The sequence below is a fragment of the Canis lupus genome, chromosome 3, assembly GCF_048164855.1.
Source record: "Canis lupus baileyi chromosome 3, mCanLup2.hap1, whole genome shotgun sequence".
Classification (NCBI taxonomy): domain Eukaryota; kingdom Metazoa; phylum Chordata; class Mammalia; order Carnivora; family Canidae; genus Canis; species Canis lupus.
Genome location: NC_132840.1, coordinates 22,786,438 through 22,929,936, shown reverse-complemented (window position 1 = coordinate 22,929,936; position 143,499 = coordinate 22,786,438). Strand labels below are relative to the sequence as shown.

Below are 143,499 nucleotides of genomic sequence, written 5' to 3'. Positions count from 1 at the left end.
GGGACCCTCTCTGTGCCTCGTCATCGACACAGAGAGCCACAGAGACAGCAGCTCCGGCCACTTTGTAACTTTATTGGCAACTGAGTCCTACGAGTGGAAAATACCACGAGTGCCAGCCTATCTGTACGTTTTCACTAATTCCCAGACAAATCAACTTCTGGAATGTTCTTGGGCAGCACGCCTGCCTCCTTGACCCCTTTCTGAAAGTACCCACAGGACAATATGCTCATCTCAAAGCTAGCTTAAGAGACAGGAAGCAAAGCACAGCACCAGTTTCAAAGCAAAATCCACAAAAGATGAATAACGTGTGTCCGCACCCCGGAATATGATGCAACCATAAAGGGGAACGAGGCTCTGACACAGGCCACGGTGTGGGTGAACCTTGAGGACATCACACTGAGTGGAGGAAGCCAGACCCCAAAGGCAACATATCATACAGTTCCCGGACAAGAAGTGGATTTGTGGTTCCCGGGGTTGCGGGAGGTGGGCGACTGGGTGGTTGGTGGCTGGGGGGTGCAGGGTCTCAACCCCGCTGGCCCCCATACTTTAAGTGGGCCAACCATCTGGTGTGTGCATGAGCGCTCGAGAAAACTGTTAAAGACATGGAGGTTCCATGGGCTTCCTGAGAGGATGGTTGTCAGCAGCCCTCCCCGAAATCATGAGTCTGTCCCTGAGTGTGAGTGTGTGGTGTGGGAACCCCGCTGGGCTTGCTGTCCTGAGGCACACACTTTGGGGGTCCCGGGGAGGTGACCTGGCCTATGGCTTCTCCTATCAGAGGCTTTCATCTCCAAAGGCCCTGCGGTGCATTTGGAGCAGCAGTCACACATTTGCTGACTTGCTGCTCTGGTGGTCCTGTGGCCACGTGGCTGGGTGGCCCTGTGGCCAGTGGCTGTGTGGCTGGTTCTCCTGTGGCCTGGTGGCCCTGTGACTGGTTCCCCTGTGGTTAGGTGGCCGTGTGGCCGGTGGCCATGTAGCCGGCGAGCGACGCTAGCCCATCACCGAGCCTGCAGGCCCTCCTTGGGTTTTGGCTGCTCTGAGAAACTCTGCTGTTTCCTGTGTTTGCTCACAGACCTCACAGAAACCGCCCACTTCCTTATTCCCCTTACTTGAAGCACAGCCTCTGATAACCTGTGACCCAGAGCAAATCAGTCTGCGATGACCATCGGAACTCCCCAAAGTCCCGAAATTGTAACTCAGACCTCCTCGCACCCCTGGGTACTGGCCACACTGAGGTTTCTCTGCCTTTCCCAGGGCATGTCGGGCGGAGGTGGGGGTGGAGGATCTTGGCCTGGAAGTTGCCGTCTCGTTTGCTTCTTCCCCGGAGAACCCGTGTGATTGTGGCCGTGAGCCCTTGCCTTCGCGTTCTGACATGGATTTGGGCGTGAGGGCAGTGGGGTAGACAGGCTGGCCTGCTCCTGACCCCACTCACAGGCCCGCGGCCCAGGGCAGCTTCCTCCCAGTCCGCCGCAGGGGCGAGCGGGAAAGGGTTGCTGTGGGCGCGATGACTGGTCCTTAAAACGTTTCTAACAAGGGGCTCAAATTCTCACACGTACTGTTGAGAAACATCTTGTATCCATTTTTTTAAAATGCTATTCTTTAGATTTTTTCAACCATTTATTTGAAGATTTTATTTATTTATTCATGAGAGATACAGAGAGAGGCAGAGACATAAGCAGAGGGACAAGCAGGCTCCCTGCGGGGAGCCTGATGCGGGACTCGATCCCCGGACCCCTGGGATCACGACCTGAGCCGAAGGCAGATGCTCAACCACTGAGCCACCCAGGCGCCCCTTGCATCCAATTTTTTAATCATGAAATAAATCAAGTATCTAGAAAATAATGCCAGATAAGTGCACACCTGCCTCAGGATTGTCAAACTTTTTTTAAAGTACACTTTTTATCCTGTGAGGTGCAGTCTGAAAAGCGCACACATCTTAAAGTACAGCCTTAAAAAAAAAAGAGTACAGGCTGAGGAGTTGTCACGCAGTGTGGATGCCCGGGTCACCAGCACCCAGCACCCGGGCAGAAGGACAGAACGGGAGCCCTGGAGCCCCTCCTGGCTCTCCCCGCTGCTGCCTGGAGGCCGCCTGCACACACCCCTTCTCTAACACGCAGATCCGTTGTGCCTGCTTTGCACTTCAGGGAATGTGTGGAAACGGAGTCCAACTTGGAGCCCTCCACGCCCTGCTTCCTCCGGTCACCGTCCAGGGAAGCTGTGCCCTGCGTTCTCGGTGTGGCCCCAGGTTCTGCTGGGTGGACACACCACACTGGATTGTCCGGCCATCGTTGCAGGGCCTGGGCTGCCTCTCTAGGTTTTGTCACGGGTACAGCTGTTAAGGTCCTCGGGGGGTCCTCCAGTGAAATAGGCACCCGTTTGGGGCGGGCATCCACCCCGAGTGGGGTTGCTGGGTTGTAGGGAGCACCCGGCGTGAGCTTTATGAGACCCTGCCGGCAGCTCTCCAGGGTGGCTGTGCCCGCGGCACTCAGGTCCACGCTGGGCCACGAGCCCACGCCCTCCGCGTCCTTGTGACGCCCGGCATGGTGGCGGTCCCCGCACCAACATGCAGGGTGTGAGGCGGTGCCACGGGGGCTCCAGCTGGCACCCTCTGATGATGGGTGCTGGTGAACACCCCTGGGCACTCACCACCTCTCGCGGTCACTCCTCGTGTCAGTCCTGTCTACGTGAGAACAGTACGGGGACGGGGAGCACACCCCTTTGCCCGCTTCCCTTCTTCCCTCCCAGAGCGACCTCTAGCGCAAGTTGAGGTGGTTCCTTCTGCGCCTGCTTTTCTTGCTTTTTTTTTTTTTTTTTTAAGATTTCATTTATTCATTCATGAGAGACAGAGAGAGGGAGAGAGAGAGAGAGGCAGAGACACAGGCAGAGGGAGAAGCAGGCTCCATGCAGGGAGCCCGACGCGGGACTCGATCCCGGGACTCCAGGATCACGCCCCGGGCCGAAGGCAGGCGCCTGCTTTTCTACTTAGGCTGGGAAAGATTTCTCTTTGCCTTCCTGTTAGCCAATGCCCCTTATCTAGTGCCCCTGGCTTCCTGTCCAGGAGTGTTTCCACCACTTCACGTTGGACACCACACTCATTCCACACTCATACAACCTTCATACCACACACACACATTCACACCACACCACACCACACCTCACACCCACACCACGCCACACCACACCTCACACCACACCTCAAACTGCACCTCACACCGTACCACACCTCACACCACACCACACCTCACACCACACCCAAACCACACTCACACCGCACCTCACACCGCACCTCACACACCTCATAACACATCTTATAACACACTCATACCACACCTCACAACACACTCACACCACACCTCATACTATATCTACTATACCCACTCCACACCTCATATCACACTCACACCACAACTTATACCACACCCACACCACACCTCACACCTCACACCATACCCACACAACGTTCACACCACACCTCACACCACACTTCCTACATCATACCATACTCACACAACTCACAGTACCCCTCATGCCACACTTACACCATGCTTCACACCACCACTCACAACACCCTGCATACCACACACCACACTCACACTACCCTCATGTCACATCATACCACCCTTCACACTATATTCACACCACACTCACACCACACTTTATACCACACTCATACCATACCCAGTGCATACACCAGATATTACCTACTGCGGTCTTCCCGCTGAAATTCATATGTTGAAATCCTGATGTCCAAGATGGTGCTATTAGGAAGCAGGACTTTTGGTAGGTGACTAGGTCATAAGGGTAGGGTCCTGTAAGTGGGATTAGTGCCCTGCAAAGGAGATCTCAGCAAGCTCCTTCACCCCTTCTTCCATGTGACCCAGCAAGAGGTCTGAGACTGGAAGAGTATCCTCACCCCATCCTCCCGGCACCCTGATCTCAGACCTCCAGCCTCCAGCAGTGTGAGGGATAAGCATCTGTTGCTTCTAAGCCCTGGTCTGTGATACTTTGTCATAGCTGCCCAAGCAGATGAGGTCATTGGCCTACTCACAACACTTCCTTCAATCTTCACAGAATACAATATTGAGTTCATTTAAGAGGTGTGTCAAGTGCAGCTCAGAGAGGCCAAACGTCTGGCCTAAGTGCACACAGCTAACAAGTATCAAGGAGAATTCTGGCCAAGTCTGACCCTGAGCACATGCTTTTGTCTCTAGGAGGAGAGACGTGCCAGCATGTTCATTTCCAGTAGTCCCAAGCTCCTCCCTCCAACCCTAGTGACACACGGACCTGCTGGGATGAGTCCCAGCTGCTGACCTGGCCATTGTGCAGCCAACAAGTGGGGCGGGGGGGGGGGGGGGGCGGAGTCTTAGATACAAACTGATCCTGTTCGATGCCTCAAAAACATGCTGCTCTCCCTCCATGGGGGATAGTGCAGAGTGTAAATTCCTAACCGTTCTTGGCTGCTCCTCAGCCTCTGGCCCTCACATGAGTTTATCTTTATGTAACACAGACTTTCTAAACACTTCAAAATTGCTATGAAAATCAAGATCGTTTCTGGCAATTAAAGACCTGACTCACCCATTGTTCCTGCTGATTGTCATTTTAGGAAATTCCTCCAAATGGGGCTCCTGTGGGTTCAGGCGAGCGGGCCTTCCAGTGACCCCCACGCCATGTGTCAGGTCACCCCTCACCTGTTAGAGGGGCGTACTTTCCAGTTTTATCAGGACAGGCTGCTTCTCACATCCTAGTCTTTCCTGGACTCACCAGTTCTGGGATTCACCCATATTCTTTCCCAAATTTTTAAAACAATTTCTCTCACTTTATTATTTTTGGATTAATACAAATGAAGGCTGTCTTTGGCTCTCCAAAATGGATGAAAGGGTTGCTAGGGTCACAAATTTCAAGTTGGCTTTGATGGAGAAAAATCAATAGTAGACTCTGGGGGGAGGAGGAGGAGGAGGAGGAGGAAAAAGAAAAGGAGGAAGGGGGAGGAGGAGGAGGAAGAAGAAGAAGGGGTAGGAGGAGGAAGAGCAGGAAAAGAAGGAGGGAAGAAGGAAGAGGAGGAAGAGGAAGAAGAGCAGGAGGGGAAGGAGGAGAGGAGGAGGAAGGAGGGGAAGAGGAGGAGCGAGGGGAGAAGGAGTTGGGGGAGGAGGACAAGGAGAAGAGGAGGAGGAAGTAGGCCGGGAGATCCGGATGTGCTCCCTTCATCACATCTGCATCTGGACAGCAGGATGGAGGGAAAGGGAAATGCAGCATATTCTGGAGCTGGACATCACGTGCACTCCCACCCCTTGGCCCGAATAGAGACACAGAGTCATGTCTACTTGGGACCTTGCGTCTTTACTAAGGGTGGATTCTGCGACAGTGAGTCCTTGGGGAGGATCACCACACATCCAGTTACAATCAATATTCTCACCTAAGATGCAGGGTGGGTGATGTAGCGGTTTCTGCCGCAACACCCATCACGTCAGTTTTAATTTGGGTTCAGATATCCTGTTGAGAGACCCAGAGAACCCAGCACACCCGGTTATCCATCCAATGTGCGGCCTGGGTATATGTCCTCCTCCTGGTTTCTCTGCACTGACTGCTGTGATTTCCCAGTGTCTCTCATCTGGACCCACGTAGACCAGCATCAGGTGTGAGTGCAAGGGGTCCGTTTGGGAGGTGGCCTCAGGGGGCCAAGTGGTGGGTGTGGGGGTGAAGCAGACAGGGGAGAGAAAGAACCAGATCAGGGTGACCGCTGTGGGCAACAGGGCTCCCTCCCTCTGGGGGCTCTAGGGGACTGCGTGGATCACCTTCACAGGTTTTCACCTGGGACCATTGCCCACCAGCTCTCATGTCACTGGTGGAGGGCCCCTCCCCTGGCCATTTCTGGCCTGCCCCTCTGTGAGCCGACCGAGCCCTTGCCCAGAGCAGAGAAAGCTCCAGATAAAAGGCTGCAGGTGCTTGCTGATGAATCCCTGTGTTCCGACGCTGCTGAAGAGCACCTGAGGGGTCTTGTTACAGTTTAGGGGAGGCACCCTCTCTGAGGGGCTCGGGCATTCATTCCCATGGCCCCGTCCTTCTAGATGGTGGGCTGTGCGTCGCTGGCTGGGGCTGCCATAACAAAGTGCCCCTGAGCGGGGGTCTTCACGGGGATTCGCTCCCCCACAGTCTAAGGTCGGAGTGCCAGCAGGGCTGGCTCCTTCTGGGGCCTCGAGGGAGATGGTGTCCGAGGCCTGTTCCCCACCTCCTGGTGGCTTTCTGGCATTTTCGACGTTCCTGCTGGATGTATCACCCCACCCCTGCCTTCCTACTCACTGTGTTCTTCCTGTGTGTGTGTTTATGTCCCCATCTCCCCTTTTTATAAGGGCACAGGCGTGTTGGATTGGAGGCCCATGCCAGCATGACTTCATCTGAGCGAATCGCATCTCCAAGGATCCTATTTCCAAATAAGGGCACATTCTGAGGTACTGGGAGTTAGGACTTCCGCACTCCTGCCCGTGACAGAGTGGAAACGGAGCCGCCGCGTTACCTGTGAGACACCTGGACTCAGGAGGGCGCGGCCCCACGGGCAGGTGAAGGTGTGTGTCCAGCTCCCCCGCCAAGCAGGGGCACCCATGAGAGTTTCCCATGAGACCCTTGATATCTGAACTAGTGCCTGAGTGTCGTCACTGTGCCGCAGGAATGTGCGTTGGGGTTCGCCGCGGAGCTCACCCCTGCTCTCAGTTTGGCCCACACCGAGGGCCTCTTTCACCTTCGCTGGGGCGGCCCCGGGGGTCTCACCTGAGCCAGGTGGACAGGAGGTGGGGTGCGCGCCCCGTTCCCGGCCTCGGGGTGGCGGGCCGCTGCCTCACCCTCTCCACACAAACTCGGCATCTGAACGCGCTCCCTCCCGGGTGCCGGCGTCCGGGCCGTGGAGCTGGTGGCTAGCCATCCTCCTCCCCCTGGAGAACAATCCATTTAAAACTTCTGAGCTGTCTAGACTTGTTATCTGGCCCCTAATTCCTGAGAGCCCCGAGCGGGCAGCAGCGGGACAGTCGAGATAGCAAGAGGGTGAAGTCATTGGCGTAAATCCTGAGGCAGGAAGTCGGTCCCAGGGACGATGGATGAGCGTGGGGCTGGTGCCCGCACGGGGGGCAAGATAACGCGTCTAGACTCCGCTGGCCATTTCCTCCTCTTCCTTTAGGTGGCCTATCGGCCGCCCCCCTGCCTTCCTGCCCGCTCTTCCGGGCCGCGCAGGACGAAGGCTCAGGAAGATCTCGCCCGTTTCCAGCGTGAGGTGCTGCCCGGGCCCCCACCCCGGCGGGGCGTGGGTGCTCCCCCCGGGAAGGCTGCACTGGCCTCCGTCACTTCGTCATCTCCGAGAGTCCCCTGGGTTAGGGGAGGGATGACGCTTTCTCTCGCCAGTCTCCAAAGGTCAGTGGAAGGTCACTGGTGGGGCCAGGAGGACCCAGGCTGATGTCAAGCAGACCCGGGGACTTCCACAGGCCCTGGGGGAAGCCCGAGGCGGGTCTTATCCAAGACAGCCCCTGGGAGCTGGGCAACACGCAATAGCCTCGTATTTCTGGAAAGAGGAGCTAATTTCATGGGCCCACGTGCACACCGGGTGATGCTGAATCCCGCAGCTAGGGTGGGAGAGGTCGAAGGGTCATTCGGTTCAACCCCCTGCCTCCAGGCAGGCCTCCCCCAGCAAAGGCGTCGTGTGTGTTCTGATGTGCGAGGACACACGTGAGGATGGGGAGAGGAAGCGCACCTGGAGGGTGATGAGGTGGTAATCCCCGGCAGCTGCTCGGGGCCTGGAGCTCCGCCCGGGCTTGGCGTTGCGCGGTCGCGCCCCGACGTGTGGGGGACGCCTGCGCAGAAGCGCACACGGTGTTGGGAGAACGGCTACCGCCGCGGTGGCAACAGCGGCCACACACACAACAGCGTCCGTAACAGCAGTAAAAGCGAAAACGTCTCGAGCCCCTGGCCACGCGATACGGTGGCAGGACAGGTGCCGCTCACCGTCACTTACTCGTCCAAACAAGCCCGTGGGCTGGGGGGGCAGGTCTGTTCTAATTCTCCCCAGCCTGAGGCTCGGAGAGGGAAGGATGATGCCCAGAGTGCCTTGCTCGTAGGAGGGGGGCCAGGATGTGGACCCCGGTGGAGCTGGCTGTAGAGCTGAGGGGCCGCTGACCAGGGCTTCCGCCTCCCGCCGTGGGTGCTCCAAGCTCAGTGGCCTCCGTGACTTCTGTGCCACTTGTCGGACGGCTGGCGGTGGTTGGAGGAGGCCCAGGTTACACAGCTAGTAAACAGAGGGTCCGGCTGCCTGCACACATCTTTAGACGACCCCCCACTCTGGTCCTCCCTGGAGCTCCTGTTGCTCCTCTGTCGCGTGCCGCGCCCACTGGTGAATCTAAATGCTCCTTTTGTGGCCTGTGGTGGGGTGCAGGGAAGTCCCTGCGCTCACTGCACCGAGGGTGACCCAGCACCTACTATGTGCCCATCAGAGACACATGAGAAGCTCTGCTGCGTGTGACAGGGGACAGGTCACCAAGGGGACTGCTTCACAAGATGCAGAAGGACCTCGAGAGTCACCAAGCCAGCAACAGAGCCTCAGGCCAGAGCTGGACCCCAGAGAAGGCAGCACAGACATTGTGAGCAGGGACCAGGAGGGACTGGGAGCCCCAGGGGGCCACCATGCGGATGCCGCCTGACGTGTGAACCTGTGGAAAACTGATGTTTGTCAGGAAGGCCCTGGCAGTGGAAGTAGTAAGCAGCCAGGAAGGAGAATGGAGGGCTGCACAGAAGGAGCCCCAAAACAGATGAAGGAAAACCAACAAGGCTCAACACAGGGTACATATAACATGCTTTACCCTGTGCAGGGAGGGCCTGTTCCGGAGTGACACGTGTGGTATATGCACTCACAGACGTGCATGCACACGATCATGTGCGTCTGTGCAACGAGCTCTGCAGATACTGGTACCTGGGCAGGTGGCTGTGGGAAGAGGTGACAGGTAGATGCCCTTTGGTGCCTTGAATTTTTAACCATATGAATATATGGTCTTAAAAATGAAAACGAAAGATCTGTTACCTACTCTGGTGATCTCTTGAATAATAAACGACCCCTTTGTGCCAGGGACCTCCACCCCCTCTGCGTCCCAGAGGCAAGCGAAGGGCATGTCTGTGGCAGCAATAGATGCTCACCCCCTGCCCCCTGGCCAGCTCCCTCCGTGGCACCCACACCCCGTGGCCTTGCTCGGCCATGATGCTGGGATGCATGCCCTGGGATGCCTCCTGCAGCAACACCGTTCTAGAACCTGTGCCAGAGCCCTGGCTGTCTGCAGTCCCAGCAACGCCTGGGCAGCTTCCCGTGGGGTTAGCAAAAGAGTTCTTTCAAGAAGGTTAAACACCTTCCCCTAGGCAGGAGGCTGGAATCCTGGGAGGACGCCTGAGGATTTATTGCCCCCCCCCTTCCCCAGTGCTCGGACTTTCTGACTGGCCCGTTGAGAGAGGCAGGGGTCAGGGGTTATCTCCGGGTGGGCAGTTGGGGGCTGCCTGCGGCCCCTCCCTCCCTGCGGCATCTGCTAGAACCATTAAGGGGTCCCCCTTCTCAGCAGCAGTGGGTGTCCAGCTCGGGTTACCGATCTCTGAGCTATCCTTACACCACGCAAGCCCTGGGTAGGGCTGACAGGGCGGTTCATGGTTCCAGCAAAGAGGGGCAGTTGGCAGGAGGAATGGACAGGAAGAGCAACACAGGAGGACAGTCCCCCGTCGGAGCAGATCTGAGGCCACTTGCATGTGGCGTGCTGTGGGGACCGTGGGGAGGTGAGAGGGGGGCGTTTGTTCTTGCCGCCGAGGGTCCGGAGGCAGTGGTAACAAATGGCAGCCCGTGAGCCGTGTGGGAGGCCCCAGGGTCAAAACAGAGAGAGTCGCAGGGAGGGACCACAGGATTTTGAATTGCTGGTTCAGGCCACCAGAAGGCAGCACGGCAAGGGCTGGGCGTTCCTTGCTGTGGGAATTTGGAGGGGTGCGGCCCTGCTCTGGGCCTCAGTTTACACATCTGTAAAATGGGGCAGATCATTTCTCTGTCCTGAGCGGGTACAGCTTAAGGGAGGCGAGACAGGGTGCAGGGCAGTAAGAGCAGCCCTTCCCAGGCCACGCGGCCTGTCCCCAAAGGAACGCCATGTGGGGGATTCCATCTTTGCCCCCATTTTACAAGATGTTGAAGCCAAGAGAAGCCGAAACCAGCCCGGTGTCTCAGAGCTGGTGCCACCGGCTGGCTTCCCCCTGCTATGGGCCCCGGGCGGCGATCTTCCTCGGCCACCGGCCCCCGTGCAGCTCGGGCTCCCGTGAGCGCAGGTGAGCTGTGATTTAATGCCCGCGTGGTTTCCCAGACTCCGTTTAACCTGGACGATGCCCTTTCTCAAGGCCCAGCGAGGGAGGAATCTGTCCCCTGCGCGATCTCCAGAGAGATTTATGCAGCTTGGCGGGCCGGCCCTGCATTATTACATTTCCTTCTCCTTCATTAATCTTGTGGCGGTGCTCGCTGCTCCTGACAGCCGGGAGCTGCAGCCTGCAAGCCAGAAACCTTGCCACAGAGCAGGACGCAGGCGACCAGGCGGCGCTGGTCTTGGGAGGGACCTTGGGGCTGCCTTGAGGAGAGGGCAGTGGGCTGCCTCCTACCCCCATCACGGCCCCCCACCCCCAGGGAGGAAGCCCGCTCCCCTCCCTGGAATCAGGTGCTGACGGGACCGCTGGGCACGGTGGAGAAGCAAGTGCTGACTTATCTGGGACGTTCGGCCCCGCCGGACTCACGCAGGGGACACACAGCAAGAATCACTTTCTCCTTGTCGGTTTTCTTACTGTTTGCTGAGAATTTACAGTGAGCCAGGTGCTGAGCCAAGTACTTTACTTTCGTTACCTTATATTTATGTGTCTCGGTGTCCCTTCAGGGGCATACAGATCATCGCCCCTTTCTGCACGAGGAAACAGTGGTCGAGGAGGCCAGAGGGACAAGGACTCCTGTCGGCAAGGAGCACAGTGAAGGCTCTAAATACAGGCCAGTCTCAGGCCCGCTCAGCGCTGGTCCGTGGCCTGTGATGGGACGTGGGATTCCCTTTTTCGTTCATGACTTTTGGAGCCTTCGTATTGGGGTACCGTTTACAGGCCACACCCTTCACCCGTTTAAAATGTACAGTCCAGTGGTTTTTAGAATATTCATCTCAACAGATTCCAGAATGCTTTGGCACCCCCAAAAAGACCCCTCGTACCCTTTAGCTGCCACCCCCAAAGCTGACATGCCCAACACCCTGTGGTCTTTCTGCTCCCCTTCCTGTCTCTGCTGTGCACATTCAGCAGACGGCACCTGTGACTCCTCCGTCCTGGTCCAGTCATCCGGGTCACCACTGCCTCCAGGGAGCCTCAGGTCACTCCTTGTCTCAGCCCCAGTGGCCATCCTTACTGCCATCCTGGTTGGAACCACTGATGTGCCGCAGAGTGTGGGCGGAGTCTGCTGGGGATACTGCTGGGGCAGTGAGCAGGGGGGAGGGGGAACCAGGGGTGCATGGCACACAGGGACTTAAAACAGGAGGCATAAGTAGAAGTTGGGGGTTGAGTGAGGGTAGAGAGGGCAGGGGCTTCAGGAAGGGGAAACCGAGTCTGCAACGATGAAGAGGTAGGAGAACGAGGTCCTTTTAGGAACTTTAAAGAACTTAACGTGAAGCCCAAGAGGACCAGCGGAGTGAGGGCAGGGGGTGCTGGCCTGGAAGCACGAGGACACTGTGGCTCAGCAGGGAGGGCCTGGTGGGGTTTTCCTACCCTGGTCAGGCACAGTCCCCTTGAAGCCAGATGCACCTCTGTCTCTCTATGCTCCCAGCTCCCCAGCAGGTAACCCAGGAGAACCTCAAAGGAAGAAGCTGGCCCGGCTGCAGAGCATGACGACGGCCCCTGGGGTGCCAGCCTCTCCAGCATCTTGTCTGAGCAGGGCACAGGGTGCTCCCCACAGGCTCCGCTGGCCATATGAGGACCAGTCTTGTTGTGTTTCCTACTGGCCTTCTGCATGGTGGAGCAGAGGAGTGCTGGGGCCCTGGTTTCCAAGTCCTGTCTTTAAACATAGAGAGTCACGAAGGGCCAGAAGGCAGAGCAGCCCCAGAGGTGGGGTGTGTCTGTTGGCGATGGTGGACAGGACCCCTGGGGCTGGGAGTGTCCCTACCCTCCCTCTAGGTGGTTGAGGAAACCTACCCCCACCCCACCCCCACCACGAGACCTGGTCAGTTAGCTGGGCCCTGGGGCCTCTGGGTTGCCACCGTGAGACGTTCATCGCCGAGAAGCCGAGAAGCCGGGAAACTCAGAAAGCCCTGGCTCTTACCCCTAGCTCAGAGGTGCTCAGAGTTGTTCTATAAACAAGCCACGTTCACTCCCTCACATTCCAAAATGTCTGTTTAAGTGGGAGACCAAGTTGGAGGCACAGCTCCCACGTGGAAGTCGCACAAAACCATCCATCTGCTGGCTGAAGCCCCTCGCCTGGGTGTGGAGGGGAAGGACCCGTGGGCGCCCGTGGAATTTCTGCAGAGCCGTGGCCTGGGCGGAGCTGCCTGGTTCTTCCCCCAACCTCGTGGTGGCCAGCACCGGATTTTACGTTCAAGTGACTTCTCAGCTAAAGCCCAGATTCTTGACTTCCTTCGAATGTCAGAAAATGTCCAGCTTTGTCCAGGCCCCGTGGGCTGGACACACCCAGTGACACACCCGGTGCCCAGTGTGTCCCCACAGCCTTGGAGCCTGTGCTCTGGGCAGCACGCCCCATGACGCCCCACGACGCCTCCTGTCCCCTCGACCAGAGGCCATGGCTCACTTGCCACTTATCTCCCACCCTCTCATGTCACGTACCACCTCCAGGAGCCCCCAGCGCTCTCATTCTTTATTTTGGAGTATTCAGAGTGGGCATTTAACAAGGTTCTTGCCGGCAGGATGGCACTGCCGTGTGACACACAACAGGGCAGCTTTTCCTGGTGGACTAATGACCCAAATGTGCCGGCCCCCCACCTCTGGGCAGATGGGCTCTAGAAAGGAGTGCTTCCGCAGGGGGTCTGTGCGGCATGCAGGGCGGGGTGAGTGCAGCCCACGTGGGCAGTTGACCCAGCAGTCGAGCCCAGAAGCCTAACTAAAACAGGACAAGCGCCAGCGTTTACTAAGCTCCTCTAGTTTAATCACTGTGAGGGCCAAGAGATGGGGACGGAGCCTGGTTGCCTTCCAGCATTCCAGCGTGGATCCGGGAGAGGTAACAAATGCCCCATATATCCTCTTGCAGGCTGGATTTCCTGCCTGGCGCTGGAGAGCCGGAGAGGGGGTAGGGGTGGCGTGTAAGGTTTCCTCTGTCCTCCCCCCAACCAGCCCCCACCCCCCCACCCCCCAGCTCCCAAACCATCCATCAGTCCATGGCTCACCTGTGAAACCCAAGGCTGGGAACCACAGCGCTATTCCGTTACAAAATCAAGATTTATCGGAACATGACAGGCCTGCAGGGCTTTTATGACATGCATGGCGCCAATCCCTTCTGTTAACCTGCTTGTCCCTGGTGGGGTGGGGGCGTTTTACGACTGCCAACACCACTCCATCTGCTCCTGAGCTTGTGGCGTTCTGACAGTAAGGACAAAATGTCCAGCTTTGTCCAGGCCCCGTGGGCTGGATTATCACTTCAGCACTTGAGAGCTCGGCCTGCTTCCCCCTGGAGCGAGACCCCCCGGGCTCCACAGCCCCCTCGTTGGCTCTGCCTGGTGTGAATGACATTCAGATCACGCTCTGACAGTCCCGTGAATTATCTGTTTTCGGGCCTGCCTTCGTTGCTCTTTCATCTCCATAGCAGAAGCCACGTCGGGGTGTAAAGAGGGGGTTTCCTTCTCGTGAAATAATCCATTGACATCTCTACAAAGGCCCCCATGACACCCAAATTGCTTGTGTCTCATGGAAGAAAGACATGATTGGAGACCATTTGGAACCTCTTTAAAAAAGGAGGTCAGGGGATGCCTGCGTGGCTCAGTGGTTGAGCGTCTGCCTTCAGCTCAGGGCATGATCCTGAGGTCCTGGGATCGAGTCCACCATCAGGCTCCCAGCAGGGAGCCTGCTTCTCCCTCTGCCTATGTTTCTGCCTCTGTCTCTGTGTCTCTCATGAATAAATAAATCTAAAAAAAAAAAAAAAAAAAGGTCAGTGCCTCCTGGAGGCTGCCAGAGAACTGCCACTCAGGCAGGTAGGGAGGGATTCTGGGCCGTGGCTGGGACCCTGGCCCAAGTCTTTTAATGATCTAACTAAAAAGTGAAGCCATATTTACACTAAGTGCAACCTGTTGGGAAGTTGGACGCCCTGGGGTGCTCTGAGTTCTGCCCCAGAGAACTCCTGTCTGTTCTGGCCAGAGAGCTTGGAAGGCCTTTCATGGGACTCAGTGATGGTTTTCATGAGCTCCCCACTCTCAGCAGGACCTGTCTCTGGTGTTGAGAAGCTGAGAGACGTTTGCTGTTCAGAACGGGGGAGGAGAGGAGCTTCTCATGGGTGGGTGCAGAGGGTCCTGGCTGGAGGCTGACGCCTGCCTCTTCCCACTGCCACCAGAATGGGGAGAGATAATAATGTTGGCAGCTTCTGTTCTCTGTGCCTTGGCCCTGGGCCGGGTGTTTCCGGAAGCCTATGAAGAAGGCACTTTGTGATTTCATTCTTTCTGGTGGGATAGTCGAACCACCAATTTGCCAGTGTCATGCAGATGGTGCAGGAAGGAGGAAGGGCTAGGGCGGGAACCCAACTGATGCCAAACTCATGTTCCCAAGTGGGAAGAGTCAGGCTTGCTATTAACCAGATCCTGCTTCAGCGCCCTGGCCTCATTCACAGTGTCTCCGTGGTGGGGTAATGACATCTGCCTCACCGCGTTTAGGTCTCAAAGGAGAATCGGTTTATAATATGCAGTGGGCACTCAGTAGTTGTTTGTGGACTGCGCTGTGTCGTGAGCCCTAGCGCCAAGGAAGCTGGGCCTGAAGTCCCACTTGATGCACTCCACAGTTGCATGGTCTCAGCCAGGTCACCTACCCGCTTCGAGCCTCAGGTTTTGTGTCTGTGAAGTGTGGACATGCTAACAAAGCCCCTCCAGGGCAGCCTAGAGGAGGACAAGGTGTCAGTGACATGCTCAGCAAGGCATGCAGTAGGTGCTCCACAGACATTCACACGAGGCCAACCAGGTCACTGTCACTGTGGCTGTCCTCAGCCGCACCCTGGAAAATGACTCCTGTGTCCTAAAGTGCTCAATGAGGCCAAGGGGCAGAGGCAGGCCTTCCCTGGATGTGACTGCCTCCCGCTCGGATTTGCTGGTGCTCCTGTGTCTCAGGTCCCACCAGTGCCACTTGTCACCACGGCTGGAACATGCAGCCAGCTGGGAAGCGGCAGTTTGTTGGCCTTGGATGGACTGGGTATTTTTATTTACAAATGAGAAATCAGAAACATTGGCATGGGCCAGACCAGCTTGACTGCATACTCAGTGCCCCCTCTAGCCTCCCCACTGGGAGACCAGCAGGATGCTGATTCCTGCAGACGTTCAAGTAACTGAACTGGCTGTGACCTGAGCTAAAATTGAAAGAGGGTGGAGTGCATGGTTGCCAGAGAGGTACTGGCCTCCATGTACATGGAGAGCTCCTTAGCAAGCTGTGCCACCCAGGGAAGAACAGAGACACAGGGTGGGGTTGACTCACCTACCCTGCCTCACCCCCCAGAACAGGAACAGTGGGTGGGGAAACTGACCTGCATTGGGCTCCGCCTGTATACCTGCCCCTACTCAATGCATTCCCTAAGAGAGGCATTATTTATAGCATCACAGTGGGAAGGCAAGATGGCACAGCCACCTCAGAAACAGTTTAGTGGTTTCTTACAAAGCTAAACATACTCTTACCATACGATCCAGTAATTGTGCTCCTTGGAATTTACCCAAAGGAGATGAAAACTCATGTCCACACAAAAATTTGTGCACAGATGTTTACAGCAGCTTTATTTATAATTGCCAAAACTTGGAAGCAACCAAGATGTCTTTTAGTGGGTGAATGGAAAAATAAACTGTGGCCCATCCAGACAATGGAGTATCATTCAGTGCTGAAAGGAAATGAGCTATCACACCAGGAGAAGACATGGAGAAACCTTAAATGTGTATCACTAGGTGACAGAGGTCAGTCTGAGAAGGCCACAAATGACATGATTCCAACCCTATGATGTTCTGGAGAAGGCAAAAACGACAGAGACAGATCAGTGGTTGCAGATGTGTGTGTGTGTGTGTGTGTGTGTGTGTGTGTGTGTGTGTGTGTTTAAGGGGTGCATGAGGAGCAGAGCATGGAGGATATTTAGGGCAGTGAGACCATTCTGTGATACTGTGGTGGTGGATACACATCATTAGACATTTGTCAAGCCTGTAAGATGTCCACCTCCAAGAGTGAAGCGTGAGGTAAACCATGACTTTGAGTGATGATAATGTACCAATGTGGGTTCGCCAACATAATAAATGTAGAAGATGTCAGTCACAGGGACTCTGTGCATAAGGGACAGAGAGGGACAGGTGGGGACTCTGAACTTCCTTGTTCGAATTTTCTATAAACCGATGGCTGCTCTAAAAAATAAAATCTATAATTTTATAATAATAATAAATAGTATCAGTATGGACTCTGGAGCCAGTCTGCCCAGTTTTGAACCCTGCCTCGGCTGCCACGGTGTGTCAACTTGGTGAGGCTGCCAAGCGCAGCTCTGCAATCAAACACTCATCTATGCTGCAGGGAGGGTGTCCTGCAGATGTGGCTGCAGTCCGCGATCAGGTCAGGGGATGGTTCTAGAGTGTCTATGCAGCCCTGCTTCACTCAGCTGGAAACCCTGAAAGCAGAGCTGAGGCTTCCCTGGAGAAGGAGAAGTCTGGCGTGTGCATGGCAGCTGCAGCCCGTGCCCGAGAGGTCCAGCCGGGGGCCTGTGGATGCTGGACCCGCCGTCACTAAGCCAATCCCTGGCAGGGCATCTTCACACCTGTCTCCCTCTGGTTCTGCTTCTCTGGTGGGACCCTGACTGGCACAGCCACATATCAGCTGCATTCACACTGCTTCTGCTTGCAGGCGGTTCTGATGACATTTGAGACTACAAGGGTTTAAATGACCTGTGTATTTGGTTCAAATCATGCTTTCAGCAAAAGAGGACACCGAGGGCCACAGAGGTTAGCTTAATGGTCATGACACACACACCCCGCCCCTGGAGTCTGGGGGTCAGCAAGGTCAGGGATGGGTCCAGATCTGTGCAGCTGCCACACAGCTAGGCCAGTAGATGGAGGTTTGAGGGGCCCAGGGAAGGGCTGGCAGTCCGAACCTGACCACTTCCCACCCTGACCTTGGAAGGGATCCCAGCATCCACCTCCTGCAGCAGATGCCCCTCGTCCTCCCGGGGGACAGCCGAGAGCTTCCAATGGGTTTTTAATTAGAAACAATCGGAGGATCCAGCTGCTCCTCAAACGTTTCGAATTGCACATTTTTTGCATTCCTCCTCGACCTGGCACTGCTGGGACACTGCCATTTAAACAAATAGTAATAATAATTCTGGTATTCGAAATTTAAAAAAATCACAGCCTTCCTTTCCTTGACTCATTTCCCGTGGTGTTTCCCTGGCCTAATCGAAACCCGACAGGCTGCGTAGCAAGGAAGCCAGTCTCCCCCTGCACCAGGGCAGAGTTCAGCGTGGAGAATGGTGTTGCCGTCCAGAGTGGTGGGAAGAAGTTTAGGAGAGGGGGTTTCCCCTGCTGAAACTCCTGAGGTCCAGAACATCCGCTGCATAGCATGCCACCCAGCCATTTGAGTCCAGAGAAAGAGTGAGCTAATGGCACTGGGATGTGGGACATCTTCTCATGGTTCCTCTCCTTGCTTTGCAAGGACACCAGAGCCCTCAGAAGTGATGTCCTCACAAGTGCTCTTACGAGGGGCAGAGGAGTGAAGTGTTTCATCCTTACACAGCTGGATAAGAATATGCAAAGTATTGGCAACAATAAGAATTTCCACGAAGCCCACCACCAGGAATTCTGGAGAGTAGACATTCGCGGTGTCCATGCCCACACACGGGAGAGCAATTAAATTGGCCAACACCTTCCTAACTGGTGTATTACATCAATGATGGTAATCATAGCTAACTTGTATTCTGCATTTACTGTGGAGCACTTTATAGGCAGTACCTCACTTTATCCACACAACGATGTAATTGGCTTGATAGGGTAGAAAATGTGATTGCTGCTATCGTTTTATGGAGGAAACATTTAAAGAAGTGAAACATTTGATAAAGGAATATCACACAGCCGTGAAGGAAGCCACATTACCAGGCCAGTGCTTTGAACCACTGAGGCTCTGCTCATTTCAGGGGTAACTGGCAGAAGGAAGACGGTTTCACAGAGAGGTCACTGAGGATGCTCGGCAAATACTGACAAACAGGCATTAAAGAACCATTAAAAAGAAAGAGGACACTGGCTTTAAACTGTGGAGCTAAAAGACTATGAATAGCATGATTATTATACACTTCGGAAAATGGCATGGCTCTATCTTCTAAGGCTAAATGCCCAACTATCCCACGACCCACCATGCATACCCAAGACGTACGAAGGACAAGAACAGTTGTGGCAGCTTTGTTCACAATAACACCAAACCAGGGAATGCCAAAATGTGCACCAATTGTAGAATGGGTAAATGAGGTGAAGTGTGCTCATAAAACAGTGTTCACAGCAATGAAGGAGAACAGAAGTCCAGTCCACACCATGTGAATGAGTCTTTCAAGCTGATGATGAGTGAAGGGAGCAAGACCCCAAGAGCAAGACTCCCTTCATACAGAGTTCCAGAGTGGGCAGCACTGACCTGTACTGAGACATCAGGATAGGGGTACCCATGGGAAATGTTGACTGGAGCAGGCACAGAGCCTTCTGGGGGACTAGAATATTCCATAATTGATCCAGGTGGTGGCTACACCAGGGTGTACCTGGGCTGTACACTTAATCATTGTGCACTTTACTGTGTATTCATAATATCAGGTAAAATTGAGAGAAAAGCACAAGCACTGCCCTCAACTAACCTACAGCCTAGCTGGGATACTGGCATACTTTAGGGAGTGCAGAGAAGGGATATATTAGCAGACATTGGGATAGGGCAGGAAGGTGAAATGGAATCCTAAGTTAGACAACCTTAGAGTCTCCTTGAGACCCCCTGTTGGTTCATGAGGGCATCTCTACCTTCATGTATTATCTCCAAGGAGCGTGCAAGTGTGCGAATCCCTGCCCTCCCTCATATGTGTGTATGTGTGTGTGATTTGAAGTTTTGTGTACTTGCACCAAATACGAAAAGCTGAAATGAAAAGTTTCATTGGCATTGTTACCATCTGTAGTCTGAGTACATGAGGCACTTGTCCAAGGGTTCTCGTTTTTCCTAAACACTTCATGCCCTAGTTGGTGCAGATTTAGATAAAACGAACTCCCACCTGTTATGAGTGGGGTGGTGCAGCTAGACTCTGGATTCTTTCACTCAGAGCTTCACATCACAGTTGTCACACGAGTGTGTAGCAAGAGCCATCAGAAGGGGACTGGGCTACTGCCCCCCGCCCCCAGAAGTCACTCCTCCCATCTAGGTATCTCAGGAGCCCTTTGTAAAATAACAAAACCAAATATCACTGCTGAGAAGGGTGTATTGTGGATTGACTACTTGCCAGCCTTGGGATGGTCAGTCCTTAGATGTGCAGAGCAATTCAGATAAGAAATGAAATGCAATCAAACGTAGGGAATACTCAACGAGGTAATAATAGAAGGAGAATGCTTTTATTCTCTCTCTCTCTTGTTGATTCCTAAATTCCTAAATCTGAGCATATCTAAACCTAAGATTAATTCTTGAGTAAAGATGGACATTATTGGAGAGTCTACACCAAGCTTATGTCATCCCATCTGGGCTGGAAAAATGTTGCCTCACCCTGGTTACTAGAACCTATATACCTAACTGGTTTTCAAAAACCCCAATCAAATCAAAGCTAATCAAGTCAACCAACAGCTCTTGAGAATCTGCTTTGTCCCGTGTTCTTGTTTAGCACTGTGGGTCATGAAGGAAAATGACATTGTCCATGCCCTCCTGGCACCCACAGCTTTATATCCCAGCCTTACAGTCCTTAGAGAGAAGTGGTGAATGATTCACAGTGCCATTAGGAATGTGGTTATTCTTCCGAGTCACAACTATGAACGTCAATCCCTCTGTATTATATACACTCAGAAGAACCAGCTAAGAGAGTTTCTGATTGTCAGAAGGTAACAAATTCACACACAAGAACTTCTGGGTGGATGTTATGTTAGTGAATGGATATCATTGAAAAGGCTGGAATTCATATACATAATTCAGGGAATGTTTTAGAGACAAAGTTGGTTACTTATTCCTTTGTGCCCCAGGTGTACTTTGGTCTACTGAATTATGGTAATTACATTACAGAATTACATTACACTTATTAATATTCATGACTATTCAACTGAATGGTGAAGCCCTTAGAAAGTGATAACTCTGGTTTAATCAGCTCTGGGTCCACAGTGCTTGGTACCTAGTAGGTGCTTAATAAATATTTGTTGGAAGAGCAAATGAATGAATGAGTATGAGTGACTGAATGTGCTCTTGAGAAAATGAGCATTTGTAAGATTTATTTTCACATTTGGAAAACAAGGCTAATGTTGGCACTACTTCATTGTGAGGGTTGGTTAGGGTACTCAAGTAGAGCACTGAGCGGTTGTGTGCTAACACATGGTAAGTGCTCCATGTGGGACTGGGTGGTCATGATGGTGGTGGTGGTGGCTGTGGTGGTGATAAGGATGAGGGTGATGATGGTAATGATGATAGTAACAACGGAGGTGATGGTGACGATGGTGGTGGTGATGGTGATGACAATGGAGGTGTTGTTATTGGTGGTGTTATTGGTGGTGATGATGGTGGTGATAGTGATGATGATGATGATGGTAGTGGTGATATTGGTAGTAATGGTGATGATGATGTTGGTCGTGATGATAGAATGGTGAGACTGATGGTGATGGTGGTGATGATGGTAGTAATAACACTGGTGGAGGAGAATAGAAAGGAAAATGAAGAAAGGAATTTACTTCACTAATCGTCACTAACAAATCGATGTTAAGGTTGGAATTCCGTGTTCAGCCCTAACTTTAGAGCAGTTTCTCTGGAAGCATAAGACAAATGAGGGCTCTGCCTTGGAACTCCATGTGAACTCACCCTAGTGGATTGGGGTCAAACTCTGGGCAGTGGATTGGCTCATTAAACAAATGACCTAATTTAGTACTTAAGACACCCAAAATTTACTATACTAATTTGTCAAGTCATCCAGAACAACCAAACCACAAACAGTTGGCCTAGTAGGTTTTAATGGAATTATAGGCAAAATTCAGATTGACCACTCAGTAAAAAGTTCAATTAAAGTAGAGCTGACAATTTAGTCTGTGGAACACTGAAGGGACTTTTATGGGCTGGTATAAATCTTCTGGCTAATTCTTTCATCTTGTCCTTTCCATTTTTAGCACCTCTCAAGGAGAATGGTTTATGGAACTGGGGAGTAGGAAGCAGGAAGTAGGAAACAGGAAGTAGAAGGGTTCTATTTTGGATGTGGCAACTGATAAGCCTGTTAAGGCCCCGCTTCCTTGGGGAGCAGCTGTGGAAAGGGGTCGTCCCATTTGCTGGCTAGCAGTTGGGGACCACATGAGTGAGGCGCGCTGCAGAGTCCGTGATCCAGCATCTGATGGTAGCTACAGAAATATAAAAACGTCGACTGGAAGCATGGTTACCACGGGATGTGTTCTTTTAAATGGAGACCTCTGGTCACACCTCCCTTGATAACTGAGGTAACATTTGGCATTTTTCTGCAGAGCATCCGGAGAGAGCAGACCTTGCCGGTCTCACCGTTCCGAGGCGGTAGAAGCAGTTATGCAAGTCGCGTTGTGGGGCGCCCTCCTCCCTCAGATCACCTGGACAGCTGTCTGCTTACATGGTGAGAATTGCCAAGCTTCCCATTTCAAGATCCATCTGGTTCTCACATCAAGCTAAGTCACAGTCTTAGGAGAGAGCCCGAGCACACCCGGGAGATGTGAAAATGTAGGAACGAGCGTGTTTATATTGTATTTGCATTAATGCTTCCTAGAGTTTATTTTCAAAGTGAAGAAAGAACAATGCATGGTAGGCTATTAAACCCAAACATAATCAGTTTAAAGTTAGGGGCGTGCTCCTCAGAATATTTTTCTCCCGTTCTGAAGGGTCCACTTGAGCAGGGAGTGGGGGTGGGGGACGGGCCGCGGCGAGCTCTCCTCAGGCCTGGGCCTGCCCCTGGGCCACTGCTGTTTGTCATATGGAGTGGATTAGCCTCTCTCACACTGTCAACTTGGGTGTTCCGCGCACAGCCTGTTTTTGCTGGGGTCTTGGTTTTGCTTTTTATAACGGCAGGAAGTGCCCCTCTCGGACCACATGTGAAATCGTGTGGGAACGGTGGGGAGGGGTGCGTGGGGTGTGGACATGAGAAAGCCTCCCCTCCAATGGACGGGTGTGGGGGGAGGCAGGGGGGGAGAGATGCGTGCTGGCCAATTTAACTTTACGGGGCCTGGTTGGCAGGAGGACGGGGAGGCGGAGGCTTTCTTGATGGAACCCGCCTGTCCCTAATAGATCTGCCCCTCGTATTTTACAATGCCGCGTAGAATCGTGGCGGGGCCATTAAAGCACGACGGACTACAGCTGCTGCTTAATTTGTTCGAAATTTCCTGCCGGCCTCGCCAGACGTGTACAGGAAATGGGCGGTAAATGTTTAATAGGTCATACCTAACCAGACAATTAACAGGTGCTGTCATTTAGAAAATCCCACATGGTGTGCGTGCATATCCACAACTGGATCAAGCGTGCCGTTTTGGTTTTTCCTTTGGAATAAAGGCAGGCATACTGTTATGGGGAGGTACCCAACAGGGGACCTCGGAGAATAAAACTCAGAGTTGGGTGACCTCCTGGATCTCACCTGTGACCGGCCCTGCCCTTCTGTATCCAAGAACGCTGCCCCCCATGGAGGCCCGAGTCGGGGACTTCCATGGTGGGTGGGTGCTGGGAGCCGGGAGCCTCTGGGGGCAAAGGACCTGTGCGTCCTTTGCCAACCTGTCCACGCAGCAGGGGGTGGCCCCGCAGGAAGCACAGAGAGTGGCAAAGGCCCTTCCATGGCCTAGGAGCTCTCAGATAGGACCGGAACTGCAGTCGAGCCTGGAATGGAGTGAAGTTTGTGTGTGTGTGTGTGTGTATGCGTGTGTGCATGTGTGCACACGTGTGTGCACCTGAGCAGGGTGGGGGAGCATGTCACAGCCATGCCAGGCTTATCCTCGCAGTGGGTCTCTGTGGCTGTTTCCCCCAAATCCCCACACCCCTCAGTTCTGCTACATAATCTTACCAGACCCACGCCCTCACCCTAGGAGGGAGGGGGAGTATCACCTCTACTTTTACAAAGGGGAAACTGAGGCACCCATGGGCTCAGAACCTGGCTGGTAGCAGAACTGGGAATTGAGCCCAGAAACCTTGAGTCTAGAGCCCTGCATTGGACAGTGCCACCAAAGGACAAGTCAGAAGACAAAACACCCAGACTCCATACACAGCAACCAACCTGTTAAGATGTTGAGACAGTTCTCTTGAACCTTCCTTTATGGAAAAAAAAAATATATATATATATATTTTTTTTACAAAATCAATGTTTTGTTCTCTATGGAGTTTTGCAACCTTGTCCTTATAATTACTATTACATGGTGATTATTTCCTGCTGTTCACCTGCAGAAATGTGGTTTCCAATGGCAGCCTGTACTCCATCTAATAATGTTTTAAAATATTCAATCAATTCCCTTTTTTGACATTTAGGCCACTTCTAATTTTTCTTGTTTATAAAGCATATATATAAAGTATATATATATATAAAGCGTATATATCTCTGACCATTTTAATCCTTTTACAATCAGAGTGAAGAAAGCCTATGCATACAAAGTCCTCAAGTCAGAGGGGGAGGATGGGGTGCAGAGAGGGTGGGAACAAGGGCATTAGGATCTCCAGGAGGTGTGAGAAGGAAACAGACTTCTGCTCATGGCCACGGCGGGCTCCGACAGAGAAGTTGTAGGACAGGGTTGTGTCATCATAACTAAGCCATGTTGGATTCCACCCTAGGCAGTTCCACTGACTGATTAGCCAACAACAGATTGCGAATATTCGCAGGAACATAGATGGAACCAAATGGGGCCAGTGGGGTCTGGGAGAGAGTAGCGTTGGAGGGAGAGTCAGCAGTGGAGGAGCCCATGTGGGGTGCACTCACTCATCAGCTCCTGGATCCTGTTCATTCCTTCCTTCCAGAACTGCATTTCGGCTGTGGTAAAGAGGAGTCAGTGCGATCCAGTGTCTGCAGAGAGCTCTCTGGGGAGGGGTCAGTCACCTAGTTCCCAGATCAGAACCCGCATTTCACAGGAGCCAGGGGAATCACACGCACACATGGTACCCAAAGAGTTTTGGCTGCAAGTTGTCCCTGAGACCTTAGGTCACCTGCACTGATACCTCTCCCCCTCCCACAAAACAGCACCAGGGACATGTAGACAGGGAGTCAAGCCAATGGGCACTGTGTCCAGGCTGGGTCAGCCTGGAGGGCAGGGAGCTTCCCGGGGCAGCCTGCTGCCCTGTCTCCTCCTCATGGCTCTGCGGAGAGCTCCCCAAAGATGCAGTGTGGGCAAACCCAGCCCAAGAACACACAAAGGAACCCACAAAGAACCCAGGCTTGCAATGTCTTTCCACCTCGCCTCAGAGGTCTTAAAAATTCTAGGTGCTCAGCAAAGCTTTCCGACAGAGAGAAGAGTCCCTCGTGAGGTTCTCAAATGGGGCCACTCCCTGACACGTCCACACCACCTCTGTGCTTATTGCCAGTCTGGGGCAATGAAAAGCGTAGGGTTCAGGGCTGGTCGGGTGCTGACTTGGCTGCTCGGGGACTGAGTTTCCTGGGATGTGGGCTTCTGGAGACGCAACTAGGAAGGTCTCCAGTGAACAGGATGTTGCTCACACTAGTTGGGAGACACCTTCTTTCAGACAAAGTTACTGAAGCCTGAAGACACCGATGTCCCCCGGGGAGTTTGCACAGCTGGTCAGAGGCTGAATCGATGTGTCCTGCAGGTCACCTGACACCCACGCACCCCGCCTCCACAATCCCGTGCAAATGTTGGGATGGTGATCGTTGGCACCGGCTGTCAGGTGGCCCTCAGCTCCCATCCTCCCTGATACTACCTGCATGAAGTTCAAGTCTACTAGAGTTCAAAAGATGGCGTAAAAACAACATCTGAAAAGTCTTCTAATAGTTCATGACTAATGGGCTGGACTTGGCTGTCCAATAAATTGTCTACTTCTTGCAGCAGTTACACTGATGACCCTCAGGCCCCTTATCAGCACTTGATGCTCGTGTAAACCAACCCTCATTAATGACAGGATGAAAGCAGTGACACTGTGCAGGCCTCCTCCTGCTGTCCTCATCACACTTTGAAGTCCAGCTGCTAATAGCGCCGCCAACCACAGGCATAAAAACGGGTGGCAGGTTATACAGACGTGTAATTTCAGACAATTGATGCCGGTTGTCACTTCTGCCAGAAGGTTTCTTTTGCTCTTGCCGGTGATGGCAGAGCAGGCCTCATGGGGAGCAGGGACATCTCCTCCTGAGAGATTTGAATATTCTAGGGCACAGGGTGTAAATGGCAGCTTGAGAGCTGAATCTGTCCATAGATGTGTTTACATTTTTACAAACAAGTTCATAATACTTAAAAATAGTGTATTTTATCTAAAAATCTGGAGGTCTAAAAAAATAAAAAATAAAAAAAATAAAAATCTGGAGGTCCGACTTTTTTTTTAAACAATTTTATTTATTTATTCATGAGTGACAGAGAAAGAGAGAGAGAGAGAGAGAGAGAAGCAGAGGGGGAGGCAGGCTCCATGCTTGCCCATGGGAGCTCGACGTGGGACTTGATCCTGGGTCTCCAGGATCATGCCCTGGGCTGAAGGCAGCGCTAAACCACTGAGCCACCCAGGCTGCCCTGGCTTTTCTTGATAAATTGGAAGACCCACCCACAGCTGGACATTCCCTACGGCAGTGGTTGACTGCATGTGGGTAGGGCTGTCTGATGGCGCCCCGTGTGCTCTGTCATTCTGCACCCGTGTTCTCTGTCCATAAGCTGAATGCCCGGCTGTGTAGATGATGGAATCTGGAGCCAGTTTCAGGGTCTCTCAGTCTAGTCCTCAAAACCCTTGATAGGAAAAAGAGGGTACAAGAGGTGTAGAAAGAACTCCCGGCCGGGGGTCACCTGTCTGGCTTTGTGTCTGGGCTCCACTGTGGATGTCACGTGGAGATTGCTGCCCACCTGTCACCTGGCCTCCTCACCTGTGTGAGTCTGAGGCGGAAGCGGCCTCAAGAATCCTTGCAAGTTCTCAGCTCCTCTTTCTCTGCCATACAGCCTGCAGTTTTCTCTTCCTCGCCTCCCTCGTGGGTTGGGGAAATTCACATCAATGATGAAAGGGAAACGAACTGGAGGGGTTCTGGATCTGGTGACACTTGCCTGAGACTCAGAACAAGGCACCATGTCCTCTGGGCCTCTGTTTTCAAAGCGAGAGGGTTGGGACAATCTGGCCATGTGAATCTGGACAGTGTTCCCCTCGTCCAGGTGACATGGCCAGTGTTGAGAGACCACGAAGTCTGGATGTGTCCCCATGGCCTTGGAAAGAGACAGAGCATTCAGTGTGGAGTGGACCTGGATGGTGGGGAGGATGGGAGCTGAAATGTTCTCACTGGGATTTCAACTGCAGCCCCCTCCCCTCCTGGCTGGGAGACCTCAGGCCAGCCTTTCACTTCTCGTACCCAGTTTCCTTATCTGTCAAATGAGGTAACAGAGCTGACCTTGGAAGGGTTCTTGTTGAAATAGGACCACAGATGTGCAGGATGTGTAGCCTGGTGACTGGCTATAGTCACTAGGAGTCCCCGAGGATGCAAAATCCTAATTCTGCCTCAGAGACCTGGGTATGTGACAGTCAGAACGGAAAAGCCTGCATAGACCCTTCGAGTTACATGTTATTGACGGGGAAGAGCCATTGCCCACAGATACTCAGCCTTGGGCTTAGGACAGCCCAGTTGCTTCCACTCTGCAAGAATGCCCTGCAGACCTACCATGAGCCCAGCACCGAGTGGTCAGAAGAGTCTGCATGGTCCCAGCCTTCAGAAAAGGATTCTCATGCTGAGAATGCTGAGAGTGTCAGAGGCTTGAGGGAGAGAGGAGAAGAGAAAGAGGAAGGAAGGAAGTGTGTGTGGGGTGTGTGTGTGGGGGAGCGGAGGTGACTACATGAGAAGGTGAATGGCAGGGAACCCACTTCTCCCTGACGGAGGCGATAAGATGGCCTGCCACGGAGGAGGATGCTCAAGAAAGATGTAAAGTATTTATGTCATAGGAGTTGAAAAAGTAGCTGCCTGAGGACTGAGCTTGTGTGCGGGCACCATTGGTTTGGAAATGTGGGGTTGAGGCAGAGGAAGAAGTCATAAATGATGCTAGAATTTTCTGTGCAGGCAGAGGAGGGGTAGTGTTGATGTTAACCAGATTGGTGGAGCAGTAAGTACAGGTTGGATGAAGGGGCGAGGCAGGTGCACGAAGCTTGGGGTGTTGGGACATTTGGCTCAAGAGTCTTCTCCAGTTTCCTTTGGGAACCCCAGTTGATGTGGATCTATGTTAAAAGACCTCAACACTCTTGTTTGGAGCAAAGTCACCCTGCAGTTCAGAGTAGGTGCTCAGCAAGTATCTGAGGGTGGACAGAGTGCATTAGTGAGACGTAGAGCAACCTGCCCCACTGCAGGACCTGCCTGGGGACGTCACCGTAGTCATGCCTCCTCAAGGCAGCATGGTGAAAGGATGCCTGGGATCGCGGCTGGATTCAGGTTCTGGGAATGTGTTTTAATAAAGACATGAAAAGTAGGGGAGGATGTAGTGTGGCTATCAGGATCAGAAGAGGGGGCAACGATTCTAGCTGCAGGGAGCGGCCCTTGTTTTGAGTTTGTGGGCACGGCACTTACCAGGACCCCATCCCTCGGTCATTTACATGGTGGGGATGAGATATTTGAGGATCAGGGTGCACCACACTGGGCTAGACGTTTCAAACTGACCTTCCCCACCCACGGTGCGTAGGTTGAGTGTACATTTAGGATCATAAGTGATTGCAATCCTTATGTTGTAACTGCCGGCCTGCTGGTCTGCATCCTCTCTCTGTAAATTCCATCTCTCAGGCTTGACCCGGGGTCCAGGCCTTGGGTAATACTTACCGCGTGTAAGGACCAATGAGCGGTACACTCTGTCCCCAGCTGGCTCTTCCCCGGGGAGAAGTAGAGGAAAATGATGAGCAGAGGAGGAGATGGTCCCTCCAGTCCTGGTTCTGCTGCTTCCTGGCTGTGTGGTTTGGGGACAAACTGCCATCGCCCAGACCCCATGCTCTCCGAGGACTCGGGTTCTGTGAGCCCGGTTTGCTTTGTTTGCTCTTGCTCCCCCACAGCCAGAGAGACTTGCCTTCACAGGGTGGGGATGTGCTGGCATCCTCCTCCCCATTTTTCTCTGACTGTGACGGCAAGCAGTGCTTTCCCAGGTGTGGGTGGTCCACCGCTGCCAGGGAGACCTCAGGGAGCATGGGCTCTCACACATTCTTCGGGCCTAACCTCTGGAAGATGATTCCTGGACGAAAGAAGGCCCCCTGCTCAGGGCTTCCAGGCACTTTTGAAACTGCACCTTCCTGCGAGTGTGACCAGGCCTGACACGGTTCTCAGACCACATCCGCACCGGGTATGGCCCCGTCGTTGGGGTCAGGGCTGCAGGTATCGGACTCACATGTGTCCAACCTCTGCCGAGAGCTGGCCCCTGTCTCCTCCTGCCTCCTCTCTGTCCTTCCCTTTGAAGTCGGTGGGGCTCTGGGGTACAGCTGAAAATGCAGAGGTGCGGAAGTGAAGACGCTGGCTCCGGTGGTCCTGGCCAGAATGGAGGGCCGAGGTGCCAGAAGGTGGTTGGCAGCCTCCATGTGCAATTTTTCCAACGTGAGAGGTTTGGGAAGGCTTCAGACACCTTGGACTCAGAGCCCTGAAACTGTGGCCCACCCGCTCCTGGAGAACTTTCCCAGGTTCACAGAGCATCTTGGGTGAGTTCCTCCTCAGCTCACTTGGGGGCTGGGCTGAGCCTTTCATGAACGGTCACACCTTGCCATGCCTTTCATTCAGGAGGGACCTGCAAGCCACCACTCACTGGATTTGAATCTGGATGGCTTCCGCGGTGTGGACGACTGTACTGAGAGGCTACCTGGCCTGGGGTTGGCCAGAGACCTAACCCTGCACCAGACCAAGAGCAAGTAATCCAGTGCTCTTACATCCTGGGGGTGGTACAAATTGAGGAGTGAGGAGAAAGAGGCCAGGGTGCCATGTTGCTCCAGAACCCACTGTCTGTCTCCCAAATACCCCTTGTCAGGTAGGGCAGAGGGAAGAGGCAGGAGGAGACAGCTTGAGCCTGAGCCAGAATATGAGTGGGTGCAAGTCTGCCGCCCTGGGCAGGTGCACCTCTAAGTGCCTCTCTGTCCTACGCACATAGGGGTTGGGGAATGGAGACACGTAGGAAACAAAGCTCAGAACACACATCTACAAAATGCAGTCATTCACTCAACAAACTCTTCTTTTGAGCATCTAATCTACGCAAGATGTTGTGTTCAATCTGCAGCAGATGGAAGAAATAGTTCATTCCTTCAAAAGTGTGCAGAACAGGACACTGGCTCTAGCTGGTTTTCAGATTCAGGTCTGTAGGCCCCAAGGCAGATAGTCTCACATCCCAGAGCCTCAGGTTCCCCCTCACAGAGGCGTTGTGAGGATCCAGGGAACCGAAGCCTGAGCAGCCTGTGGCAGGGGCAGTGATCCCTAGAGACGTGGCTGTGGCAGCAGCACTGGGGGCTGCTGCCTGGCAGGAGAAGGAGTATAGGTGCACGAGGCAGCTCTGAACACACTCAGTCACTTCTGTTCGCACCTGCCTCGTGGCACTCCCCACGTGTGGTAACTACTGGGTCCTGTGCTTGGTGTCCCCTGGATGACCCTGGAGCTTCTTGTCCCCAGGAGTGTCACATTATTTACATTGGAACCTTCAGCCTCAAAGAGCTGAGTCCATGTGTACGCCCTCCCCCAGCTCTCCCAGAACCTGCGCTGTTCCATCTTTCTCTTGCATGTGACCTTAGTTCCTCACCTTGGTTTCTCACTCTCCCCACTAGAGTATCAGCTCCAGGAGGGTAGGAATTTTGTCTGTCTGTCTGTCTGTCTCTCTCTCTCAAAACACACAAGCAGGAGGGGAGGGGCAGAAATGGAGAGAGAGAAAGAGAGAGAGAGAGGGAGAGTCTCCAGCAGGTTCCACACTCAGCGCAGAGCCCAACCTGGGGCTCCAGCTCGTAACCCTGAGATCAGCACCCGAGCTGAAATCAGGAGTCCGATGCTCAACTGATTGGGCCACCCAGGTGCTTCGACATTTTGTCTTTCATTGATCACTGATTTATCCCAGTGCCTAGACGCATCCTCTGTGTGTGCACACCCGCAGTCCCTGCCACGTAGTAGCTCCTGGATACACCTTGTCCAATGGACTCATGAGTAAAGCAGCCCTGCTTGTGTTCTAGCGCAGAGCCGGGCCATGGCAGGCCTGTCTGCGGGTGTCCCCTCGTGGGATTTGTGCGGGTTACTCACTCTCCCAGCGCCTCAGCCAGCACATCTGTAGCATGGCGACAGGGACAGGGCTTACCGCCGAGGTGCAGGAGGATGACCGCGATGCAGGTGGGGAGCGCTTAGCGCTTGGCCTGCCCCTGGGGTGAGGACCATGTCAGCCATCATTGCCACCACCTCACTCCCCTGAAGCTGGTCATCCAGAAGAGCTGTGTCCTGTGTTTCTGCCAGAACAGTGTCACCATGTCCTCCCGTCATGACCCCTGTTACCTTCCGTGCCGCCATCTGACTCAGCAATTTTGGGAGAGTGTCCTCCACATGGTGACAGCTGCACATCCAGTCCCTGGTGGATTTAAGCTGTTGCTTGTGCCACCAGCAACGTGGCCTCCATCGCTCCTCTGCAGTGAGAGCCCCGCAACCCATCCCTGCCCCTCTTCCCTCCAGCCACCTACCGAAATGCTGCTCCAGACCGTCATCCTGAGGCACAGCGAGCACACGGAGGGACAGGCCCTGGCCCGAGTTCAAATCTCATGATTCCCAGTCCCACTGTCCAGGCACATATTTAAAGAGCACCTACTCTTTGCACAGCAGCTTGGCTGGCTCTGTCCACTGTCCTCTGATCTAGGACGGCCCGGAGGAGCCCCCGCCCCTCTACCTGCCACATCTGGGACTCATTGGTGCCGTCACGACGGTTTGTTTATGTGTAATTTCTGGCTAAGACTTGAAAGTTGAACTACCGCTCCTTTGTCTAAACAGTCACTACTGTTATACAAAACGCAGGCCATCTCCTGCCTTGGATGTTGGACCAGAATATCTATTCCCAGTGCACCTCGTGAGAGAAATCAAAGAGGCTTGTTTACTCCCAAATGAAAACTTGCAAAGTTCAGAATCCCACAGGAGTGGCTGTCTCACTGGGAGGAGAAGGCGTCCTGAGAAGCTCACGGTGCAGCCAACAGGTTTGTTTACGGACACATCTTCTCTGCTTAGGAGTCAGACATCCTGAAGCTCCGGACAGGCGGAGGCGGGGTCCTCCAGCTGGGGGACAGGCCCGTGTCCATGAAGCGGGGTCGGCAGCTTCCCCTGCGGCCCATGCCACTGCCAGAACCGCCCTGCTTCCTCCCAGGGAAGGCGCAGAGGCAGGTCGGTTTCCAAGAGAAAGTCTCCTTTGTTTCTCCTGCAAATGTTTTCATTAGAGAGGGGCTTCTCCTGTGTGCATCGTCCCTGACCTCTGGAAGCCCCAGTCGTCGGGTTTCAGGACCACGATTTGGACAGCTGCACACACTGGCCTGGCAGGTATGTGAGCAGGGCGGCGGCTCACCGCGCCCAGGGAGGCCCTGGCCTGGCCCCATCCTTCCTGCAAGCACTGGCCCTGTGGGGTGCCCGTCCCTTCTGTGGCCAGCTGTCCGCCAGAACAGGTCCAGCGGCCCTTCCACCGACGGCAGAACTCCTCTGGGGCCCCAGCTTATAATTTATTCAATTATGCCTGGGAGGGGAGGGGGAGAGGGGGCTGCCTGACTTCCGCGTCTTTCTCCCGTGGGTGGTGGGGTCCAGAGGACTTCCACTGGGCTCAGTTCTCAGGGCCGGGGATAGTGAGTTGTAGGAGGCCCTAACCAACAAAATGCAGCTGTTCCCAGAACAAGGCCAGGGAGCCCCCCAATGCCCCCTGTGTCTTGTAGAGCATGAGCGCCAGCGTCTGTCACTTGCAGAGCCTGACAGCAGTTCTGTGAGGATTCTGGAGTGCCCACACCAAGCTCCATAAACCAGAGGGCTTTAAACCACAGAACCTCAGCCTCTCGCAGTTCTGGAGGCCAGAAGTTTGAGGTCAGGGCATCAGCAGCACTGTGCTCCCTCCAGTGCCCTGGGGAGGCTCATCCTTCCTGCCTCTCGCCTACCCTGCGGTGGTGCTGGCAGTCCTTGGCTGATGGCCACATCCGTCCAGTGTCTGCTTCTGTCTTCACATGTATGCCTTTCTTCTGTGCATGTCTGTTTCTGTATCCATATTTCCCCCTTATTAGGGCCCCAGGCGTTGGATTCAGGGCCCACTCTACGCCCCGTGACCTCATCATCTGTCATCTGGTGGTATCTGCAAAGCCCCTATTCTGAATAAGGCCACGTCCACAGGTAGGGGGATTAGGGCTTGGACACATATTCCCAGGGGAGGCCATTCCACCCGGGGCAGAGCTATTCTCTGCAAGCACCCATTTTACTTTGATGTCTCGGTTTTCTCATGTGTCAATGGGGTAAGAGTCCAACCTTCTTCGTTGGGCAGATGTGGGGAGTCAACTGGCTGAGAGATGTAGCATCCTTATAACCTGGCACGTGGCAAGTGACATACAAGGGCGTTTTGTTCTTACTGTTATCGTCAGCCACAGGGCTCCACAAACAACACAGAAAGAGGGTCAGGGTCAGACGCAGGTTATATACTTTAGTGATCTCTAGTTACCATTAGAATAAAACCCACACAGCCCCCAAACCTCATCCTGTCCACCGTCCTGGCCACGTGGGCCTCTCTTCTCCCCATGTCACACAGCTGCTGTGTGGGGACTCTCTCATGCCTCTTGCCAACCCCATTGTCTGGAAGGCTCTTCTCAACATCTATGATAGCTGGGCTGCTTCTCAGCTCCCGACCACCTGTGGCCAGGCAATACTCCAGGACAGTGTCTTGTCACCCCACTGCTGTACTGTTTTGCTTTGTCTATATCACTAACTGGGTGTCATTTTATGGAGGTCTGTGTTTGCCTGTGTTCATTATCTGAATGGGTCTAGAACGTAAACCCACGAGGGCAGGAGCTGCCTGCTTCATTGTCCTCAGTGTGCTCCTGGCACTGTGGATCCTCCATGGTCAGACCACCTGAGCCCCTTCCAGGGGCAGATGCCATTTTGTTGGGAGCCTCCATCTGAGGACCCATAAGGAAGAGCAGAGCTTGCTTTGACTCACCTGTCCTTATGCTTTCCTGTCCTCTTTGTTTCTGTTGAAGTTTTTATTTTGAAAAGAATTAGGGTCCATCCATAGAAAGATGCCCAGATGTTACAACAGACTCCCAGATTTTCGCCACCTGGATTCACTTATGTCAGCATTTAGCCATATCTGTGCTTTTGCTCCTTTTCTCTCTCATGGTCATTTCATGGTCATTGCTTGTTTCTTCACTTTTGCTGAACTCTTTAGAAGTGATCTGTGGGATGTGTCACATCCTGCCCCTGAAGGCATCAGCACTGTCCTGTAGGAGCAAGGACGTTCTCCTGCACAATGTCACAGTGCTTTAGCAAATGCTCATGTGTCCTAATACAGTACTTTATGGCAACTTTCAGCCTCCCATCCAGGCGTCAACCTAGACTCAACGTCACCACCGGTATTGTGCCTCATTGGTCCTCTTGAATCTGGAACATTCCTCAGCCTTGTCTTCATCTTTCATTTCACCAGCATTTTGGAAGAGTGCAGACTTTCCCTTTTGTAGCTTGGCCCTCTGTTCACATTTGTCAAGTAGGTGTTAACTGAGCTTACACATTCTGGGAAATTCAGGGTTTTAAAAAATGAGAGACTTTTCCATTATAAAAAAAACACTTCATATTTTAAAACATCAGTAAATTTAGCAACCTTGGGCCCATATTCCATGTGGTTTGTTTTTGCACAGTGTCCACCCCTCCAGCCTTCAGTCTCAGGGGCAATGAGTGTGTGACCCTTGGCATCATGGTCAGAGGGACCGTGTGTGACCCTGGACATGTCCCTTGCCACTAGGGGTCTCAGGGAACAATAACAGAGAAAACATTTGAGGAGAGAACGTCTCACAAGCATCAGCGCCCAGGAGATACGATCTTTTCCCTCTAAATCTGCGGAAGATTTAAATAGATGCTTCCTGCCAGAAGGAGGGGCATGGGGTGCCACAAGGGAAGACAACACCTCACCGAGAGCAGTTGGTGTGCTGCACAGACTTGTGCAATAGCAGAAGGAAGAGGCGATGAGTGGCATTGCTGAGAAGTGGCCCTGTAACCCATCCATAAAGGGCTTATCAGCTGCGGAGATCTTTCTCAAGAACTTAGATGCTGACAGCCCCATGCAGTGAGAATGTCAGTCTCAAAGAGAAGGCAAGTCATGCCCGTGTGGGTTGCCGTGGGCCTTGGCCAGGACAAGCCAACACCCCAGCCATGCCTTCCTAGGACCTTATCCAACCCCTCCATTAGAGTTGTAATTTCTCAAGTTCAGACGAGTCCATGCTCAGTGTCGAGCCCCCAGCAGCTGTGATGTTCTCATATTTTGAATAAATGCATATATTATTGAATAAATGCAAAGTGACCATTTTTATTTTCAACTAAGTCTTTCATCCTTCAAGTAAGCACTTTTCAACCATTTCAAACGGTATCCCCTTCTGAGAAACAGAGAAACACGTCCCATTTTAAAAACTGATTTGCACACCCATTCCTCCAAAGTTCTATAAGAATGAGTTCTTAATAATCATAATCCCATCTAAAAATCTCTGCCAACCAGAAATATTTTGTCACTCTGTACTTCCAAGTTGTGTTAAAAAGCATCCCCCCCCCCAAACATTATATAATATTGTGACATGGAATATTCTTTCCTATTCTACATACATCTCTACTCTAGAGGTTATCCATGCTCTGAGTAGGGCTGTCTGTGGGGAGCATACTGCACCCCTTGGCAGAGCATCTCTGACCTAAAGCTCTAGGATGGAGACCCTCCCATAGGGCACTGCTCTGGAGTCTTCACCAGGAGGCTGGTCTCAGGTCTAAAGGAGCTAGTCTTGTAGAATCTGCTCCAGTGGGTCTACTCACAGCCCCAGATTCTCCTCTTTCCTCTCCCACATGGAGGAAATGCTGACCCTTGGATAGGGAAAACAGAAGGCAAGAGAGCAAAGCCACCAAAAATGTCCAAATACAAATGACATCATGCATATTCTTAAAAAACAAACAACAAACAAAGCATCTGGGGTGCACTGAGCTGTTTATCTCCATATCTACAATATGTTTGTTGATAAAGATCTTCCTTGGAAACTTTCTTTCACAATGATTAGGACAAATTTTCCAGTTAATAATTACAGGTATTAGAAAACGGTCATCTGATTTGGCCAGGAGACAAGGCAGGAAGGGTTTCCTCTTCATTTTTAGCCCTAGTAATAATAGCAACAGCTGATTTCAAACAAGATCTTACAGAATCGCTGATTCGAATTATCCAGCGTAATGGCCCAATGTGCTAAATTAACTGTGACGTCTTCTAATTTTACTCAGGCATATAAAGTTTTTATGCCTAAGTGCATCCAATGGCCTGTTTTCAACTAGCTTTAAATAGGCTTTGAGTCTTGCTAAGAGAGACAGTTCAGCACGGGGCTCTGGAGCAGATGCTTGGGTTCAAGTCCTGCCACTGCCACCTCCTTCCAGAGTCAGCCTCAAGCAAGTTACTCACTCCCTCTGTGCTTGTTTGCTTCTCTGAACAACAGGTGTGTTGATAATAGTACCAACAATGCTGAGCAAACATTGTCACATCCATACAATTAAAGACGACATGGGAGTTTTATGTGGGCTCACCCAAGCTTACACAATTGGACTCAAGTAGGTCTCTCGACTTCAATGCCCATGGAGCTACATCTCTCCCACCTAGACCTGGGGGGAGTTGTACAGGCTTTGCTTAGTAGGACAGTCCCAAACAACCCAGGCACCCAGATACAAGTGGGGTTGACCGTCATGGTGGGTGTTAGGATGATCAGCTGGAGTAACAGCCTGATGGCTGACCCAATTGCTCAGCCTTTTAAAAATGTAGTAAGCAGATATGTTTGAAATGGTGAACTCAGGGACCTCATTTCAGGCGGAAACTGAGGGGCAGTTATTTTGTGAAAGAAAGAGCTGTAGATGGAGTTCTGGGACTGAAGCCAGGGATTCTCCCCCTGGTCACAGCATGAAGCTCAAGGGCCTTGGCCCAGACCACACAGCCAGACCATGATGGGCCACACTGACTGCAGGACCGATTTGACCCCAGGGCCCATGCTCTTAGCCGCTTCTCCACCCTGCCTTCCTCAACCAGCTTCATTTAGCCTTAAAGGAAACTAATAGCTTGAGATACAAAGTCAAGATAATATTTCACAAACAGTGATTGTTAGATGCTGGTGATTAACACTGGCTCTGGGATGACCTATTCTGCATGTTTGCATCCTAACTTACCTCTGTCCGCTAAGGATTAACCACTTAATTTACCAGTGAGAAGACTAGGATTCAGTTACCACCTCTAGTCTCAGCTTAAAACTTTGCTTATTTAACTCAGGGCTGGTGTCCTAAACAACAATGGCTTCATAAGACTGTTTATTAGTCCTCTCATGATGCTCTTATATTGTTATGAGAGCCCCTAATGAGATCAAGTAGTTTTTGATTATGTATCTTTCACTTAATCTATTCAGTCTCCTTCTTCAACGGATCTGTAGACACTTGTTAAGTGAACAAACCAGTAGATAGACATCCCCATCCACAAAGCTACCATCAACCTTAGATTTGTCCTTGACATTTGAGATTTTGAGATCCACCCAGGGATTATAAAAACCCAATTATGAAATTGATTTCATTTCTTCACTTGGAACACAAGCCCTGCTTGTGAGTTCAAAGAGTCACCGGAACTCGCTCTGAAATATGTTGTCTATTCTAGAATTCAAACCAACTTCTAAAGATAAAGGTTTCTATCCCTAAAGATGATCAAAGATGGGGTAGCACACAAATATCTTTGAAGTAACAAATAGCAAGCAGTTTTCAAAGACCCTTTCTAGAAACATTTTGGGGACCTGCTTTCACAACACCATGACAGCCGGTGGCTAGGTTCCCTCTAAAGTGCCAATGCTTAAGAGGTAATGGTAATATATTGAAAATAAACAAACAAACCCTGCTACTTACTGAGGGTGTACAGTTTACATCTGGGCCATCTTACAATTTGCTCAGTCTTCACACATGGCACATTGGCTGTCATTCTTCCTACACTACAGATGACAAAACAGGTTGAAGGAGTGCAGAAACTCAGATCACTCAGATCACACAACCACTAAGGGCTTGGATCAGGATCCACACCCAGATGTTGGCCTCTGAAGTGTGGGTTGTGGTTCATCTATATTCTCGCCCACTGTCTTATCTGACTCTTGCTCTAATGGGTTCTCAAATCTGGCTGCGCATGGAATCTCTGTGGGAGCCCTGAAGAAATGTAGGCGATGGAGTCCACCCAGATCAATTCAGCCCTGTTACGTGGGGCTAGGACACTCCCAGTAAATGTCGGGAGTTTCCCACGGGGTTTCTGATGTGCCGCTGGGTTGAAATCCCCCAGGGTAGATCAGGAAGGGCCTTCAGCTGTAAGTATAAGGATTCCTAATTTAGTCTATTTTGATAGACACTCTGTTTTACAACTTTACTCCCAGGGAATTCCTTTGTCCTTCCCTGAGGCTGAAAGCAGTGGGGCACCGCATAGGGTAACGGCAGGGTGGAGAACCGTGGGGCTGAGTGACATCTGACAATGTCTTCCCTGTCAACCTGAGAAACAGCACAAACAAAGCATGAAATTTTGCTTCGACTCTGCCTGGAGGCTCTTGGTTGGCTGCCATGGAATTGTCAGCCTCTTAGAAAGTGTCTATCTGCTCTAGAAAGGCCACGGGGACACAGAAGACACACACAGCCCCAGCCTGGAGCCATTTCACACCAAAGCCAGCATCCCAGTGCAGCCCTTCTGTCAGTCAGCTGGTCGACCAGCAGTCCTTCTGGGAACCAAGGCTCCAATCTGAGGCTGGATGGGGTCCGTTTAGAGCCACTTTCTTCTGGAGTTTCCCTGGGAGGTTACAATCAACAGGCTGGGGAGGAAATCCCACATTTCCAAAGCAGAGGGTTCCTAGGCTCTAATCTTGTTAGTCTTCTGCTTTTTTTAAAAAAAGATTTTTTTAAATTTATTCATGAGAGAGAGAGAGACAGAGAGAGGGAGAGAGAGATAGGCAGAGACACAGGCAGAGGGAGAAGCAAGCTCCATGCAGGAAGCCTGATGCGGGACTCGATCCCGGGACTCCAGGATCACATCCTGCGCTGAAGGCAGACTCCAAACTGCTGAGCCACCCAAGGATCCCTAGTCTTCCCCTTGTTAATCAACAGACTTAATTAACCCTGAGGGGATGCTTCCCAGTGAAATCTTGGTCCCCACAAAAATGAAATGAGCTCTTTTCTCTTCCCAGCTGTCCCTCTTCCGTAGAAGTGACTTTTCATGGCAAGTTAAGGTGTTCGGGGATCTCTTATAAAAAAAAGTTCCCCATAACTTCACTCCTATTGGACTTTTGGGAAAGTCAAAAGGCCACCAAAACGTAAGTCTGGTCACTAGATATTCCAAGTAATGAAATTAAGGAAGCTCTCAAGTATCATTGCTGTACTTCCTATGTTAGCCTGTGACATTCTAAACATTAACATTCAGAGCCTGATTGTCGTGAAACAAGAGCTTTCCCTGAATCTTGATAGCCTAATAAATTTTATGCAACATGAATGTCAATACAGGGAAATACAAACCATTGCAAAAAAAAAATGTTCATTCTCTGTACTCGACTAATTCCATTTTTAAGATTTTATACCAAGGAAAGTTTACATTGAAAGTCAAAAGACAAATGTACAAAGATATTCGCTGCTAGATTATCTAACTGCCTGGAAAATATCTAAATGTCCTACGATAGGGGTTGGTGAAATTTTTCTTAAAAGATCAAATGGCAAATATTTTGGGTCTTTGGGCCACATACATATGGTCTCTGTCACAACCACTCAACTCTGCCCCGGCAGCGTGCAAGCAGCCACAGACAGTATGTAAGGGAATGAGCGTTGACTATGCTCCAATAAAACTTTATTTACAAAACAAGGCAGCAGGCAGGATTTGGCCCCCAGGCCACAGTTTGCTGGCCACCTGTTCTATAGTAAAGAATACGGTTATCAGGATCTGAAACAATAAAATACGGTTATTTAGCAGCTAGTTTAAGATCCTATAGAAACTTGAAAAAAATGTAAATAATAAGACATTGACATAAAAAGCAGAAAAACACATATACACTTGTGATCACAGAAAGTGTGTGTTCAAAGCGACAGGCGTGAAGACAGGGTGATGCACACGCTTTGAAAGTTGCTTACGCAGCAGACTTTTGCTGTGAGACTGCAGGCTGTACACCAACACACAAGGAAGATGACAGACGGATGTCGAGGGGCCATCCCGTGGCAAATTACTTCTCTGGCCTCACATCCACTGACTGTGCCTACAAGATGACATTCTTCATTCATTCAGTTGTTTGAGAATTTATTAAAAAGTGTTGATGCGCCAATGGTAGAACATGTATCATGTCCCAGACACAGTGCTAAGTGGTAGAGGGACGTTCAACAAAGGACACAGATGGGGTTCCGTTCAGGTAGGATGAGGGCAGGTCAGCTGGAGTCAGCCCAGGCCGTCCTGGCCACGAGCCTGCTCTGCACCCTCATGCAATGGGCAGTCCCTGGGAAGCTGTCAGGGCTGAGAACACTCTGCCCACATTGAGCCCAGCCGGCTGGGAGCTTCGGATGAGCAAGAAAGTTGGTGGCATGAGTCCTCCTATGCCCACCTAGGACAGGTCAGCCTTAAAATTAGGGAGAGGAAGAGCACAGCCACAGCCATAGGGATAGACATGGCTTCCCTAGAGCTGGTGTGGCCCCAGCTGCCACACTGTGTGCCTCAGCTTCCATGGGCACCCTTGTCTTGTGGACATGGGGACAATGTGGGGTGGGCCTGTCTTACCTATTGGTAAAGCACACTGGGGTCTCGGGACAGGTCCAGATTTACGTCCCAGAATGTATAAGGAGCTGCGAGCATAAATTCCAGATGTTCATGCTGCAGATGCTTCACGTGCAATTTGGGAATTTGGGAACGCTCAAAATAGCATTTGCCCATAAAATTGCCTGAAATGCAGTCCAAATGTGTCCGTAAAAGGTAACCAAATAGCTATTTATTGTTATTAGTTCACCTTCTTGGAGCTTCCATGCGGGCAAGGCATTGATCTAGCCAGGTGCCCGACACGTTTGGGGTGACCTTGGAGGCATTTCCCTGATGCCAGCAGTCGGTAAATTCTCCCCGTTGGCCTGCACACCTGAACAGGACACTTGGAAAAAGCCCCACCGGGCCATTCTTAGACATTCTCCTTGAGGTAAATTCCTGAAAACCTTGATGAGAGTTCAAGCCCATTCGTAAATATGCCAACAGATGGCACGAAGGGGCAGGGGACAATGCGACTGTCCCAAAGGGGCCCGAGATAGGCCATCACTTTTATTCTGACTGTGGTAAAATACACTTAACGTAGAGGTCGCCATGTTAACCGAGCTAGAGTGAGCGGTTTCATGGCGTAATATGTTCACAGTGTGTTGTGCATCCGTCACCTCTATGATTCTAGAACATTTCCATCATCCCTAAGGGAAACCCCATTACCATCAGCACTCACCCCCACCCGCTGGGGATGCCAGTGGAATGTAACACAGGGCAACTGCTTCTCAACAATACTTAGTTTAAACCACTGGGCTTGTTCATACATTCCACATCGTGGCTGTGTGGCCATAAATTCCTCTGACTTTACACCCCAAATTCTGTGAGGTCTAAATCATTCATGCACACAGTTGGCAAATGGCCTCCCCAGATTATCCCCTGCAGCCCCTGCCAGCTCCCTCTTTTCATTCTAGACCCCCCACACTCCCCCCTACACTGCTCACTACCTCCCACCCCAGCAGGCTGGCTCTTTGTTTCTCAGCGGGCACGGTCTACCCCAGGGCCTTTGCACTTAGTGCTCCCACCTGGAACTTGAATTCTTCCCTCACTTCTTGGAACTTTTATTCAAAGTTCCACATTTTCAGTGACACCAGTGCAGAAGGCCCTATTTATAGGAGGGCAATCCCTCTCCTGCCCCTGGGTTCCTCCATCATACTTACAGAATATTACCTGGTTTTTATTTTGGGGCGTTTATGAAGTTACTCCTCTCCCAACAGGATGCAAACCCCGCAAGAGCTGAGAGTTTGCCTGTCTGCTCATCGATATGTCTCCAGCACAAGCTGGGTGCCTGGCAGAGAGAGGTGCTCAAAGGGCCCATAGGATCAGTGCACGGGCATCCTGACAAGCATGTGTGCAAGTCGGGTTTCCCTGAGCACATGGAAATCAGGAAAGTCTGCCAGGACACCCTTGTCCTGTTCCATACACTGGTGCAAGGCAAGGGGCAGGACGGGCTGCGTGGAAGAGGATCCTGCCACCTGAGCTAGGTGCTTGTTGGCAGGAAAGACAGGCCAGCTGGTTGTAGCTTAAGCGACACAGGGGGAATTTATAAGAATGCTGTGGATGGGCTGGGGCCAGGTCCCAGGGGGATGTAGGACTTCTCAGTCTTCCCACCCCCCCATTACCCTTCGCTTTTTTTCTAGCTTGTGTTTTCCTTCATTGATCGTCCTCCTTCAGCCCATTCCCTCTATTCCTGGGAAACATTTTCACAACAGTATGTACCCAGCAGCACAAAGCGAGATGAACCTTCTTGATCTCAGTTCCAATTTCCAGGGCAGGAGTACCAATTTCTCTTCTGCCCAGTTCAAGTCAGGGGCTCTCTGGAGTCGGTGGGCTGTAGCTGGGAGGGTGGGCGTCGGGAAGGTCGTACACAATGGCTTCAGAGGCAGGAGTGGGTTCCTGGCGTGGGGATGGGGGTTGGTGGGGAGGCGATGGGCGGGAAGGAGAGCCACCGTGAGCAGGAGGGCCATTATGGAGCTGTCCCTGCAGAAAGCTCGGGAGCACACACCCCGCGGGTCCTTCCTTTCTTCCTTACCTGTCTGTTCATTCATCAGCTGCTCACTGAGCTCCTGTAGCATCCCAGGCACCGTTCTAGGGCCTGGAGATACATGAGTGGACTCAATCTACGCAAATCCTGACCTGTAAACTCACAGTCCAGTAGTAGAAAGACTCCTTAAGCAAGGAAACAAGCCCATTCATGAGTGCCGGCCAGAAGCAAGTGACCTAAAGAGGATTAGCGACTAAGAAGGCAGATGGTGATGGTGGTAGGCTCCATGATTTTGGCCCAAGTGGATGGGAAGAGCCCTCAGTGGCACGTGGACAGGGACCTAGCTGGAAGGAATAGGCAGCCCTGGAAGCAGGTGGCAGGCAGGTGTGTGTGCTGGGAGACAAGAGGGCCAGTGGGCAGGGCAGCAGGGTGAAGGAGCAGATACGCGCAGCGGGACTTGCAGGCCATGCACACAGTCTAGGCCTTTCAACTGGCATCGCTCACACTCTTCATTGCCACTGTGAGATATCTCCTGGGAGTATAGGGCTTCTTGGGGACTCTGGACGAGACAGGGTTTGTGGGTTGAAGACAGAGTCCCAGGCCAGCAGCTCCCTGCTAGTGGCCCCTCGGGTCTCAATTTCCCCATCTGCAGGGTGGCACTGAGGAGTCCTCCTGGCCTAGCTGAGTGTATCCCCGGAGACCCCACGTGGGAGCTGGGCCACACAGCCCGACCCCTCACAGGGGCTCCACGGGGCGCCCCCAACGGCTGTGCACCCCGCCCCGTTCTCGGGCGGCTGGGCAGAGGGCTCCCCGTCCAGGAAGGCCAGCAGCTGCAGGGGGAGTATAGGGCCACAGTTGTATGCCCACCGACAGCAGGGCTCGTTTTTCACAGACAGTCACGGCCCCAGTTGGGGGAGCTGAGGCCACACCCTCATCCGCGGCTCTCGGCCTTGTCCCCCCGCTGTCAGGGAGCCCCAGGGATGAAAAATGAGGGACGCTGCTGGCGGTGGTATGTGTGCTTGATGGAGAGAGGAGCCGGCTCGGGGATGAGTCCTTGGGGGCCACACGGGGGGACGAGCCCTGCCGCTCTCAGCCCCGCGGCCGTGTCCCAAGAAGGAGGTAGGAATCCGTGACAGGAAAACCTGAAAGATTGGTCCCCACGGGACCATCCTGATAATCTGTTGGGGGGCCTCTAAACCCCAGCAAAGGCCACAGCCCCAGTGGAGGCCTCACCCGGGGGGCCCAGGGGCGCTGTCAATCACGGTGAAGGCAGGAGCAGCGCAGACAGGTCAGGCCGGCTCGAAAGAAAGCCCCGCATTGTGTTGAAAGGGCAATCCCTGTGCATCTTGGGTTTCACGGGGAAGTCTGTGTGGCCACCCGGCCCCTTCAGCGTTTGTGGGGAGCTGGGGGAAGACGGGCCTGAGGAACAGCCCTCTGGGGCGTAGGTAGTGCTCTGGTCGTGCTGGGGGGCCGGGAGGGGAAAGGGCACATTTTTATCCATATTTGGTGATGTGGTGGGCTTCGAATCCTCCTTGTTCTCCCATTTGTCAGGATCTTAATGAGAAACCCCAGAAGGATTCAGAAATTCCCTTTCCCAAGGACAGGAAATAAATGGGAAAGTTCGAGGGAATTAGGGGAAAACCCACCACAGGGAGAGACAGTAGTCTTTGTTGTCTGTGTGAGAGTGTGTGTGTGATGTGAGTGTGTGAGAGTGTGGGGGATGGGTGTGTAGTGTAAGTGTGAGAGTGTGGGGGGTGTACGTATGTATGTGAGAGTGTATGCGGGGGTGGGTGTGTGGTGTGTGAGTGTGACAGTGTGTGTAGTATGAGTGTGAGAATGTGGGTGGGTGGGTGTGCAGTGTCTGTGTGTGGGTATGAAGTGAGTGTAACAGTGTGGAGGGTGGACGTGTAGTGTGAATGTGTGAGTGTGGGTGTCTGTGGAGACTGTGAGTGGGTGGGTGTGCCGTATGAGTGTGTGAGTGTGGGGTGTGTAATGTGAGTGTGTGGGATGTGTGAGCATGAGTGTGTGTGTCACCTTGTGAGTGTGAGAGTATGTGAGTTTGAATTTGTGAGTGCAGCTGAGTGTGTGTAAGCGCGTGGGTGTGAGCATGAATGTTGTGTATCCCCGTGTGAATGTGCGAGTGTGTGTGTGAGTGTGAGCACGTTAGAGAAAGGACAGGGCCCGCATCCCCAGGAAGGCATCGGCGCTCAGCCCCCTACTTTGAGGAGGTTCACGGGTGTCAGGCGCTGGGAGCCCCTCAAGACAAGGACTCCTTCTCTGACGTTCTCGGCTCCGAGTAAACAGCAGCCGTCGCGTCGCCGCGTCGCCGTGGGGAGGGGAGTAGGCCAGCCGACTCGGGCGAGAGGAGTGCCGGCCCGACAGTAAGGACCCAGGAATGAACCGATTGTGCAGCGCCGGAAATGCGGGGATCTACGTCGTCCATACCCCGCGTGTCTGGGGCGGAGGAGGAGGGGGAGGGGGAGGGGGAGGGGACACGCTGAAGACGGGGAGTGTCTGGCCTCCGGTGAACTGGCTTTGCCAAGCTTCGGAGCTGCTGGAACCCACACGAGTCCATCCACGCAGGAGGGACGTAGTGGGGGTCTGAGCCTGGCGGCTCCTTAGCGCAAGGAGAGCTGTTCCTGGTGGCCACTGGGAAGTGGAAGAGGTCTCGGAGCGCAATGCTGTCCCCAAAGCCATAGCCTTCCCACCCTAGCCCCCGTCGAGGCGAATGGGGTGTCACCATAAAGCATTTCGGAAGGTGGCCGGCTCTGCATCCCTGACACCTGTCCTAGGGACACGGTGTAACTGCCCCAAGCCAGCCCCTTTCATGGGCCAGCTGGCCTCGGGTAGGTCGTGTCGTGTCCCCGCACCTCACACTCCGAAGCTGGGCAGTGGGGATTCCTCTAGTCTGTCATCCCACTCTTGGCACCTGCTCTGTGCTCTGTGCCTGGCTGCGCGCTGCGGCCATGTCCCCAAACACAGGCAGAGCCCTGTGCCTCTCCCTGCCGTGTTGGGCCCCTGTCTGCGAGCGTGACCAGAGCCAGAGCAAACCCCCACCAGGGAAGGGCAGATGCTTGATTAGATTCATCGGGGAAATTGCTAGAAGTGGAAATTATTGGCAAAGTGAGTTTAAGTATTTGATAAATACTGTCCAGATGCTTTTGAAAAGAGCTAACCGGATTGACACAGCCCGGTGTGGCACTGCCTCTTGGCCCATCACATGGGCACCACAACCTGCCCCCTCTGCCCCCGAGGACCTGTGGGAACACGCTAACAACATTTGAGGACTGACAGCTGGTCCCACAGGTTCCATGGCCACACGGTGTCACATCCCAAGCTCGTCCACACCTCGCCTTTGATGACCACAGACCCGAGGCCCGGGGAGAGGTGAGTGGCACTCCAGGACATACTCTTAGCAGTGACCAGGCCTCACCCAAGCGTCCCTCAGCCTCAGGATACCAACTGACCTGGAATGTCACTGCCCGGTGCTGAAAGCAGAGCAAAACCAGACTCCTGTGGCCAGTGACACCCTTTCTTCACATTTCTGAGAGTTCCCTAAAACAAGGCAGGGCACATCATGTCCCAGTCCTTAGACGGCTGCAGGAGTATCATCCCCATGGTGTTATTCCTATCTCAACGGCGGGAAGGGACATGGGCCAGGGAAGGGGATCCGGACCATTTTACGCTGCCAGGTCACCATTCCCCACAGGGCGTCCACCTGCGGGCAGCACAGAGCCCGGGGTTGGGGCAGAGCAGAGGCAGTGTGGGGCAGGGGAGGACAAACAGAGGCCACAGGCTCTGGTTCTTTCCCTCCTGTGCTTTTGGGGACTTTGACAGCAGGAGGGAAGGTGTCCTGTCGGGATCAACCAAGAAGGTCGAAAGTCCACTGAGACATGGACTGGAAGGCCCGCTTGCTAGATGCCATGAGGTCCTTGCAAGCTCCTTGTGAACCTTCTAGCTGCCCAGCCTGGGGTCACCAACAGGCATCATGGTCAGAGGGGTGTTCTCAGGCTCTGGAGTAGCCACTCCAGGGTTTGCCCAATGCAGACTTGGGGTGGAGGGTGGGCTCTCCTGATAAGGCCTGGGGGCCCTGCACAGGGGCAAGGGGACCCTGGCCCCACACTGAGTGGAGGGGACAGGGACATAGCACAGAGGTGGGTCCCCACCACACATGTGTCTGTGTCCTCTCTGAGGGCAGAGGCCAGAGCTCCCTTTTTATTCATTTGGATCCCTCTCAGCCAAGATTCATGGGGGTTCCTGCTCATTGATGTTTGCTCACCGAGTAGGGGCAAGATGGGAGGGAAGGAAGAAGGGAGGCTGGGTGGGCAGACGGGGCTCCACTGTGGCTTTCCTCCTCCCCTGGGGCCTGACAATGCTCTGGGACAGAGTGGGGACACTTCAGCTTGCAGGGAGTGTGAACCAGGGGACATCCCGGCACAGGGTCAGCCTGGGATACAGAAGCTTGGCCAAAAACCACATTGCATGTCATTCAACAGAGTTGTCACTTGAGCAGGCACCTAACGTGGGCACACAGGCCCCCAGTTAAGAAGAGTACAGAAAAAAACACTCCTCGAAAGAACAGTGAAATCATGCACAGGTGATGCCACTCTGCGCTGGGGCGGCCGTAACTGGCCCGTGCGGAGAGGTCCTGGCGCACAGCACCCCCGCGAGCAGGGCCTCCTGCAGCCTTCTCTGGTGCAGGACGCTCTTTCCCGTGGCCCCCCGGGGGCTGGGTTCTGGTCTCACCTCCGTAAGATCCCCTGAGTGACACAGCAGCCCTAACGGCCTTCACTGTCCCGAGTCATTCTCTCTCCCTCTCTCTCTCTGCCCCTGTTCCTGCCTCTCCTGTCAAACACCTAGAATTGAGTCCACATGAGGTTCAGGCACGTGTGCCAGGGGCATCAAGCAATTTTATGTTTGGGAAATTACCCCACTATCGATAGAAAGCATCCGTCGGAAGCCGATGCTCAGCCCTGCCTGCTGTGGCCACCATGAAATGCAGGGCTGGGGCGGCCCCATCGTCTTGTGCTTTGAGAGAAGTCAAAGCAGGAAACGGCTGGTGAAAGCTCTTGTTTTTGGAAATTTTGGCTTGAATTAAAAATGGAAATAAAACCAAATAAGGGAATGTGGCAGAAGCTGATGGTGGTAGTGGTGGTGGTGGGGGGGCTCCAGGGTGTGACCTCTGGGGGACAGGCTCTCCCTGGGGAGGGTTTTGGTAGAAGCTTGTCCTTCCAGGGAGGGCCATGGCTCCCCCCACACTGGGCCCAGAACCGGCCTCTTCATTGCTCCCTCTGCCACCTTCCCCTTTGACACGAAGGGCAGAGGGCATCGGCTGCCAGGTCTCCAGTTGCAATTAACTGCCTCGGCCTTTTGGGGCACAAGAAGCCACCGAGGGCAGGTGGTCTATGAACAGTGCAGTGGTGCACCCCCTGGTTTTGGGCTTGCACAGTCCCAATGCGAGCATGTGGCTCCTCTTGCATTTGCCATGTCATTATTTTCGGCAATGGGTATCCTCTGAAAGTGTGGACATACCTTCTAACTTACATAAAGGGGTGCCTCAGCTGAGCAGGACCTACTGGGAAAGGGGGGCAGGGGCTTTCATCCACCCGCACTGGTGCAACCCTTTGTCCAAGCAGCAGGCTTAACGATCTAAATCCCAGCACCCGAGGACTGGCACGTTCTCTGCCGCACATCTGTACTAACCCCAATCTGGGAAGACCTCACAATGCACAGCACCGCGGAATGGATAAACACAGTATATTTGTAGAATGGAGCCTAAAACAGCAACGAGAATGAGTGATCCACAACCAAACAGTGTGCTGAGCAAACTAAGCCAGACATGAAGAGTCCATGCCATCGGAGTTCATGGGTGCAGAGTCTAGAAGCAGGCAAACCCCGCCCGGTTGAGGTCTCTCGTCCAGGCACTGGGGTACAGGCGGGGGCAAAAGGGAACAGATGCCTGCCCCAGGGGAGCTCGGGTGCCAGAGGGAGGTGAGACGATTCAGAGGTAAAGTGAGTGTACAGTCATACAGGGAGAAAAATAGAACGGGGGGGAGGAGGGAGTGTGCATGGGGAGTGCAGGTGTGCAGTGGGCATCGTAAATAGGTCACTGAGAAGAGGATGGTCAAGACTTTTTGCCAGGTGGTCACGAAGTCCCTTCACCTTATGCAGGCCAGGACTCGGTGGCCACTTCCCCAGGAGCCTCTGCAGCAAGGGAACCCCACCTCTGCTTTGTATGTACTTTCTCCCCTGTTTTGAAAACCGTTTTTATCTTGTCATCAAAGAGACACAATTGGCACTTCTGTGTCAACGCAGATATGAGCCCTCCCCTTAGATCCCATTTCAACGTCGGAGTCACAAAGCAGGCTCAATTTTAAAAAGCAGAATGTGTCTGGTCTGATAGCTGGCTGCACTTACAATGGAAAAAGCCATAAATAAACACTGAGAAGTGATGACATCTGTACCTTCCATGGGTACAGCTGAGGTGAGAGCCAGGGGAGGGTGCACAGCCCCGCATTGCACAGGGTGCATTGGTGGGTTCTGCAGTGGCCACGGGGCCGGGGTTGACCGAAAGTGTGGCCCCTGCAGCAGACAGTGACCTTCCCAGGCACCGTGGACAACCATGCCCAGGGCAGACCGCAATGCCGCTAACCCGACTCCCCAGTTCTCAGAGAATTCCCACACTTGCTTTTACCTGCTTGTCTGAGAACCACCACTCACAGGGCAACCTGCATCTTCCAACTTTGGGTCTTCTCTCTCTCTCTCTCTCTCTTTTTTTTTTTTTTTTTTGTCCTGTTATCCAAGGGTAGGGAATCTCCCTCAGACACCCTGCAAGATGAATTTTGAAAGTGGCTCCAGTCTGGGCAACAAAAGTTAACAGCAATAGTGATAGCATATGACCACCTGGTGATCAGAGAATTTTTATCCTAATTTCATGGCAAGAAAATGATGACCACAGATCCAAGAGCCAGCGCTTCTCCTGCACGGCCAGCAGTTCCCGTCTCCAGCTAGTTGGGCACTATCTTCCCAGAACCGTGACGTAACTACCTTTCCTTCATGCAACACCTTGGTTATGATTTTGATAAATGTTTTCCTGGAATCAACTTTGATGTGACACCTTCCTCTTGATGTTTTAATTCAATGTACCCCAGAAGATACAATGATTCCTGTCAGTCATGTCCATTTTTTTCTTAAAACACATTATTACAAGCATAGACCAATTTACACGTTCCAAACATGTTATCTGCTCACAGTGGGAAGTGCTTCATGGACCCTGGCACACGTCATCTGGGAGCTGGCACCGTGGGCAGACGCTGGGGAGGATGGCTCTTGGGCATGAGGTGGAGTGATCCCATCCCACCTTTTCCAGGGAATATCCCTGGATGTGTTGTCCCACTTCTATTTGGAATATGAATTGCCTAAAGTGTGAACATTTTGTCAACGTACCACTCACACACGGAGAGGAACACAGGCTAGCCTCACCCCCACGTGTGTCTCTGTGAGTGCCTTGAAGATGGGGGTCAGTGTTGCTCATTGCTGTCTCCTCAGTGCCTGACACAGTGCTGGGCACATAGTAGGTCCTCTGTAAATAGCATTAAATATATGCACTGATGGGTAGAAGGAGGAAATTGGGTTTTCCCCCTCTGGCTTTGTCCTTTTCCATCTCCAAGCCATGGTGGGGCTAACATGATCTACCAACATGCAAGGTGATTTTTGTCACTCAGCTCCTAAGACAGTCTTGGTGACCTCCCTGGTTCACATGAGGCTGTAGAATTGTGCCCCGAACCCAGTTCCAGTGCTGAAGCCCTGACCTCCTCCCACCCCTGAGTGATGATATTTGAAGAAGGGCCCCTGAGAGGTAACAAGATGGGGTATCATGAGGGTGGGGCCTCTTGATAGGATCATTTCCCTCTAAGAGGAGGAAGAGAGACCAAGTGAGGACATGGTGGGGAAGGCGACTGTCTACAAACCAGGCGGTTGTCACTAGCACCAGGTTGTCTGGCACCTGGATTTTATACTTTAGCCACCAGCGCTGCTAGAAATACACGTGTGTTGAAGCCGCCCAGTCTGCGGTGCCGTGTTCTGGTAGCCTAAGCCGAGGTGAGACATGCAATGAAGCCCGAGCCCCTTAGTGTGATATTCAAGGTCGCAGCTCCTTTCACCTGGAAGTTGCACTTGCTCCTCCACTCCCTTCACTTTGGACCCTTCTGCATGTTCTTAGAGATGCACAGTTTCCTGCCTTTGGGTTTCCCCCATGCTGTTCCCTCTGCCTGGAATGCTCTTCCTCCACTGTCACCTGGACAGCTCCGTAATAGCTCGGTTGTCCCCCTTACCTCCAGAAGATGCCTTTGCTGACCACCATCTCCTCCCACTACCCTTTCCCGGTGCCCCAAAGCACATGTGATTGGTTGCTCCTTCGTGTCAGCCAGGATAGGCGAGTAACAAACTAATCCTGAAACCTTGATGGCTTCACACATCAAGGTCTGTTTCTCACTTGGATTACATATTCAAAAAAAGTTCAGTGGGGTTCCCTTTCCCCGTCATCAGTTAGGGACCCAGGCTGATGGAGGCCTCCCTTCTGGACACAGGGAAACTAGAGAGTGTCGAGAGCTCACTGCCGCTGTCAACTGCCCCTGACCCAAAGTGCCACATGGTTGCTGTCCACAGTCCATTATCCAGACTAATCACTAGCCCCCAACCTAACTGGGATGCAGGTGGGAAAACATATGAATCCCTTATGTGAGCTCAGGAAAAGGAAAATAAAACAGAATGGTCTCTGCTGTACCCCCATCACAGCACATTTGACATGGCATGAAACTGCCTGATTGAAGTTCCTCTGGTCTCCGGATTTCAGTCCCTCCCCTCCCATTTTTACCCTTGGCACCTGGCATAGTGTCTTCCTGAGGGGCCATGAGGGTTTCAGAAGAATCCCCATGGCCTGCCCCACCTGGCACTCCGAGCAGGTGTCCTGCATCCCCAGGTGCAGACCCGATTTCTCCAACGCCCTCCGGTTGTGTGCTGACCACAGAGAACCTTCCTCCTCCACCTCCTCTCACTGCCCGCCATCAGAAGACACTAAGCACCTATGGAAAATTCTCAGTGCACTCCATCTGTCTTGTCTGTTTTTCATTGTGTTTGTGCTGGCTTTTTTTTTTTTTTTTTTTTGGTCCAATAAACAAAGAAAAAGCAGTGAAGTAAACAGTGTGAGTGTTAAAGGGTCTTCAACAAATGAACAATACCTCGCTGTGTTCTGTTTTGGGGCTGTGGATCCTTAGTTGACGGTGACAGCTGACTACATATTTGGATGACAGCCAGTTTTCCAGGGTGAATACACACCTCAAAAGGGACAAATATTTTTCACACACCGTCAGTCAAATGGAGGCTCAAATATTTAAAAATAAATACATAGAAAGGGAAGAAAGAAAGAAAAGAAAAGGGAAGGAGACCGTACTGACCTTCATTTCCAAATGAGCTAAAACAAGTTTTTATGGTTCTCTTTACTGCTTCTAAAGAACGAAACCTTTTATTTTAACTCCTCTGTCTTGCTACTCCCAGAATGAGCTTTTCTGAAATGTCTCTCTTGAGATTGGACAAGGGACTTCACTCTTTAGGGCTCAGCTTCCTCATCTGTAAAATGGATGTAACTGCGTTCCTCATCCACAGGGCAGTTATGGGAGCCAAATGGCTTAGCCCAGGGGCTACCACCTGTGGTTCCATGTAAGTGTTCATTATCACCATCATCATTCTCATCCTCATCATCACTGTCATCATCATGATCACCATGATCACCACCATCATCACCACCATCACTGTCATCACCACTGTTGTCATCACCACCACCATCATCAACATCACCATCATCACTACCACCACCATCATTATCACCAGCAGCAGCAGCATCACCATCAATAGGTACAAATGTCATCTGATGGAGGCAATGAAAGGAGGTATCAGGGAACCACCCTCTGGTTAGTGTTTGACAGTAGCCCTTCAGTGGGAGATAAGCTTGACTGCTAAGACCTAAAATTTTAGTATATTGCTACTTACCTAGCTGTCACCCCAGTGAGGCACAGGCATGGAGGTCCACGTACCCCATATACCCAGGCACTTGACTTCTTTCTCAAAATTCCCTATGCTGATTATATTCTCTTATAAGGATCATGGCATAAACATGGCGCTTGGCTGGAAAATTATTAAGAATTCAAGCAGAAGCAGAATTGATCCTCCATTACCAGGGCTGCAGAAGGGCAAAGGTCATCCCTGGGGGCAGCATTAAAAATAAGGTGCCCCCATATCCCATTGACCCCAATCAGCCTTGGTTTATGCCTGGCATCTCCTGGTGTCATTATTCACAGCACCCCCTCTCACTGCAAAAAGTCCCAATTTGGATAATAAATTATAGGAGCATCATAATTTTGAGTGATCTCTCTGTTCTTTTTTTTCATTTTTATTTTCTAAGCTTTCAATAGGAAATGTTTGTAATGGAGTAAAACAACAGAGATGACAGTGAACCAGCCCAGGTACCACCTTCCCCAGAGAAAGTTCCCTGCTCCCCCAGCATGGATCGCTCAAGGCAGGGTGCTTGAGTCCCCAGCTTTGTTCCTTGCCTGACACACATCAGGCCGGCATTACTAACAGGCCATCCAACACAATGTTGGAAAGCCTCACCCTCAGCTTTTGGGTAATGGCTGTCCTACCAGCAATGGCACAAAATCAAAGCAGTCCTTGTGTAGACATAACACACAGCCTTCTCCCAGGATGCGGTCCCATTTGCTGGGAGGTGTAGGGCAAGGTTTGCTCACACCACCCAAGAACTTTGGCTCGCTCTGTCAGCTTGGTGCTTCCATCCACTGAAAGCTCTCCGTGTAGGAGCAGAAAGAAATTTGCCCAGGAACCACACCCAGGACCAAACTGCTGCATCTGCACCTTTATACTCTGGGGGGTTTTAATAAACTCCTGCCTGCTTTTATAGGGATTTTTTTCCACCCGCCTTTGAACTACCTTACAACAATAAAGTACTCTCTTTTGATAGATTGGCCTGGTGGCGAGATTGACTGTATTTCCATTCTTCTACCAAAAGTGACAATGCAGCCAAGTGCCACTTTCGGGCCAGGAGAACGCTGTGATCAGATGAGAGATGGGTTCACACCGCTGCAGTGACCCTTTGGAAGAGGAAGCAACTGGACATTTCCTCTGCACATTGTCTTTCTGCAAAATTACAAGTAAGGAATATTTGTACTGGATTGATTTTCCTTCCTTGTATGCCAGCAAAAACTTGCTAAGTTTAAGAGAAATGGAGAAAAAGCCTGCATTATTACATTTTAATGGGCAGTCGTGTTCAAACAAACCAAAGTGCCTGATGACTTCCCCAGTCCCATGTCTGCCTGGGGGCCATAACCACCCACACACCTAGAGGCCTGAGATGTTCTGGATCGAAAATTCCAGAGAAGTTGACTCTCACTCGGTGGTTTGCTACCTGGGAGCACCTGGGAGTCACCTCTGCCTTTGCTGCTGTGTGACTGCTCCTCCCATGGCTTCCCGAAGGTTTGGCTCAATCATTACTTTCCCAGACACCTCCCCGGACCACCCCCATATAGCTCTCCATTGCTTCCCAGGCCCACCACAACCTTTAATGGTGTCTCCTGCTGGTTGACCTATTGATTTGCTGATTCTCTGTTTTCCTCTGTTTCAAGGAAAAACTCCATGAGGGCCAAGACTGGTATTATTCATCACTGTAGCATTGTTTCTGAATAAATAGACGAATGAATGAATGAATGATGGACAGATTATAGCTTGAAATGCCCCATTCTTAAAGGTGTAGTGTTTGTTGTTTTGCAGGAGACCACGCTGGATGGTCTCTGAGTTTCCTTCCAGTTTGTGATTCCAATACTACCCAAGTCTGAGTCTCACTTAAAACCACCCTTTCTCTCCCCAACAAGAATCCACAACACCAACTCAAATCAGCTCCCACAGAAAACATCCCCAGGACTCTCCTCACGCCCTCCCCTATCCTGCACTCAGCACACAAACACATGCTGAGCACCAGCTGAATGCTAGCCCAGCCCAGGGAATTGGTGGGGATTCCCTGTGGACAGTGCATCTCGGGAGCGGGCTGCCCCAGGGAATAGAAGTGCAAACACAAGGAGCAGGGGGCACAGGGACTCTGCTGGCCTAAGTGTCTTCGTCCCATCACCTGATCTCCTGCTCCTGCTCTAGACTGAGTTGGGGTCTTCTGAGTTGTACCAAAGCATCCTAGTTGTGCAAATTTCCTCATGGTTAAGGCACCATCCTTCATTTGAGCTAGATTCCCCAAAGAGGGTCTCCCAGGCCTCTTCTCTACTTCACGTGAAAGTTGGCAACGTGAAGGGTCAACGTCTCCATGCAGTACAAGGACGATGCCAGCTGCTGGGTCACAGTTGCCTTCAGGTGGCATCCAACAGCAGGTGGAAGATAGATGTTTAGGAGAGGAGGGCCCACTTGGAAACAAGGGAGGAGACATCCATGTTGCGTATTTTTCTTGCACTCTTTACCAAGGGCGCTGACAGCGGGTGTCCGTATAGAGACCCTGGTGCTCTGAATCACTGCCTAATACCCTGCCAGAGAGACCTAGCTTCTGACCTGCTGCCCCAATACATCACACACGCTCACACAGACACACCTACACTCACGTGCCACTCACATATTTGCACCCACATGCATTTGCACACTCACAAACAAAATTCACACTCCTACACAAACTCTCTTGCGTGCATACACACACTCTGGGAGATATTATCACACCTAAGTCACCCCTCTCTTTTTTCAATCTCTAAAAGGCTGCATTACCAAAATAAGCAAAACATGTGAGGTATGGCATCCACCTTGTTGAAGGGCTGGGTTTTATTGGCCAACCGGTAAATCAAAACACATGGAAAAGTGCTACATTTAGGAACACACTGCGACTGTATTACTCCTCATTTTACTGGTTCATCTCTAATCGGAACCAGCTGGTAATAAAGTATAGCGTTCACAGGAATCCAGCCTTTGTTGAAAGCTGGGCCTGGGTGGATGCTGGAAGCACACGAGCACAATGCAAACAGCCATAATTGACTTGCAAGGTCAGGCTCTGGGTAGAACTCGGGGACAGAGGTGAAGCTACAGCTGGTGCATAAAATGCTGGGCTCCTGGTTACCTATAACTGTGTAAAGAGAAGCCAAAGAGAAAGGTGCACATTTATGAGGTTCCCCGCTGGGCCTGCCCCTGTTGACATGTCTCACGCAGCTTTAGAATTGCATGGTTACTCTGGGTTCTTGTTGACATTAATCATAGTCATCATAATGATGACACCCATGATGATAATTATGGTGATGATGTTGGTGATGGTGGTGATGATGATGGTGGTAATGATGGTTTTGATGATGATGGTGATGAAGGTGATGGTGATGATGGTGGTGGTGGTAATGGTGGTGGTGATGATGATGGTGGTGGTGATAATGATGGTGATGATGATGGTGGTAGTGGTGATGGTGGTGGTGGTGGTGATGGTGGTGATAAGGATGGTGATGATGATGGTGGTAGTAGTAATGTGATATTGGTGATGACAATGATGACAATGGCGATGATGAAGTTATCAACTTCAGACAAGCTACACAAAGCACATGGAGCATTTCTACATCAAAGTGCTACAGTGTTAAAAAAAAAGTGCTACAGTGTTAATGCTGTGAGAGTTGTAACCTCGAAAACATAAATTCAATAACTTTTCTTTTTTCCTTGTGATTTATCTATTTTATTTATTTTTAAAGATTTTATTTATTTATTCATGAGAGACAGAGAGAGAGAGAGAGAGAGAGAGAGGCAGAGACACAGGCAGAGGGAAAAGCAGGCTCCATGCATGTAGCCTGATGTGGGACTCGATCCCAGGTCTCCAGGATCATGCCCTGGACTAAAGGCAGTGCTAAACTGCTGAGCCACCTGGGCTGCCCGTGATTTATCTATTTTAAACACTTTTTCCCCTTAACAAAGAAACTGGCATCTGAATTCTAGAAATGGAACATACACACTTGCCACCCCTAATCCCCTTCCTGTCTCTAATCAGCTCAATGGGTCCACCCTTTGGAAAATTGTGAAACATTAGGAGGGTCTGTAGGGTATTTTTAGCACTTGACACCATTCTACCTCTTTCTCTTCCTGCAGGGTTCTGAGATATGTACCTTGTTTAACAAATATGCTTTAATTTTATACATAGATTTTTAAAACATTTCTGCTAATAAGTTGAGATCCGCAGAGGGTTCATCATCATGGTTGGGACTGCCAGTCTAGACCTGGGGCCAGAGCACGCTCTACTCATTTGCTTTTACTAACTGTCTTACACAGAATCTGCAGCTAGAGTCATATTTCTTCTTGACATGGAGTATCTGGGATTCAGTACCAATTACTGGAAGTCAGTGAGATGAAATCGATCTATCATTCCTGGAGATGTTATAATAAAAATAATACCAGGTCTTTCCATTTCGAGCTCAATCCCTTGGCTTCCCCTGACCCTGTAATGCAAGTATGGAATTGATTAGGGTGCGTTACATTTCTACATCATGAACATAGAAAGATTTAACCATTCTCGTGGTTAGCAGTCTGTACTCTGCTCATTAAACCCATTCAGGAAAACTGCTGTTTGGAATCATACAGTGGATTCACTTATCTTTGGCTGTCGAGACGGCCATGTGTCTGCTCTGCTCACAGACTCTTGCTGAGAAAAACACCCCCTCCAGAGCACTACCTCTCCCTGGCATTGTGCTACACACCGCTTTGCTGTTGGAATGTAAGCTCCCTGAGGGCAGGGACTGCATTTGTCTCATTCCCTGCCATGCCTCATTGTCTTGGACAGTACCTGGTGCAAAGATGCTCAATGTATTTATTGAATCAATGAACGAATGGGGGGCACCTCCAGATTTCTAAGTCCCTGGTTAGAAGGGTGACATTCTCTTCAGAAATAGGTCCACCTGTGGTATCTCTTTGACTGTCTCCTTGCATATAGTGAGAACAGCATGGAGAGGAAACCCCAATTTCCAATAAGAAATACATGATTTTTAAAATTTAATTTTGTGACCATAGGGAGCCCCTTCTGTGGTGGAGGTACAGCTATGGAAATCAGGGTGCCCAATGACTACAGTATGAATTTCCATACCATATTTGGAGACTGCACCTAGGAAGAGGAGGTTGAGGGTTTTACAAGGAAATGCAACAGAGTGTGTCTGGGGTCTGACTTGCTTTCATGGCATGTTCCTCCTTGCTCTGCTAAGGCAATGAAAAAATCAGAGTTCCTGTCTCACGAGTCAGGCCTCTTGGCATTTTCTGGCTCCAATTTGGGCACAGTGTCCGGACCTGGCTCCATGGCAACCTGGAGAGGAAGGTACAGAGCCGTGTGTGTCTTCAGGGCAGCATGACAGGGACATAATGGTCTGTGGCTTCCAGACAGAAGGACAAACATATTCTTAGGCAAGGGCATGTCTCCAGCTAGTGGACAACCACTGGGGACCTCTTTACAGTGTCCTTAGGAGGACTTTCCTAGGCCTGACGATTACAGTGGGTTTCCTTGGCATGTCTAATGGATTCCAAAGCTGTGAATTTGGCTTGCTGAATGTTCTCTGAAGTGACAAGGGCTGTCTTCTCTCAATGAACAGGATGTGCTGGAGAATTTCCTTCTCATTAGACATGATCCTCAATGCCCCAGAGGACTCCGTGTTGGGGAGGGGGGTATTGAAGGACAACAGGACCCTAGTGGCTGAACCCTCATGAATGAAGGTCCTTTCCACACCCCCAATCCTACACTGAACTAGGAAAGGTATCCCAGTGGATCACTGCAGAGAATTTGGATCCCCACTTGGGAATGAAGAGGACTGCAAGACTTTTCTTGCCTTCAGAAAAGACACAGCTCTCTGTGTCTATACTCCTGACCTTCCCTCCAGATGTACTTTTTAATATCGTGGTCCCCAAAGGGAAAGTGAGACCACAGCCTAGCTCAAGAAGGCCCTCAGTGGGGAAGTCTGGGCCATAGTAATGTTAGACGACACAAACTGCAAACCAGCATCATTCTTTGACTGTCAAAAGGAGTATCAATATCAATCAACTCACCTCCATTCTTCCTAAAGGGATACAGGTTTTATGCAAAGGGGCAAGGTGCCCAGCTAACAGACTGTCATTTCCAGACTCCCTCAGCACCATGGATCTAGGGCCACCACCGCCATTCCCTTCATTAACCCTGTCTTGGGGGGAACCGAGGACAGAGTAGGAGGTGCTGACATAGTCCCTCAAGCTGCCCCATGGTGCTAAAACTGGTATGGAAACACCTGTGACCAAATGTGTTAGCCGTGTAGCCTGGATTCAAATCCCAGCCTGCCCAAGCTGTGGATCCTGGGAGGAGTTAGCCTTTCTGCTTCCCTATGTGCACGGGAGGGGCAGTAACAGTCCCTGGTGTAGGGATGATGGGAGGGTTAGAAGATCAGGTGATGGTGGAGCTACTGATGGTTTTATCACCGTGACCATCACTAGGAATAACAAAGTCACTTGGTCTACACTTAGCCTGTCACCCAGGTGTTCCTGGCAGGTATACCATTCCTTTTCTAGAGCATGTCCTCACCCTAAATCCAGGAAGATGCTAAACAGAAACCCATTGCCTAACACTGATCAGTGTGGGTCCGGGAAGGAAATGGCCCTGAAGCAAACGAAAGATTAACTTGTTCCAGATTAGCCGAGGGGAGCTGGGAGAGGCACCAGTTCCCGGAAGCTGCAGAGCACACACCATGTAGGCGGGTCATACTCTTCCCAGCACACGCACGCGCATACCTGCCAGATGGCCTTTGCTTTGTTTCACCCCACCACCTCCATTTTGCAGAGAAGAAAACTGAGGTATAGAGAAGGGGATTCGTTTGCCCAAAGTCACCCAACCCAGTATACAGCAGGCACCCCAGTCCCTTCTCCTCACAGGCTCCTTGAGGCATTTGAGGGTTCTTGGGAACCCAGTTTGAAGACCACTGCCCTAGCCACTCCCCGGGGCTTTTCTAGTGTGCAGGGCGGTTACAAGTAGGACTTTGGTCATCTTTTGTAGTTCAGTGGTAAGAGGCAGAGAAAATTCAGCTTGCACTGTACCCAACAGGGATCACCAGGTGCTCTGACAGCAAAATGTTTTCCTTCCTAAATCTGGAAATGGCTGGTCCTCCTCACAGGCGCATTCTTGCCCACCCACAAAGGCTGCAGCCGAAAATTCTCTGATGAACAAACCACCGAGGGCACTGTGCTGAGCGGAGCGGGTACTTTTCAGGCAGCTGGTTGGAGCCCAATGTGAACTTTCCACTGGCGCATCGGAAGGGGCAGCTTGGCTCGGTCTCCATGGTGACAGCATCAACAGGAAAAGGAGCAGGGGGCCTCTGCCGTCCTTGGCGGGACAGTTCCCCATTTCCCTTTAGGTCTGGCACTGCTTCACCAATGGAATAAAAATGGAACGCGGGATATATTTACACTTGCCGAGTTAGCAGCTGAAAAGTTCATGTGTTTGCTTAAATGTGCACAAGAGTGAAATCTCAACTCCACCACAGGCCCTGCCCCCATTCAAACAGGGTGTTTTCTGATCATTAAATGTGTATTTGATAGAAGATCTGACAGCTATCTGGTCCCAGATGCCGAGCTACAAGTTAATTCAGAGTCCCAGGTGATGCCTTCATATCTGTCTGTCGTCATTTAGTGGTGATGGCCCATCTCCCCTGGAGGAAGAGGTCCCCTCCTGATGCAGGAGGCGCAGAAGAGATATTTGCATGGAGACAGTGGGGGTGGTACTTGTGGGCTCCCCCTACTTCTAGGTGCTGCTGGAGGCTGGGCATTGGTCAAACCAAAGAGATATCGAAAATGGATCCTACACAGCCTTCCAGGACACCCCTAAGTATTCAAGCACAGACTAGAGCTGAAGATTCATGCATGGAAAGGAGCCAGACCCAACTTCCTGACTGTCCCTTAACTTACCAAAGTCTATGCTCTGAGAGGGGTACAGGTGGGCTGGATGGCGTTTATTGGAACTTTGTTATATTAGGGCCCTAGTTACTACCCTTCCTTAAGCTTAAAGATCACCCGGGAAGCTATTGGTGAGATGTAGGTCCGTCTCCCAACTGTCGGTAAAATGTGAGAATCTACCCCTGGCCCCAAGGCTCTGAGTCATTTGCACTGGAAAGGGGTTCAGGAATCTACATGTTCACAAAATCTGGCATTTCTAATGCAGCTGTGAATGAGTAATTCTTTGAAAAACAGCCTGTAGAGCTACGGTTCTTAAACTCTAGCACACTCTGGATCCCCTGCAGGTCAGGTTAGAACCAGATGCCCAGTTTGCTGGCTATCCACGACCTGGAGATCAAGAGTCACATGTTCCACCAACTGAGGCAGCTGGGTGCATTTCTGCATTTCTAGCAAGTTCTAAGGTGAGGCTTTGCTGCTGCTCCTGGAACCCCACTTTGAAAACTACTCTTTTTCTGTCTTGGAGAAAAAAAATCAGCTGGGTCATGTCAGGCCTCAAAGGAAGGGCAACCAGGCCTTACCCATGTCTGAGTCCCCCAGCAAGGATGAGTGAGCTTATCCTTGGCTAATTAAATTCATCTTGAGAACTTTTAGAAAGTTCTACTGATATTTTATCTCAGAGAAGGGGAGGTCCCACCATCAGTATTTTTAAAGAACTGTCCTCCCCACCATGCAGCCAGAACTGAGAACCACAGCCCCACCATCCTTAGCACTGAAACCAATTTCAGTTTTTGTGTTGGTGTTTGTCGAGTGCTCACTGTATCCTTTTATTTGGTAGTTATCAATAGTTATTGATAGTTATCACGTTGTCAAGTGCCTACTGTTTTCCAAGTATTGTGTAAGAGGTGGTGAGGGCAGAAGAAGGACCTGTCTGCTCCTCGAGCAGCTCACAGCCCACTGGAGATGACAGGTGTGCAACACACCCAGAAGCTGAGTTTGAAGGAAGGCAGGTGATGTCGAACCATGGAGCTGAGAGGACTGTTTTTGCGGGAGTTGGGGCAGGGGGTGAAAACCTTCCAGAAAAAGGCAGAGTCTGAACTAAATGCGGCAGCAAAGGCCAGAAGCTCATTCCAGGCTGATGGGACAGTATTCTGGTGCTTAACCCTGAAACGGTATAGAATATTCAGGAAATCTTAGTGGGGGGGTTGCTGGAGGATTGGAGGGTGAGGCAGGAGTGGCGGGAGATGAGGAAGGAGGGTTTATTTTATTTTATTTTATTTTATTTTATTTTATTTTATTTTATTTATTTTATTTTATTTAGTTCAATTTGCCAACATTTAGCATAACACCCAGTGTTCATCCCGCCAAGTGCCCCCCCTCAAGGAGGGTTTAGAACTGAATTGCCTTTGGAGATCGGATTATATAGTTCATGTCCCTGCACGGAGAGCTAGAGGTGTGGCCACCAGCCCCTTGTGGCCGCAGAGTGGGATGGGTCCTCACCACTCCTGTCTCCGGGGGTGGGGGGTGGGGGGAAGCCAGCTCTTTGAGTCTGCATTCCTTTAAAAAGCATGACTCTGATCCCTTCCTGTGAGCATTTGATGCCAGGGTCCCAGCTAGAGTCCCAGCTCCACCTCCTCCTTCAAGAAACAAATAGGAAGATGGGGAGAGATGGGACAGCTGGTCCCTGGTCCTGTTCCTGTCTCCCATATGGGTCCCCTCTCATGGCTGCATGTAAGAAGTGACCTTGGGCAGGAAGTCTGAAGGCCTCTCTAGCTCTTTCTTTAGAAAGTTGTCTTCAGGGAAAACCTGGAGGCCACAGGGTCCCATGGCTCTTCTCTGGGGCGCCAGGCTCTTGCCCAACCCAGCTTGTAAAACCCCCTCCCCAAACTCTGTCCGATGAGTCTGGGTGTCCCAGAGCAAGGCGCTGGCCATCTGCCACCTCCATAGCATCTAGCATAGACAGCCCCGCTCTGGGTCACCGATCCCTGAAGAGAAACCCATTTATTCACTAGTGTTTCGAAATTAAAACCAGGGCCTTGCTCTTGTCTTTGGCGAGTGGGATGGGAAAAGTCAGACTTGGAAGAAGGAACCTGGACATCTTGAGTGTGGAGGCTCCTGGGGGAAGGGGGCTGGCTTGAGAAGTAGGGGCCAAGCAGAGCCTTGGACCCCTGGACACCAGAATGGGGTTCTGGGGTGCTTAGTTCATCCATGGGCTGCCACACTGTCCTCTGGTTGCTCTCAGCAATATCCTGTCACTGGTGAGGCTAATTTCCTGTATTTATTCTGTTTTCAATATTCAGAGTATTTTTGGCTCTCCTGTTTGGACCCTAAATGGGTATCCTCTTGTGTCATGGTGGTAAAAGAGCACAGGGACATTCGGGGGCCGACGATATGTTCAGATTACTGGGGGAGAGTGGCGGGGGCAGAGCCCGATCAGACAGGGCCCATCAGCCTCAGGGAGGACGGTGGCCATGACCTGAGGGCAGGGGCAGCCCCTGCTCCACTTCCAGAAGGACTAGGGGTGGCGTGATCTGAATGTCCCCAGTAGGGGAGGCATGAGACTCAGAAACACACAGCAGATGCTGGAACGTGTCCTGAAATGAGGACTTGGCTTTTACAGGCCAGCACGTGCCAGGGGCCCAGAGAAATGTGATCCCAAACTTCCAGGGAGCTCGTACTCATGGACTCACAGATTTCAAAGGCCAATCTCTTTGGGGGCTCTTCTCGCCCCTCAAGTGAAACGGAACAGTGTATTAGGGCCTGGCTGTAGAGGGGAGAGGACTCCAGGAGGCAGCGAGGCGGAGGGGGCCGGGGGGCTTCGGCAAAACCGGCAACAAAGAGCCCAGTGACCCAGCGAAGCCTGAAGCAGCCCAGACATGAAAGGAATATGCTGGAAAAATTAACTCAGTGTTTGCTTTGGGAACCAGTCTGACGGCTCTTAATCCAGTGGGTGTGTGTGTATTGCAGCTCACGGGACGTCCCAGAGCCCCGGCAGGGCGACAAAGAGCCGTTTGTGAGGTTTCCATCCACACCCTGGCCGCCGGGACCGCGCCCCCGCCACCGCGCAGTGGTCCTGCCCCAGGGGGCTTCCAGGCTTCTCCAAGCGGCCTGCTCCAAGGCTGCCTCCTTGTTGACTTCCTCCTCTTCCCACCCTGATGTTCCCCCTTTGGAAAGATGGATGGCAAGGAGAAGTCACCAAGCCCGGAGGCTAAACATGCATGGCAAGTCTGTGATTCCAGAGTGCGTCCCTTAGATCCAGAAGGATGCCCTGGTCCTGGAAGGGGGCCTGGGGGCGCGAAGGGCCAGCGAGCCTGAAGGGATGGGAGCCGAGGCAGCGGGGTCACTGCCTCGTCAAGCCTGCTCAGTGGGATCCCAGTGCACACACGCGCAGACATTTCTCGTACCGGAATCTGATTAGATGTGCTTGAAAAGAAGTCATATTTCAAATTCCTTTCCCCTTGTTTTAACCAGACCAGCCCCAGGGAAACGGAAGCCATGGCCAAAATTCAGACAAACAAAAGAAGCGACTTAGATTTCTGAGCTTCCCGAGCATTCAAGTCCCGCCTTTCAAGGGCGTGTTCAACGTCCATCCAGGGCACCCTTGGCCACATGTGGCTTTTGCCTTACCACGCAATTTGGAAGGGACCCCGCTCCGTATGTTGACCCACAGACGTAGTACATACAAAGCCAACACCCATGAGGTCCAGTCTTGGGGCAATGCGGTCACTAGAGAAGCCGCATCTGGCAACCAGAGCAAATTTTAAAGCAACCCAAGTGCTAGCTTGCGTCTACCCGCCAACACGAAGGGCATAAGTGGGCCAAAGCAATCTGTTTTAGTGTCCCCTTTGCTCCCCAGTCCATCCCCTCCCACATCACAGCCGCTCCCCTGCCTCGCTCCCAAAACAGAAACAAGACCGCTTCTCTATTCTCTTGGTAACTGAAATGCTGATCTGGGAAATTGAGATCCTCCTTGGGGATGATGCTGAATCCTCTTCATCGGGTGCGTGTGGGTCAGGGTGAGCATGAGCAATAGCTACCCTAGGTGCCGTAGATTGGTCAGAGTCACCAAAAAGAGGGTTTATGAATGGCGTCTGTCTGGTTTTCCTTCCTCCTCACCCTCAGGCTGGAGCAGACGCTCCCCACTCAGCCGTCAACCCAACTCTTGAGTCTAATGTCCCATGTAAACCCTTGGACTCTTGTCTCCAGCCAGACAGGACATGCCCTCATCCCGCTCTTGCCTGTGGGTCCTCAAGCCCCCAGAGCATGCCTTTCATTCCTTCCCCACCTGTGTGCACAGCTCCAAACTCCTCCATCCTGCTCAGAAACCGGGGTATTGACAAGCATCATGGAGCCACCATGGCTGCCCAGGTGGGAAGAGAGAAGAGACTCTCAGTTCATTTCATCTAAGCCATTTTCATCTAAGACCTGTGTTACCAGCTGTAAGAATGCAGTTCAGTTCTAACTAAGGTCAGTTATGATTATTGCTTTAATGTAAATACGATGTTTGTAACAACTCACCATGGAGCAAAGGGGTGGTCTGGAAATAAGCATCGTCACTCTCCCAGGGGCCCTGTCCCCAGCCTACCATGTCCCTCTCGATCTGCACGGCTCAGAGTGAGAAGCCAGGTGCAGTGGGCACCACAGTGCACGCATCCCTGTATTGTCCCTCCCTAGCTCCGCCATCTGCTCTTTCAGTGGGACAAGCATCTGGAGTACCACCAGACCTGCAGACCCAGATTTGCTCTGGCCCAGGTTTGGAGTGGTTGCTCGTCAAGCTCTTAGAGGTCAGCCTGGTGCTGTGGGGAAATGAGCCTTGGCGGTGACCTGGGTCCTTACGTGCACTTGGCTGCTCCTGGGCCAGGTGCCCTCCACACATTCTCAGACCTCTTGGGGCACTCTTGACTTCCTTTGTGCATTGGGGGGTTGAAGCAGGTGTGCCCTGCTTGAGACACAAGTTCATCAGGGGTGATGTAATGAATTGGGGCTTTGTGTTCGGAGAGAGTTAGGTTCAAATCCAGGCAGTATTGTTCACTTGCTATTTGATCTCAGGAAAGTCACTTAGCTTCATTCATTTCTACAGCCATAAAATTGTCTCTTTGGCACTCTATCCATCTGACAAATCACCACAAACTGGGCGGCTTGTGTAACGGAGCCATACCCTCCCACAGCTCTGGAGACCACAAATCTGAAATCAAGGCATCGCCGGGGTCAGCTTCTTTTGAAGGTCGTGAGGGAGAATCTCTCTCCTGGCTTCTGGTAACCTCTGGCTTGAGGGTGCCATCCAGCCCATGTCTTCACACTCTACCTCTATGTGTCCAAATTCACCCTTTTTATAAGGACACCTGTCTTACTGGATCAGAGCCCACCCTGATGACTTCATCTTAGCTCCATCACCTGCAAAGACAATGTTTCCAAATAAGGTCTCACTCACAGGTGCTGGGGGGTTAGGACTCCAACATCTCTGAATGAGATGGGGGAGGGACACAATTCGGCTCAGTAACAGGAGCTGATGGAGAAAATTCAAGTCGAGAAAGCACTTTCCTGCAACATCTGCAAACACTCGCCTCTCCACCTCTCGGCAAAATTCGATAATGCTGCTATTTTGAGGTCATCTTACTTTTCCATGAACCGTGAGACTTTGCCAGGAGTTCAGTCCTGAGATTTCAGGTGACTGTTGGTGGGGAGCCTCATCGATCTGCTCTCATCATCCTGTGATCCAAGCTGACTGCGTGGGAGCTCAAGCTGACCTCCTCATGGCCACCAGTTGGACAGACAGACCCAGTCAAGGAGTCAAAAGTTTCAAATCTCCCCAGATTCCTCCAACCTCGAGATTGGGTTTTTACCACGGAATGAGATGCATTCAAAGGCATCTTCATTTTCCATAGAACTTGCCAGCAGCAGAGAGGCAAGGCAGAAAGTGTGGCTGGAAATTCCAGCTCTGCCGTCCTTGAAATCGGACCTTGTCTTCTCTCTCATTCTCTTCCTCTCCTTCGGTCTGTGGGAGAGAAATGCAAGTACGCAGGGCTCTCACCCGCTGTCCCCAACCCGAGGTTAAGAGCTCCCTGAGAAGTGCCCCAGAGGACAGGCACGGCAGGTGAGCGGAGAGAGTCCAGTCGTGTTTCTTTTACAGCTTGCTGAGTTTCTCCCACCATCCCTAATCAATAAATCTTCTTTAAATGAAATAATCTCCAAATAGCTGAGTGGTGACCTAAAAAATTAATGCTAATAGGAAATGGGAAACACATCCGACGCTGAGTAATAGGTTCTTTTTTTCATACACGAGTTGAATCTGTGTGAAATTCCTTCCCTCAAATTATAAATAGAAACCAATGTTTCGGTTGGGCTTTTCTCTTTTTGTGAGGTTTTTCCCACAGACAAAAGGGATTTTCACTTTCGGGAGAAGTGAATGCCAAAGGCAAGAGGGTTTTCAGTGGCCGTGGAGCAGGGTCCCCGCTTCCTCGCCAGAGCCAGCGTGATGGACCGTCCTCAGCCTGACACCCTGAGCTCTTTTCTCTCTTAAAGAAAAAGGCTCCAAAGCAGGAGCCAGAAGATGCAGTCCCACCCTGGCTGGCCGTGGCGTGCTGGGTGACCCGGCACGGGACCTGCCTCGGCTCCTGTGGTATCAGTTTGCTCATCTGGTGCTGATACTCGAAATTGGCGGCTCGCCTGGCCCTTGCACTCAGAGTCTGGATACCGCACAACATGCAGAGAGAGAGAAAACACATCTACAGCTCTCAGGAGCCCGGATGGAAATGTGATAGAGACGGGGAACAGAAGGGGTGCTTCAGCGGGAGGAGACGGCCCGTAGTCTCTGCCACAGGCCACAGAAACCAGACCAATGGCAACCGGAGCCACGGGCTGACAGGGATCTGCCTGGAAGGCTGAGAATCCCCAGCAACACAGACCTCTGATAGCATTTCAGCAATTCCGATGTCCTGAAAGCTGAAAAACCTAAATTTGATCTTCCCCGAACATGCATGTGGCAATATTTCATCTCTGTTTAAGCCACTTTGTTGAATGCCTAAACCTGCTGGTGTGTGGTATAGGCACCACGTTCCTTTCTGAAATCCATAAAAGTTCTGAATTCTGCATACATCTGCCCCCCAACAGTTTCAATGTAAGGGACTAGGGACCTAAAATCATCTCATTTAGAATTGCCACCAGCAAGGAGATGTCCCCATGCAACGCTTGAGAGTCTACAGACTGGCAGCTAGCAGAAAGACCTGGAGATCTTTCCACTCAGCGGCCACCATGGAACCAACCTCAGTGTGTTTGGTTGGGAGCAAAGTCACGCCTAAACTCTTACTGTTTCTTTCCTTTGAGCCACCTGCCTGCCCCCGAAGACTTCCAGGCTGACCACCTGCCAAATGGTCATCCTCATGAAACAGTGTCCTTGTAGGAAGAGACTTGATGATGGACACGGGCTCCCCAGATTGCTAGACCTGGGCTCATTCATTCATTCATTCACTCATACATTCATTCAGCCAGTAACGGTGGAGCTTACGATATTGTCAAGGACAGCAACAGTTCCATAGTAAGTAACAGTGCGTTAGTCAGCGGTTCTCTAGAAACAGAAGCAACAGGACATTGGATCCATAGATACTAAGGGGAGATTCAATACAGGAAGTGCTCACACGGTTCTGGAGGCTGAGACGTCCTGTGGTCTGCCGCCTGTAGGCTGGAGAGCCAGGCAAGCCGGTGGTGTGGTGCGGTCCGCGTGTGAAGCCCGAACGGGCACTGCTGAGGGTGTGCGTCACCATCGGAGCCCAGACGCCCGAGGACGGGAGTGTCAGCTGTCTGGGGGCAGGAGAAGATGGGTGTCCCAGCTCACCTGGAGAGCAGATATACCTTCCCGCCCATTTTCGTTCTGTTCCTCCTTCAGTGGATGGCCAGGGTGAGCCGTTTCACTCTGTCTCCGACCCCAGTACTAACAACCTCCTCCAGAAACACCCTCCCACACATGCCCAGAAATGACACCTCCCTGCTGCCTAGGCCCCCTGAGCCCCGTCAAGTGGCTGCACAGGCTTACCCACCGTAGGGAGTAAGCACCGGGCAGTGCTGTTACTCACATAGCTGAAATGTTCCTCAGCTGGTGTTTGCTGAGCTCCGCTCTGGTCCAGGCACTGGGTTATGCTTTAGCTTTGTCCTTGGTGCTCAGAGCCGCCCAGTGACATGGCACTGCCATTAGACCCATGTTACAGATGTGGAAACTGAGGCTCAGACACTTCTCTCGTCCCTTGTCCCGGGTTCTCCAGCCAAAACAAGACAGATTCCAACCTAGCTGTCTGTCCTTGGCTCCTTCATAGCTTGTGTGGAATAGCAGTGTCTCCACGTGAGACCCCCAGATGGTGTACGTGTCTTTGGTACTTATGACTCTTCTGGAGGGAGATGGACAACAGGAAAGGGTTCGCTCCACCTGGACCTTGTGAACTTAACATCCAGCAGAGTGAACCAGATGTGAAAGAAGCTATGGAAGGAATGAAGGAACTCATTTCAGATTGTGGGGAATGAGAATGATCCAGGTGAATGAGGAAGGGCACTGCACCCGTTTACCTTGGGAGGCCCCAGGAGGGCCTAGTAGCCCCTGAGAACCCAGGGTGGAGCCTGAAATGTGGGAAGGTCCTGCGGGTGAGGGGTGGCATATGCCAAGGCCTGGGGCCCAGGGCAGGTCTCCCAGGGTGCCCTCATCCTGCTGGATATGGATGTTTGATCTCACTCTACGAGGCAGGTAGGACAGGTATTACCCCTGAAACCCAAGCTATGCCCTTCCTTATGTTATGGCGGGAAATTAAAAAGAAGTGCTGAAAGAACTTTCCAAAGGAGTTCAAACGCCAAAGACACCGAGGACTCCAGTCCCGTTCAGCTGCTTACTCTGAACAAGTCCCTCATGGACATATATTTTTCAAGTGTGTTTCCTCTCCTGTAAGAGGGACCACCGACACCTCCTCACCAGGGTTCTTGTGAGAACTACTTTCATGAAGAAAGACCATCGTACGCCGTGAAGTACAAGATGGACAGGCCCATCAGTATTAGCGCTGTTGTTGTTGCTACAGATCATGACGAAAGGGCCCCGACAGTGGTATCCTGAGTGCTGAAAACAGAGATAACTGGACAATCTCAAAATGACATCCCAGAAACCACAGCAGTGATGAGCTCAGATGACAAACCTGAGCACCCACTCTGGGTCCACCTGACAACTATGGTTCTGAAGGTTCCCATGAAGAAGCAGATTTCCAATCAACACTTCGCCATCCAGATGTCATGGTGACTTTGAACAAGGTGCCAATGCTCGGCAGCAGTTCTATCGGTCTTCTGGCACGTGAGAAATGTGTGGAGGACCAGTTCCCGCCGTCCTGGCTGGCGTCGCATCTGCAGGCCGCAGCACAGGGTTGTCCCCAGCCATCCCCAGCCCTCTCCCCACAATCCCCGGGCCCCCTCCCCGTCTCTGAAACCACCTGGCTCGTAAGGCCCCGTCCTCGCCCCTGTGGACAGGAGCGCTGACCGCAGCTCGCCGCTGCTCTAGGTGGACTCCTCCTTGTGGGAGATGCCAGCTCTCATAAACGCAGTTCCTACTCTCCTGACCCTCTGCCCTTCTTCAAACGAGCTTTTAAACCTTTAAAAACCATGTGGTTTCACTTTCAAGTGTATCAGAGCTTAGAGCATGTTATTTTGGCTCAAGGACAGAGGCTGGGTGGGGGGCTCGTTTTCCCAGATGTGAGCTCGGTGATACTAATGAGCAGGCCGCTTGCAAAGGCCTCCGGGGCCGCGACCTACCCTGCGACCTACCCTCCGAGCTGCGGTGGCCCAGCCGGGCCCGCCAGGGCTCCAGCCCCCAGCGCCGCAGCCCGGCTACCTGCTAGCCGTCCTGCAGTGAATGACCTCGGGCTGGCCTAGAGGTACAAAGGTACGTTCCTGGCACCTCTGGTGGACTCGAGTTTGCTGGACTCAAATCTTACACAATCTGGAGACCTCTCTTTAAGAAAAATAATTCAAAATTGAAAAGATAAAAGCAGTTACAAAAGTGAGGATTCAGAAAAGAAACCCTAACAAATGCCAGATTTTAAAAAGCATCCCTAAACCCACAAATAGTGTTGTTCATGAGCAGCCCGACACACATCTATAATGCTTCTACTTTCCCGTCTTTCTGGGGCTGTGTATTCTTTGAGCTCCTCCTGCATGAGACCCGTTGGGTCACGTCTACAGAGAGGAGGAGGAGGAGAGCCAGTCCCAGTGGCCTCTGTGCGTGTGCTGGCAGTTCAGGGAAAAGTCTCTTCTCTCCACGACGGTGTCCTTTACTTCCACCTGGACTGCAGCCCGCACCTGCGACTGTGGTGCGAAATTTCAAAACTGTCGTCAAACTGAGGGAAACTTCTGTGGGATTTCCATCATATAGGAAGGAGCCTTTGTTACGACCTGGACATTGTCCATTCTAACTCCCTTCTCAACCTCCGGATTTGCTCTCTTGCCTTATGGGTGTCATTTGTGTTCCAGGTGTCAGTATCTTAGCTCCATTTGTCTCCTGGTTCTTTAATAAGGGAATTTAACCACAAAGAGGAGTGTCCTTTAGATCTGTCCAAATTAGGAGTTTGTAATTTCTTACTTGTTTTATTAAAATATTCCAACATGCTTTTCCAAACTCCAGTTATAATGGCATGCTCGGACTTTACCGACTCTACCATTCCCATCGAAAATGATTTAAAAGGCTGTGGTTCACGCATAAGGTGTCCACAGTACCCCTGGTGGAAATGAACTTCCATTTGACTGTGAGTCCAAGAAAACTGAATCCTCCACCCACAACCACGTGCCTCTGTTTGGAGAGATGTTCCAGACTGGCATCTGGGTCTGTGCGTCCCAAACCTGGGATGCCCTCCACCGCCACACTCATCTTCTGTGCGGCATCACGGGCATCTTTGTCTCCCCGGTCCAGCCTTTGGTTCTGCACCTCCAAGTTGCGGAGGCAGGTGACTCAGCACAGGGCAGCGTGCATATCCCAGGAGAATGCCGACGCCAGGAGGCCAGATATGTCCCAGCCGTCCCCTGTGACGCTGGCACCTCTGTCTTTCACAACACAGACACCACTCACCGACTCTTACTTAGCCACATGCCAAGACTGCCGTGCCCCCAACACCGGTGACAGGTGGCTGGTCAGAGGGGGAAGGCAGAAAAGTAAATCCTCCGTTCTGCCTCGAGCACTCTTGCTCACCCCTTTATCTGACAGACTCCAGCTCCACTTTCAGTTTGCCCAGCACCTCCTCCAGGAAGCCTTCCCTGACCTGCCCATCCCCTAGACTTGGTTGACAATCCCTTGGATCCTGGCCCTGCCAAAGGCTTCAAGCCAAAGCCTGTCCCAGCTTGTTAACAGGGGCAATCTGTGCATATTAGAGATGCCCTCCACCACTGCAGGCATGCTCCTGAGGTCGTATGTTAGTTAGAAGAGCAACACCAGGTGACTTTGTCTGACCCTGGATGTTCCAATAACGTCGTCTCATTGGTGGGATGTGTCCCAGCCTGGGCATCACTGGCTGGAATGTCTCAGGGCCTCAGCTGGGAGCTGTCGGGCTGATGGCCTCCGGGTGGGTATCCACTCTGTGTGTCATGGGCTAAATTCTCAGCCACATCGTGAAACTCTGTCTGCTAGGAGCTCCCCTCCTGCCCCGGGACTGCAGTAGAAACTCCGCTTCCCACCCCTGGCATCGGAAGAGCTGGACTAGCCCCTGACTTTCTGGTTGTCCTGCTTGGGTTCTGTCCTGCGGCTGTGCTATGTTCATCCCCTCCGGGGGGGAGAGAAATAGCCCATCCCTGCACTGCTGTGGCCTCAGACAAGGCGGGATAGGCCTGGGTGTCCTGCAAATGAAGGGAAGGGCATGGCAGGGGCGGGAACAGGGGCGGGAGTGTCTGGGAGCTGGGTCAGCTCCTGCTAGCTCCCTTCTTCTCTGTTTGTCCGAAGTCTCATGTTAGGTGAAAAATATGCTCTTGCCAGCCCGATTTCTGATTCTGTAAATGAACGTCTTCTTACCATTTTGTGCATGATGGGTTTTGTTTCAGAAGGAGAACTTCTTCTTTCATAGACGATAGAGCCAATCCGCTCACCATCCCCTTGGTGTGTGGGTCCCAAGGCCACCACTTCCCCATGTCCACTGCCCTGAGACCCAGGGTGCCTTCCCCACGTCAGAACCAGGTTCCACCTTCTTGCTGAGCATGTCTGCCTCACATGTGTGACTTCGTTGGGAGTCGGGAAAGGCCGTCATCAGGGCCAGGGCACTGTGCACTGGGGCTTCTTTGGGCATCGATTGGTTGACATTGTTCAGGTCCCAGTGAAATGCAGTGCCAGCCGCCAGGTGGAGGCAAATGCCATGTGGCTTCCTGCCTGGGGACGAGGAGAAGGTGGTGGGAAGGGAGGGCCATTGCCTTCAATGTGCCTGGTATGGAGGGTTGGGTGGTAGGCAACCCAAGAGAAGAGGAAGAGGGGGCTTTCCCACGTACATCCCCAGCCTCCACCATCCCCGGATTCACTCTCCTCCCTGGGATGCCCACCCCTGTACCTAGAAGACTGGTCTCTGCTCAGCACTCAGCTCTGGCTCTGGCTCCCAGTTGGAGGGCGAGAGTAGAGAGGGGTCAGGACGTTCGTTGCTCCCACTTCTTGCCATGGCAGCTCCCAGCTGTCGCCAGTCCCAGGGGCATCATCCCTCACTGCCCTCCCCTTCCTGAGGGTTGGCCTGACAGACAAGGTGAGAAACACCACCATGCTCTCCTCCCACCTCCTCTTGGTCTCCTTCTTCTCCATCACCATCAGCAATTATTGAGCACTAACTGCATGCCTGAGCGCTTGCTGTATGCATGACCTCACGTAACCCCATGAAGCATGTGTTTATCTGATCTCATTTCACAAATGAAGAAATGGAAGTTCAGAGACTCAAGACACCTGCCCGAGGTCACACAGCCCAAAAGCATGAAGGCTCTGACCTGAATTGAGGTCTGATTCCAGTACCCAGTTTCCTGATGTCCTGGGCGAGGCTGAGTAGGTGTTCCCAACTAAGATAGAATTCCAACGTTTCTTCCGGGTTAAGGCGCTGCTAGCTAAGATGTAACTATCCTACCAGGGAGATAATCACAAATGTCTGGCAAAATTGAAACAAAATCATTCAGAGGCGATGCTGCCAATCAGCTAATCTGCAAAGAGCCTTTCCCAGCTTGGAGATGGCTGTCATGCTCATTGCCCCGCTGAGCAATATTACTCAGAGCTCTGCTGTACGTATATTGCTTTATTCCCATTTTGTAGATGGCGAAGTTGAGAGTCAATGGTGAAGCGCTTGCCCAAGAACTCGTGTGGTAGAGAGGTCGGAGTAAGAGCATAAACCTAACCTGAGAACGTGCCTCCCCACCAGGCCCCACTCTTCCCAGGAGCATGGCTCTCCCAGGTGTGGAGCTGGAGGCAGCATGCAGGGGCTCTGGGGATGTGGGAGTTGCAGCTGGAAGGCTAGGGAGATGCTGGGGAGGACACCTGCCTGCTCCTTGGATTGTTCGTTTGAGAGTCTTCGATGTCACAAGGGCAATGGAGGGAAGTGCAATGTCTAGATGTCAAATTACCTGGCTAGGAAAATCCCCAGAGGAACGTGCTCTGCATGTGTGATGACCTGACGCCGTATTCACCTGGGCTGGGCCTACAGCTGGGTGCCGGGCTGGTGGAGGTCGGGGGGTAGACCTGGTCTGGCCCAGATGTGCCGCCTTGCAGCTGGAGAGCCTGGGCGGCCGTGCTGGTTTGTTTTGGACCTCCTGGAGTCTCCGTGTGTCGTGCACAGAACACACTGCCCATACTGAGCGTCTGCCGTGCTTGCAGCTTAACCAGCAACATTCAAGCAGCACCTCACTTTGTGTCCTGCTCCCGGGATACACGTCTCCCAACCGCCCCTTGTGGAGCCTGAGCGTGTGAAGGAAGGAAGCAAGCAAGCAGCGTAGGAGGGGGGCCAGGCCAGGGCACTAGTGGAAGGTCTGGCTATGGGGGCAGTAGCATCACACTTTCTGTCCCTACCGCCCAGCGCTGGCCTCTGAGCTGAGGTACCATCTCCCGGAGGCCTCAGAGCTGAGCTGCACATCAGGCTGGTTGCGGGGCCTCCAGGCCGGATTCTGGCCCTCCCAGAGTACAGGAGAGTTCTAAAATATACTCCCTTCTGCATAGCTTCTAAGATGGGCGGTGTTGTCTGCATCAACTGTTGACTTAGATACTGTCTTATAGGGTCATTCCAAAGACTAAAGCGTGACATTCAGCACATAGTAGGTACTCAATATAAAGTTACTGAGTGATGGGACGCTTCAGCTCAGGGAATGATCCTGGGGTCCTGGGATAGAGTCCCGCATCGGGATCCCCGCAGGGACCCTGATTCTCCATCTGCCTGTGTCTCTACCTCTCTTTGTCTCTCATGAATAAATAAATAAAATCTTTAAAAAAAAAAAAAAAGTAAAACTACTAAGTGAGTGAAAGAATGGATTCGTGGCACACACACGGCCAGGAATTGTACACCTGATAACCACCTGCTAAATATGTGTTATTATGATCATGACTTGAATTATAAAACAGTAATACTGTGGCCGTGGCAACAGCCTCCGGCCTCTGTGCATCTGGGAGCCAAAGGAAAGGCCAGTGAGTCTGGGGAGGGGGTCCCAGCTTCCAGGCGCATGCAGGTCTGTAGCTCTCTGTGTCCCCAGGGAGAGGTCAGTTAGATGGGGGCAGGTGTAGCGTATCTTCCGACTGTAAGCTTTAAAGTCCGTAGTGAGCGTTACTGTGGCTCCTTCTTCCTGGGTGGTGGAGGCTGATAACAAGGGCAGTGGGTTCACAGTCAGCCCCTGGGGGATTACACCGCCTGGAAGAGACACCAGCCTTTGTCGTCTATGTCACCAAGTCTCATCATGGCAGCAGCCCTAGCCTGTCCTGCCGGCTGAGTGACCCGAAGGCAACTGGCATGTCAGGTGGAGGGATGCAAACTTTGTCCACGATCTGCTTTCCTTTTCTCTGATGTACGTGGGTTTTGAAAGGGGATCTGTCTCTGGTTTCCGCCAGCCAGCTCGATGTCTGCGTCCGCTTTGCTGGGCTGGTGACCCAGAGCAGAACGGGCACTGGGGCGGGGCATCTCCCCAGTTGCACGTGAGCCGGCTTTGTGGGGCTGCCTCTAACAGCCCTGAGAAAGCTCTCAGGACAAACCTTCCTCTGCTTTGCCCATTCCTCTTAATCACCAAAGAGCACTTTTCTGGGGCCATCTGTGATGGCTTACATGGAACTCAGTGCAACACCAAGTCGAGGCTCTGTCCCTTTAAACTTTCTATTCATGTCATTTTGGTGTGAAGGATTTACTCGTGAGAACCAGGTGGTGCAGATAAGGGAGCTGCTATCTCCACTGGGTGCTTTGGCCACTTTCCAGATGTGTCAACTTGCAAGCGGACGAGGTGTTCCGTCCTGCTCCGGGGACTGTGTGGGCAGTGGGGTGGTGGCTTTCGCCATTGCCATGGCTGGGTGGAGGGAGAGCTTGCAGGGCGCTGTCCCATGAGTTCTGGCAGGGCTGTTTGTGACTGTCACTCATCTAGAACCAGGTTCCCATGCGATGGCAGACCTCCAGGAGCACATTGGTTAGTCTGTTCATTTCGTGCCTTGGAGGCGCCATGGCCAGACTGTCCACGAGTGCTGGTGACTGCTTTGCCCGAGCGCATTTGTTGAAAGGCCACAGGGATCTGAAAAAAATGAATTTCAACCTCATTTGGGAAAATGTTTGGGGATTTTGCAGACAAACCCCATGGCCAGTGAGCAGTTGCCTTCCCTACACTGCTGCCCCTGTGCATGTGAATGGGTCTTCTGAAGCAAAGGAATGGGTCAGAAGCAGAAGTCTCATTCCGGAAGGTTCAGAGCATACACCGGCCAGTGGGAAAGCCTGTCAGCACCCATCAGTACCATCATCTGTGTACCTCTGGTTTCTCCCATTCACCTGCTCCCACCCCCAGTCTATCTTGTCTCAGAAAATACCACCTCCACTCTTCCCACTGCGTCAGCAGCCCTGTCAGCCCCACCCTCAGACTCCATCTGGAGCACCTCACTTCTCATCACCTGCAAGCCACACCTGGCCAAGCTCTGCTGTGTCCCCCTGGACTGTTGCTGTCATCTCCTCCCTGACTCTCCAGCCCCATTCTTAACCTCCTCCTCCACTGCCTTCTCACCTGGCAGCAAGAGATGCTGGGAAAACGCTAGGTACGCCCTGGTCCTCCCCAGTTTCAAATCCCATAAAGGCTCCATATCACTGAGTTGACCCCCAGGTTCCTACAGTGGACCACACCAAGGGGCCCATGTGTCTCCCCCAGGGCACGTGTCTGGGGACATGTTTGGTTGTGACAATGGGGGGAGGCTGCTACCAGCATCTCATCTCATGGGTGGAGGCCGGGATGTAGCCCAGGATCCTGCACGGGGTGGTCCCATAGGCCCCCAGGTCACGAATGCTGAGGCCGAGGAAGCTTGATGTCACTACCGTTTGCCATCTGTCTGGAATAGTGAATAGGGAGGGCACTTTCATGTAATCTTGCCAAATTTACCTGGCTTTATCTCTGCCATCGCTACTTTGTGACCTGGGGCAGGAGTGTGCCTGAGTGGGCAATAGCTTTCCGGTAAGAGTGCCAATCCGAGTTCTAGTGTGCTCGTCTGTTGGTGTGTCTTGCACACAAATATCTGCAGGTAGGTACCTCAGGGCCATTGCACCAGCCTCAGAATGCTGCCCTGGTGCAGGGGTGCTTGTGTCTTCCTGCTCCACCACCTTTGTGAGTGACGGTCATTGTCATGTACCTGCATGGCTTCTGTAATTGCAGGCATTCAAAAGGACAAAAGGTGAGGAGCAAAAGAAGAGCAACCATGTCTCTGTATTAAAATACCCTCCAAAAGTCCACCCAGTCACATCCACTAACAAGACGAGATTTTAGTTGGGCACGTGGACACCCGAAACAAAATCCCCAGTGAAAACAGTGGGCAGGAAGCAGCGGCAGCATTGGCAGCATTCAAACACTGAATGGAGTGGGTGAGGTGCGTAATCTCTGGTCTTGGTTGTTGTGGACCAGTTTGTTCTTGGGGTCCCCTAACTTCTTCAATGGCACCCGTCATTCTCCAGGTCAACTTCCTACCAAAATCGGCTCCACACATGAGCTTACAGTCAGTGCTTGGTAAGAATTTGCCATTTGCCCAAGGAATGGTCCGTCCCAGAAGCTCATGGTGATGATGGTCAGGCTCCCCCAAGCCCCCTTCGTAATGTCTCGGGAAAGTGTTTGCCTAAATGGTCAGCAGTGATGGAGGCTCATTCCTGAAGACATCTCCAACTCCAAGAAAACCTCCATTTCTTAACATTCCACTGGAATGTTCCAGACTTTGGTTCCAACTGTACCCAGGAGGAAACCCAGTGCTCAGTGTTGCCGGCCATAGGACCCCTGGGATGGCCACAGGCCTGGGAGGTGTTTCCTCTCCATTTGACAGATGAGGACCCCAAGGTGCCAACCGTGAGCTTGACGCGAAAATGTCTGGGTGGTGACTCCGTGCTCTTTCTACTAAAATCACACAGGAAGGACACCTGGGTGGCTCAGCAGTTGAGCATCTGCCTTTGGCTCCAGGGCGTGATCCTGTGGTCCCAGGATCAAGTCCAGCATCGGGCTCCCTGCATGGAGCCTGCTTCTCCCTCTGTCTATGTCAATCTCTCTCTCTCTCTTTCTGTGTCTCTCATGAATAAATAAATAAATAAATAAAAATTTAAAAAATAAATAAATAAAATAAAGTAAAATCACGGAGGATAGGTCCAGGGCCACACCCTGCCCATCTCCATCCAGACTACGGCAGAGTGGAGCCTCAGAGCAAGCTCTCGGCATGTGGGTTCTCACTGCACCCCCTGTGCTCTGGGGGCCAGGTGTGGGCTACAGGAGTGAGACCAGGCTCTGCCTGGGGGGGCCTCCAGCTGGTCCAGAGGCTACAGGGTGTGGACGATAAGAGCACCAGAGGAAGTGAGGGTCATCTGGCCTGGGGGCTTCCTGGAGGGCTTCAGAATCAAAGATGCTCAGCCTCGTCCGCCTTCCCCGCCTCCCCCTTGCATGGCCAGCTGCCCTGCCTCTCCTCCTCCGGGGCCTGCGCGCCCAAGCTCTCCCGCCGCAGCACTGGCCTCCCAGGAGGCAGGAGGTCTGCAGTGGCACCCGCGGGAGTGGGCAGCCCTAGCTCTCCCTGGTGGCGGAGGCCACAGCACTCTGGGACGTGTGTGCTAATTGGACACTTGAAGCAGGTGGATGTTATTGTTTGTGAATTCTGTCTCAATAGAGATGCTTTTCAAAGAATCTTAACCCACGAGATCTTACTCCCGGGCCCATATTAGGTGATTGCCCACCCATCCCAGCCTTCCAACCTGTCCTGTCACTCACGGCTGCACTCTCATCCCTGGCTCTGAGCTCGGCTTGTCTCTCCCCCATCAGCAGCGACTTGGCCATCACGTCTCCCACAGGAGAGAACCCCTCTCCCCACCTGGTAGCTTCATTACATACTGGGGGGGCGGTCCTGGAGGCATCAGGGCAGCAGCCATCTGGCCTTGCTGCTCAAGATGTGGTCATGAAGGGTGTCAGGAATGCAGAACCCGAGGCTCCACCTGGCACGTACTGAGTCGGAGTCTGCATCTCACCCAGGGATCCCCAGGTGCTCGGAGCCAGGGCTTGCACTGCCCCGGGGGGCAGCCAGGAGCTGCCAAGGTGCCCGGTCCGACGTGCGGCCAAGCCTGGGAAGCTCCAGACCCGTGCACAGCGAGGTTTCGCTTCACCTGGCTGTGTGTGCGGAGCCAAAGCGGCTCATGAATCCGCACTTTGTCCCCCGGTGTCAAAGCCCAGCCCGACCACCGGCAGCGGACCTCCCTTGATGCAGCGCCGGCCCTGCCCACGCGGCCCCATCTTCCCCGAGCAAGCCCCGCGGTCTCGGTGGCTATTGTTAAACTTGGCCCCGACCGCGCTGGGACTCGCTGCGATTGTCCAAACACAGAACTTCAAACAAACAAAGAGAAAATAACACTGGCTAATCCTTTGTGATAAGCCGCCTTTATCAGACCCCATTGCTCTCAGCTGGCATCGGCTGGTCAGATGGCTCTTTTACACGCAGTAAATAAACATCACCTGTTTGTGCAGGATGACACGGGGGCGGCTCCTGCTGCTGCCGTTATCGGGGAGGAAGCACTAGGTTGGGTGTGTGAGTATTTGGACGCGCACCGCCACCAGAGGACAATACCCGCGCGCTGGACGTGCCCCGCGGTAGCCGGACCGCGGCCCTGGCGGGCTTTGCCGAGCCCTGCCTGGTTATTACTTCCTGGAAGGCCACTGCTGAGAAAAGGGGACTTTCACTTTTTCCTGCCTTGGTGGCTCCCTGTCGGCGTCTAGACTTCGTGCTCACAATGGCAGGGCCTTCCGGATCCCACTCTCTCTGTTGCCAGCTTCCAAGGTCATGTATCTAAATTGGGATTTCCTGGATTCCCAGAGTCTTCGGGTTGGAAGGGCCTGGAGGGCAGCAGAGCCACCCTGTGTCTGTCTTTACAGAAGGGAGGATGGAAGCGCAGGTCAGGGCGCGCTGGACCAGAGTTATTCTAGACTGAGCTGCCCCTCTGCTCCGTGGATGAGAGCAGAAGCCTCACATCTGGGGCAGATCTGGGGGCAAAAAATTGGGCCTGATATCCGGGTACATCTTATGTGGTTTGCACAGTGGCATGGCTTTTGCCTGGACCCTGTGGTTTCTTGGAAAATCTGGCTGTGAGTCCTCCAAGATAGCGTGAAATCTAGTGTGGTCAGAGTTTCTCATGCCTGGTGGTGTATCAGTGTCCCCCCGAGGGTCTTGTGATGATGTGATTCTGGTTCACTGGGCCTGGGAGTCTCATTTCTAACCAGCCTGCAGTTGATGAGGATGTTCCTAGGGCTGGCACTTTCCGGAGGGGTCTCTGAATTCATTGTGTTGAGGCCAGAGCCATGAAAGGTGGGAAGTAGCATGCCCTCCCCACTCACTGAGCTCATGGCTCTGGCACGGGGCGACCGAGGCTCATGTTTGGGCTCCAGACAGCAGGTGGTTGGGTCACCTTGATGGTGCACTGGGAGTCTCACCCAGAGCCACAACTGCAGAGACCCACAGCCCTGTCTGTCCCCTCTCCTTGAACCCGGGCCATTTCAGCTAAATAAAAGTGGAAGGAAGGCTGTGGTCATCACAGGCCTGTCCTTTAAGAGACTCTGGCAACCTATCCTTCATACTGCTAGGAACCCGGAGTTGGCACTTAAGAGGTCCCACCACTTGCTGGAGAGGCCATACAGAGGGGCCACATGGACAGAGGGAGGTACAGCCATCCCAGCACGCCGATCCAGGGCAACCTGCCAGCTGCCACAACAAATAACCACCTGAACCCAGCCTGGCCTGTAGAATTGTGTGCAAATAAGACAGTGGCTGGGCTCAGCCATTAAGTTTTGAGGTGGTTTGTTACACAGTGACAGGTAACTGGAAGAGCAGCCATATGGTTTATCATCCAGCCAGGAGGTAAAGGGGGCACTGCTAATAATTACACCAGAACCACGGTGGCACGGGGACCACCCCAGGAAAACGAGGATGCACAGTGACCCTGAGAGGAATCACCCTGTGACCAGTGAGCACTGCCTACATGTGGGTCCCTGAGAGTCTTCTAGTTGCAAGTGGTAGAAACCAAACCTGAGCCCGGTTTAAGGCAAAACGACCACGTGTGGAAGGAGAAAGCCTCGGCTGGTCCTGCCACAGCTGTGCTTCCATCCAGCGGCGGCACACTGTGTCCTGCAGGCTCCGGCTCTCTTCATCTCTGCTTAGCTTTGTTTGGTCTCACTCTTTTTCCAGCTCTCCCCAGAAGGAGCAAGGCTATCTCCGAACAATGTCAAGCTCTGCACAAGTCCTGGACCGGAGTCTGTGGCGCTGATCGGCCACGTTGGACCACGTGCCATGAACCAATCACTCTGGCCTGGATGATGATACCCTGAGGGGCCAGACCTGAGTCATAAGAGCACTTCAGATCCATCCTTCCATTCAGAGCAGAGAGGGGATCAACCAGGAAGACCTGGCCCCTGCTCTGGAGCATGGGAACAGAGGTGGCGTGGGTGCAGAGGGCAGCTTTGCAGCATGCATGGCCCCCACGTCCTGAGTCAAGTGCGTCTGCATTTCACATTACTGCAGAGCTTCTCTGAGAACACCCAGCAGTCACCATGGATGTGGCCAGAGGCCGATAAATGATGCTGGTGAGGGTCTAACGTGCCACCACATCGGGGGCCTGGCTGGGAGACAACTCACAGTGTGGCTACTGAGAAGGGAGACTGTCGTCACTGGACGTTCACCGAATCATAAATGAAATCTGCAAGGGTAAGTAGGAGAAACAACCTTGAAAAGCAATGTCCCAGCACCTTCTAGAACAAAGTTGACCCCGGCCTGTCTCTGAGCCCAAACCTGCGAGGCAAACAGCTGGGTCCACCAGCCTCTGCAGGCATGCATGGCGAACACTAGGCTCTCCTGGGGCATAGCGTAGGGTGCAGGGGACACACACCTGAGTGCAGGCTGTCCCAGGGGCTCAGTCACAGGCCTGAGCAGGGGCTATCTGGCTGTTCAGCTTGGTTGCCAGCAGGTCCCTAGCTCCCCTCCTCATGGCTGCTGGGTTCTGAGCAAGAGTGCCCCAGCGGGTCCTCCTAGACATACTCCTTTTCTAAATCACCTGTGATCCAAGAAGTCTCAAGAGACACTTTTTAAAACTACAGTGACCTAAGTGAAAATGAAAAAAACCCACTTATCAAAATCAAAAATGGTGGGGTCCAATAAAACCAGTGGCTGCAGGAAATGTGTAGACAGAAGCCGCCTCGAGGAAGCAGAGCCCAGGTAAGGACAGGGAAAGGCAGCGTCCCATCTCCATCAGTCTATCAGCCAAAGCAGTCGCAGGGCCTGCCCACTTTCCAGGTGGAGAGAGGTAGACGCGAGCACATGATGAGCAACATGGATGTCCCTTCCCCGAGGAGCCTGTGGGATGGGTGCTGCTGCTGTGCTCTGGGAAATGCAGCCTGCCACCTCTTCCAGGAAGGCCTCCTTGTCACCCCCCTTGACAGTCCCATCTTGGTGCACAGAGGGATTCAGTTGATATCTATGAAATCCACATTTCTCAGCCTTGACTGCATAGTAATCTCATCCGGGAAGCTGTTGACAAATATCCAGTCCAGGACCCTGCCTTGGAGATTCTAATTTGAGTGGTCTGCCCTGGGGCTGGGGTATGTTATAGAGGTTTCCCAGGTGACTGTATTCACAGCAGGGCTGAAAACCTCTGTGCTGAATGAATGAATTTACATGTGACTTGTTGGAATGAAGTGTTCTGGCTAAACAGGACAAGGACAGCAATTTAGAAACTAAATATTTAGAAACTAAATATTGATAGAGCAGCACAGCAAAGAAAGTCAAACAGGAAGAGATGAGTGTAAAAGTATAAAATCCCGGAAGAAGGAGGGGTGGGGAGGTAACGAAGGAGGCACCTGCTGTAGTGGAAGGTCTCCTTGTCAGCAGGGCACATGAGCACCTTTGGCCAGGTGACCAGGTGAAAAGCAAGGAGGGAAAACCTCGTGGCCACCCTCCCTCCACCCCCTGAGGAAGGCTGTCCCAGGCTTTCCTCTTCTCCATGACACTGTCACACAGGACACTTCACAACAGACATGGGAAAATCTGTGCTCAACCACGCTTATTTTTTTTCCCTTCTACTAACTCACCAAACACATTAAAAATATTTCAAGATGCTTCAAGATTTTTTTTTCCTCAACTGACCATCTAGAACTCGGGCTACATTTCTGAATGTAAAATGTTGTGCATACAGACATATACAAGTGCACACGTGTGCACATATTCAAATAGGGTGGCAAAGTTAACATGGAGAGAAGTCTCTAGTAGCTGGCCACAGAGCTCTGCACTTAGCCCTGTCCTACTCACTATTCTTTTTTACTGCAAAAAATAAATAGATAAAATAAAACAACTACCCTAGGGGGTACCTGGGTGGCTCAGTTGGTTAAGCATCTGCCTTCAGCTCAGGTCATGATTCCAGGGTCCTGGGATCAAGTCCCATATCGGGCTCCTTATTCAGTGGAGAGTCTGCTTCTCCCTCTCCCTCTGCTCCTGCTCTCTTTCAAATAAAGAAATAAAATTTTTTTTTTAAAAAACCACACACCATAAAATCTACCATTTTATCCATTCTTAAATGCACAACACAGTGGTGGTAACCATATGCATGCTGTTGTGTAGCAGACCTACTCATTATTTTTATATATCTACTTGGCTGAAGACAAACCATTTCATTAAACTGTAGAAGTCACAAAGCTCAGAAACCGTTCTCATGAGATGCGTGAGGAAGTAATAATTCAAATGATAGTAGACAGTTATGTCCAAAGCACCTCTAAAAACCCGCAACTTAGGACCTGGCATTTAGCAGGTGTCATTATAAATGTTTATGAACTAAATTAATTGTACTAAGTTGGAATGAAGGACCCAGAGGGTTGACATTCAACAGAGATGTGTAAAATCCTCATTTAGATCTACAACCGGAAAGATCTATACTCTAAAGTCCAGCTCAGGAAACAAGGAATGTCTGGTCTTTTAAAAATCTGAAACACTTGGAGCATACAGATGAGTACAGAGAATAAAGTAACCAATCACCATATCTGTGCCCCCCAGACTTAACCAACACTAACATTTCCCTGTGTGTTTGGACATTATTTTTGTGAAAGAAAATGTTACTGATGCATTGGAGATCTTCCATGTACCTCTCCATGGTCCCATCGCCCTGTCTTTCTTGTCTAGACTTGACCACTCCCTCGATGTTGACGTCTATCATTCCTGTGCATGTATTTCTATTTGGCCACATGTGGATTCATCCAGAACACAGTATGAAGGTTGTTCTGCATATTCTTAGGCTGCATATAAATGGTTTCCTATTGTACTTTCATTCTACAAATTGCTCTACTGGTTTCGCACGATGCTTCAAGAGCCGTCTGAGGCAATCATGGAGCTCTGTCGTCTGAGTTGGCCACTCTGCAGTGCGCTCCTGAATGAAGCTCCTCCGCTGCCCGTTGATGGACGTGTGCGTGGTTGCAGAGCAGCCGTGGCGGGCCGGGTGAAGCTCCATGTGCACGAGAGCCAGCCGGGTTCTCATGGTGAGTCACCCCCTGGAATCTCTTCCATTGACAGTTGGAGGCCAGTGGTGGTTGGTTTGACCTTTGTGGGTCAATCCCTCTGGATAAACTTTGTATTATTTTTTTAGTCAGAACATGACTTGATCAAATGACAGATTTAGTTGACTCATTTCTCCCTGATTTGAACAGTCAAGTTTGTTGCTCTGCGTGATTGATTAGCTGACTAGCCCTCACCCCTAGCTATGCACTGGCATAACATGGGGAGCCTCCAACAGGTCCCAATGCCCAGCCCCCAGTGCCAGAGATCCTACCCCAGCATCACCAGGATGGGGCCCGGGTGCAGGTCCTTTCTGAAACCTCCTCGGGTGGTTCTCAAATGAGAGAGAAGCCGGGGTAGAAAAGGTTGCCCTGGGACCAGGCAGCTGCCATGGGGGGTTAGCAGTTTTTGGGCTCTGGGCTGTGTGCTGGGGGCAGGGTTTGGCTCCAATCCTCCCAAGGCCATTTGGTCTTTGTGGGGGAGGAGAAGAGTTGGCTGCTGCAGTCGTTTAGATGGATTGGGCTTCTGGTGGTGGGTCAGATGCTCCAGCCTGTGGTGGGGCTGCTGCCACTGAGACACTGGTTGAGTGGGATGGGGGAGGATGCTCACCAAGGCCCCAAGGCACTGGATGACCAAGGGACCCTTCACAAAGGCCCGATCGGGGTAGGGCATTGGCACGCCTTCAAAATGTGCATGGCAATCTCAGTTGGGTCTTTAACCCCGAGGACAGCGGGTGGGAGGCTGGAATTGCTATCCTCATTTTGCTAATGACTGAATGGGAGCCTGGAGGAAGTGAGTCCAGCAGCGTGGCCCAGTTAGCAAGCAACAGACAGGCGAGAACTCAGTTATCTGTTAGAGATCCCACGTGCTGGAATCTAAATCCAACTTTCCAGTCTGAAAACCAAAGTCAATTCTGGACTGTTCTCCCCCTGAACAGCCACCGCCACCTTCCTGTCTCCTCCCGTCTGGCTCCAGTTTCTCTCCTGGGACGGCTCTATGGTGGGGGTGAGGGAGGTAGTAAGAGAAAAAGAAACCCAAGCCTCTCTGATGGCTTCTCTTTGCAATTTCCACCCAGAGCATACCAGGAGGGAGATGAGGTTTTAGACCAGTTTTTTGTCGTTTTCATGAACGATGTCATAAAATGTCACAGACCCCCCTGCCAGGATAGCCATTGTACTTGTAATATCTGTGAATTATGGAAGTATACCTCTGTCAAAAAAAAAGCCCTTTGTGAATTTGTAGCACTTTTAATATAGAAAAACCACCATTGCAATAACACGCGCTTCAAATAATAATAATCCAAGGCACCCGGGTAGCTCAGTGGTTGAACGTCTGCCTTCAGCTCAGGACATGATCCCAGGGCCCTGGGATCGAGTCCTGCATCAGGCTCCCCACAGGGAGCCTGCTTCTCCTTGCTCTGTCTCTGCCTCTCTCTCTCTGTCTCTCATGAATAAATAAATAAAATCTTTAAAAATAATAATAATCATCCAATTCCCATGGGTTAGACAGTATCTTCTGTAAAGATGCTTTTGTTATTATTATAAGAAAACATCTGTATTTTTTAGAGGTGCATATTTAAGTATATAGGGAAGAAGTGACATGAAGCCTGGGGCACATGGTGAAGTCGTATACTATGGGACGTGGTTGGCAGGTATACAGGGCCTCATCATACTATTTGCCTGCTTACTATAGAAATTTTCATAATAAAACAATTTAAATAAAGCAAATGAATTCACAGACCCCTTGAATTCACAGACCCCTTAAAATAATTTTGTCTCTTCCTCATTCTAACATCTGTAGCCCACAGACTGGAACCAGTGGTTTTAGGTTATTAGTGAACGCCTGTCATCTAGGGTTTTGTTTTGTTTTGTTTTTAATCTCTTACGTCAAAAAGGCCCAGAGTGGTGACTGTACTGGTATTTGCTCACAAATCCCACTTTTCCCATTCCGTTCTGTGCAGACCGTGTTAACAGCCGATCCCTACCATGTGTAAGCCTCCAGGATGGGTTTAGTGAAACCAGGAGACACAGACCTTCCTCCAGGAAGCTTTCGTCATGTGGGAGACGAGTGCTGAACAAGTTAAAACAGATGGTTAATAAAATCGGTGCAAGAATCAAGAGTGTTGGAAGAAAAGGAGCAGATACTGCCTGAGAGTGCTTGACGGGGAGCCTCATCTGGCCCAGGCAGGGAGGCTTCCTGGAAGAAGGAACATTTCAGCTGAGACCTGAATGGTCAGTAGGAGCCTGTGAAGGCCAGAGACCACTGCAGAGTCTTTTTGGGGCATTCCGGAGAGCCCCAGGCCCCCCGCACCCCACTGTCTGTGGCCCAGGCTCTGGGGTGAGGAAGTCAGTGCTCAGCATAATCAGCTCCCGGAGAAAGCAGTGGGAATCCCGGCCTGCCCCTTCCACCCTCCTCTGTCAGCAGCCGGCCCTTAACAAGTGACTAATCTTTGGCATGTTTGATATGAAGTGGGACAGCAAAAATAATCACCTGTCAAGGATTCTATCTTCATAAAGACACGGTAATGATCAGGTTTCAGAGTGCACAGGCGGTGTGAACCCCGGGAGCTCACCCTTCAAACAAGGCATTGATCTTTCCTGACTGCCTGGGATGGTCCTCATCGAGCCACAGCTCATATTTCCTGGACCTTTCACCGGGAGATAAATGCAAGGAGGCCGCCAATGATAAAAAGATAGCGCTGCGCAGGCTGCGTGGTGTGGAGCCCCGCCCACCACAAGGTATTCCAGAACCTGCCAAATGGTTCATATTTCTGAGTATTTCCTAGGTGCCAGGCACCACGCTCTGCACTCTATCTGCGCTGTCGGATTTACTCCTTCGGATTCTTGGATTTGGAGATTCCTCCGTTGAAGCCTGAACTCTGGATTCCCAGCCCCAATGTCTGCTCTCCTTGCATTCTTGCCAAGTCCCGCGGGCCAGTACGGCGCTGGCCACCTCCAGGGCTGCTCTGGCCCTCCCAGCCCAGCCCGGTCGGGGACCAGGCATCGGCTCCCGCCTGGGTGCCTACCACCCTGGACCAAACCTGCACCCTCTCTCACCTGCACTGTGTGGCCTTTGTCTCCCCGCTGCCTTCCCTGCCACCGCTCTCGCCTGCTGCCATGGGCTCCCAGCCCTGCAGCCAGTGACACTGCCCACAGCGAGGGTCTCACAGCCGTCCCAGGGCCCCGCCTGTCCTTCAACTCTGCACCCTTTCCTTCTAGATTTTTCTCCATGGTCACGCTGTGAGGTTATTTCATCTGCAGCTCAGTATTTGTTTTCTTCCTTGGCTCCTATATTTCTCCTGTGTCACTCTTTGCTGGGCGCCCAGTGCTAGGCCCTGGACTGCAATCTGGAACACATGGTTGGAATCCGGCTCCAGGCCAGACCACCCGGGCTTGAATTCCAGCTCTGCCACTTTCTGGCTGTCCTCAGTGAAAGGTTCATGATACTCTACGTGGAAGACTGGCTGGCTCACCAGCATCTAATATCCGTGACCCCTGTTGTCCTAGCGCACCCCAGCATCACTCCTATAGCTTTGAAGGTGCCATGCGAGGGGGGTTCTGGCCGACGAGGGTGCGGGCAGAAAGGATGGAGCAGGAGGTCCCTGGGCTCACGGTGGGCCAGCACGGGCTGGAGCCAGGAACCCCGGGGGATCTGCAGCAGCCACACTCAGAGATGGCAAGGCTCAGGGCAAGTGGAGCCCTCCCACCCAGAGCACTAATTCCCAGGACTTGCTGGGGGTGATCTGGACCCAGAGACTTAAATCCCTCACTCCTAGATCCAGTAATTCTACTTCTAGCAGCTGAACCCAGAAACAATCTGAGACACACACAGAAGTTCGTGCAAGACTGTGGGCGATGTATCACCACAGTTGTAAGAAGAAGGTAAGGTTAGGAGTAATGTCAGCATCCAAAATGAAGGGATTTGATCATAAGTTAGGAATAATGAGCCGTTGATTTGAATTTCCCTGACCTTGTGCAGAACCTGAAGACACAACCTCCCTCCCTGTGGCTGTGAGCAGTGTGTGGTCTGCCATTCTGGGAATGTGTGCTCCTGTGTGTGTGCAGAAGATGAGGCTCCCGTGTAATTTAAAAATATATCAGTGAGGGCAGCCCGGGTGGCTCAGCGGTTTAGCGCTGCCTTCAGCCCAAGGTGTGATCCTGGAGACCTGGGATCGGGTCCCACGTCGGGCTCCCTGCATGGAGCCTGCTTCTCCCTCTGCCTGTGTCTCTGCCTCTGTGTGTGTGTGTGTATGTGTGTGTCTCATGCATAAATAAATAAAATCTAAAAAAATATATTAAAAAAATATATATATCAGTGATCACTCCTTAGCAGTGACCTTACTGGTGATTCTTATTTTCTCCATATTTGTTCTGTATTTTCCAAATTTTCTATCATAAAAAGTACATTCCTATAATTGATATAAGATAGTAAACATTACAAACTTCTCACTTCACTGAAACATGGGTCACCCTGGTTAAAATGCAGTGAATTAAACCAGTCCTCTCACCTGGTATCTCCAAAGAGCCTTGAAAAATATGATTGTGTCACCTTTTAAAATAATCCTGTAGATGCATGAGACCCATGACATGTTGGAATGACAGTACATTAGCAAATGACTAATGTCCAAGGTCCTGAGAGGAAAGTAATATTAAACACATGAGTAAATGAATGAGTTATAGTCAAGAGCTCTTGGATGCAGAGGCTCTCCTTCATGATCAGCTGTGATCCCATTCTGGGCCAGTGGGTCAGGAAGGATGCACCATGCTGTCCTCAACGTGGAAGTGATAAAAGGGTCCCTCTGAGAGGCCACTCACCCAGAGTCACCCAGCTTGTGAGTGGCATCTCCACAGGCTGCCTTTCTTGGCATCACACTCTAGAATGGAAAGTGGGATCCATAAGTATTAAGTAAAGAAAGGTGTTTCTAGCTGGAGCAGCAGGGTAGGGGAGGCCTGGGTACTGGGAAAGCTGGCATTTGCAAAAGCAAGGCTGTGAGCTCACCTACAATGGGGATGCTATGTCCTGGTCACACCTACTTAGGGTACATGCCCACAACAGCAGGCAAATGGCATGCCCTGAAGATCCAGGGGGGCTGACCAGACTCAGAGATGTCGTTCATGCTCAGCCTGATGGCCCCACTCTGAGCCCTCGTCATGCCCCCTGCCAGCACAGTGAGCCCTCCTCTCTACACGTCCACCCCTCGGCTCTGCAGCTCCCATTTGCATGGCCGTCATGTGTAGGACATTCTGCCCCCAGGATGAATCTCAGCAGGTGGCACCAGGTCACATTTATCCTGCTGTCTGTGCCAGGTGAAGTCAGCTGATTCCCCCTGGCTGACACCGTTGTGTTTACCCAGTGTCCACCTCCACCCTCCAAATTTCTTATCACTCAAAGTGCCAGTTCCCCTCCCCAGTTCTGCCAGTACTGAAATGTTACCCACCCCTTTCCCATAGATTCCTATGTTGAAGCTTCGACCTATCATGTGGTGGTCATTTTGAGAGGAGTCTTAAAGTAGGTGATCAAGGTAAATGAGGTCATAAAGGTGGGGCCCATTCTGATGAAGTTAGTGTCCACAACTTCAACCTCTCGCCAGGAGGTACCCAGCCAACACCTAGATATTGCATTTGAGGCCTTCAGAACTGTGAGAAAATAACTGTCTGTGATATTCTGTGGCATTTTGTTATGGCAGCATGAGCAGACTCATACATCTCCCAGGCCAGTGAGGGGATGTGTCATTCACTCTCGTGGGGCCAACCTGACGGGCTCTGCTCTCCCTGGATTTCAAATCAGTGTTGATTGATGCCCAGGCTAGAAACAGTTGGCGTTCACTCACTCTGACAGCAGCATCTGAGGACAGGCCACCCGCTGGGCCCTCAGGCTCTCCCGGTTCCCCACCACTCTGGGACCTCATTCTAAAACTCCCCTCAAACCCATGGGCTATCACAGAACAATCCATGAATTCCTTCTTTTCTTAAGTTAGAAATGTTTTCACTGTAGGGAAAAATCCCCAAGTAACAGAACTTTATTTTTATCCTTCCTGGTAGTAGAATATTAGTTTGAATGGCCCTTAAGATAGCAAAAACGCTTTCACTCTTAATGTATCAGGACGAGGAGAAATAGCATGGGTTCCCCAAGTGTGACTTTTCGCCTCCTTTTATCTGCCTGCCTGCCTTTGTTCATGAAGACGGGAAGAGAAATTAGAAAAAGATTCATTCTCCAACTTAGCCTGGTTCCAGCCTTGATGGCAAATGCATGGATTTTATCCAAAACTAGATGAACATGAGGGCCTCACATTTGGGAGGCAGCCTGGAATGCCATTGGAATGGGGTTGTTCTGCACTGTCCCTAGGTCGTGGGGAAATGACCATTGTTTTTATTTTGCCAAGGGCTGGTCACTTATCCTAAGGCCTAGAGGGCCAAGGGAAGTTCATTCCTCATTGCTGTTTTGCTTTGCAGTGCTAAATTAGTAATGGAACAGCTTGGTCCAAGGGTTTTCTTCCCAGAATTTAATAAAAGGCACAGGTGTGGCTGAGGGGCACTCAGCCATATGCAGCTCGGGGCAGCAAGGAGAGCTAGTTCCAAGAGTTCCTATCTACGCAGAATCAGTCTTGTTCTGATTTAAGATGAGCTCGCTGCCAAGTAGCAAAACACAAGGAACCCCTTTCTTTTACAGTTTGGATGCTTTCTTGGGCTGCTCATGTTTGTTGCTTTGAAATAAAGGTCTAGTTGAATGCTTATTCCAAAACCTTTAGCCAAATCTAAGGGAAAGAGTTGAACTTGAGAAAAGAAAAAGTGGGCACAGTTATGGCATCCATACACCCCAATTAGGATCATTGAAAGGTTGTTTCCAATGAGAAAAATAAATGAAGGAAGGGATCTGGTGTGCCAGGGAGTTTCAGGAACTACCATCATCACCACTGACATCACCACCATCATCACCACCACCATCATCATCACTAATTTTATTTGACCATTATTATGTGCCAGGCACTGTGCTAAATCCTCAACATCATTAGCACCTACCTCTTATTTTTTTTCCTTACACTCTATTCAATTTTTCTTCATGACACTTACCTCTCCTGGGCATTGCATCATAGACTTTTTTTTTTTAACTTTTATTTACTGATTCATGAAAGACAGAGAGAGGCAGAGACATAGGCAGAGGGAGAAGCAGGCTCCCTGCAGGGACCCCAATGCAGGACTTGATCCCAGGACTCCAGTATCATGACCTGAGCCAAAGGCAGACGCTCTACCACCCAGCCACCCAGGCCCCCCACATAATAGATTTGTTTGTTGATGTGTGTTTCCTTGGCCCTTTCCGGCCCAGAGTGTAAACTCCACAAGGGCTTTTGTTTTATTGGCAGTGAGATTCCCAGAACCTAGCCCAGCGCCTATAACATGGTAGGTAACCAGCAAATTGTAGTTGAATGAAAGAATAACAAGAAGGACAATACCATGAGTTGATGCTGTCACCCTGTTATCACAGAGAAGCTCATGGAAGCTGAAGAGCTTGCCCAAGTATATCAGTACAGAATAGAACTCAGAGTCAGGTGGTTAATATAAACCTCAGGCTCTTGGACCTCTAGAATAAGTTATGTTTTAATCTTTGCTTCAAGACTTTTAAACCTCTACATATCTGGTTATTTTACTAAAACAACTGAAATCCATCTCCACTCTCCAAAAGAAGAAAAAAATGTTGCCTAAGAGTGGACAACTACCCACATCTGCTTCTCTGCTTGACATAAAAACCTGAGCTGTGTTCTCCAAAGACTTAATTAATGAGTTGACAAAGTAAGAACCATTTGCCCCAAACCAAGGCAGGGATAAAAGTTGATTGACAAGGCTCTAATTAAACCCCAATTTATAATCTAACAGCCTGAGATCTTTCAGGTCATAAAAGACTTTGATCCTAGAAATTGTGCTAATCATACTTCCCCACCCCCACCTCCTCCATCTCTGTCTGGCTTCCCTAACTTCTGGATGGGTGCTGCTGCAGAGGCAGGGCTGCAGGCCTTGTTGAAAAGAAATTAGTTCCCTGCAGTGGCCGAATGAGCTGTCTTTAAAAATAACAACAGCCCAACATGGGGTCTTGAGATAGCAATCTGGCCATGGGCTCCCTCAGTGAGGACATCGTTTGCATAGTGATGCATGCCAGATGGTTCTAAGACACATTCCAGTATCTGTGATGATGGAGGAGCTGCCACTGCTTGGAGTGGGGGTGGGCTGGAGCTGGGCTGATGGGGGAAGGGGTGCTCTGCTCTTGTGGGACTCAGGGAATGACCCTCTCTAATGGTCTGTGGGGAGGGGATCCAAGTTAAACACTAGCAACAGACAATAGGTAGGAAATGATGCAGTGTGACTAGAGGAATGGGTGGTTCCCAGAAGGGTGTGGGTGTAAGGCAGCCAATGGGCAACACGCTGGGGTATCTTCTCCTTGCTCAGGTAGAGAGGTCCAGATAAATGGCTCCATATTTGGTGATTTCAGTGGCCAGGAAATTTTTTTGTAATGAGGTGGACTGACTGACGTAGGCTTACCATCTTTCATTGTGTCTATTAAGTTCTTGAAAAGCAACAAGGAAACAAACAGATGAACAGAAACAACAAATTCCTACCATTCACGCCATAATCAATTAATTTATTTTGAAAAGAACATTTTAACACACACAAAAAAGTGGGAAGAACGTCATCACAGATGAAAGATAGGCCTTCCCAAGAAAGGGTAGTAGATAATCATGAACAAATTCATACATACTTTCTTGGCCCTCATTTCTATCACTTATCCTTTGGTGAAATTTGTTATAGATCTGCTGAGCCCATGGCCTGAGGTTTGAAGGATGATTGTAAGTCCCTTTGGGCTGGGACAGTTAGGTTGAGGTGATTGCTAGCTAACATCTACTAATTGGCTTTAGTGTCTCCTTTCATTCTTAAACGGGATCCAGTTTGGACAACCAATTATGTGGTCACCCTGAGAATTTGGGGGCCTCTAATGCAGACACGGATCAAGACTTTGATTTTACTCCATGACCCTGGGGACATATTTTTAATGTTCTTTCAAAATACTTTTATTCTGTATATCAGTGAAGGAAGGGAAAATCTGGCATGCTGAGATTTGTTCTCTCTTCACCACCCCTCTCTCTAACAGCTTTGTTGAAATATCACTGACATAGAGAAACTGTATATATTTGGGGCGCCTGTGTGGCTCAATCTGTTGAGGGTCCTCTTGATTTCAGCTCAGGTCATGATCTCAGGGTTGTGAGATCAAGCCCCCCATCGGGCTCTGTACTCAGATCAGAGTCTGCTTCAGATTCTTTCTCCTTCTCCCTTCCACTCTGCCCCTCTCCTGGCTCATGCACACATGCATTCTCTCTCTCCCTCTCTCAAACATACATAAATAAATAAATAAATAAATAAATAAATAAATAAATAAATAAAATCTTTTTAAAGTGTATATATTTAAGGTGTATAACTTAATGTTTAATGTATAATGATATATGTATACATTGTGAAATTTCTTCCTTCTTCCTTTTCTTATTCTACATGATAGTCTGAAAGGTCTTTGTATAGATGAACAAGCAGCGGAAGAGAGATTAAGAAAAACATTGTGCACATAATTCTGTCCAAATTTGTCATCTGGCTTAGGAAAGAGGAAAACTCAAACTCTCCCTACTTGCCCATTAGCGTGCCAGAAATTTACTGGATACTCAGCAAATGGGGACACACCACAGACAACAGGACGTGGTCAAAATGGGATCTACCAGTCTCTTCCCAGACTGTGCTTCAGTACTTACGTGTTGCATCCTCCCTCAGAATCACCCCATGCAGCGACAGAAGAGACACCTCGCTCCAGCACCACTTTCCACGCTGTTCACGCACTGTGCACACCATGTGCTAATGTAGAAGGAAAGATGGGGAGTTTGATGCAAAGGGATGTTATCAAGATGAAAACCAAAAGAGTCAATATCAAACACGATCTTTATGTTCATGGAGTGAAAGCCAGTGTGTCACCTCTAAAAGGATCACTAACCATCCTGAGTGTTAGCTACATCAAAACATCCACAAACGCTAGGTGAGTAAGGACAAGGATGGCTGATGATAGTGATGGTGATGACAGCGTTGGTCATCTTGAGGGCCCTCGGGGCATCCCTGCCTGGGCAGTGCTATCTCCTTGCACATATGCTCCATAGACTGTCTGGGGGAGTAAAGGCAGCAGACATGTGTTGGTGCCCATTCCCTCCCCCACCTCCAAAGTGACCTACTTGATTCTAAAAGCATTGAGTTTGATGTTGGCTTTCAAGATTTCCTGGCCCAGTTCACTCCACTGACACATGAGAAAATACCTCAAGGCCAGAGAGGGGAAGCTCCAAGTGTTCGTATTCTTGCCCAAGTCTGTAGGTATTCAGCAATTTTTCTTTAACCTATAGAGAAGGTGGTCATTGGATTTGGCCAACCAAATGAGTTCCACAATGATGTATTCTTCATCCTCCTCTGCCCTGCACGGGGTTGGGACTCAGTAGGCCTGTGTCGAGTTTAGCTAAGCCTGTCCTCTGCCAGAACATTACACGGACCAGACCTTTTGCCTCAGGACCCCCGTGGCAGCCACCGGTGCTGGGTGGTTGATGGAGTCAGGCCCTCCTCAAGGGGAACATCTGGGCATACAGGCCTGAGTTCTCATTTCTGAGTGACCAGATTGTTGAACAAAAACAAATACCTGCTTTGTGCGTATTTCTTTCCTTTTGGGGGGTTCAAGAAGAGTTGACGTTGGAGCCACGGTCAAAGACGTTGCCAAAACAATCAGAAGCTCTCTGAAGGAAAGGAGAGCCAATTGCCAGCATTCAAAGCAGCAGCCAAGATTTAAGAAGCTTAGACACCTAACCTGCCTTGATTTAGAACCCTTTCAGGCTGACATTTAATATCGCCTTGCCTGGTGGGCAGGTTTCTTGCAGTGTTTGGGGAAGGCTAAATGGGATTGGAACAGCGATGACCTCACCCGGAGCTCGGCGCCCCTCGGGTCTGCTGCCTTTATTGAGCTCAGAGCAGCTCAGTTTGTGGCACTCCCAGGCTGGCCCCACATTCCCGGTGGGACTTGGAAAGCCCAGTGTTTATCCCTTAGGGCGGAAGGGGGTGTTTTTGCTGGGGAGGGGTGCAGGCCCACCAAGGGAGATCTGTGCAGACTACATCACAATCACAGGTCTGCCCGTGGAGAAGACACATGCAGAGCTAGGCCAGCTAGAGGCAGACCCAGGACCATGGGGTGGATGTTCCGGGAAATTACGTTCCACATATTGTTTGATTGATGACAGCTGGTTAAAGAAAGGTCTCTCCACCACAGGAACTGTTCAGAGGGCTTAGAGGACTGCTTGGCTAGGGGCATTGTAGGAGGGTCTCAGAGGCTGCGAAAGGCAAGGGTGGGCTAGATCACATCTGAGATCTAACAGTTGGTCTACCCATGAGAAAGAAGACATGGCCACTGGCTTCTATTTAAGGGCCTCTGGGATATGGTAACACCTCGCTTAACTGCAGTTTCAAATATTAAGCACTCTTAACTAGCTGAAAAATAACCAAGATTAGCAAGAAAATACAAAATGACTCAAGATTTTGAAGTACTGCTATAGAGTTCACGATTTCTGAGTAAGAGGGAGTGCAGGCCCTCATCCGTGACCCAGTGACTCTTATTTTACTCATGATTCTGACAGACTCAATGGACTGCCCAGCAGTAGCTGAGAGAGAAAAGTACTGAGTTCTGAGAAAAGTACTGAGGAAATTGGGGGAGAAGGGAGAAGATAATTTTTAATACCAAGATAACAAAGTAGAGAAAAGTAATCGGAAGTATAGCGAAGTGGGGCCATTTAATGAGAGGACCAACAATTGTACAAACTTTGGGAACATGTAAAGAAGAACCAGGTTATGAGTAAGGAGCTAAATTATGTTCAGTGGCGTCTGTTAAAAAAGAATAATGCACACTGCATTTCACGGAGCTCAGTAATGGAAGATTGAGGGGTAACTCAATAACTGGGAACTTGCAATACATACAGCAGACATATGATTAAGATACACATGATGAAAGTACATCTGCATATCAATATGAAAAAATATAAACAGGGGCCCTTGGGTGGCTCAGCGATTGAGCATCTGCCTTCAGCGCAGGGTGTGGTCCCAGGGTCCCGGGATCGAGTCCTGCATCGGGCTCCCTGCATGGAGCCTGCTTCTCCCTCTGCCTGTGTCTCTGATTGTCTCTCTATGCCTCTCATGAATAAATAAATAAAATCTTTAAAAAAAAGAAAAAATGTAAACAGCTAAAAGAGAAAAATGAGCAAAGAGCGGGACATAAATAAGCATTTCATAAACATGCTGTACAAATGGCCAATCTACGTGTAAAATATGTCCGTCATTATTAGTAATCAAATACAGGCACACATTGGAAAAGGAGACTTGATTTTTGTCTGCCAGATTGTCCAAAATCAAAAAGAACCAAAATATTCCAAGTTATTTGGGATGTTGGGATGTAGGTCCTTTTAAGCATGATTGGAATGCATTCGGAAAAGTCAGTTTGGTATTTTTTTTTTAAATCATCATCTTAATCCCTCATCAATTTTATCTAGAAATTCCACTCCCAGCAATTATCTGCCCCTCCATAAAAAATGAATATGAAGACTTGTGTTCAAGGATCCTCATCGGAATCCAGAATTATAAGACGTTAGAAACAGCCCGAAGTCCACTGGGCTATTCATGTGGTGGAATGTTCGTGGGTGCAATATCATGAAAACATCTAAAAATGGCATATCTTTGTAAAATGATGCAGACAAGATATTGTGAATCAGGTAGTATAGGTGAGATATATCATTGAGGAATAAAGGAAGTTGTAGAATTGTATACGAAATATGATCCTTTTGGTATAAAAAATTATTGTTACAATTAAGCCATATTTATACTGAACTCTGAGGCTACTCTCAATCCTTGGAGCCAATGTTCTCTCCTGAAATGAGACCAGAAAAAGGGGTCTTTTAACTTGCTGTTGTTTTCAGCTTAGAAAAATCAGTTGTTTTCTTTGGGCCAGGCATTCTCCTGGGTTCTTACGAAGATTATTTAATTTCATCTTTACCAACACCCTCTAAAGTTGAACCTTTACTTTACCTTACCATACCTGAGGCTCAGAGTCATTGCAAAATCTGTCACCAGTTAGTAAATGGCTCAATCAGGATTCAAATCCAGATCCATGTGTCCTCAGAATTGGGGCTCTCAGCAGTTCATCCATGCATCCATCCATCTACCATCTATTCATCTACCCGTCCACATCCATCCATCTGTCCATCTGTCCAGCCACCCGACCACCCATCTATTCATTTATTCATCTGTCTATCTATCCATCCATTTATTCATCCATTCATCCATCCATCCAACCATCCATCCAGCTAGCCAATACTTATGAGGGTCTTTTTGAGACAAATGATGCTACACCTTTTTGGATGAAGATGTGATTAAGGGCAGAAAGTTTGTATAATAGGATCACATGCAGAATGCACAGGAGTTGGTCCCTATTTGGATATTCACAGGGATAAGGATGAAAACTCTATTTTTCAAACCTCAGACATAGAATCCTCAAGCTGGAGCTATTGTGCCTTATGACATCCACTCATAATGTAGGGAAAGTTCTAGGATATATAACCATCAGGAAATGGAAGTCCAAACCAGGGGGTACTCTGATCAGCGAGAAGCCCAGGTGGGGTGGGGAAAGGTCAACATGAAGGTCTGAAAGAAGTTCAGGGAGGCAGGGGGACACCAGGGGGCTTCGAGTGGGGTTTGGGGGGGAGAGGAGAAACTAGTTTGGGAGATGGGAAAGGACAAGACTGGGAGTGGGCCAGAGGGGCAGGGTATTGGGAGACCCAGGGTTCCACTGGTAGACCCGGAGAGCAGGACGACTGTGCTCTCCTCAGGGCAGAGGCCTGGAACTTGGTCTTCGGCTCAGAGCAAATCCATGCTGGAGCTCGTTAAGCCAGTCATCAGCTCTGCACCTCAGGCCACGAGTTCCTTCCTCTGTGGCCACCAGGCTCACAGCAACCTCTTAAGAAGGACTAGTACACAAGCACCACCTCTAAGTGGCTCTGACTGGATCCATCTGGAGAGAGGCCATCCATCTCCTTCCTTCTTCTTCTTCTTCTTTTTTTTTTTTTTTTAATAAATATCTCCAGGTAATTCTAAGGTGCAGCCAGGTGGAGAAATAGTATCCTAAATCCTCTGAAATACAACCCTTTTTAAATACAGTTACCTGTTCACCCATTTTGTAGTCCTAGGGGTGCAGATTTCTTAGGCGAGGTGCCATTGGGGAAATCCAGGAGGGGTAGCTAGGCCTCAGGATGAGAGATGCTTATCCAGATACAGCCACACACTTGGGCACGACCTTGGCTGAGTCACTGCCCTCCCTGGGCCCGAGGGGCCTTCTGCAGAGGATTTGTGCCTGACCCCACGACGGCTGGCTGCCCCAGTAGCAGTGGGAGCTTGAAGAATGAATGAATGCATGAATGAATGTGAGGCCTACTTCAAATAACCGAACTTAATCCTGAAAAGGCAACATCCCTACCTGCTTTATCCTTTATGGATGTAAGAATTTTATTTTATTTTTTAATTTATTTTTTTTTAAGAATTTTAAATCCAGACTCCTGAGAATGTCTATAAGTCAGCTCTTCCTACTTCACCATAGGGTTAGAGGGTGAGAATGTGCTGCTGCCATATTTTCAAAACTTTATTTCATTTCTGAAAACCTCAGAATTTACAACCCTAAAACCACCCTCTTTTCACCACTAGTTTGGAACATCACCAATCTGCCTGTTGAAACTCCCGTTTCACTTGCCGATTAGACCAGCACAGAAACAGTAGGCATCTCAAAAAGGTCAGCCTTCCCAGACCAACCCACACTTGTAACGTTTTGCAATTTTGCAAGAAGGGACCTGGAGCCTGACCAAGTCACAAACTGTCTGATTTGAGCTTTTTTCCCACTAATTAAATTCAAACCATTAATCAGATGAGACACTGTTTCCTTTTTGCCTTTGACCTCCATTTGCTTTGCTCTTTGCATCTGTCACCCTGGAAATCTTAGCCTTCTGGGAGAGGGCTCACTTGAGCTTTTGAAGTTGGCAGAGAAAAGATAAGGCAAAGGAGGCAAACAAGATTTGCTTTATGCAAAGTGACCACAAGGCACGCCTGCAGAGCCCGCCGATGGATCTGTTACCCTCCAGCCAAAGAGATGGGATATTATTGTTCTAGTTTCATTTGTTTGCTTAACCATACAGTTTTCGTGTAATGTGCCCGGGGATGGGTGCAATTTGTCTTTTAAAAGTCTATTACTCTGCAGAGTGCACAGCCCTGACTTGCTTACCCTGATTGGGTGAAAAAAAAAAAAAATACTGGACAGAGTTCAGTAGCTGTTCCTTACCCTTATCCTTATCTCAGCACTTTAAGATCAAGTTCTGCAAAGTGAGCTGGAAAAATAGGCCCCAGCCACTTGCAGTGTGTCCTCTATTGTGCTGAGAGGTGGCCCTGGCCTAAGTGGAAGTGACCCTGTGTGCCACCAAAAAGACAAAAAAAAAAAAAAAAAAAAATCTAGAACCACAGTCAGCCTCTGGGATTTGAACCCAGGCACTGGGGAGGGTTCGGGGTACAGCCTCCTGCCTGACTTTGCTGTGTAATGATCTACGGTGTCTGGTTTCCAGAACGTCATGGTTATCAACCGCTGGGGCTTACTCAGATTAACGTCTGAACGCCAAGGCCAGTCCTATTACGTGGGTTGGCTTGGTCTGCTCATGTAAACTCTCACATGTGCTGACACATCCAGAAGGGACTGGAGCCTCCATACCAGCAGCGAATGTCCCCATCTCGGAGCTAAGGCAACAACTCTGGTGAGTGCTGTCTCTTACTCCATGGTGCACAGACTCTTCTATAGTCCTGAACCTTCTAAAGCCCTGTGGGCTTCAGGTCTGAGCCTCCAGAGGTTCCATTAGTTTATTAACCAGGCAACCAACGGTCCTCTCCTAGTGAGAGCTTCCCGCTGATGACCCTGGTCATTCCGAATGTGGAGCCTCCATCACCAACGTTCCCTGAACCATATGCTGTTGGTGGTGCTGAAATGTGGTCCCTGACCTTAAGGGGTCATCCTCAATTGACTTTGTTTTGGTCCCAAGTATCAAATGAGCAGACACAAAATGACACATTTTGAGGGAGACTTGCTGGTGGGCTGAGAGGATTTCATGGACATGCCTGAGTTCAATGAGCCAGTGTTCTCAGCAGGAGCTTCGTAAATGCACAGGTGCTGGGACCTCACCCCAGAGGCTTTGACCCATGGTCTGAGCATGTTTCCTGTAACAGCTGTGCCAGGTGAACCTGAGGCAGAGCCTGTGTTGAGAATGGTGCTTTTGGTGGAAGCCATTGACCTCATATAGTTAACAAGACCACGTTGTCTTGATTATGAAGGGCAATGAATAAATACTCAAGGGTGGATGAGGAAAGCCTCTATAGGAAAGACTGGCATTGGGAATGTCAAGGTCTACAGTGGGCCAGCCAGCTGGTAGTCAGGCCTGAACCCCATGCACATGATCAGGAACATATCCCTCACAAATCATGAAGACAGTCTCCCTTGTGACCTCATACTTCACTTGCATTTATCCAAGGCCAAGAAGGGGCTCCTGGCATGAGACACAGGTAGTAGTGCAGGGGTTGGATGCTGGTCCAGCCCAACTGGAAGGCACAGGGCAGACCACATGTCTGTATTTTGCCCAGCACCAAAGGCTGGCATGGGCATCCCTTCATGGGAGAAGAGAGGGTGTGGTCAATGCTTAGAGAGAAATCACTGTTTTTTTCCTATGATTTTAGTGCAGGCACCTTCAACAGCAGCAGGCTTATTTTGTTGGCCCACAATGTCTTTTTGTTTGTTTGTTTGTTTTTTGACCCACAATGTCTTAAAAATGGGACATTTCACATATAAATGCAGAGATGCTGTTGCTCTTGGAAAACTCAGCAGACCTGGCCACACTGGGCCAGTGTCCCCGTCTGGAGCCCAGCCATGACTGTCATTGTGGCCAAGGTCTGGGCTGTCAGTTTGCCACAGTCCCCACCATCCCTTATTGTCTGCCCCCAACCCCCTTTGCCAGTCCACAGCGTCTGCCCAGTTACTGGAGGCAGTGGGTTTGAAGTGCTCCAGACAGTTGGGGGAAATGTGACATCGTCACAAATAATGTTGAGTAAAGTCATCCACAGTTGAAATTCCTTGCAGAGAGACTGGATCAGGTCACTGATGGGGGAAGCCGATAGCCAGTCACAGGTTAACGAGCCTTTTGCTCTGGGGAGGATATATAAATATACCCCAGAGGGGATCTGAACTTTCCCCCACCTATCTGATCCGTCTCTAATTGTTACCAATTGGTATTCCCTTACGTCCATGCTTTCTTTGTAATAGAGACGTTGTTCTCATTCTCCGGCTCAGAGTGACCCTATATTCCAGCTGCCCATCCACAGGGGTCACTGATTTCCTGGGACAAGAATTTTTAGGGTTTTGGTGTTTAAAACATGCTGTTTTCTTTCTTCCCTAAACCGGTTCCATTCATCTTAAATCAAGTGCACTGACATCCTTGAAAGCTACTCTTCCTGGATTTGTATCACTAAGCAAAGTTATAAGAATTTCACCAGACATGAGACACGCTTTTGTATTTTGTTAGTGCGTTTCTAAAAGATGACACATTAGCAGATGCCTGTGGCAACTGCATTCTGTCCTTGTTGGCCTTTCAGCCTGCAGAGAAGATAATTGTCTGTAGAATTGTGAGCTGGTGATGCCGTGCCCTCCGACCTCTGACACCGCGAGCTTGTTGAGGGTAGGGATGAGTTCACTGGCCCTTCCCGGGACTGTCCTGACGTCTGATCTGGAGCAAGCAGGACTGTTCCCAGAGACTGTAGCCCCAGCTGGAGCAGGTGCCTCATGGCGAACTCCGTGGTGCTCGACTGGCCCTGATCTACTTGGATGAAGCTTGGCCTCTTCAACAATGAGCAACAGTGGACAATGGTAGAGTGAGTCACCTTCCTCCTAGAGCTTCCTCCTCCCTGGTCCCACTTGGCCTGTGGGAACACGGTACGCGGATGAGCGGGTGCCATGCACTGGGGAAGGGAGTGCCACTGAGTGACTGCTGGAGGGCGCACATGAGGTGCAAAAATGAGACAAGGCCAAGGTGGTGGCTGCACACCTGGTGAGTGTGCTTGATGCCTCTGAGTCGCACAGCTTTAGGTGGTCACAAAGGTAAATTTTATGACGTGTATTTTACCACAATAACAAAAAAGGCAATGGGAAGGAAAAAGGAGACTATTCAATGAGAGATTTTTAAAATGAAAAATGAGAGGATCATATGGTTCTCGTCTTTTCTTTTATTAATGTGGTATATCACGTGGATTGATTTGTGGATGTTGAACCACCCTTGTAGCCCAGGAATAAATCCCACTTGGTCATGGTGAATAATCCTCTTAATGGACTGTTGGATCCCATTGGCTAGTATCTTGGTGAGAGTTTTGGCATCCGTGTTCATCAGGGATATTGGTTCGTAATTCTCCTCTTTGGTGGGTCCTTGTCTGAACAAGGTAACACTGGCCTTAGATAAAGAGTTTGGAGTTCCTTCCATTTCTATTTTTTGAAACAGCTTCAGAAGGATAAATATTAAATCTTCTTTAAATATTTGGTAGAATTCTTCGGGGAAGGCACCCGGCCCTGGACTCTAATTTGATGACTGATTCAATTTCCTTGCTGCTTATGGGTCTGTTCAGGTTTTCTATATCTTCCTGTTTCAGTTCTGGTGGTTTGTATGTTTCTGGGAATACATCCCTTTCTTCCAGATTGCTAATTTGTTGGCATATGAATCACGAAACTCTACCTCTGAAACTCATAATACACTATATGTTAATTGATTTTTTTAAAAGTTAAAAAACAACAAAATGAAATGAAAAATGATCATGATTGCCCCCCAGAGAGACGAGAGAAAGACTTGTGCTCATGGAACAAGATCGTAGTCTTTCACCTTCCTCATGGGAAACAACTATATGTGCTCATGTGTCTCTGTCACACACATACTTACACACCTATGCACACCTACATGCTGTCACACACACCTGTCTCTCACATACCCACTCACACACCTACACAGTCACATGCAGATAGACACACACCCCTATACCCTGTCACACACAGATAGATACACACACCTACACACTATCACATAGTCGTGCATACACACACTCACTCGAGCACACACATGTCTGTCTCTCACACATGCAGGCATGCTCACACACTCACATCCTGGAGCCCGTCAAGCACACATCTTGTAACCACTGCTGCCAGCTTGTCACTGGGCTGCAGACATCCTGGTGTGACCTGGGCCCATCGGTTTCCCCACCTGCAGATGGAGATCAAGGTCCCTCCAAGGATTCAGAGAAAAGTGACCCAGGATATTGATTTGTGAGCACCACAAACTGTGTGTCTTGAAACCACAGACACTTACAGTCTCACTGCTCCAGAAGTCTGGAATCAAGGTTGACAGGGCCATCCTTCCCCGCTCTTTGTGTCTCGGTCCTCCCTGGTGTTCCTCCTCTAAGGACCCCAGTCCTATTTGATCAGGGATCTGCCCCACGCCACTGTGACCTCATCCTAACTAATGACATCTGTTATGACTCTGTTTCCAAGTAAGGATGGTTTCTTAGGGACCCAGTCTGCCCCTGGCACCCCAAGTCCCTCTCTGCCCCAGAGCCTCTGAGAACCTCTTGACTTCTTCTGGAAACCCACAACTGTTTCTCCTGAGCATCTGTGATTCTGAAGGGACCTCTCCCGAGCCCTGGCTTTCACGGTTTAAAGGAAGTGAAGGTTGCAGCCATGGTTTTAATTAAGGGTTGATGGGCCATGTCATGACATCATCAATAAAATGAGCATAATAAAAAGAAATAATTTGATAGGAGGCGTGGGAGGGCAGCCCAGGCTTTGCCATAAACCTACATTATGTAGCAATAAGAGGCCGTTTTAGAGAGCACGGGTGAACTTCGGGCTGCCCTGCCTGTCCTTTGTTTGCTAAGAAGCTCCGCCCAAGCTCACCAACACTCCGCAGCCCCAACCAGCCCAGAGACTGCCCGAGAGCATGGCATTTGCTGTGCTGCTTAGAGGGGTGACCTGACCAGGTTAATTCCAAACCACTGAGTCTGAGTCAAGTTATCTTCTGGAAATCATGCACCAGGAGATGCAGTGTTCTTGCAGTGGGGGCCATGATGTGACAATGTCTTCTTGGAGCTGTGTGTTACTGTGTGGCCTGAGACTGCAGGAAGCCGGAGTGGGGTTCCAGTGTTTAGAACTGAGCTCAGCCTTAAATATGGGCTCAGGGAGTCCTTGGCTGGATTTGTCCATGGCTGTCATTTCCTTAAAATACATGAATGAACCAAAGTCTCCTATTACTCTTAAATTCCATGTTCCTATATTCGTGGTTTAGAAAATTTGCTTTCTTGGGCACTGGGAAGATTTGGCATGCTATGTTACCTTCTGGGTGTTGCCATTTGAGGAACACTGATTGTTGGAATGGGCACAAAGATCACGGGACAGTTGTTCAGCACTATAGCCAAGTGTGTACTTACTGGGGCATCAGGCCAAGAGGGCTGAAGGCAGCCTGCAGCTGGCTAGTCAGGCTATGAACTACTGCTTCTAGTAGAGGGGGTGGCTTTCTGCAATTTGCCCAGAGGGGGTGTCTTACCTCATTCACAGGAAGATACCTCATTAGCTAACATAGCTCTAGTTGAAAGAATTGGAACATCAAAGACAAGAAGAGAGTGGACACACTACTTTCAAATCAGACTCCTCCATTGGTTCATGCAACAGATTTTTGTTAAGCACCTTTTATGCTCTGGGTGCTCTGCTCTCTGTGGGGAAGGGGAGTTGGGATGGAAAGGATCTTGGGAGTCTGAGGACACAAACTGAACCAATGAATAGAAGTCACCTGGATGCTGATTGTAACACAGTAGATGGAAGCATACTGACCAGGACATCTCTTGGAGAAGGCGTTAAGAACTGTTTGGACGTGGGAGCTGGGTACACCCTGTGAATGAGTCAGTCCATTCCTAGGTGTACACCTTGGAGAAACCCATGTCCAGGTGCCGTGGTAGATCTGCAGAAGATGGAACCCAGCTGCACTCTGTTTAAGTGCTCCCAGCCGGAAATAACACAAATTTCTATCAACAGTAACACAGGGCGATGACAGTGGTGACATCTTAGAAGAAAGCTAATGAACACACAAATTAGTGACGAATGAAAGAAGCAAGTCACAAACTACAGATACACTTAGATTGTGCTTTTGTAAAGTTCAAAAGCATGCAAGACCTCCTTACACATTCGTGGCCATACACAGGTGCCCAGTGCAGAGAAGAGCGGGCCACGGTCAGCTCCTGGGCCAGGAGGACACTGTATGGTAGGGGAGCTAGGGCTCCATTGTGTTTCATGGTCCCAAAGCTCACCTCTGGGATTAGTCTGAACCAATCCTAAGAGCATCTGCACCTTTGCTTCTTGAGGGAACTGGCTGTGAAGTCCAGCTCTGCAGCTTTCCAGTAGAGCGGGCCTCTTGGCTTTCTTGAGTCTGTTCTCTCATCTGTGAATGGGAATAATAGGCCCACCACCAGATAAAAGTGTTGAAAACCTCACATGCAGCCTGGTGCTTTGACCCTGGCATGGACAGATGTCTGGAAAGTACTCTGGAGTATTGCAACAGTGCTTCGGAAGACATAGACTTCTGATTTCCGGGCATGTGGTGGATGTTAGATGCCTTCAGAAAAGGGCTTAAGTTGAGACAGAGAGAAACAGACACAGACACAGAGACAGAGGGAGAGAGGGAGAGAATGTTCCGCCCACCCAGGGGTGACGCCACTGTGGCTTATGCCAACGGGGTTCCAGCTCCTGACCTACTTCCTGTCTGCCCATTGCATGAGCCTCAGATTTGCTGAGTCAGTCCTCACAATCCTGTGAGCCAATTCCCAACTCCTTGCAGCAAATCCCCTTAAAAATCCATATTTGTACACTGCTTCCCTCACTTATTAATTAGATCATCTTGGACCAATCGTTCTGCCTCTTGGACAGGAAATAATCACTTCACAGAGAATTAAAGAAGAAGAAATAGTATAAAGTTCTTAGCCCTTGGCCATTTCTATTAAGAAGTTCTCCAGAAATGTTAGACATTATCTTCATTATCGTTGCTCAGCACAGTACTTTTGAAGAATGTTATGATTCTCATGGGAAGAGGTAGTGGAGCTCCAGAGAGAGGGTTGTTCCCCAACCCTCCACACACACACATACCGGGGAGGGATGAGAGTGCTCCCAGGTGACCACAGCCAAGGCCAGAGAACAGGTCACAGGAGGGCTGGTGCTTCCTCTTGGGTCCCTCCGGAGACTCACCATGGAAGGTGAACCTAAATACCATGTGGTGAAAGTTCCCAGCCACACTCAGTGCACAGTCCTGGGTGGTGTCCAGGGGACACCATGCGTGTGTGACATCTTAGATGCCCATTCAACATCTGAGGACATTTGAAAGCACCTGGAGAAGAGCTCCTAGCAAGAACCACCCAACTGAGCCCTTCCTGAATTCCTGACCCACAAAATCCTGTCCCCACTGGGCATGCTGTCCCCATGAGATGAGCTGATGCTGGCCAGAGTGCAGGGAGGGCGGCCTGGGCAATGTTTCAGACTGCAGGGTTGACATCCTGGCCCCACTGCTCCCTGCTGGAGGACCCCAGGCACGTTATTTCGTCTCATCTGTTTACAGTTTCCTTATCTGTAGGTGGCTGCGTCTCCTGGGGCTGCCCTGAGGAGGGGACGCAGAAGTGCAGACTGAGCCCTCACCAGCTGAGAGCCTCTGGCAGTCTGTGGATCAAGGACAGACACAGGGGCCGGTGATGTGGCAGGAAAGTCTGAAACTGCCTTCTTGGCTCTTCACACAAGGGAGGGCCCTGGGCCAGCCTGGTCAGGGACAGGCAGAGCCATGACTCAGAGCATCCTTTTCCTCAGCCTGGCTTGGAAAGGGAAAGTGTGATGCCATCGTCATCCTGGGGAATCTGCGGCTTCATCATCTCTGTCCGGGGGCGGGGAAGGGGACCACCATGGAATTCAAATGGGGGCAGAGGGGTCAGCAAGGAGGCAGGGCTATGGCTGACATGCCTGCTTCTCCGGATCTTCAAGGACAGAGAAGTCAGACAGAAAACATACTATCCCAATTTCACTTGCGAACCTACTCCCTGGACCAGCTCTCGAAGTTTCGCTGCTGTGTAAGTCCCCTCCCCCACTGAAAGTCTTTGCTCATCTGGCAAGTGAGAACATAGATTAGCCCCCTCAGGCCAAGCCGGCCACTAATAAGACATTTGTGGAGAAGGAGAACACAGCAGACACCCAGACCAGGCCCCCAATGCACGCTACATAGATAACACCCAGGGTCCTGGGGCCCCAGTGTGTCACCTCACGAGCACCCACAGTTACTGGCTGGCATCATGGTGTTATAAACCTCAAAATACCTTTTCTCACTGACCCTCCGTCATGCCTGAGATCCACTCTTATTTTGGGCATTGGAGTCTTGAAGCCTCTAACTAGAAATCAATATCCCCATGGTGGAGTCGCAGCCACCATCTCTCTGACATGATCCAAAGTGATGGCTAATATTTATAGTGTCCACGGCATGCCAGACTCCCTCTTGTGTGCCTTATGTACACAAGCTCATTTGATCCTTAAAAACATCTGTGGGATGAATTCTGCTGGATCCCCATTCAACAGATGGGGAAACAGGGATACAGGGCAGTCTGGGAGTCTGGTCATAGACACAGCTGGGCATGGAACCCAGGTCTCTCTCAGTGAGGAATCTGGGCTGTGAACAATTATGTCATCATCCTGGTGTGGTTCCCCAGGTCCATGTGGGTGGCCATGGTAGCCATCAGACATGTATGGCCATTGAAACCCAAATACATTAAAATCAAACCAATTAAAATTCATTTCCTCATTTGCACTAGCTAGCGTAGGCACAGCAGCCAGGGGTGGCTTCCCTGAAGTGGTGACATGGGAGCGATGACTGCATGGTGAGAACAACCGCTTCTGTGAATCACCCCGGAAGAGCGGGTGGGTGACCCGGCCAGCATTTCTGGAAACCCCCAGCTGGAAAGGAGCTGAGGGTGGATGAAGAGCACAAAGGACATAGGACCTGGCAGGGGTGGGGGGTTAAGGTCAGGCCGTGCAGGTGGACAGGACCAGGCCCCGGACAGAGAGCACTGGGGCCACAGGGAGGAAAAGGCACACTTATTCCTAGTGCAGAGGCATGATGTGTTCATAGCACTAGCAGTGGGTACATGGGAGACCATGCCCCCTCCTCTTTCTTTCTCCACTTCAGGTGGGGCTGCAGGTAGGTGCTCCAGACAAACAATCAAAAATGCTGCAGCTTTGCCCATCAGCTTCTCCTCTGGGATGTGGGGAGGTACTGTGTGGTCTGAGTCCTTCTTCAGTCTTGGTCCTGGGAGCTGGACTCTTGAGTTCCAGAGCAGAGTGTGAAAGGGATGTAGGCCAAGGTGTCTATTTGAAACAAGCAGGAGCGGCTTGGGAACGTGGTTAAGACCCTGTCTGGACTCCACGTACTCCTTGGGTGCTTGGTGTGCACCCAAGCGCCTTGGCTCACTTTGCAAGGACTGACAGAGTGCTGCGTTTCTCTCCTCGAAGGGAAGCTAGGGGGCGGGGAGGTGGGTGGGGTGATTTGTCACTGAAAACCCTCTTGTGCCTTATACATTTTGTGCTGGGTGCACGTGTTACCCATTCAAAACGCAGATAAATAGCAACCTAGTAGTTTTCGGTAGAGGCTGGCAAGCGGCTGGCATGAGGTTCCCTGCTGTGAGAATATGGCATTTCAGGAGGATGTGCCAGTTCCTAGTGGAGACTGCATAACCTTAAAAAGTCCTGGATCTAAAAAAGAATGTTAGAGATCTGGCCTGAGCACAGGCCTGAACTCCCTGAGCACAGACGAACACATGGAAAGCTGAGAAGTTAGAAGTTAGGAGACACCTGTGGCTGCACAGCTGGATTGGAGCACATGTAGGATTAACATCCAGCCTCTTGCTCCCAGGAGGTGCTTTGTTGGGACAGATTCTCTCCCTGGAGCTCCCCATTCCTATGTTTTTATAATCCTGAGGTGCAAAAGAAAAAAAATTGCCCATATGATGGCTTCTGTGTTTTCCAAAAGAAAATTGGAGCTCTATAATCCAACTGGGGTCCATGGGCGGGTTTGGTGCTCAGAAAACCTGAGGATTCCATGTTCTGACAGGTGAGGTGGTGTTGTCTGGGGTCTAGAGATGGTTTATGGCAAGACTAGGGGCTAGGAGACTTTCTGGCAAATCCCGAACATGGCCAAATACAGAGAATTTCATGCAAAACAATGAACAAGGGGATGCCTGGTGGCTCAGTGGTTGAGCATCTGCCTTTGGCTCAGGGCATGATCTGAGAGTCCGGGGATTGAGTCCCACATCAGGCTCCCTGCATGGAGCCTGCTTCTCCCTCTGTCTGTGTCTCTGCATTTCTATCTCTGTGTGTCTCTCATAAATAAATGAATAAAATCTTAAAAAAAAAAACAGTGGACTAGGATCTGAGGTGTGTATAATCCAAGGTATATGTGTATAATGAATGCAATGAGTACAAAATACTTTCCTAATTTGCTCTTACTGAACCTTGCTTATATAGCAGTTACCTTGCATCAAGACCCATCCTAAGCACCTCACAAACATCAATCTGTAACAGAAGTGCTATACCATGATCAATTCAAGTGCAGATCCTGGAGTCATGGATGTAAGTCCCAGCTCCGCTGTTCTTATGAGTTGTGTGTCTGAGACACAGACACAACTTAGAGTTGACACTCTAAGTGTCAACCTGTCCATCTGCATGAGGGGTATGTCACCGACTCTCATAGGCCTATGAGAAAGAAAGCTGTGTCTTGGTTTGAACCATATGCAACTCCTGACTTTTGACCTGTTTACAAAACAGGCAGTTTCATATGGTTCAAATATATAAAGAGCTTAGCCCAATGCCAGCCCTTGGAAAGTATTCAATAAATAATAGCTTTTTTTTTTTTCCTTCTTTAGCCAGGGAGGAGCTTAAATTTCCCACCCAGAAGGTTCTGTGTTTCTCCATTCATCATCCGGAGTCCTTTGACTGGCTCCTTTGCCCTAAACTACTCTTCAGTAGAACTCCCTTAAGTAACTAAATGGCTTTCACTGGGCTCCAGCCTTTTAAAAGAAAGAAAATGTCGATGATGATTCTTTGTCTCCATAAACTCTTATGTCTGATGACTTCAGCATCCGTGCAACACAGTTGCCCAACACAGGTATCTTGAGGTCTGTTGAAGGAATGAGTCCGGGAGCAGAGAGCTCCCAAGGCAGGCTCCTGGGGATGCAAATTCCTGAGCCATATGTCACCCTTGCAAGGTGGGGGGCCCCATCACAGCCCCTGACAAATGCATGGCTCCTGAGCCAGTGAACCACAGGAGGTGAGGTTCACATGGGCTGATTGCATCAGAAGATACCTTCACGCGGAGAGATGCCCTTTCTAGTCCCTTTCCTGCCAAAACACCATAGCAACCAACATGGAAATGCCATTCAGTCTCTGAGGTCCGGCCCCTCGGATGTCAGCGCCTTTCTCCAGGAGGGAGAACAGATGTGTGTGCAAATTGCTAACTCCTCCCTGCATGGAGAGGGGGCCCGCATGCCCGAATCCCACCGTTCACTTCGTGGAGAAGCTGTCAAAGAGCACTGAGGTGTGGGCTGTGGAGGGAACTGAAAGGGTGGCCCCAGGGGCCCGTTACTGCCGGCCAGAAGGGGAGTCAGAAAGCCTTCTGCCCCGCCGAGAAGACGCAGTCGGCCTTACCGGGAATATACGGCTCCGTTATCAACACCAGCTATGTTTTCACATGTTTTAGAGCGACAGCGTGAATCCAAATCATCATCGCTGAATTATTTACATATCCACACAATGTGCTGACTATGTTGAGGATGGCGTGAAGAAGGTTTAGTGGCTGGAGTCCCTAGGGGCTCGTATTTAACAGTCCGACAGGGAAGCCTCCCTGGGCGACTGCGTTGCTCTCACTGAGGGAGTGACCCGGTCAACGGGCATCAATCACACAGGCGGGAATATCTGCTCGCTCAGCCACCACGGCCCCCAGCCTGCCACCCCCTCGCTGGCCCCAGCATTACAGGTCCTCCACCACAGGGCGCCTCTGCCTCGCAGCAATCCATAGATACTTTACAAATAAGCGTTATTGGGTAAGAAAGTTACCCAGAAAACAGCTACCTGATTACATGGCCAGGATACAGCCTCAAACATACACTCAACAGGTTGTGGAAACAAAATATGTTACATTTACCTTTGGAAATCAGAATATCTCATGCAGCATCCCCCACTTGGACGTAATCACTGTAACGGTAGAGAAGGGAGGAAAGAAACCTGGCTCAAGGCTCCTTAGGATGCTGATTCAAAGGCTGGGCAGAGAAAAATACAAGGTGAGCCTGGAATATCTTGTGGTGCCAGAAAGCAAGAAAAGCAAGAAAGCTTTCTTTTTTAAAAAGAAAAAAGAAAGAAGAAAGAAAGAAAAAGAAAGAAAGAAAGAAAGAAAGAAAAAAGAAGGAAAGAAGAAAGAAAGAAAGAAAGAAAGAAAGAAAGAAAGAAAGAAAGAAAGAAAGAAAGAGAGAAAGGAAGGAAGGATGGGCCATGTCAAAAGGACGCAAGAATTAATCCAGAAGAGATCTTCCAATGGCCAAACTGGGATAATTTGAACAACAAAATAAATAATGGGAGTGTTAGGTTATAACCCAAATAATAAAATAAATATCTATGAGCCCATACTAATATAAATAGATGTCTGAATAAATGTGGGAAAGAGATAAATCTTCCTTGTGGAAGATTTCCAAATACTAAATGTACAAGGAGTGAGGACAACGAAAAGTCACTGTTAGTAAGAGTCCCTGTGGCAAGACCCAGCGACCAATGTGAAGATTACCTCCGGGAGCGCTGAAGCAGCAGAATGGTGGAAATCCATTAGGATTTCTCCCCTAAAAGATCTCCTGGTGAAGGGGACAGGTGTCCACATGTCCTTCAATCCCGTTCTCCCCCTGCAGGGGGCAGTGCAGTGGGCTGGACTTAGTGACTCCCTCTGACCAGAGAGGGTAGGGCAGGGGGGAAGGTGGCCGACCCCACCCTAAGTGGCCACCATCCCCTGTGACAGCACACGGCCCCTGGGAGGATGGGATGAGAAGGATGCAACACTTCTGTGGTGTTCTTCCCCAAATCCATAACCTCCTCTGACCATGAGCAAACATTAGACAAGCCCAACTTGAGGGACGTTTTGCAAAACGCCCACTCTTCACAGAGTATCGCAGTCGTGAAGGAGAAGGAAAGTCTGGGAAACTGTCACGGACGGGGGAGCCTAAGATGTGGCACTAAATGTGATACAAAGAGAACCTGGAATATCTTGTGGTTCCAGAAAGCAAGAAAGCATTAAAAAATAAATAAAATTTTTTTAAAAAGATGGGCCTGTATGGGGTCCTGGAGCTGAAGGAGGACCTGGTGGGAAACCGGGAAAAGCACACGGAGTCTGTCTTCTTGGACACGAGTGGTGCAGCTGCTGGTTTCTCACGCCTGATGGATGTCCGTGGGTCGGGGTGGTGTCAGCACTCATGGGGAGGTGTATTCGGAAACTCTCTGTACTAACCTTGCAACTCTTTGAAAATTAAAATTATTTCAGAATAGAAGGTTTTTAAAATGCACCTGGTTCCTTGGTTTTCTTCCCTTCCCAGTAGCTCGCTCTGTTGAGAAAGGGTCCGTGCTCCCTTCATGGAACCTGCTTCTCTCTCTGCCCATGTCTCTGCCTCTGTCTCTCTCTCTCTGTGTCTCTTATGAATAAATAAATAAAATTAATTTTTTAAAAAAGATGCCTTGTTTGCTGCTGGTGGGGGTATCCCTTGGAACAACCATGCTTGAAAACCCATCTACTAAACCTAACTACACAGCTTCCCCGTGATGCACTAATTCCACTTCTGCCTAAGTACCCAACAAAACTGCTCGTGCACCTGTGCATGTGTGTGTGCATGGGTACATCTGTGTGTGCGCCTACCCAAAGTCATACAAAAATGTCCACAGCAAATTCATTCATCATAGCCCAAAACTGGAACGAGCCCAGATGTCCGTCGCCATGGCAATGGAGGAAGGGTGGTGTGCTCCCACACTGGGGACAGCATCTAGCCGTGCTCAGAGTGACGTCCGGGGTCCCCGAGCCTCATTCAGGGGATCTGAGAGATCAAAGCAATTTTTGTAATATCACCAAGATGGTATTTGCTTTTCCACTCTCATCACATGAGCATCTGGAGAATTCCAGAAGTTACATGACATAACATTGCCGCAGACAGAAGGAAGGAGCAAATGTGAGCCTCTAGCTCTCCTCTGCTAAGTGAGACACAAAGAGATTGGTAAAAAGGTAAAACAATGCCACTGCGCTTGTTTCTGAACACATAGTTATTTTTTTATCTAAAGCAAGTTTCTCATAATAACACAAGTGAGTGTGTTATTCCAAATGCACCGATAACTATGTTTCTAGATTTCTCAGTTTCATATTTCATATTTCATACTCATAGAATGAAACAAAATATATAAATAAGAGTTGCTTGGAGTCCTTTAAAAAAAGATTGAATTTATTTATGAGAGAGAGAGAGAGAGAGAGAGAGAGGGAGAAGCAGGCTCCATGCAGGGAACCTGACATGGGACTCGATCCCAGGTCCCCAGGATCACGCCCTGGGCTGAAGGCGGCACTAACTGCTGAGCCACCTGGGCTTCCCTTGACAGTATTTGGGGAAGCAGGAGTGCTGAGAATCGGTGCGGTTCCGAGACCCTGCATCTGAGCCCCTAGACAGGCCGCTGGGTCTCCCAGATCGAAGCTGCAAGGAGGGGGTTGGGGGGGAATGGCGGACATTGTCAGGGGTGCATACCGGTGGCCCGGCGACAAGCAGAACTGCATCCCTCCTCCATGCTGGTAGCACCTGGGAGGCGGCACAGGGCAGCTTCTGCAGTCTGGCCATAGCCTCGTTCTCGAGATGGGTGGTGGTGATACAGGCATGTCCACTTTGCAAAATTCAGAGAACTTAGGGTTTCTGCACTTCATCCTGTGTCTGCTATCCTGCCATCAAAAGTGCCCCCAAAGTGGGGGACAGGATGCTATTGTCTTAGTATAAGGCAATCGCACTGTTGGACAGAGCCCCACGGTCAGGGTTTTGAATCAGCCAGCCCGAGTTCAAATTCTGACATTTTCACTTACTAACTTTAGGTCTCTTGCTAGTGAAGTAGAAACGCGCCCACCTGCCAGTATGTGGGGAGGATTAAATGCAGTCGTGTCCAAACCCTGCTCAGCACAGGCCTGGTACAGAGTTTATGTGCCCTTAATGCTGCGATTATTATTGATAGCTTCTGTGGACTTTAAAACTCAGTTTTCACCCCCGGTCCCTGCAACGTAGGTGATTTTGCGGGCACACCCCTGGTAATAATAACACATCCTCATGCTTCCCATGCGAGCCCTGGCTTGTCGTAGGCATGTGCACGAATGCGTGTGCTCGACGCTTCCAGCAATTCCAGGAGCCAGGCGCTTATCGTCGCTATCAGGTTCCACCGCGGACAAAGCTGAGACAGATCCGCTAAGTCAACCACCCAAGGCCCTCCGTTGGCAAGTGGACCCATGGGTGCTGACCATAAGAATGAAATCCTGGCCTCCCCCCCCCCCGACCCGCCCCACCCTTGGCTCCTTCCTCTCCATCCTGAGTAAGCATCTCGCCTGTGAATGTCTCTGGAGGATGGGGTCCCCTGACCCACCACAGGGTATAGATTTCCTGCCCACGCCACCTCACCCAATCACGCCAGCCCCCTTGCATCACTGTGTCAGGACTACCTCAGAGCAAACAGCGCCCGACTCCAAGACCTGCATGTGCCAAATTGGCCTGGTCCCCCGGACGAAACTTGCCCCTCCCTGTGCTCACTGAGCTCAGGAAATGTGCTCCTGGATCGTTCCCCTCACTTACCAAAAGATGCCCCAAGCCCTTTACTGGCGTCCCTGCCTCCCTCTCAGGACACAGCCCTGAGGCACCTCCCCATGCCTGGAGGGTTCAATCAACTCATTAGCACACAACAGTCACCCCCCTGTCTGCTGGGGGTTGGGGCGTGGGGGTGCTCCTCTCAAGCCAGGGGCCATGTTTCAAATAGCAATTAATTGACGACAAATAGTAATTAATGGGCCACATTCCTACTTCGGTGAAGTGCATAATTCCATGCTCCTCAAGCCAGGGATGGGCCACTGTCTTGTTTTCTTTTAATCTGGTTTGAAAGACAGCGCTCTCCCAGGCGGCAGGGCCGGCGCCCAGTCAGGCCCCGTGAGTTCATCAGTGTGGCATGTGAGGCCTGACTGCTCAGAGGTATGAAACGCCAACTGTCCCGGCCCCTCGGGGCCTCGGGGGCGTGGCTGAGGAGCCTAATTAGTTGTGGTCCCCATGTATTAAAAATCATAAATATTCTTCTTGGAGGCAGGGTAGGAGCTAGAGCAGGAAGGAGGCAGCTTCTGACTGATGTGTGTGCATGCATGTGCCTGTGAGTGTGTATGTGCGTGTGCATGTATACACGTGTGCCTGAGTGTGCATGTGTGCATGCACATGTGTGTATATGTGGGATTAATTTCCAACAAGTCTGATCAAGTGGGCAAACCCCACTTTCAGACAGAAGTATGCTTGTGGTCCATGTTTAAGAGCATGGCCCGCTCCTCGTAAAAAGGAGGCCTCTCGCTTTGCCTTCCCAGGGAAAGCTGTGTCATAAAAACCACCGTGCAGGGGCACCTGGGGGACTCAGTTGGTTGAGCATCCGACTCTTGATTTCGGCTCAGGTCGTGGTCTCAGGGTCCTGGGATCAAGCTCTGTGTCAGGCTCTTTGCTCAGCGGGGAGTCTGCTAAGGACTCTCCCTCTCCCGCTGCACCTCCCTGCCTCTCTAAAATAAATAATTAAATAAATCTTAAACAAAAAAACAAAAACAAAAAAAAAAAACAAAACAAAAAAACCTGTGCATCATCATTATCCACTAGAGCCAATAGGAGGTAGGTTCCTACTAGACTCTCAACATTGTGCTCATGCTGGAAATGAGAACGGAGCACCCATAGTCCTTCTCACCAAGAAGCTTGCAATCTATGTGGGGAGACCATCAGGGAAATGGGCCATAATAATAGAAACAACCACAGCATGCAAGGGCCAACAAGATGTAAACAGCAGGGATATGGTAATGATCTATTTCTTTACTAACGCATTTAATAACCAGATGTCAGAGCCACTCTAATTTCAAATCAGAACTTACAAAATTTTGAGATAATCCATAACACCTGGAATGTGGTATGAAAACACCTGATTTCTACAGGCCAGAAGTCTCACAGGCACTGCTAACGCTACTGCTGCCCCTTGTCACCTACATCTGCAATGGACACAAAACCTATATTCCAGTTAGAAATCAGTGAAAATACTAGTTGTCTTTCCCGTCCTGGTGCGTGACTGTCCTGAGCTCCAAGTGGCTCATGCCGCAGCGTGTAAGAACCACGGGATGAGAGAGGCCTGGCTCCCTGAATCACACCATGGAGGGGAGAGCTGCCTGCCAACCTTCCAGCTGGACGCCTCACCTTTGCTCTCAAGCGGCACATGGAAAGGTGGAAAAGCAAGTCTTAAAATTTAAACTGAACACAACCAGTTCCCAATTTTAAACTCAATCTTGTAGCTAGTGTTCAAGTGCCTCACTGCATTCCAAATGGGTTAGTGTCGCTTATTCTGTCTCAAGGGAGAAATAAAGGCATTGTATTAATATTTCCCAAGGCATGCAATTACTTGAAAAAGCCCCAAACAGTCCAGACTAATGAGTGTTTATCCGTGAGCAGTCTGGAAATCTAATTTTTGATGGTGTCGTTGAAATTGCTTTGAATACAATAAAGAAGAAAGGAAGGAAGGCAAAACTATTAATTTTTATGGAGCTCCTGTATGTGTTAAGTGCTGCATAAATACTGTTCATACACTATCTCATTTAGCTGGAAGGCTAAGGATGCCGAGCTCTGGCATGGTGTGACCTTAGAACAGCATTTCAATGAATTAGTTAGGGTGCAGGTAGCAGATATCCAAACTGGTTTAAACAATTAAGGGAATTTATTGGCTCATAGAACTGAAAAATCTAGAGATCAGAAAGATCTGTGTGGGCTTCAGGCTCAGTTTGTTCCTGCAGCCATGTGTTCTCTTTCTCTGCTGGGTGTCACAGAAAATCATGACCTATTGCAGAGCTCCTGACCCCCATCATGATGCCGAACTGCTGCCCTGGGAGCCTGGTCCTCTCCTCAGTTGACCCATCTTTTAAATGAGTTGGAGTGACATTCTTACCGTGAAGGGCCTTCACTGCTCTGAGGTTCTAGGCTGCTTGGATTTCACCCTTCCTGGGAGTCAGGAATCCTCACCTCTGTTGGAGCTCTTTACTCAGCTTCTGTGTAATCTTTAGCATTCATGCTTCTCTGGGTCCTGGCTCCTGGCCGCTGACATCAGGAGGTCAGGAGGTCAGGAGGTCGAGGCAAGGGCCCTGTTTGTGGCTGAGGCTCATGAGCACACATACATGGCATATTTTGGGCATGCCCTGTTGGAGGGTACAGAATATCTGCACCCCTTCCCAGGAGTGGGGGTGGGGATGGACTCTCCATCTCAGGAGAGAAGGCTCCTAGTCTGACACAGGAAAGAAGGCCAGGCTGGAGGCTGCCCTTATCTGTGGCCTCCCCAGGCATGGGTCATTTTCATCACCCTTTTCCAGGCAGAATCGAATGACCCGGTCACCCAGTGGGTGGGTGGGAGACCTGGCAGTGACCAAATCCAGGTAGCTCTCTCTCCAAGAACATCTGTGCCCCGCAGTAGTTTGGCCAACCCAAGGGTACCCATGACAACACAGAGAAGTGCACTCAAAGCCAGAGGACTCTGCTTCCCAGTTGTCACAGGCTCTGAGGGCCCAGAGGGACCCAGGGCTCAGGGGACTTCTTTACAGTTCAGTCTCTGGAAGAGCTGAAATACGGGCACCGACTGCATTGTCATCAGAGCTTTCCAGGGTAGGCTTTGTTACCCAGGTTCACTCACCAACAGCCTGGCAGTGAGTGCAGACGCATATGCAGTGGCTGCTGACCGTGACAGCGGGGGTCTGGGGTGTGCTGTCCATGTTAACAACCAGCCCTCGGGGTATGCCCGAGGTGCAGGCTGGGAACCCTCCTGCTGTGGCTAGGCTCACTCCCGAGCTCAGCCAGCTGGAGGGACATGTGGACATTTTCGTGCAAATGGAGACACCTTGAAGGGTGGAGGGGAGTGCAATCCGTGAGCACCCCGGGCAACTGACACGCGCGGGGCCCTTCCCAGGCAAACTGTGGCACTGGTCGCCCTTGTCAGAGACCAAAGGCCTCACATGCCATCTGCCCGGCCCCCTCCTTTCTCCGATGGTAAAGCTGAGACTCTGGAAGGGACATAACCTTTCCAAGATGTTGAATCTCGTTACCTAAATCACCATTGTAATGTCTTTATCAAGCGCACCTCAGATGATAAAATCAATCTTAATACCAGCTGCTTGCATTAGGGGAAGAAAGCCCAGTGTCTGCCAGAGCCAAGGAGATCCAGGTCACCCGTTCTGTAGCTCCATCTGGAAATGGCTTCGTTGTCTCAAAAATAAAACGTGCACAGGCCATGCCAGGTCCTTCCTGAAGCTGTTCTTTCCTTGCCTGGTTGTTCATTATCTGCTCTTTCATAGGTGGGGACGGTGTCTGAGGCCACACATCGGGCTGCACACAGCCTCCAGTGTGACCCTGTGTGGGGGACATTGGCCTGGGGGTGAGGACACATGGGCTCTAGTTTCCTTGGCCTGAACTTTACTGCCTTCCCTCCTGCCTTTCAGCTTCTTCACTTAACAAGAATGTTAGTTTAGAAGATTTTTTGGGGGGTGCCTGGGTGGCTCAGAAGTTGAGCATCTGCCTTCAGCTCAGGCCATGATCCCAGGGTGTGGATCAAATCCCACACTGGGCTCCTTGCAGGGAGCCTATCTCTCTCTCTCTCCGTGTGTGTCTCTCATGAATAAAATCTTTTAAAAAAGATGTGTTTTTATTGTGATCTTGTTTTCTTTCCTTTTTTAAAGAAATGCACTTAGGACATATGCTCACTGATTTTAAACCTTCCCCACTCCCCACCACTCCCTATTGTCTAATGGCTTGTTTCACTCAATTTAAATTCCACGACTGGCACACTTTCTAAAGCTGAGTTGCCACATTTAGCAAATTGAGTATTAACCGTGTCCCATGTAATATTTGGGATACACTTTTACTAAAAAAGCATCCATTTTTTAACCTTAAATTCAAATATAATGGGGCATCTTGTATCTTACCTAGAAATTTACAAAGGCAGGTGAGCAGCAGAGCCCAAAACCAGAAGGTCTCAGGAACATTCTAGTACCAACTGCTCATAAATATTCACATCCATTAATTCATTCAATAGCATTGACTGATTGCTGACTGCATACACACTGTGCCCTCTGGAAAATACAGTTGGAGCCCTTATAAGCCCAGAATCTCTGTGGTTCTGTCTCAAAAACACTGTTGCGATCAGAGACACACAGTATGGTAATCAAAACTAATTTCACACCAGCTCCCAACCTCTACATACACTTTTCGACAGCCACGCAGGGCTCCAGGCTGCAAGCTCAGCAGCGCTCCTCACATGCATGGGACCCCCGGCTTATCCATCCCTCCTTTGCACACCCGGGTGCCGCTGTGGAGCTTCTCACATCGTGGTGGCGCCTCCCAGCCCCGTGGGCTCTGAGCCCCTCGTTTCCACCATTATGCCATAGACGTGGCTGCTCGTCAGCTGAGGACTTCCCTTTGGGAGGAAGAAGGAGTGAATCGTGGAATATTCTGCAGTGGCCCTAAGGGGCGGGATAAACACACGAGCATGTCTCTCTACAATTTGTGTCCTGTCTCCTGAGACAGGAGATGGAAAATCACGTTCTTGCCTGTAAAAGAACTTAGCATATCCATGGAGCACGAGATGCACCCAGGACAAGAAGTGAAAAATATAATCACAGGGCAGCAGCGTGCTTCCATTTGAACCCTGGACCGGTAAAGACAAAAGGAATAAAAGCAGAGGAAGACACCAAAGCTAGAACAAGCCAGAATGTTTTTCTTGAATGGCGATGGCATTCAACTGCCTGTGGCAGATGCCATCAGGCCCTGCCCATGCCCTGCTCTCTTCCAGCTTCTGACACCACGTCTCCTTGTTGGAGGCTGTCCAAAGCCCCAGAGTCTGTCCTGCCTGCACACGTGGCTGGCCACTGGCACAGGGAGTTACTGCCCCTGGGAGCAGCCCCAGTTGATGGCCATGAGCCTTGGCGTATGAATGCTCCAGCTCACTCTCCTTGGGTGGGATATTTCTCAGGTCTTTGCTCCATGGCATTTCACGGCCTAACTTGCTTGATAAGGACCCCTAATCTCCTCCCCAGGTGGCTCCTTCCTTTCTCTGGGTCACTTTCCACTTGCCAACCACCCTATTGCGTTCCTGAGACCACCTCCCAAATCAACAGGTCATGCTAGGAACCTCACCTCAGGGGACCCCAAACAAGACAGACTAATATCCCTGAGGAATGGCAAGGCTGGCCTCTGAGGTCAGAGGGGACACTAGCCCAGGCAGGGAGCGGCCCCAGCGGCTTGCCTGACGAGCACGCTTCCTGCGGCAGGGCCCCGGGGTGGATCCGGCCCTCTTGGGGCTCAGTGGCCCCAAGATTAGATTAGATGCACCAAGTTTCACAGAAAGACTTTGGATATTTCCCCATGAATGTCCCTCCCTGGTTTTGCCTCTTCCCACTTTGGGCTCTTTCTGGTCCACAGGGAAAAGCTGGGGCAGCAACAGAGCCTTCCAGCATTGCTTATTAGGGGCACCCTCCCAACAGTGATAATGACACCCGGTAACAGAAACCTGTCCCCGGAGACTGCTTTCTCCGGCTGGCACGGGTGGGGCGCCTCACGCACACCCATCCCGTTCCAGCTTCACAACCATGGGACGTGATGCTTCCAGAAACTCTGCTTGACATGGAGAAACGGGGCTATGGAAAGGTCAGCGGACTCTCCAAGAGACACAGGGCAGGGAGGTGGAAGCAGCCTGGCTCCAGAGCCCAGCCCCTGAGGACGCCAGCCTGCGACTGCGTGGACACTGTAGGTGGCCCAGCATCAAACAGCAGCCACCGGAGGGAGCGCACTCCAGGCTTCCCCGGACGCGGCCTCGGACAGACGCAGCAGCCGAAGGGTCCTCACCACACGCTCTAGACCTCTTGGGGCTGGACACACACCCCAAGGGCGTTCTTGCTGCTCCCCATGTTTCCTCGCTCCTCTGGCCCCGAAAGGCCGTGAGTGAGGCGGGGACAGGCTCCCGCTGCCAGTGCCCCCTGAGCCGGCGGCGGGAACTAACGCCTCCTCGGGTCCTTGAGGGAACCGATTCAAGCTGCTTCTCATTTTGTCCCCATCTTTCCACCCAGTGCTGGTAAAGAACGAGGCACGGGACATTTTTAAACCTGAGGACCCTGTAATCGCCTGATGATACATCTGTGCGCCGCCCCGCCACGCCCCGCCGCGCCCCGCCAGCCGTCGGTTTCCCAGCCCCGGGCTCCGGCCTCCGGGGACACTCCTGGGGCACTTGCAAGGCGAGAGGCGGATTCAGGAACTGGTGAGCATTTTGCTCACACAGCTTGGCCTCCTGGTGACCCCGCACTGGCCTGCGTCACTGGGACACGCCGAAGGCTGATTACAGCCCTGAGCGAGGGCTTGCAGCCACAACCGCCCGCACGCCGCGTCCTGGCCGGGTTGCCAGGGCGAGCGCAGAAAAGCCCTGAATGCCGACAAGACCGTGTGGCCAGACTGGCTTCCCATTCGGCGGAGGAGCAGCGCGTGGGATCAGAAGACCCGAGGCAGGGTTGGCCTCCGTGTGCCCTCAGAGGATGGCCACAGGTCATTGAGACGGACGGAAGCCCCTGGTCGGAGCCCACACGGAGTTCCACTTTGAATAGGACTCACACACTAAGGGAGCCCGCAGATCTCTGACGGGGGGACCCTGAGATTCTTTTCCTGCTGAGAGCAGGGGAGAGGCCACCCGGGTAGGGTGTGTGGGCCCGCGGGGAGCAGCAGTGGGCGGGATGCGCAGTTAGGGGCCTGCACCGTAGGGAGGCGATAGTAGGGAGCCAGGAGAAGGGGGTTTCCCTGGACCTCAGCTTGCTTGTCTCTGGTAATAATGACAGTGACAGATCACAGAGCTTTAACATCCCTGATTGCACGTGACCCATCATTTGCCCGAGTCGCCTTATCTGACTGTGCCAGCAGTAACTCTGTGAGGCAGGCATTGGTGCTGATGGGTCTTTGTGAATGACAGGTGACAGCGGAGCCGGTGTGACGGAGACTGTGCTCATGATTATGAAGCTGGGACGCGAAGCAGGTGATTAAAACCCAGACTTAGATTCTTGTCCACCGTGCTGTGCGGGGGGTACCTGTGTGGACTGTCCGTGGTGCCTGGAGCCTCCTGAAGCCCACCCCACTGTGGCCATACACAGGCATCTGCCCCCCGCAGACTGCATCAGGTCCTCAGAGAGGTTCCTAACCCCAGATCCGGGCACGAACCGAGAAGTGCAGGCTGGTGATCCACGAGCACCCCCTTCCAGCGTGGAACACCCTGGCTGATATGTGGCTGAATGTCCCAGCCCGTGGTTGCTGTCCCACTCGGGCTGTGTGTCCCCGGCATCCAGCATAATGCCCCCACCCTGGCTGAGCGGTCACAGCCCCAGGCAGGTCTGTCACTACTTCCACGGCTGAGACGGGGATTCAGAAGTTCGGGTTCCCGTGAGAACAGGGACATCCCAGGCAGGTGCGTGGCTCAGATGCTACTGCACTCAGTGCCTGGCTGGCAGGCTGCTCGTCTGGGGCAGCAGAACGGTTGTGGGGGTGCAGGCCCCCTCCCGTCATGGCTCTGGCCAGTGAGGTGGGTGATGAGGACGCCGGCCGCAGGGGGCTGGGAGGTGCAGAGGACAGGAACCCTGGCACCCGGCCACTGCTGGCAGACGGTGGCCATGGAGGTCACTGTTCCTATGCTCACCCCCCTCCGTCGCTTGCTCTTCTGGCTCTGTCCACACCCACCCTGCCCAGGGCCCTCCCACCCTCACTTGCAGCCCTTCCTCTCAGGCTTCTCCCGGTTCTCCTGCGCCTTCCTGACGTAGCTTTCACGCTGCTCTCCAGAAAGGAGCATGGGGGGGTCACCACAGGCTTCACGAAGCCGCCACCAAGTGCGTCACCCTTGGTGTAGTTCTGACTGTCCCTGCGTCCCTGCTGTGGACCCCAGGTGGACACCTGGGCTCCGGCAGGTGAGGACCGTGGCAGGTGTTCAGAAAACCAGACTCCCCCCAGCAGGTGCGGTGGCATTCCGGGTCCTGGCGCCCAGAACGCCTCCGACCTGGCCCTCCCACGGCCCGGGCCCCGCGCAGCATCCCCTCCTTGCCGGGGCGATGACGCTCCAGACCCTGGCTCCGGCAATGTGGTCACCATATGCACGGCCCCCAACCCGGGGATGCCAGGCAAATGTTATTACAACGATAACGATGATTCTGCTTAGGATAACAATGATGAAAATCTGCATTAACCGGCTTTAAGCTGTGGATAGCCTCCCCTTCCCCACTCGAAGAGAAGAAAGGGATGCAAGTTTGTCACTTGAACCGGCAGCTGGGGTTCATCTGGACTTCATCTTTTCTGCTAGCGTCTTTATTAGCGGGATTTTTTCTTTAATGAGTAAGTTTCAAACTACCAGGTGTTTTGAATTTTTGTCTTGTTCACTTGCTTACATGAGGAAATTCAAATAGAGACCAATGCATTCATAAAAACCCAGTGGGAGGAAAGAGCCTCCTCTCCCCCATGGGGGACCCTCTGCCCTCCCCCGGGGTGTCCCCCAGTGCTGGCTGCAGTGTGCAGCTCCGCCACTAGGAGTCCATCTCCGGAGGCTCCCCCAACCAGGTCCTCTGTGTGCTCCGGTGGCCTTGGTGGCACTTCTCACCTCACCCTTTTAATTCCCAATGGGGTGGACCCCTGTCCCACCATGGCCAGCTCAAGGGAACAGGGACCCCTTGACACTTATCACCAATACACAGGACATGTGTCAAAGACACAGAGACGGTGGGTGATGGGATGGTATCTCTGTGCAGCCCAGAAGGAAAAGTGAAGAAATTGGCTTTTTGCAGGGAAAACCCCATGCTTTCTCCATGGCCCTGGAGCCTGCAGGTGACCTTTCAGGGCTCACACTTATCTCTGCAAAAATCTGGGCAAGGGCAGTTAAGTGAAGTGAGGTCCAGCTTGTTTTGCCTTTTGTTGGAGGAAACAGTTTGTGCAGGAGTTGAATTAACAAAAATGAGGCAGGGGGTTACTGGGGGTTCCACTCCCCACTCCCCCAGGCAATCCTGGGAAATGCAAAGAGACCTGGGTGCACGGACCTGTGCCACACCTCGTCTCCAGGGCAGAATTAGTCTTAAGCAGCCACTGCTGATAAGGACTAATCCATGGCTAGAGGTACCAGAGGTAATTAACATTCCTTGACTCAGTTTCCCTTTGGCCATACTACACTTCAATGAGCAAAAATCCCCACTTGCTGTAATGAGCCCATCAGCCTAAGTCTTTCCATTCAGCATTGTCTTCACAGGGCTCATCTGGCTTGTGGGGCTGGTTTAAGCCTCGGTGTTGGTGGGGTGTGTAGCGGGGTCCATGCGAAGCGCCCCACCTCCCCATCTTCCTGCCCTGAAACAGTTAATCCCGAGCCACAAAGAAATGCTGCAAATCAGCAGAATGCACTGTTAGAGGATTTTCTATGACAGTCTCCAAAACAAGACGAATTAAGAAGCCATTTACATGGATTAAGATTCTGTGGATTTTAAAGGGGAGACAATTCTCCTGTGCTTTTTTCTTTTTCACTGACATTCAGCTCCTCACTTCTCCCAAAACAGACCCCAAACTTCTTATCAAGAAAATTCTTAAGGGTGAAGGAAATGGCTCAACTCGAAGCATCCATGATGCCCCAGATAGCAATGAATATTACAGGGTTGGGGGAGGAGGGGGAGCTTGGCTCAGTGTTAGCACCCTTCCCGGGTTCAGGGGTTCAGTTTAGCATCCTCCTGAGGCTCCTATTCCTTAGTCTGGGGAGCTGGGGAGGGAGGATCAGGGATGGAGGGGAGCGTGCTGGGAAGTGAGTTTTTAGCTGTGGGGAAAGTAAAGAAGGTGGCGTGCTTTTTGTTACTATAGGTCATATTGATCATTTATTTCTTGTAGATCATGTTTGAGCCCCTCCTTTGAACAAGTGAACTCCTTACATTGCCAGCCCCAGATTCTTCTGGGAAGGCGTTCTGACGGTGCAGGGCACAGGGGCCCAGCTCGGCCTCCAAGACCCGCCACCTACAGCAGCAGCACCTCTCCCAGAGCCTCTCGCCTGCCCCCATTGCCCCCCTTCACACTGCTGTGTCCACCCCGCATCGTGGCACTCCCTGATACACCCCCACCCCCAGAGACAACACACTGCCCGTGTCTGCCCCACCAGCTTCATGTAACTCACCACGCAGTCCTGTCTTGATTTCCTCGGTGTGAGCGTGTTGCTGCTCAGGTTGGACTCCCCCTTTGCAGGATCCATTCCCCCCACCCTCATCATCCATCTGCACTGCCAAGGGAGGCCCCACTTTCCCCGGAAGGAGGAGGTGCTTCTGTGTCTGTCCATGCAGAGCGCTTACCACATCGTGATTCCAGACGAGAGGTGTCTGTAGGCAGAGGGCATTTCAGCAGAGCCGTGGCTGTGACTGCGTCTGGGAGACGAGTGCCAGAGACTGGCATTTGTTGATGCCACAGCGTGATCAGTGACCTGGTGCCCCCTGCTCCGTGCCTGCTTTGTGCCCACTGGCTCTCCCTCCGCCCTGTCCGCAACCTGGTGAGGAGTGAGCAGGACCATGAGGCCACTCTCCAGGGCCAGCAAGCCACTGAACCTGCGTGTGTGTGTGTGTGCATGTATGTGTGTGTGCGTGTATGTATGTGTGTATGTGTGTATGCGCTGCGTGAGAAAGCCAGCAGAGCACCACAGGCTCACAGTGGCAGTATCCAAGCATGCCTTCAGGGACAGCAGGCTCCTTCCACATGCTTGCAGCAAGCCTGCAGCCAGGACTCGCCTTCACGGGTCCTTTGAAACCCTGAAATCTTTGTAACAGAGTCAAGCCTGTTTCCTTCCCGCTTCTCTTTTTCCTTCCACACTCCTGCCACAAAAAGCCCTTTCAGAGAACAGCGGCAGACGCAAAACCACCAGGCGCACCAAGAGATTTGAGATAAGGTCGGAAAACCTCATTCATGGGGGCAAGGGGGTTTGCTGTCTGCCATGTACCTGGGAGAGGCTCTGCAAACCTGTCCCTAAGTCAGAGCGCAGGCACCTGGTGCTGTTGCATGGGGAGGGGGAGAGAGCTGCAGAGTCCCAGCACAGAAGCAGAGGAAGGAGGGCAGGCTCCGTGGAAATGGCCCAACAGTTGCATCTAAAATAGTCATGAATAATGTTCATGTGCGTGAGGGGCTCGCTGTGCACCACACACTGAGCACCCTCCACACAGTTTCAGCTCTCATTCCCTCGAGGACGTACCAGCCAGGCCATGCTGTGAGGATGCCAGGTAACCAACATCCCTGAGCTCCCAGATGCCTCCAGTAACACGGTGTGTTTCTCACGAGTCTCCAGGTCAGGGTGGCTCTGCCGAGCCAGGTTTACACCTGCTCCATGTATTCCCCATCCTAAGACCAGCAGCCATACGGCCTGCTTTTTCCAGAATGGGTGGCTCAGGCTCGAGGGTAAGCAGGAATCTCCAGTGCCTCTCCAGATCCTGGGTTAGAACTCACACTGTGTTATTTCTGTCCATATCCACTGGCCAAAGCAAGCCACGAAGCCAAGACCATCACCAATGAGGCAGAGAAATATACCTCACCCGCCGTGAGCCCTGGCACGGTCCGGAGGAAAGGATGTCATCGGCGGACGACAGAACCTACTCCAGGTACTCCCTGCTGAGCGGGGGCAGGGCCAGCCAGACGGTGCGGCCCCATGCCGAGGCGGACGCTCTGATTCTTGGCCCCGGCTATCTTGGAGCCGCCGGGTCCCACCCAGGCATTTTGGACTTAATTATTCTGTTTTGGGCTCAGGCGCTGGGACTTGGAAAGCCCGAGTGGTTCAAAGGTGCAGCTGGAGCTGAAAAGCAGACAGCAGAGCCATTGCTAGACCCCGTTGGAAATGCAGGGTCCCGGGCCCCACACCAACCCTTCAAATGAGCACCCGCATTTTAACAGGATCAGCAGACGAATGGTCCACACGTAAAACAAAGCGAGACAAAACAACCCCGATGGAACGTCTTCCATGAAGGGATCTCTGTTTTCCATTTTCCATGACCACGGTTGCTATGCTTATGCTCCTTTCTGCAGCCAACAGAGCGGTTGTTTTGAGAGAGTACCAGGTTAGACCCTTCAAAGTAAATAAATAGAGACGATTTTGTACTTACAGATTGTATAAATTACCCACAACTAGTAAACTTCTCTCTTCACATTCTTTTAACTTAAACACAACCAAAATGTATTTATTTTTAAGCTGAGAGGAAGGACTAACCGTTGTTCTCAGGATCCTCGCTCAAGGAGAGTGAATTCCTACCCCTTAAATCCTCGAGAAAAATGCTTTCAGCTAGTGACGTGTACCTTTGTCTTAGAGACGTGTTGTCCTAACAGTAACATTTTCCTAAGACCTTTTCATCCCTCAGAGGAGGTGGCAGTGTTTCCATGAAAAGAGCTGTCCTGCTGGAAAAAACACTGAGTTCACATTCCAGCTCGTCCCCTTCAGGGCTGTGTGACCCCGGGCAGGTCACATCACCTCTCGGAGCCTATTTCCTCCACTATAAAATAGTAACCAGCCCCACATGTATCACAAGGGTGTGGTGGAAGCAAGATAATGAATATAAAAGTGTCGGGAATAGAACCTAAGATGCATTTTTATTTTAACCACAAAACAGGATTGCAAAGGTAATGCATGCTTCATATACAGAATTTGGAGGGGAAAAGAAAGAAAGAAAAAAATAGAGGAGAGCAAAAGTTGCCAGAAATCCCATTCCAGTGTTAAAATGATTGGTCGAATCTGAGAAGTGGTAGACGTGCTGGCCACATTCCTCTGGAAGGCGGTCCAGGCTTTGTGCGGCTCCATGTTCTCTGACACACCTGCCCTGTGGGCTCACGCATGAGCTCAGGGAACATGGCATTGTGCAAACCAACCATGGGCTGTGCTCTTCTGCATGCCCGAATTCATTATTATAAATGAAATCTTGAAAAGGACTTTTATAGTCTATTAATTTTACAATAAAAATGGAAATGGTAAATAAGAGAGACAGAGGTAATAGGCATCTTCAATTCTTTCGTAGACATCTCTGAGCACATTGATTACAGTGTCCCCATCTACAGTAACTGTCTCGTGGGAATTAAAACCTCAAATCGGGGCCTCCGGTGTCTGCAAAAGCTCATCGGCTCCTGAGAGCCTCCCCCGTGCACAGGGTTCTTTCTGGAGTCTACATGTGGGCTTCTTGAGCAGCACGGGGCAGGGATGCAATGTGTGGGTGCCCCTCCCTGTGGAGATGGGGGCAGCGGCCAGGGATGAGTGGGTCCTCAGAAGTCGCCAGGCAACGAACAAGGTGGAAAGGGAGGTGGGCGGGGGGTTGGAGTGACTGGGCGACGGGCACTGAAGGGGGCACTTGATGGGATGAGCACTAGGTGTTATGCTATATGTTGGCAAATTGAACTCCAATAAAAAGAAAAGAAAAAAAAAAAAGAAGTCGCCAGGCACCCAGCTGAGCACATGGCAAGCACTGCCTCCGTCTGTGAGGGGTCTGTGAGGAATGGATGAGGATGCCGGTTTTGCAAATGATCCTTCAGCTTGTCCAGCTAAATACCCAGCCCGAGTTTCTAGCTAAGTGACAAGGTACACATCCTGTGTTGTGAAGACCCCCAAAGGGCTGAACTGCCATGTGACACAGCCTCTCACCTTGAATCTGGACTTTGGCTTTCTAACTGGGGACCTGAGGACTAACAGATTGTACCTTGGGTCCCCCTCACTCCCTCCCCTGGACCAGGACACACTGGAGGGAAGGGACATTTCTCTCCATCCCTGGCCCCCTCCCAGCCACAGGCACACGCAGGTGCCGGGCGAGCCCCTTGGCCCTCCCGGAGGAAGCACAGCTCTCCAGTAAGATTCCCATCGGTTGGTATTACACACGATGTTTCTTTCCACTCTCCGCAGACATTGCATTAGTTTCCTGGTCTCTGCTGGTCTGGAAGAAAGAGGTAGGAATAAAACAGAGCCTTGACAGTCCTGAGCCCACCATTTTTAAGGAAACATTCTATGACAGATGGTTTTTCAACGTGGAGACTGTTGTTCAGAGGTGAAGGCAGAAGGCCATCTGCATCTCAGCACCAGAAGGGCGTGGGCCAGCATTTGGTCGTTCGTTTCTCTGCCTCTTAACTGGCTGGGAAGATCTGTCCTAAAGCACTAATACATCTGACAGCCTGTATCACAGGAGTCCTTGCAATGGACTCTTTGGTTTGGTGTCAGAGTGACAGACCCCAAGAGACAACTCTAGAGGAGGAGAAATGGCCAGGTTTGCAGTCCCAGACTGGCAAGACCACAGGGCTGGAGAAGCTGGGAATGATGTATCAGTCAGCAAAAGCCACACCATGCTGAAGTAACAAACAATCCCCAAACCCCAAGATTGTCTTTACAAAAGAAAATAGATGAAGGCTTCTTTCTTGTTCCTGTGCCCTGGCCACTCTGGGGGAACAGAGGTCCCTGCTCAGTGATGCAGCCTCATCATGTGGCCACCAGCTTGATCGTCCACCTGCCTTGTGGGTAGAACGGACCTACGGAGGGTCCTACTGCAGCAGTGACGTGCCCCAGCCCAGAAATGGCCTGTCTCCCACTGGCTTGTGATGCGGCAGCCTGAACTAGTCACTCAAGGGGGCAGGTGGTGCAATCCTCCCATCACCAGGCCTGGACAAGAATCTATGGGAAACCACCAACAAGCACCCCTCATGTGAGCACCAGAGGCACACACGGCCGCTAGGTCTCTGAAGCACTGCTGATGGCTATGGGACAGCCGGGTCGGCAAGGGCCCAGAGGAAGGATCCGACAGCCATGGTGACCAACTAGTAGTGCCTGGGATGGTTGTTGGCCAGGGTTGCCTGTGCCTTGGAGCTGCCAGCCTGGCCCAGACCAGCCCCCTTGCTCTTTCTGATGAGGAAGCTGGTGACAGAGCAAGGCCAACGTCCAAGGTTTCTTCCTCCAGACTGTCTCCTTTCTGCTTACATCACACTGGCACTTGCAGACTCGGCCGGAAAGACAGACATCTCCGAGTCGTGGTGTTTCTCTCCCTGCTGCATAGCAAGACTTTCCCTGGTTCAAAAATAGAAAACAGGTGCCCGTTTGTGACCAACTCTCCTGTCCTTGGAACCTGGAGCCCCTGACACATGGCCACCCATGAATGCCTGGTGCAGAGCTGTAGGTAGGGATGAAAACAGCCAGAGAGAGAAAATCTGGCTGCATATCCATTGTTTGTTCACACAAGAACTAAAATGACCCTGTCTTTATTTTCCAGTGGAGGGTCATGTGGGTCAGCCACATGTTGGCATTTGGGTTTGTAATTCCCACCAAATGAGTCAGCAGAGAGAACACAGAGTTTTTTTAGCAGACATCTTTGAGCTGGTGCCCACTACCATTAAAAAAGAAGAAGAAGAAGAAGAAAGTCTCCTGTTTATAGCCTGACCATGTAATAGCCACAAAACCCTATACTCGGGGTCATCAGCATCCCTGGGGGCCTTGCTTCCTCCCTCATTGAAGATACATACAGCCAACTTGTTCCAACGTGTAAACACGCGCTTGCTTCCTTCGTGGAGGGCATCCTGGACAGAATTTCCCAGTGCTGGAATACCCATGAAGACATCTGGAAAATGTGACTTGAATTCCACCCTAGAGGCCTGAAAGAGTGTGTGTGCACAAGTACCCCCACTGAATATGCATCTAGAAGAATGTTTACGTCGTCTATCTTGGGCAGGAGCAATGTGAGCTGTACGTAAGGTGGGCCACAGCCCAGCTCCTGGCGCAAGCACCGAACCAGCTGGGGCTTACCTACCACTCCCAGCCCAGAAAAGGAGCCCATCCACCACTTATTTAGACTAGTGAGTAAATGACTGACATAAGTTTTTTGGATCAGGATTTGGTAGTGCAGGGGTGCTGAGAGAGCACAAGGTCACAGTTGGGTGGGTGGACGGGAGGGTTCGAGGTGTGTTAAAGCAGGAAAGGGAGCTGCATTCATGTAAGAGAGAAAGAAGCACCAAGAGATAAAGATGTATGTAGGTCTAGGGAGAGACTTTGCTCTATCTGTCCTGACACTAGCCCTGACCGTTTGCAAGGCCGGCGTCCTCATCCATTCTTACACTGGCCAAGCAGTAGCTTGCAGCTTATCATGACTTCAGTCTGCATGGAGACCCATCTGTGTCTTCTCTCCTAACTGTGCTTACTTAGCTGGGCATCTTCTGGTTTTGGGGGCCATCCTGGTGTCCGGTTTCTTTATATGTTCCTGGGGTTCTCTCCTCCTAAGATAATCCCCAAAGCACAACTTCGGTGACCCCTTTCAGACATGCCTTCCCAGTTGATGCACCTGCTCCCCAAGCCAAATGCGTTCTTCACTGCCTTATGCTGCAGTGGAAAGCTGCCTGCAGGGGACGAAGGGGATGAGGCAGGTGGGGCGGCAGGAGCGAAAGCTCCAGGACCAGTGTGGGCTCTGCTGTCCCTCTCCCTGTGTCCTGGAGGGCCAGGACCAGAAGCCCAGGAAGGACTCTGAGTTCCTCAAGTCATGGTGCCTTTTTCTTGAAGCACAGCACGTCACAAGACCAAAAACATTATTATTTTCAGGAATGCAATAATGAATTGGGGGTTGGTTTTGGCTAATATAACTCAGATATGGCCCCAGATATTTGCTCCCCTCTGATGGGGTGCCACGTGTCTGCATCTCTGTGTCTCCCCTGGGAGAAAGCGTCTCCAGGTGCTCTGATACACACTGCTGCTTGTGTGTGCATGCATGCATATGTGTGTGTGTGTACACTCACCTGGCCGTGAGCTGACGCCCCAATGTGTGCTTGTGAAAGATGCTGGCAGCACTTCCAGGGTCAGCCCCATTAAGACCAGGCCCAGGTAGGGTACAGGTGAGCTGAGCCTCATTCCTGGCCTTCTGCTGGCCAGGGATGCCCCTGAACCTGGTTCTCATCACTGAGCACTCTGAGAAAGCCCTTGGGGATCCCATCCCCCATGGGATAAAGTCCAGGTGGTTGTTTCCCCTGAGCCCTCAGAGCTCAGGGTATACCGTCCATAGGGAAAGCTCATACAGCACGCAAGCTTTATACTAGTGTGTAAATGACTGACATTACCTGCGACTCTGCCATCCCCTTGTCTACACTCTGGCCCTGCCATCACACAAAACTTACATGCCTTCTCCGTGCCTCAGTGTCCCCATCTGGAGAGACAGAGAACAGCATGCTCAGCTCCTAGCTGGGCCCCGGCGATGATGCAGGGGAGCCACAAGGCCGGCGTTTCTAGGGCAGCAGAGGCAGGCGTCCTGACGCTGCGCTAACTCTCCCACACTGGATTGTAAGACCACTGCCCGACGGCCTGGCCTGACTCCCATTAAGAGAGGGAGGAGACAGCCATCCTGGCTGCTCCGAGATGCACGCGTGTCCCTGTTGCCCCATCTCTGCCAGCACTTGGAATTGCCAGTCTTCTTAACTCCAGCCATCCTCCTGCCAGGGTGTCTCCTTGTGGAGGTGGTTGGGGTTCATTGAGTGCTTAGGATGAAATCAGATATGCCAAGTCTGAACTTTAAAGAGAGAGCAAACAAAGGGAGAGAAAGGAACAAGAGTCTGATATATCGGGCACCTGGCCCTGCATCGAGATGAGCGCTGTGCAAGCACTACGCTGTGAGTAAGGGCGTCTGTGACAGAGTAAGACCCAGGAGAAGTGACAGCGGAGGAGTCAGCACAACCCTCTGCAGCCTGGATCCCCGTGAATCCCTTTTCCTGCTCGGTTCCTGGCATCCTGGCTCCCTCTTCCAAGGCTTACCTGGTGGTTCAAGCCACCTTGTGGTCACAGGGAAGGTCCCTTACTGTTGGAAGACCCTGCTGCATCGGAGGGTAGGAGGGTAGGACCGGCTGGCCTCTGTGAACATTCTGAGAATTTCTGCTCATCCATGGCCTCGGCCCCTGCCTTCCTGCCTCACCCCCCTGCTCCCTAACAGGTGTCGCCCAGATGGCCTCCCACAAAATGCCTTCCACGTGAACCCTGGTGTCAGGGCGTGTTGCACAAATGAGGACCTACCAACCGGAAGAGAACAGAGTATCTGAAATGGAGCCATCCTGAAAAACACCTGCAACGTGAGATCGTGTCCGGGGAAGGCACAAGGTAAATGCCAATGAGCAGAACTCCTTGGTGTCCGATGGGCAGTAGCTCTGCAGCTTCATGTGGGGAGCTTCATGTCACCAGCTCTCCAACCACAGCGACACATTTTATGGCCACATGTCCTAGCATCGGTTGGCCAGGACGTCTCCTCTCACCCCTTCAGAAGAAGTGGTGGCCTTCTCTGCTAGAACCCCATCTAAACGGAGAGCCCACTCCATCTGCTCTGGTCCCTCACTGTCCCCCACATCGCGGAAGGGGCCCGGGACCTTCACCGCCCTGGACACGCTCTAAAAATAGAAGCCCCACCCCCGTGGGGCGAGGGGGGGAGGAAGCACAGGAAGCTGCTCAAAACCACTTCCAGTGGCCATTCCCCTGACCCCGGCCCGCTATGAATAGAAGTGGGGCCGCTGCTGGATTAACGGGCGCTTTGCCTGAGTCGTGAATCCGAAAGGGACGGGCCGCATCTGAACGGTCCACTGTTCACACCGTCTCCCCCGAGCAGCGTCCCATGGGCTCCCCTGCCCCAGACCCTGACCCTGAGCACGGCCCCACTAGCAGCTGCTCGTGGACAGGGTCCCCCAGCCCCTGGGACCCTGAGCTAGAACAAAAGTCGCAGGGTCCTATAACTCGCAGGAGATGAACGCTGCCTCTGTGAGCCTCTACTGCGGTAAATGCGTCACGGGGCCGCCCCACGCCGATGCCCCAGACAGACTTCTTTCAATCCCACATTGGACCCTAAGTAGCCCCCATCCCTGCGACTTTGGTTTTATTTTTCAGCCAACTACACTGGAGGAGAACCTACACAGCTGGCCTCACGCAGGGTGGTTTTTCTCTGTTGTGTGTGTTTTCTCTGCTTTTGTTTTGCCGCCACGATGACTGGTGACCTGCAGCTTGCCTCACGCTCTGTCGGGGTCATGGTGGCCGTCAGCTACCCTGTTCTTCATGGCAGTGACCGCGACAATGTCAAGCAGCTGGGATGGCTGCCACCAGCCCGGGACCCATCAGGGGCCCGAGAGGCTCCGTCGGTGAGGGTCCCACACTCAGGCCCTGCACACTGCACGCAGGCTTCCCACGGGGACAGAAGGAGCAGGCTGTTCCTGCCGGCTGCTGATTTCCATAGGAGGAAATACTGAGCGAGGAAACATTTGATAAAAGCAGTGAAGTAAAAGCCCAGGTCCTCACCGTGGCCTGCAGGCCCCTGACTTTGGGCACTTCTTCTCCCCCACTCACCCTCACCCGTCTCTGGCCTTGGCTCCAGTGTCCTCTTGGATGTCCGGCCTGCCTGGACCATGGCCTCCAGAACTGCAAACCACACACCCCCACACGCCCCCCGCTTCCCCTTCTCCACACGATCGGCACCATCCGTTCATGTGGCCGACTGTCTTCCCCCTGGGGAGGGCCCGAGGGGCACAACACCTTGGAATGTGACTATATTTAGAGATTGGGTCTTTAAATGAGTATTTAGTAAGATCAGTAGGGTGGGCCCTAAACCAGGATGACTGGTGCTTTCTGAGAACAGGACACCAGGACTCAGACACACACAGAGGGACGGCCACATGGGGACACAGGGACAGGAGGACTGTGTACCCACCAGGAGAGAGGCCTCGGGAGAAAGCAGCCCTGCCCATGCCTCATCTGGGGCTCCCAGTGTCTGCTGCATACGTCACTCAGCCTGTGCTACTTTGCTACAATCACCCTGGCCAACTAGTACCATGGTCAAGAAATACTTGTGGATGAACAAATGCATGCCTGAATGAATGTACACGTGCTAGAACTTCCTGGACACCCCACATGTGAAGAACGGGTTCCTGGCCACATCTTTCTGGGCCAGGGAGCATGTCAGTGTGCAGGGAGCCCCCCAAATCTACCTTGCTCCTCCCTCCTCCTTCCCCCACGGCCTTAGACACTCCACCTATTGTTTAAGGACCCACAACCCTGGAGACGCCATGTCACTAAGCCAGCAGGTGTTCCCCAAGCCCCTGCTCTCAGTGGGGGCCCCAGTGCACGGTGGCAGCTGTCTCATCCTCAAGGTGAAAGCTGGCATGAAATTCTTCCATTTCATTGAGTTTTACTCCCTGTTTCTCTTCATGTAGCCTATGTAGCAAGGACGACTGGGCCAGCCGTGTCTCTGAGGCTCTCTCACTCCTCATGTACTTGCGTGGTCCTGACATTTGCAGGCTCTGGACAGCAAGGCCCACGGATAACTGGCCGTGGGCTCCACTCTGGGCCCTGGGATGCTCCTGGGGATAGGACAGTCCCTTCTCTCTGGAGCCAGTGCTCCAGGGCGGGCCTGGCAGACCAGAAAGAAAGAGAGGAAACCTCTGCAGCAAATATAACAAACCTCCCTAAGTGCATATATAAGGATATGTTTATATAAATAAGCATAAAAAGCAATAGTGCCATAAAATAGAAGAAAATAAACAATATGAAGATAGTCAAGTGGGCTTTCCCAGCCTGGGGGAGGAGCTGGAAACATCCAAAGCTTGGAAACGTTCACCCTGGAGGGTGCTCTGGACCCCAGGAGGAGTCCCTCAGGGACCCTGCAGCTGGAGAGACACAGTGGAGGTACTCACTGACACCCCGGGCCAGGCCAGCATCCCCTGCCTGCTGCAGGTGTTTACATGCCCTGGCCTCCTTCCGTCCCGGTCCTTTCCGGGCCAGATAGTCGGGTCCCTTTCATCGGTCAGTCGAAAGGCCACTCCCCAGGCAGAGGATCCTCCTCTTTGGTGTGTGAAAACCCGAGTCCATAGGAATCAAGAGTGAACCTCCATCTGACGCATAAGAGCTTCACCTAGAAGCCTTGACTCACGGCACTGGGAACAAAGTGAAGCTGAAGACAAACATTTGCGGTCTGTTCTGGAAACCGGACCTAAAGCAAGCCCTTGAAATGGCAGAAAAACATTGGGCTTCCTGCCCCTTCCCACCCCTTGTGCGAAGGCACAGCAGGGACACAGTCATGCCTCAGTTTACTCACAATGAATGCACATCTGTATCTGGACCCATAGTTAAGTCAGAGTGAAAGCCGTGGCCCAAGTTTTGCACACGACAGCAGGCACTCAGGGACAGTTTCAGCCTCTAGTAAAAGAGCAAAGTCTTCTTTGCTCTTTTGAGGCCAGACATCAAGCCGCCATTTACCCAAGGAGCATATGGAGTTGGAAGTGAATACCACCTTGCCTCCAAGCACGACCTCTGTCTTTGCTGTGACATTTCCTAGCTTCAATGACCTAAATGATAGCCCTCTGGATGGAAGACCAAGCCCATTCTCTCTGTACCACGTGTCACAGAGGCTGGTGTGTGGCAAGGTCTGGGAAGGTCAAATCTGCCCATTGATTCAGAGTGACATTAGGGACTCTTGTCAGACTGGAGCGGTGGACCATCCACCCACATTGCCTATAAGGGAGGTGCAGAGGGAGGTCACAGGCCAGGAATGCTGGCTGTCACCCAGATGTCCACAGACTCCAAGAGGCTGCAGCCAGAACCAAAGTGCTATCTGAAGGCAGTGAAGGTAAGGAATGCTTTGTCAGTACTTGCCTGAGATGCTCAAGGCTTGCTTTCCCGAGCTTCTGGACCAGGTCTGGTTGACGATCCAGCTGCTGGAATCCAGCTTCCTCCTGGGATCTCAGTGAGAAGTGGCTCCATCCAATAGGATGATGATGGGCATGGTTTAAGGACCATAGCCTGGAAGGGGCCCCTGCAGGGTGGCCTGATCACCTTATGGAAGGCAGCCCTAGGACTGGACTTCAGGCTGGAGCAGCGGGGAATTCAAGGGGACTTTGTGCTGGGTGGGCTTCAGTTAGATTCCCAGGAAGGTCAAGGTCAAAGCAAAGGTCTGATCCTTAGGAAGAAGGAGGAGAATGTGTCGTCTGGGCTAACACCAGCGTGGAATTGCTCTAATACAACTTTTATTGTGTATCTAATATGTCAATCTGAGAGAAGAACCGTGCACGTTTCTACTTGCCCCATCTTTGGAAAGCTTAGACACTCTCTTACCGTTGTGTTTCTGTGTTTCTCATTACACTTTTTAACAGAGTTTGCTTCTTATAAAAAGAGTAGGGGACATTATTTGGGGCATGAGTATTCATGGCAATCCCAACCATACCTTCTTTGTAAAAGGATACCTTCTGGAAGCCTTGCTTTTTTGTTTTTGTTTTTTAAGATTTTATTTATTTATTTATTTATGAAAGACACACACAGAGAGACAGGCAGAGACATAGGCAGAGGGAGAAGCAGGCTCTATGCCAGGAGCCTGATGTGGGACTCAATCCCGGGATCACGCCCTAGGCCAAAGGCGGGCACTAAACCTCTGAGCCACCCAGGGATCCCCAAGAAGCCTTGTTTTGGCCTCCAAGTGACCCTGGAACCTTCTAATGACTCTGGCTTTTGTTTCTATTTTGTCTAAATGTAATATTGTCACTCATCCGTAGGATCCAAGGGGATGGTCCTCAAATGTGCCCAGCACATAGTAGGTACTCAGACGCTTTGTTAAATAAATCATTAAATTAAAAAGTAGAAAAAAGGAATCATTCTGACATCTGTGTCACTGTGTTAGGCCAGACTCCAGATTATTTTTTTTAAAAGATTTATTTATTTATTCATGAGAGACACAGATACAGAGAGAGGCAGAGACATAGGCAGAGGAAGAAGCAGGCTCTTTGCAGGAGACTGATGTGGGACTCGATCCCAGATCCCGGGATCACGACCTGAGCCAAAGGCAGCTGCCCAACTGCTGAGTTACCCAGGGGTCCCCAGACTCCAGCTTATTTAAGTGTAATTCAGTTTAGTGATTCATTGTTTTCTGCCTAATTATGGACTTATTTCCTGTAATTAATTAATTTAGATTTATCTCTCAGGGAGCTGCAATATATACTCCATTTTGATTTTTTTTCCTCTAAGAAAGGCGTTGAGTGGCATAGTTTTAAATATTGGCTTCGTTGCTATTTTATAAATGTCACTCATGCTTGCTTTAAAAAAAAAAAAAAAAACTTAAGCAGAAATTCCTAAGAAAGCAACCAATTGCCCAAAATGTATTGACTCATCCAAAATCGTATCAGCATGGCTGTCTTTCCAAACATCTTCCCACTTAAATATACAAGTAGAAAGCTGAAGAGAGAGAATGTCATGCACACGAGTAACACCAATCCGTGCTATTTTTAAATTAAAATGTATTCATTTTACTTGAATTTAATTGGAAAACCATGTAAGGTAGTGTGGAGGGAAGGGTCTGAAATAATCCTTTACCACAAGAGGATAATTTCTAGAAGTCATTCTAAGCGAAGACGTGCGCCCAGTGGTTCCGTCCGCCACGCCCTTAAGGTGGCGCTGTGTGTCCTTCCCGGTGGCAAAGAGGGGCCCCAAGGCCTGCTGACCGCGTCTGTGCACTTGGGCAGGTTCAGGAGCTGCGCTGTGCGCCACGTGGGTGTGGAGCCCCACATTCAAGGTTTGTACGATGCGCGTTCTCTTCTGCAACAACACCTGCCCCAAGTGTGCAAAATCCCACATTCAGACGGATCTCAAACCTTCTACCATCCTTTATGACAGTTTTCTGTTCTTTTTATTTTTTATAAATCTCATGTTCGTAGCTCCATTTCATCCAATAATCCCCCCACACCCCACGTGAGCCCGATGAGCCCAACGTCCATAGTTTTCTCCTGTTGTTTCAGAAAACACCTGTCTGACTGCTTCAGTGGTTGAAAGACGACTTACCTGGACCTCCTAACCTTTGTCCAATTTTCTTACCCTAAGAACATTGGAGAAACTGCTCAGTCATCTCCCCATGTTTCAGACCAGCCTTCCTTCTCCCCTCAGGGCCACGTGTCATGTCCAGGGACGCGGGCAGATGGTGTCATGTTGTCTGTGGCTTTCCTGATGGGTGGTGCAGGTTGGGGGGGGGGGACTTCTGTGGGCACTTCTGACATGCCCAGCCCTGCGGGGGGGTGAGGGTGCCCTGAACACACTCACTGCTCCTCTGGCAGTGCCCCCTTGCCTGCCCTCATCTACCCCCATCTCCCCGTGTGCCCCATGCTTGTCTCCTAGGCTCTCCCTCCCCCTTCCCTGCAACCACCCAGGCCTTTCCTCTGTCCTGCTCCTCATGCACAGCTACTCTGTTCCTTGCTTCCCGAAGCAGCCTGAGAGCCGGACAGTGGTGCTCTCCCAGTGTGTCAGCCAGAGTAACGGCCAGGGCCCCGGGGTGGGAGCTGAGGCTCTGCTCCTGGGCCGGTCACTCCAGTGCCTGGGTTCTCAGCCTACACCACTCACTGCTCAGCTCCAGAAACTCGGATTCTGAAGGAATATATCCACTCTTAACTTACAGCTTCAAGAACAGATGTAAATGATCCTGCACTCCACAGATGGGAGAAATATCGGGGACCCATATTTCATTCAGGGCACCAGTCTATCCCTGAGCTGGTCCTCGGCCCACCTGCCGTTCCCCATCGCCCACGGCTCATATTCTGTTCTCAAGTCCACAACCAGAGATCATCTCTACCCAAGTCCCCTCTGGGACCAAGCCAGCAGAAGCCAGTGGGACCAAAGTCTTGTTCTATCAGATTTTGAAGATTGGAAGTCAGAGAAGACTGCTGTGGAAAGCAGGGCGTTTTTCATTACAGAAAAATGAGCTGCCACTACATTTTAGGTTTCTAGGTGATATGTGTATCCGGTGCCCCCACAAAGAGCCTGTATCTGTAAGAATAGAGATGCAGTTCCTAGCTAGTGTCGTGGGTATCTCTGGGGGTTTCTTTCTGAATCTCTGCTCTACAAACTGACCTTCCTCTCATCTACTGGCTTGGAAATGCAAGATTCACCCAGTCAATACAAACTGTTTGGCTCCCTGGCTAGGCCATGCCTCCCCAAAGATCTGATGGGGTGCACAAAGCCACTGTCAAAAAAAAAAAAAAAAAAAAAAAAGGCTGAAGCCATGAGATATAAATGCATTTCCAGCCACCCTGCCTTTGAGCCTCCAATACAGCAATCCCGATCCTGCCTCAGGACCTCAGCCCTTGCTGCTCTCTCCACCTTAAACACTCTTCCCATCAGATATCCACATAGTTCACCCCCTCACTTTTGGATGACTTCCAAAATGTTACCTTATCAGAGAGCTTCTCTGACCAATCCATTTAAGATAGCACACATGTACACACACGTGCACACACTCACCCACTCCTCTTGCATGTTTACCATACTTCGTTTTCAGCCATGGTAATCAGCACCAATTGCCAATAGAACAGAGGCTCCGGAAGCCCGAGGACGGTGTGCAATGCTGGAGTGTATCACTTGAGCCCTGCACGGCCTCTAGTACTTGGTCAAACGCAGGGCCATTCGCGGAATGGACACATGCGTGCCTGACCACGTTGGTGGACAGTCTCGGGAGCCTGGATTTATAAGCACGTGTGGGATCGGAGTCAGGCACGGGGGAGTAGATTCAAATCCCACTCACTCATTTACTGAACTTGGGGGCGTCGCCCCACCTCTCTGAGCTCCTCAGGTGTAGAGAGGGATGCTCAGGGAGCCCACCAGGTTGTTGTAAGAACAGAAACCGACAGTGCTGACATTGGGTACAGTGCAGAGCAGGGCACACGGACCACGGTGACTGCATTCCATCTGATGGGCAGCTGTGCTAGGCAGATGGAGTGCACGACTGTGCATGTCTGCACCCTCTCACTGCCTCCAGCGACCGCGATGCTTAGTGCATTCCGCTGAGTTAATGAGGAGGCCTGTTCTGCCCTCGTGGCCCCTGGTTTCTGCAGGGGCAGGGGCACTAAAGCTTTGGTGCTGCCAGTTCTCGAGCCTCTGCTCAAGCAGCAAGCTCAACCCCAGCCTGATGGAGAGAAGAAAAGGAATGACAGATTGACCTCTCTTTCCTGCTTTGCAACCTCAGTAAAGCATTTCCTTCCCTTCCCTCGTCCAGGAAGGAGAGAACAGCACCATTCAGCCCCCAAAGTCCGAGCTCTGCCTCCCACCCCAGGCAGGCAGGTGGGACCTGAGCAGAGCAGGAGCAAGGTGGCCAGGCTCCCTCCTGGGAGTGCAGGGACCCCAGAGGCGGCCACTCTTCCCATGGGGCTGGACACAGATGCCATGGGACTCAGGGATGGGGCCGATAGATCAAATAGGAGTAATTTTTCATCTAAGTATGTCCCATGCCACATTTGAATTTCAGATAAAAATGAATAACTTTGAGATAAGCAGATCTTCTGCAATATTTTAGGTTCCAAAAAATTGACTAATTTTACTATAAAACATGTCCCGTGCAACTAAAAAAAGATTCATTGTAAATGAAAATAAAGACCTTTAAAAAAGAAAAGGGGAGGGGGTCGTGATCTCATGGTTGTGATACCAACCTCCTCATCAGGCTCCACACTCAGCAGGGAGTCGCTTGAGATTCTTTCCCCCTCCCTCCTCCTCCCCTCTGTTGCTCCCCTACCCTGTTTGAGCTCTCTCTCTAAAATAAAATAAATTAAAATTAAAATCTTTTTAAAAAGATTCATTGCTGTTGTGGGTTGAAGTGTGTCCACCTGAACCCTCAGAATGACTTTACTTAGAAATAGGATCTTTGCAAATGTAATTAGCTAAGTTAGGGTGAGGTTAGCCTGGGTGAGGATAGGCCGGAAATCCAGTGACCAGTGTCCTTATAAGAGCAACATGTGAAGATAGAACATCGAAGCCATCCATGTGAACATAGGGAAGCCCAAAGTCAAGAAGCACCCAGGGGTGCCGAGACTGCCCCGGCAGTGGGAGGCAAGAAGGACCCTCCCCTGGAGCTCCCAGAGGAAGCATAGTCCTGCCAACATGATTTTGACTTCTGGTGAAGCCTTCCCAGAGCCATGAGAGAATAAATGTCTGTTGTTCTAAGCCCCCACTTTGTGATGCTTTCTTTTGGCCGTCCCAGGAAATGAGAATCTTGAAATCCCCATTTACCTGGGAATTTCGTATTTTTATTTGCTAGATCTGACGACCCTACTTGAGCATCACTCCAGAGGAGTGGTTAAAATGGCCTGGTTAGCATCTCAGACCTGCCAGTGTGCGACGTGGCCATGGCATCTGCTGAGTGCTCAGGCGATGGTGGGCACCTGGCAGGCTGTCCTGTCCCTGTCCCCTCCACCACCACCTGCACCACCACCAAT

The 143,499-nt window shown here is 51.2% G+C and overlaps 3 long non-coding RNA genes across 5 annotated transcripts; 2 read left to right on the top strand and 1 right to left on the bottom strand.

The window, feature by feature from the left end:
• Positions 1-79,602: 79,602 nt before the first annotated feature.
• Positions 79,603-94,082, top strand: LOC140630018 (uncharacterized). The gene is made up of 3 exons (XR_012027826.1): positions 79,603-81,880; positions 84,341-84,693; positions 86,670-94,082. It is a non-coding gene; the product is annotated as an uncharacterized lncRNA (long non-coding RNA).
• On the bottom strand, positions 88,785-104,261 carry LOC140630017 (uncharacterized). 2 transcript variants are annotated; one of them, XR_012027825.1, is made up of 5 exons: positions 104,229-104,261; positions 95,414-95,507; positions 95,043-95,120; positions 94,494-94,593; positions 88,785-89,582 (listed from the first exon to the last, which is right to left on the bottom strand). It is a non-coding gene; the product is annotated as an uncharacterized lncRNA (long non-coding RNA). The 2 variants fall into 2 exon arrangements; XR_012027824.1 differs by having other exon boundaries at positions 88,788-89,582; positions 94,962-95,120.
• Positions 100,086-112,341, top strand: LOC140630019 (uncharacterized). Of its 2 annotated transcripts, none has more exons than XR_012027827.1 (3): positions 100,086-100,595; positions 102,308-102,979; positions 110,851-112,341. It is a non-coding gene; the product is annotated as an uncharacterized lncRNA (long non-coding RNA). The 2 variants fall into 2 exon arrangements; XR_012027828.1 differs by having other exon boundaries at positions 102,478-102,979; positions 110,851-112,339.
• The last annotated feature ends 31,158 nt before the right edge of the window (positions 112,342-143,499 follow it).